Source organism: Emys orbicularis, chromosome 4, assembly GCF_028017835.1.
Source record: "Emys orbicularis isolate rEmyOrb1 chromosome 4, rEmyOrb1.hap1, whole genome shotgun sequence".
Taxonomy (NCBI): Eukaryota; Metazoa; Chordata; order Testudines; family Emydidae; genus Emys; species Emys orbicularis.
In genome coordinates, this window is record NC_088686.1 from 135333552 (window position 1) to 135473802 (window position 140251).

The 140251-nt window shown below is 49.9% G+C and overlaps 5 protein-coding genes across 7 annotated transcripts; all 5 read left to right on the forward strand.

The window, feature by feature from the left end:
* Positions 1–2138: 2138 nt before the first annotated feature.
* ZNF76 (zinc finger protein 76) lies at positions 2139–19604 on the forward strand. Of its 2 annotated transcripts, XM_065402576.1 has the most exons (13): positions 2139–2280; positions 5106–5186; positions 6791–6868; positions 7678–7880; positions 12628–12744; positions 13886–13961; positions 14334–14459; positions 15572–15751; positions 16545–16778; positions 17174–17301; positions 18415–18567; positions 18660–18773; positions 19438–19604. In XM_065402576.1, the coding sequence occupies exons 1-13, from the start codon at positions 2208–2210 to the stop codon at positions 19540–19542; spliced, it is 1668 nt and encodes a 555-aa protein (XP_065258648.1). In that variant the 5' UTR covers positions 2139–2207; the 3' UTR covers positions 19543–19604. The 2 variants fall into 2 exon arrangements, with proteins under 2 accessions (XP_065258648.1, XP_065258649.1); XM_065402577.1 differs by lacking the exon at positions 18415–18567.
* Positions 19605–22332: 2728 nt separating this feature from the next.
* DEF6 (DEF6 guanine nucleotide exchange factor) lies at positions 22333–55552 on the forward strand. Its single transcript, XM_065402575.1, has 11 exons — positions 22333–22449; positions 38654–38794; positions 41601–41786; positions 45461–45688; positions 47046–47192; positions 48665–48773; positions 50155–50453; positions 51381–51547; positions 52380–52578; positions 53894–53984; positions 54558–55552. The coding sequence occupies exons 1-11, from the start codon at positions 22354–22356 to the stop codon at positions 54767–54769; spliced, it is 1875 nt and encodes a 624-aa protein (XP_065258647.1). The 5' UTR covers positions 22333–22353; the 3' UTR covers positions 54770–55552.
* Positions 55553–90222: 34670 nt separating this feature from the next.
* PPARD (peroxisome proliferator activated receptor delta) lies at positions 90223–98786 on the forward strand. 2 transcript variants are annotated; one of them, XM_065402912.1, is made up of 6 exons: positions 90223–90352; positions 91402–91553; positions 92432–92570; positions 94139–94341; positions 97622–98072; positions 98539–98786. In XM_065402912.1, exons 1-6 carry the CDS (start codon positions 90223–90225, stop codon positions 98784–98786), a joined length of 1323 nt encoding a protein of 440 aa, XP_065258984.1. The 2 variants fall into 2 exon arrangements, with proteins under 2 accessions (XP_065258984.1, XP_065258985.1); XM_065402913.1 differs by lacking the exons at positions 91402–91553; positions 92432–92570.
* Positions 98787–112273: 13487 nt separating this feature from the next.
* LOC135877878 (probable E3 ubiquitin-protein ligase makorin-1) lies at positions 112274–120714 on the forward strand. The gene is made up of 6 exons (XM_065403404.1): positions 112274–112446; positions 116668–116972; positions 117816–118164; positions 119475–119585; positions 119785–119917; positions 120559–120714. The coding sequence occupies exons 1-6, from the start codon at positions 112274–112276 to the stop codon at positions 120712–120714; spliced, it is 1227 nt and encodes a 408-aa protein (XP_065259476.1).
* A 5825-nt stretch (positions 120715–126539) lies between these two features.
* Positions 126540–137934, forward strand: FANCE (FA complementation group E). Its single transcript, XM_065404306.1, has 11 exons — positions 126540–126577; positions 128746–128979; positions 129637–130309; positions 131073–131117; positions 131707–131766; positions 131920–132063; positions 134828–134951; positions 135718–135793; positions 136328–136394; positions 136873–136998; positions 137830–137934. Exons 1-11 carry the CDS (start codon positions 126540–126542, stop codon positions 137932–137934), a joined length of 1692 nt encoding a protein of 563 aa, XP_065260378.1.
* The last annotated feature ends 2317 nt before the right edge of the window (positions 137935–140251 follow it).

The following is a 140251-nucleotide window of genomic DNA, read 5'->3' on the forward strand; positions in this document are numbered from 1 at the left end:
TAGATGATAAACTAACTCAATTTCAAAGACCATCTTCTTTCAACATAGTTGGAAATCCCCATTAATGGCTCTCTCCCGGTATCCCTTTTCACCCTGACATGCACACATAGATGGCAGAGAGAGAGGACATGAAGTGCTGGGGTAGTCGGGGGGTTGGATGAGACATAAAACTGAGATCCTGACTGCTTTTGATCATTAAAAGTCTAATGGCACTTGACTCAGTTTGGGGGTGTTAATAGTCCCATTCAAGCAATTACATTCTGCCTTCTGAGATTTCCTCATATCAACTGTGTGTCGTATTCTTCACTGTCTTTCTGAATAGTCACTATCAAACAGCTGCTCTGCTCCAGCACAGAGGTTGTTGCGCTTTGGGGGTGGATGAAATCATGTTTGGGGTGTCTGTACATTATTAATGTGCTTTATAGTGGTAAGAAGGATTATTTAATTTGATAGCACCCACAGGTTCCAATCCTGTTCAGGGGTCCACTGCCGTTAGTGCTGTACAAGCAAAAGAAGAGACAATCCCTGCCCCAAAAAGCTTACAGGAGTCTTGGAAAAGATGACATATAAATATGAGATTCTATTATTAGAGAGAGACTGTGGCCTAGTGGGTATATCACTGAACTGTGAATCAGGAGATCTGGGTTCTATTCCCAGCCTCACTACTGACCTGCTGGGAAACTGGGGACAAATCATTTTCAGTTTCCCTTGGGGATAATGATATTGACCTCATCTGTAAACCTTTGAGATCTATGTATTATAAATGCTACAGATAAGAGGAAAGTGGTGGTATTATTGTGGTATTAGTATGAGGTCTGGTCAAGTGTCAGTAGTTTCTTGGTCTATCCAAGGCCGTGATCAAGTGTCTTGATGTTTTTGGTCTTTTGGCCTTGAGATGAAAACCTTGTCTGTGTTTCTGGGACCTTGAAGTGGAAAAAATTCTTTAATTATTATTATTGTATTATTCTTTCAATAAAAGTTACATTCTCAAGTACAGTTAGTGTTTTGCCCCCAGAGATCTAATAATTCACAGGTAAAATGCCAAAGTTTTAAACCTATGTGCTAAATTTTAAGTCATTTCTAATTGCACTTCCCACAAGTTTCCTCTGCCGCCCATCATCACAGCTGCTATCTTGGCTAATGCCACATTGGAACTCTTGGCTTTTGGAAATTGCAACACAGTGATGCACAGTGGCAGTACGGCGCATGCTGCCCCTCCCATTGCTGCTGATCTAGGCATCAAGGTTTGATTTACGTAGGACATACTTAGATATTACAGTGAGATGCCATAGAAAATCCTAAGACATACGATCAGTCCCTCTCATGGTAATAAAGAGCATAAACTGCCAGGCTGCCCCAGAAATACCTTTTTTTTTAAATCCCATAAATCTAGGATTTAAAATAATTTATTGATGGAATGTAGAATGTCTCATAAAAATGCCATTGCAGGGGACTGGACAGCTTAGGGAACTGATCCTGGGATACGGAAGATTTTCTTCTCTAGGTCGCTGGTTCATATCCAGTCCAAGTTGTTAGTGACCCAAAATTGTTAGCATTTGAACGCTATTTGATGGCCTTCGTATGGGATGATTAGGTGGGTTTCAGACCATTTCCTAGTTGGTATTTTGCCCATATCGCAAAAACTACCACATCGCTTGATGTTATTTGGCCCTTTTGGAGATGATCTCAGAAGATAAGTCAGCAACTGCACAGACCTTTCGCTTCTATAAGGGCTTGTTTATGCAGGAAAGTTCTTCTGGAATAAGGTAGGGTGTGAATTGAAAGCACATTTCTGCAGTAGTTCCTTCCTCATGTGGGCACTCTAGTTCTAGATTTTAAAATGAACTGTTTACAGTGTACCTGTAGAGAAAAAATAATCTGCCAACTCACTTGACAGCTGAGCTTTGTTCTCCCCATTTTTGTCCACAGAACTGGGCTTTGAAATTCACATGACAGACACTGGAAGGATTATGCACATTATCCGATAATAACTTTCCCCCAAACTGTAGTTTGACATCCACCCATTTTTATGTGCAAGTACGAGTGTGTTTTTGGGGAAAATATAGTTTGAAATGTTCTTTTTATCTAAGATTTGTAACAAAGAAGAAAACTCCTTGCCTATTCCAAAAAGCTCCTGCTTCCAACACTCTCCAAGTGTGTGCTGATTAAAGTGAAATTCATGTCTGAGGAGCAGTCATCAGGACACTATGGAGAGTTTGGGCCTGCAGGCAGTGACCCTTACTGATGGGACAACAGCCTACATTCAGCAGGCCATCAAAGGTAAGAGACCCTTTGGACTACTGAGCCTGACCTCTCTGATATGTTGAGTGATACTGCAGAAAATCACCCCTGTTGGCATCATACACATAATACTTGCTGTTTCCCTTGTTGACTTGGGCAAGGAGCTTGTGGTTGTCTGTTAGGTTTCACTGACTCTTATCGAAGAGGAAACATACCGCTGATCTGGAAAATAACACACAGGAGCTAAGAGAGCTACTGAAACATAAACAGAGGATAGGTTCAGAATACAGTGATAGAATTTGGTTTACGCTAACACCTTTCTCACTGAAATGAGTAATGCGTTAAGTGTTGGTTAGTGAAGTAAAGCTGACACGAAATGCAATGTCTATTATTTCAGTTTGGGAGTTATAAAATGCTGCCCTCATGCAGTCTCTAGGAACTTACACAAAATACACACTCCATGCAGTATTGGATGTCAAATTCATAGTCAAACTATGAAAGATGCTTTGTGTGTCCCACAATCTCTCCATCTTGGGCAAAAGCCTGAGGGAATAGATAGGCCTTGTGCTGTACCCTGAACGTCAGCAGGTGTGAACTGTATCCGACCAAGGGGTAGGTAGTGGGAACCAGAGCACAGAGTTCTCCACCTGGGACACCCAGCCCCAGGCATTCATTGCTAGACTGTTAGCAGGAGCACCCAGGCTCCGCTCAACTGTAGCAAGAGAGTGCAGGGAGGTAAGTGGTGTGTTCATTCAGTTTGATTTGCAGCATTAGAACCTATTTTATTAATGTACCTTGTTGGCCAGGACATTAGGATTATCCACACTTTTTTCAGAAATAGCTGCAGGATGTGTCTTCTCCCAAAGAGCCACAAAGGATGGGTACAAGAGCCCTCCGCTTAACGCTCTGATGAAACATGGCATCTCTTTATACTATACATCCTACCTGCTGCTCTGCAATGTCAGCATTGGGTTTGAATCAGACCTTTGGCCCAGAGATAAAGGTGCTGCCCCAGACGTACACCCAGGCACCGCAATGATTATTGTAGAAAACCTTCTCTTCTCTAAAGCTATGAATAACTGTGTTTTTCAGTTAGAGCAGGCAGTCTGTGTCAGGACTCCTGGATTCTCTTCCACTGATCTGCTGTGTGACCCCAAGCAAGTTTCCTAGCTTTCTGTCCCTCAGTTCTCCCATCTGTAAAATGGGGATGATAATACCTCGCCCACTGGCATGTTCTGAAACTTAACTAATTGAAATCCTCACATGAGAAGAGCTGAATGAATCCAAAGTACAATTATTTTCATTATTGCTCACGTCCTCTGACAGGCTTCCAAGGGAGGTAGTGGAATCCCCATCACTAGGTTTTAAAGAACAGATTGGACAAAGTCTGTCAGGGGTGGTTTAGATTTACTTGGTCCTGCCTCAGCGCAGGGGGCTGGACTAAATGACTTCTCGGGGTCACTTCCAACCCTACATTTCTATGATTGCATAATTTCCCTACTCATTTGAATGAGAGCAGTTTATTTGAAAGAATTAATATACCACCCAGCATTTCTACATTCCTGGGGAATGACTTCTGGCAGAGCTTAACATTTCCTTATAGAGAAAAATTTCCTTAGTGATCCTTTAATCAGTAGGAGAAGGCAGCCCCAGTTCACATAGTCCTCCATTTCTGATTTTCCTTCATTATTTCCAGTTTTAATATGCTGCCTGGAGAGCCTCATTCTGTATTTTAACTGGTCAACAAGTGTGTAGGTAGAACACAATTGATTTCTGCTTTGATCAAATCTATAATCTAAAAGCCCTATTAATAAAGAAGTAAACAAATAAGAAGTATTACGTAACAGCAGGCATACATTTCTTGGTCTGAATAGATAATGGACTCCTACTGGGTATGTCATTTCCACATACTTTTATAGTTCTGTTGACAATGAACCTTCTTAAATGCAGATAGGCTTAGTTCTTCTGGCAGTTTCTCTCCCTGGTCATATACTGGAGCCTGGCAATAGTCAGAAATTATTGATTGATTTAAGGTGGTTTGAGGTTCGAACCAGATACAACCCCCACCTCCCTGGGTTTTTTTAAATGCTAGAGTAATAGTTCCAAACTCTATCTCTTACTGTTGTGGTACTGCAGTGTTCTGAGTGATTTTCATAGGGACTGTGTCTACATCTGTGTTTGGAGTGCTCATGTGCTAGGAGCCCCTGGGGCTCTAGACCCAAATGCTTTGCACACTCTGAAAGTAGCATGGGCTTCCATAGGTTACTAAAATGTCACAACTGGAAATGTATTTCAGAAGCAAGATGGCAATCCTAATTATACGATTGTAAGGTTCATTTCTCACAACCTGCCATGGGTAGAGGCAATTAGTGCTTCAGGACCTGTAAAGTTTTACAAGAATTGGTCCTTGACCAAGAGAAGAAAAATAAGCATTCAGTCCCTCATTTATGCCATTAAGAGGCCCCATCGGTTGCTGGTTTAAGCCCTAGTGGTATTTGCTAGAGCATTTTTGTTCCATTTACTTCTCTTTGTTTACATGGCAAAGAGAGCTGGTAAAAAAATCCTGTACCCTGTAAATAAGTGATGGTTGAGATTGCCTTAGACTGTTTCCTCCATTCAGACAACATAGGAAAGAGAGGTTTAATCTTCTCTATGGTATTCATAAGTGTACCCATTACTATGGTTCTGAATGCAAATAGGGGTTGATAAAATAATGGCCTCATTTGGTGACTGTGATTCCATGAGATTATTTCCCTTTAGGAGAAATAGCAAAGGGTTATGAACAGAGGGGAACAGTCCTGTGTGCTGGAAGGTTTATCAGTACTGCAGTCAGCGATGATAGTTTTCTTTTCACACTGTTGCAGGAGAGAAGCTGCTTGAAGGGCAAGTGATTGAGCTTGAGGATGGGACGACAGCTTACATCCATCAAGTGACAGTCCAGAAAGGTAAAGAGGAGGAGTTGAACTCGGGTGACATTTGGAATGTATCCCTACTTTGCTAGAGGGACGTTACTAGTGTGACTCAAGGCTGATGACCTTGACAATTAGATCCCATCTCTAAATTCTAGCCTCAAGGAGTCCATCTGTGTGTGATTTATTCCCCCTACCTATTGTTTTAGTGCTGAATGAAAATATAGATGCTTTTTCTGTAATATATAACTTCCTGTGAAATGTGCAGTAAACTCATCCGAGGCCAAATTTGCTGCTGATGTAAACAGATGCAGGTTAAAATAGTGTTGGCCTGTGCTCTGTATCACAGTGTGTATCTGTCTGATCACAAATCTGATAAGTTCAGTTCACTGTGTGTCTTTATACATAGCCTCTGTCACGGAGTGTGAGGGAGTCAGGGCCCTGAACCCCCCACTTCCTGCGATTCACCGTGACTCTCAGCCAGCCAGTAAAACAGAAGGTTTATTAGACGACAGGAACACAGTCTAAAACAGAGCATGTAGGTACAGAAAACAGGACCCCTCAGTCAGGTCCATCTTGGGGGGTGGGGAGCCCAGACCCAGGTTCTGGGCCTCCCCCCATCTCCCCAGCCAGCTCCAAACTGAGACTCCCTCCAGCCCTTCCTCTGGCCTTTTGTCTCTTTGTTCTCCAACACCTTCAGTTGGCACCTTTCAGGGGAGGGGACCCAGGTCATTAGTTGCGAGGAGACAGGGTGTCAGCCATTCTCTGTGCAGACAGCCCTCTAGGGCTCTGCAACAATCACACACCCTTATCCCACCACCTAGATACTTAAGAAATGCACAGGGGAAACCGAGGCACCCACACAGTATTCAGAGAAAGCATTAAGAACATTCCCACTTTGTCACAGCCTCTGTGTCCATGTGGTTTAAAAACAACATTAAGGCACTATACGTTTATCCGTGAACAGTCAGACATGAACTCCTTGTAAACTATTAGCTATATTAGACTCTGGAATAGTCTCCCAAGAAAAGTGATAGAAGCCCCATAGCTTGGGTCATCAATAGATATGTTTTCCTCTCGGATTTGAAATGAGATGGTGTTAACACAGCTGAGAGGGGAAGGGAATTTGTTTCACATGATAGGAGCTACAGAGGATAAGAACCTTGCACCAACCATGATAAGATGTTGTAAAGGAAGAGAGAGAAGTTAGCTGCTAAATAAATAAAGGGAATTAGAGACAGAGGATGGGTTTATGACTGGAGTGGGACTCAGGATACTGGGGCTCTATTATCTGACCTAAAACTTGTTGTATGACCTTGGGCAAGTCAGTTAATCGTTGTGTGCCTCAGTTCCCCATCTGTAAAATGGGGATAGTTTCATTTCCCCATCTCACACGGATTTTGGGAGAATAAATTAAGTAATGATTGAGAAGCTCATTTCCTGCAGTGATGAGTGCTGTAGAAAAGCCAGGAAAGTAGGGGGCAGCTCAGGTAAGTCCATGGTAGGTTTTAAAAATGAGCAGGACATTTTTGAACTGAGCCTTATATGTGCTCTGCTATATGGGGAATTGAGCAAATTGACTCTGAGATCCAGACACGAAATTCCTCACTCTGGTATCTCTGGGTTGTGTTGATTTACAGAGTCTATAGCTTTTGAAGATGGGCAGCAGGTGGTGTTGGAAGATGGCAGCATGGCTTATATACACAACACACCTAAAGGTAATTATTAATTTTTCCATCCTCTCCCAGGGTCAAGTATCTAATGGATTAAACAAAATGTTGCGGGTTTCTAAGAATGTAGCTCGGGTGATGTAAAGTGTAGGAAATCCAGATGTGACTGTACTAGGGTGACCAGATAGCAAGTGTGGGGGTGGGGGGTAATTGCCAACTATATAAAAAGGAAGGCCCCAAATATCAGGACGGTCCCTATAAAATCGGGACATTTGATCACCCTAGACCGTACCATCAACAGTAACACAATGTGAAAGCCACATTCTGGCCCATGTTGCTACTAATAAAAATCTATCAGGTTCACTTGGATTAACCTTCAACCAAGGATTCTTAAAACTTTCCCTGCTAACTCTGCATGTTTTTTGTAAATGGAGGTTATTGGCTCTGTCGTCATCTCTAGCTCTGATGTTGGTTATGGCCCAGCAGAAAGAGAAGGGCGCAGAACTGGCTCAAGACTCTTACCTTCTAGCAGAGCTTGCAACACGGGGAATTATTGTTGGTACATGAAATAAAAAAGGTCATTCTTACTATTGTGAATGGATAACTATTAATAGCAGCAGACTAATAATGGGTACTGATGGGGTGGTAATGTGCCTTTTTAAGAGTGCTTGCTTCTCCTATACAGAATAATTACACACACAAAAATTAAGTTAAAAGAACATTAAATTTGAAAAGTCAAGCTCCCAAAGGTTAGGGAATGCCAGGATTACGTTTTCCTGTGCCAATAGGTACATAGCAATTGCTAATAAGCACTCATAGGCTTGACTACAGCGTTTGATTTTTGTGGTCCCCTCCAGAGGGTTATGATGCCAATGCCCTGGAAGAGGTCCAGCTGGAGGATGGCTCCACTGCCTACATACATCGTCCTGTTGTCATGCCAGCTGGCAGCACCATCCTGGCCGTGCAGGCAGAAACAGGGCTGGAGGAATTGGCTGGGGAGGAGGAAGATGATGCCTTTGATGCTGATACCATTCATGCTCTCAAGCAGTATGCCAACAAGGTAAGGATGCAGCACTCCTTTTACGGTCTGGCATCATGGCTGATTGGCAGGTGGGGAGGAGCTGATTCCCAGACCAGATCAGGACCGGGGGTTAAGTAACCACAACTGCCTGGCACTTCTGTATACCAGCTTCTCAGTGAAAGTGCGGACTTTTAGAAGAGAAATTACACAGTACTCTTGTGGTAATGTAGCTAATGATGTTAAGATGGGTGTTTAACGGTCCCATAATACTGTTAATGAACATTTAAAGGCTCCCATTAGTGTTGTGGAATACCGTTCCCCACCCTCTCTGTTAGCTGACACATGCAGGGAGGTACCTAGCTATAGGTGTGGTGCTGCTCCTGGGTTTCCACTGTGCGTTGGGCTATTTACATATAATTGGCTGCAAATACAGCACCGACCAATGAAAAGCCAGATCAGGAAAAAGCTGGGTTTAATATGATCTGTTACAGGATGTGTTAACCAAGGTCCCAAAGCATGAAATCATAGCAACTGGGTGATTTTAACACAAAGGATAGAAGTAGCAATGATGGGTCAGACAAAGTTATAGGCAAGTGTGGCAGGGATTTGGACATGAACCAAAAAGGTGAATAATTAGTAGAAATTTGCTGCGAGAACAACCTGGTGGTAGGTGGAACAATGTTTCCTCATGAAGAAATTCATAAAGTGACCTGAAACTCCCCAGATGGTACTACAGAAACCAGATAGATCACCTCTGCAAGTCAAGAACGTTTTGCAGCTCGTTGACAGATAGACGTGCGTGCAGGGGAGCAGATGTGGGCAGTGATCATAACCTTTGTATCGCTAAATTGAAGATCAAGGTAAAGAGGATGGTGCAGATTAAAAGAAGACCCAAACACAAAAAATGCCTTTTAGCTTGAACTGAAGAGCAGGTTCAGTGTTCTGATGGAGTGAACTGAAGAAAACTCAGACTGATACTCTGTGAAAACATCAGTGTGTGCTATCTAGAAAGTGCAAAGAGTTCTAATAACGAAATATGAAGGGGAAGAATGTATTTGCAATGCTACTTGGGCAGCAGTGGAAAAGAGAAGAAGTGCAAAGCAAAATTTGAATCATGAGACATGAATAGACAAGCAAGTGGCAAGAAGACTACAGAGCACTAGATGGAGAGGTAAAAAGGAGTGCTAAGAAGAAATAAAAGGGCAAATTGATAGAAAATGTCAAGAGTTTGAAGATGCCAACCTCATATAAGACAATTAATCAAACAACTAACAGGGAACTTGAGCAATATTGGAAACCCTATTAAAAATGCAAACGGAAAGACTCTTAACACAGAATAACAAAGAAAAAGTTAGGCAGAACATTTTCTGGCTGTTTTAAATAGACTGAAGACCTACTACTAAAGTTCGTTATTGATGTAGTGTCTATACAATGGAAAAGGTTAGAAAAGCCATCAGTAAACTCAAAAATGGGAAAGCAGCTGGAGTAGATGACATTACTGGAGAGATGCTTAAAGCAAATGATGAAACAGCCCTCGAGGATCTCCTTGTGTTTTTTAATAGAAGATGGAATGAAGAAAAGAACCCAACCCATGGAAGAGAGGCTCGTTGTAATATTGCCAAAGAAGGATGACCTTACATACTGTCATAACTGGAGAGGGATCACATTGCTTTCAGTGACTGGGAAAATCATGTGCAAGATTGTCCTGGAACTTGCCGAGAACAAATGGACCTTCAATTCAGAGAGGAACAAGCAGGTTTTAGTCCATTGTTGTTATGTGCAGACCATATTGTTCTCAGATAGAGTGGCAAGCACCTCTTGTGATTAAAAAATGTTGATTTCAAGAAGGTTTTTGACAACTGACACAGAAACCGTCTTTAGTATATTATGGAATATCAGCAACAATCATTAGAATAATCACGGCTCTATGTGATAATGCCAGATGTGCAGTCAGAGATGGTGACACCATCAGCCAATGGTTTGCAGTGACAACTGGAGTAAGGCAAGGGTGTGTTATGTCCCCACTATTGTTTGCACTGGTCATGGTATCATGAAGAAAGTGACCGCAGAAGGCAACCGAGGAATTTTATGGACAAATGATAAAGCACAATTGGATGATCTAATTTTTGCTGATGACACTGTCTGGCTTAGCTCAACACATTGCTTAATGGAAGAAAAGACCCAGCTTTTGGCAGACAGAGTGAAACAAGTTGGTTTGTTCATCAACAAGGGGGGGGGGGGAAATATTGCTATCAATATCCTAAAAATAACCTTTAGAGTAGATGAAGAAACACTAGAAAAAGTCAGTCATTTTATCTGTCTAGGGCGTGAGACGTGCAGTGATGGTGACATGCTAGATTTCAAGCAACAAATATCAAAAGCAGCAAACAACTTTCAAAAACTTTGGATAAAGATTTGGAAAAGTAGCATGATAGGCACTGATACACCAGTATGAATTTTTAACACTGGCATCATGTCTGTCGTCCTTTATGGAGTTGGGTCATGGAAATCTACAACAGAAATTGATACAAAATTGATTCCAAAATATAAATGCCATCAGATTCAATTGGGAAGAGTTTCTTAGAACATCAGAAATTCTAAGTAGAGCAAACCAACCTAAAGCATCACATCTGGTAAGAAAAAGATGGACTTAGAGAAACATTACACAGAACAATAGAGAAAGAAGCCAAATCGATCAATATGACACTTAGAAGCCTGAACGGACTAGCACAAGACTAAGAGAGTCCACCAGTTTTCTATTTATGGATCTGAGGATGCGGGAGGATAAAGAAAAGAAATGCAGCTGCGGAAGGAGCAATGAAATGCAGTGATCTCTATACAGCTTGGATTTTGTGTTATTGCTTTTGTTCTTTTCCCCTAGCCACTTGTATGTAATTTCATTCTCTTATCTAAATTCCCCTTATAGTTTCAATTGGATACAATATCCTTCTTCGCTTCTTGGCTGAAAATGTTGTGAGGTGTTGCTGTGTGCTGTTAAACAACTGCCATCCTCTACACTAGAAATGGCTGCATTATAGTGGCAGATGAAATGTATAGTTATAAAGCATATGTGATTCTTCTGGATGGAAAGTGTTAGAGAAGTATAAGATACTGCAAGAATGTGTTTCTAGGACCTATGAACCTGCTTTATATTCCTGATGAGCTGCAAATTTCACCAGCAGCTTAAAGGAGCTCACAGGCTCTCCAAGTCCCAGCCTTTGTTTCTGTGGTAAAATCCCGCACTCATAAGCGGGCATTTAAGTTCACTGTTAATTTTTCTCTCTCCCTTCCACAAACTGTAGATTTTCTTGCTTTAATTACATCAGGTGATTGAGCAATACACACTCTTAATGTTTGCCAATAGAAGTAATCAATGATGCATGTTTCTCTTCATAAAGGGATTGTTGGTTGATATGACCAGCGTAGCACACCAAGATCTTTAATATGGCCATGAGACCCGTAACATTGCTAAGTCCCAAATGTGTCTGCTTGATCCAAGTGGTTGTGGAGATTACCAGTCCCAGCATGCAGTGCTCCATCTTAATTTGTGTGGCCTTAATATGGAGTATTGAGGGCAGGGACCTGTAGTCTTCATACAGTCCACCTTTATATTAAAGATGTGAACAGCTGCAGTCAACTTCATTTTATTTTTGGGAATGGTCTTCAGGCTCCCAGCAATTTACCAAGGCAGCCTTCAGGTAGGCAAAGATTGGCTCCTCTACTGCAGACTGTGCCAATGTGACAAGATATTCCATCACCAGTAACAGCAGCTGTGGTGTCTAAAAAATAGCAGCCTGGGTGCGCTCTGCTGGTGTGAATGTCTCATTGCTTGGTTATGGCTCACCCGTTCTGTGCTCTGCAAACGGGCATGAGCAAATGGTACGGTCTCTCCGCTTGCAGGTCTCTGAGGAGGAAGAGAGAGTGAATAGCAGCAGCCACTTGAAGAATGAGGTTTCTAACAATGCCCCTTCCCAGGTTTGTACTTGTCAGTGAGATGTTCCTTTGAATCAGCTCAGGCTAACTTGCCAGCCCACCACTTCTCAGGGGTGGGTTGGAGAGGGAGCCGTAAGTGTGCCTTGTTTGACTTCACCAGTTACATGGCTAATCTTTTTTCTAGTATGGCTATTTTTGTTGATATCACCTCCTTATAGAGCTGTTTTCTTCTGGGCTTTTTCAACATCTGAATGTTGTGGGTCATACATCTTGCAGACTTGCAGTTTCATCCTAAAAATGTACTAGCCCAGGCACAAAATCTACTTGTCCACCCTGGACGATGAGGGCACTGGGAGAGCTAAAGATATTCAATCCCCTTGTCAGTGAATGGCTTATGATGGGCAAAGAGGCCAGTAGAATTTTTCAAGGTTTAAAATTAGGATTACAACCCTGACATTCTTATTCAGTTTGAGATATGGTAGATAATCATCTGAGTAATCCTTAGCTCTTCTGTAGCACCTTTCATCAGAGATTTTCAAAGCGCTTTGCAAACTCCGGTGTAAGGCTGGTAAATATTGTGAGCCATATTTTACATATGAGTAAACTGAGGCACAGAGCACTGACGTGACCTGCCGGAGATCACCCAGTGAGCTGGGAAATGGAGCCCAGAAATCATGACTCTTGCTCCCCTTGACTGCCCTGTGTATGCGCCACTGTACATTTGTATGCACCTGAGACGTATTTTCCAGTGGGATCACTGTACAAGATGAGGGTGCAGGGGTAAATTCGTGTTGGCCTTGCAAGGTCTCTTGTGGTGGTTCTTTAGGCTTAGCCTTGCTGTGCTTCTTGGCAGGATCTGCGGGAAGAGGAGATGCGCAGCAGCGGAAAGGGGCAGCAGGTTGGTGACAGAGCCTTCCGTTGTGGTTACAAAGGTTGCGGCCGCCTCTACACCACCGCCCACCATTTAAAGGTAAGCCAGCTGATGCACTGACACCAAAAGCTCCAGCCAGAGGACCATCCCTTGCTATAATAGCAGCTCACAGTGCTCCCATGCAGGGGATTGAGAGACTCAAACTTGGCTCCATGAGGGAAAAGGCCAGGATTCCTGGAGCATGGCACTCTGCAGTGACTTTCTATGGCCATTTTGGGAGGTGCATCCAACCATGAAGAGCCAGAGGGATGGGGCTTGTCACCTGGAGGAAGGCTGGTGTCTTGAGAATATGCACGTGAGAAGAGATGAGGAACCTTGAGGGGTTTAGAGGAAGGGGGGGGGACTTAATCCTGACAGTTGACTCTCATATCTTTGGCTGCTGAGCTGCAGTGTTTTCAAAGCAGAGCTGATGGCAGTCAGTGTGTCCTTTGCAGCAATGAGAGGGATCTAGATCCTATCTAAGCATTAGACACACTTGTTGTCCCGCTATCCAGCGTGTAGCTTGAAGTAGAACACAGCATCTGTATAAGGTCTTATCTGGGCTAGGATAAAAGATCTTTTATTGGACCAACTTCTCTTGGTGTGATGTACAAGCTTTCGAGCAACACAGAGCTCTTCAGGCCTGGGCAAGGAAGCAGAGTGTTTGGGCTAAATACAAGCTTGCTCAGATTGTTAAGAAGAAGGGGTAATGCATGTTGGAGGCAGTCACTTGAAATGAAATTACCTCACCTACCTTGTCTCTCTCATGTCCTGGGACCAACAGGGCTACAACAATACTGCAAACAACGTAGCGTCAAAAGTGTATTGTAAAAACGTGTTAGCTCGGGAGTTGTATTTTTACCACGAGTTAGTTGGTTGAAGTGAACCCTAGCAGGAAGCCTAGGATTCACCCCAGCTGGCTAACATATCTTAAAAACCAATTTATTCTGTTACCTAGGGGTTTAAAATGTCTTCGCTAATCCTAGCCTAGACCAGGCCTAACAGCACACAGCTGCTACATGGCAGCTTAGCACAGGAAGTGAACGAGAACCCCGTGTCTGACTGATGTGAGGATGGGTGGGTTGGAATGTAGGTCGCAAAGCAGCTGGAGAGTCCCAAGTGTGCTCCTTCCCCCCAGATCTCCACATGCTGCTGCCTCATCTAGTCTTGGCTTCACGTTCTGTCCCTTCTCCCTCTCCAGGTGCACGAGCGAGCTCACACGGGCGATCGGCCGTACAGGTGTGACTTCCCGAGCTGTGGGAAAGCATTTGCTACAGGTAATGGTTGTAGATCATGTGCCGACAAACTCTGTCCTGTGCACATGAATCTCACTCCTGAAGCTGCCAGTTCTGTTGTTCCGAGGAAGCTCAGTTTTTAAGGCCTCATTCCTAAGACACTCTTTCTCTCCCCTTCCTCCCCATTGTAAACTGCTTGGAACTCAGTTTATCTAACTTGGAAGGGTGAAGGACTAAATGGCCCCTTCTGGGATTTGAACCTGTGTTTCCAGGCAGTCCAGGTGTTCCATCCCTTGACCTTCCAGGAGACAGGACAGAGGTTTGACAATCCATGGAGTGAGACGTTGTCCATATATTCCCATGCTACGTGCAGCAGATTACAACACGAATTTCCTGTGACCTCTTCCCTTGCAGGGTATGGGCTGAAGAGCCACGTGAGAACGCACACTGGTGAGAAGCCGTACAAGTGCCCCGAGGACATGTGCAGCAAAGCCTTCAAAACCTCGGGGGACCTGCAGAAACACATCCGCACACACACAGGTGGGCTGCACTGCCACATAGCAAGAGGTCTGAGCTCAGTCCTCCCCAGTCTGAAGGTCTTGATGACAAGGAAGCACGTGTCCATCTTGATTATTGTTCATTAGGTGTGTTATGATAGTCTCCAGGAGCTCCCGTCCTGGACCAGGACCCCACTGTACAAACACAGAAAGACGGTCCCTGCCCCGGATTGCTTACAAACTAAGTACAAGACGAGAGACAGCAGGTGGATATAGACAGACGGGCATACAAGGAAACAATGAGACAATACTGTCTAAGCCAGTGGTTTTCAACCTTTTTTCATTTGCGTTTGCAAAAAGTTTCAGACGGAAGCATGGACCCCTTTGGAAATTTTAGACATAGGCTGCAGACCCCAGGTTGAAAACCACTGGTCTAAACAGACGGGACAGACACAGGTAATGGAAAGAAGACACAAGCAGTGTGAACAATGTGACACTAACAAACAGCGTGTCAGTTCAATTATTTTGTTGTTCTGATTTGTGTTGCTATATGCTTACATGCTGGATGAAACTTCTGTATCCTTAGATCCTTCCCAGCAGTGCTGCATTGGTGTCAAACTGAGACAGACACAAGCACCATGAACCTCAGCTTTGCAGTCTGATGCATGATAACAAAAAACAGTGGAAGGCGCTTGGAGTATTAGCTTGTTTCCTACAGAACATGTCTGCAATTGGCAACCTCGTCAGGGAGAACTGAATTGGCCATGGAGACTTTGCTTCCCTCCTATGCTAAGAAGGAGTCCCCAACTGTGCTGTCTTCTTAGCACTAAACTCACCTAGTAGAAAGAGAGCTTTTCGGGGGATAGACGTTGTCAAGCATCGGGTTGGGGGGAATATGAAGAAGACATGTCAAAAGCATGAAGCCATTGTGTATGCCTTGCATGCAGCCCATCCTTTCTGCTTATTCTTGTGCACAGTGCAACCTGGATTCTCCGAATGCCCTAAAGCCTTGGAATTGAGGGACTCTTCAGTGTAACAGACATGGTGGCGGGGATGTGATTGATCTCCGTTTCAAACTTCGGGGCGTTGTAGGGAGCGAAGGTCGGTCTGACTGGCAGAAGCCATACTCTGCCTTTCTTCTTTTTGTTGATGAAGGTGAGCGTCCCTTCAAATGCCCGTTTGAAGGCTGTGGCCGCTCGTTCACCACCTCCAACATCCGTAAGGTCCACATCCGGACACACACAGGGGAGCGGCCATACATGTGCCCCGAGCCCAACTGCGGGAGAGGCTTCACGAGCGCCACCAACTACAAGAACCACATGAGAATTCACACAGGTAAACTGGGGGAGAGGGTATAATTTCCCCTGTAGGAAAGACAACTGAGTCCATAGCCAAGTGACAACATTGCCTATACCTAGCTGTCCAGTTCCATAGATTTCTATCACCTGGCCAAATTTTCCCTTTCCAGATTTTGAGGGTAGGTAAGGCAGTGAAGGTCATAGGACTCGCTTTATTGGGCCAGTTTATTGTTCCATCAACTCCAGTATCCTGCTTCCTGCTGTGGTGATCAGAGGAAAGCAAAACAATCCTCTGTGATGGACCTGCACGGTTGTACTGCAGGCGAAAAGCTCCCTTCCTGACACTGACCTTCTGTCAGTTTTTATGCCCGGAAGCATAGTAGCTGATCGCCCTTACCTTTTTAAACTCTAGTAGTTAACTGCTGCGGGGCTGAGGTTCTGTAGCCCACTTCTCCCCTGTAAAATAGACCAATAAAATGCTCCATAAAGGTAGCAAAGGCTCTACAGATCCGTGTGTCTACGAGAGAGACACACCAGGCCATGCAGAGTGGTGGGAGATCTGCCTGGAAAATGCTTCACAGAGCCCAGGACTGGGAGGCAGAACTAATGGAGTCTGTTCTTGGCTCTGCCATTGACTCACGGGGTGACCGTAGCCAAATCCTCTGGCTTCTCTGTGCCTTGGTTTCCCATATGAAATGGGGTGAATCCCTACGCCGCCCCTTGGCAGGGTGAGGATGAATGTAATGCTTGTGCCAGCTGCAACGTTGACAGCATGCCTAGTGCTGTTGTGGCCCCACCCTGTTGCGTGACCGCCTCTCTCCCTGTCCCAGGCGAGAAGCCGTACATGTGCACTGTGCCGGGCTGCGGGAAACGCTTCACTGAGTACTCCAGTCTGTACAAACACCACGTGGTCCACACCCACTGCAAGCCCTACACCTGCAACAACTGCGGGAAGACCTACCGCCAGACCTCCACGCTGGCCATGCACAAGCGCAGCGCCCACGGAGAGCTGGAGGCCACGGAGGAGAGCGAGCAGGCTCTCTACGAGCAGCAGCAGCTGGAAGGTGCGGGCCACGTCCTCCTGCAGCCCAGGCAGGGCTCGGATTAGACAGTGCAACAAAGGGAGAGACTGAGCCCCCCCAGCCTGGGCCTGCAGCCCCTCCCTTCACTCACCCCCAGTTCTATGGGGGGGAGACTGAGCCCCCCCAGCCTGGGCCTCCAGCCCCTCCCCTCGCTCACACCCAGCTCTACAGGAAGGAGCCCCCATCCTAGGCCCGCAGCCATTCAGACGAAGCACCACCTTCCAGACCCACCTTGTGCCATTGTCATTATGATCCCATGCTCTTATCTGTTGCGCTGTCCTATCCCGTCAGAGAGCAGGTAGATCCCAGGGTCATAGAGATAGTGCCACATCCAGATGCTGCCCTTCTCACTGGCACTTCCTTTCTCTTTTGCCCAGCTGCTGCGGCTGCAGAGCGGGGCCCCCCGCTGAAGCGCCAGCAGATTGCTTTCCTTTCGGAGGAGGAGGAGGAGGAGGATGGCATACCTACCCAGGTTTCACTTATCTCTCAGGATGGAACACAGCAGGTACAGAGACCAGGGAGAATTCGGGGTACAGCTAACAGAGCTGGTCACTGCCTCTAACAGCCACATGTTCTCCATCCTCCTGGACAGCTGTCGGGTCCTTTCCTTTACCGCTAGGTTGACACGGTCGGTCGCTCGCGTCGGGGTGTGCGATGTGGGCCGGGCTTCATCTTAGCTTTGAGTTTAGGGTTCATTTTTGTCTGAGTGCCGTGTGCTGAAAGATGCTGGAGAGCAGCGGGCTGTAACCATCAATCTGGTGCAGTCTGGGCAGAACCAGTTCAGGCTTCCTCCACGCGTCCCTGCCCTCATGCATCAGTTTTGACATGGAGGGCAAAGGAGGTTTCAGTTTCCTTGACCTCTGCTGAGAGAGCCGCTAAGAAAGTGCTTTTTGTCCTGTGGGAGCTGCCTGAGGCTCACCAAACACATTTGCCATTGGCCACTGAGCGTTCATCTGGTGGTAGCAGCTTTCAGTCTCTGTTGGCGTTGGCTGGATTTGGATTGTATTTTGCTTGCTATTTAAATTACATCCCTGTAACCACTGGCCATGCCCCCTCGCTGATCAAACACAGCCTTCTGCAGCAGGGCTTGAGGGCTAAATGTGGAAGTCTGTTTCTGCAGCACAGGGCTCAGGAAGTAGCTGCTGAGAATAGCTCCTCAATTTGCTTACGAGGCTGGCACAGAAAATTAACTAACTGCCCCTCCATGAGCATGGCAGAAGATGCTTAAAGTGGGAAGGAGATGAGGTCAAATGATGAGAGCTGGGGACTGGGAGAAGGACTCCTGGGTTCTAGTTCAGATTCTGCCACTGACTATATGTCACCTTGGGCAAGTCACATCACCTCTCTATGCGTTGGGTCATGCATCTGTAACATGGAGTCATGGTCCTTCCCTTCTTCATGGGAGTTGTGCTGCCAAGCTCAGGAATTGCTTAAGGTCTTGCATGGGAAGCACTGGAGAAAAGCAAAGTGGGATAAAGAAGAGGGGCGGACAGAGGGGCAGCTGGTACCCCCACGGTATCCTCTTTGTCCAGCAGGACAGCCCCCTTGGAAACCCACCTGGGTGCAAGTTGTGCCCTGTTAACCCTTTGATGGCTGACCATTTGTTTTCTTGTCACAGGTCAGTCTGTCCCACGAGGACTTACAGGCACTGGGCAGTGCCATCAGCATGGTAACGCAGAGTGGCACCATCACAATGCCACAGGAAGACCTTGCGGCTTCCGGCACACACACCGTCACCATGGTCAGTGCGGATGGGACTGAGACGCAGCCGGTACGGGCTTCTTTCTGCTTACTCACTCAGGACTGTTCTGGGCATGAAGAGGCCTTTTGGGCATGTAATTTATTTGGTTGTCTGTTTTCCAGGTTACGATAGTCACCGCTGGGGCAGTGATGTCTGAAGCGTCAGCCATCGCATCCCTCCATCACCAGCAAGTGGCATTGCTCGCAACTGCCTGCGGCACTCATATTGCAGTGCAGGTACCATGTGACACCCTGTCCAGGGCTGAGCTTTGCTCCTGTGCAATCACTCTGCTCAGATTCCCTCCCCACTTGCATCTATTTCAGACCTGCTCAAGGTGCTTGCTTCAGCACCTGGATTTCATGGCGGCCTCTGTGTCCCTCTCCTCAGTGTTCTTTCGTTTTAACTTCCAGCTGTTTTCTGTGTCCACCTGTGTACTCAGCTCCCACCTGCCTTGTCCTGGTACCTTTCCTTGTAATATTTCAGTAACATCTATTGTTATTTGTTATCTGCCTTCCCCCATCACCCATGATCTTCCCCCTTTCGAGGTACTGATAGTGCCTGCCTGCCTCACAGCAGTCTCCTGAACACACAGCGCTCCATTACGCCCCACTGCACCCCCTTTTTCTGTGTTCCTCCTACTCTGCACCCATTGCCCACCGATTGTATTCCTCTCACCTATATATGTCTGTCCTTTCCCAGCACCCGTATTCCTTCCCCTTTGCTTTGCCCCAGCACTTGGTATTCCTCTATCCTCTGCACCCATGTTCCCCACTCCTTCTCTTCTACCTCACCCCAGCCCTCTTGCATCTCTGCCCCTGGGCTGTCCTGGTAAAATACAGATTAACTCAGTCTGCGCGTTTGGGAGAATGATACCATTCGTTCGTGTGTCTCCTCTTGTAGCTGGAAGAGCAGCAGAGCCTGGAGGAAGCCATCAGCATGGCAACAGCAGCAATTCAGCAGGAGTCTGTAACGCTCAGTGCGGCCGTGTCTGAGAATGGGTGCTGAGGCACTGCGCAACCTGTGGACAGGGAGGCTTGAGTGGAGCAGGGATGGCAATCAAATGGCCCCTCGTGTTCGGTTGGGGCTTTCAGGGTCTGAAACAGGCCCCCCCCCCCCCTCCCGCCCCCCGGCTGCTGCACAGAAGACAAACTGTAATGCGTGGTACAACCCGTGAATGCAGAAGGGGGTCCCTGATAACTGTTACGTGCATCCAGCTTGTGTGCTAGGCAGGCAGCGAGAGCACATACAGGAGCTCTCTGGGCTGCCAGAGTGACCCTGTTTAAAGGGCTCTCCTATCGCTTACAGCGACATCTTTCTAAGAAATCTGGCTGGAGGCTTCAAAGCTTTCCTGGATCCCGGGCAGTCGCTCTGCTGCCATCCAGGACTATCCTGCTCATTTTCCAGGGACACTGACGTCCCCTGGGTCCGGAGCAGGGCGGAAGCTCTTGTGTTCCTTTGTGGCCAAGAGTTGGAATTCCAAGGCAAGATGATCTGCTACACCCCGCATGGAACTGCAGAGACCATAGCTTCAGGGCACCACCGGGAGTCAGTGATCATTTTGGCGAGGCAGTTCCTGCTCTCTCTCACTAGGTGCTCCAGGGATGAACACAGATGGTCTGACATCCACCTCCCCCGGAAATACAAACACAAGTGGCACGTAAGCAGCATATGCACAGAAGCAATAAAGCCCCATCAAAGCAACCCCAGGCTGTCCTGGTCTCGGTGTTTTGGACGACGATCACTTCTTGACGCTGGAAGTCAAAGATTATCACCGGCACAAGCTGAGGGCGGCAGGATCCACATTAGCCTGGATGTGACAGCACTTCTCCCTTTCTCCTTACCCCCCTCCCTTTTGACTCAACAGCCAAATTCATTTCCAGACTCAGCTGCTGTGGGGAGGGTAAAGCACTCCACGTGGGCAGGCCAGCACTTCTCGGGGCACAAGCTAGAGTTAGATGTAAATAGTGAGTTTAAATAAAACTAATTAAAGTTTTTGTTTTTTTTTAAATATCCTTTCCTCTTTCTCTTTCAATCCCTGCAGCCCGTGGGGGGCGAGGGGGGGGAAGGGGAGAAAGAGGGGGGTTGACATGTACTTAATAAAGCTTCTAAGTTTACATTCTTTTTCTCTTCCCTGCCCCTTCTTAGGGGCTTGGTCGCCAAACCAGTAAGGACCTAAGCAGCATCCCCTGTGCCTCAGCAATAGGCGATTGTGCCAATCAGCTGAACAGCGTCTCCCAGACGTCCCAGGAGCTTATTTCTCTTACAGGCTAATGTTAGCATTTGAATCCAGTCAGACCCTCTAGTAGACGGTAAAGAATCTCTCCCTAGGGGGCTGTCTCCCCTTTTCTGGGCCTGGGCTCAGCCTGAAGGTGTTACAATTTCTCTGTGTGCTCATTGGTCAGTTACTAGGTACCTTCCCCACTCCCATTCATTTTCTGTCTATCTAGAAACTTACATGGACCTTGTTGGTAGTGTCTGAGCACCTCATTGGTCGATTTATCCTCCCCACGCCCCTGTGAGGTAGGTCTGGATTATTATTATTTTACAGCTGGGGGGAGTTGAGGTTTAAGGAGATGAATTGACTTGTCCAAGATCACACAGGAAGCCACCCAAAAGTAGGGAGTAGTGAATGGACAAAGGGACATGTGCCGCTGGCTTCGAAATCTTCACCATGGGTATTCCCAGGAGTAGAACCCAGATCTCCTCAGTTCCTGTCCAGTGCCTTGCCATTAAACCATTCTTCTTCCCCTAGGACTTGCGTAGTCCTGTTTGTCAGTAGGTTGTCTCTGTCTCTGCGGAGGCTGTAAAAGGATGAAGATCTTGCGGGGGGCAGGGCCAGGCACGCAGCCTCCTCTGAGACACACCAATAACTCCACTCATCAGACGGCAGAGGCCTCTGCCCTTCTCCGTCACCTCCCTTGAGAGAGAGAGAGAGAGAGAGTGTGTGTGTGAGTGAGAGAGCGAGCCTGACGGGAGTTAACAGAAGTTCCTATTGGATTGAGTTCTCCTGGACTGCACCGGTCTGTGCTAGTGCTGAGGGGGGACTGTCCTCTGTATTTAAACCTGCAAATGGGGAGCTACTTTTTGAACTAGCCAGGGAGGGATTTCTTCCTCTGCCGTGGATAAAAGGTTTTGGGGTAACCCTTAGGTCTCGTGGCTGAGTTGCTGCAGAGCTGGGACACCTCGCCAACCCCTCGGCAATTCCCACTAACTGGGATTCTCGGGTCTGTTTTCAAACTGAGCCAAAAGCAAAATTTCTCCGCCCTTCGAATGACATTCGTTCCCCCTTTGCGGGTGCACTGAAGCGCCATGCCTAGCAGAGGTTGTCGGCAGAACACATGCAGCAGCCGCATGAGCACTGGGAATCTGGGAAGCATGTGCTGAGGCTAATGGTCTGAGTCCCACTGTGAGATCATTACAATGTGTCTTACCAACCAGGCTGGCTTTAGGGAGCCAGCTAACAGATCAATGTGTTTTACAGTGCTTTGAGCATGTGCAGGCTAAGTGCTAAGTATTATCCAGTCCCAAGTCCTGTGTTGTGCCTAAAATCTGGGGGCAGGGGGCTTACGAGGGAAGGGAATGCAGAGGCGAGCAAGGTGGACTAATGCCCCCTGTCGAGGGCAGAAAGGTGAGTGTTGTCATCTAGGCAGGAAGATGACATCGTGGGGCCTATCCGAGGTGTAGTCAAGTAGGTGGCGCTGCTGCTCTTCCATTCTAATTGCAGGTTTCTGAGGACTGTTGGAGCGAGAGAGTCAGTTTCCTGAAACCGGATCCTCCTCGCTGACAGAGCAGGCTCTGTCATCCGCGCCTCTAGCCATGGACCTGCGAGCAGAGCTTTTAAAATCCATCTGGTACGCCTTCACCGCCCTGGATGTGGAGAAAAGTGGCAAAGTGTCCAAATCCCAGCTGAAAGTGAGTACAAAATGAGACCCCCGAGCAACAGGGGAGGGGCTTTGGGGTTTCTGAGTCCGGATCTGCTCTCTTTTTTGCCCTTGGGGGTCACAGACATGTTGAGAGGCACGAGGCAGGGCTGGATGCTGCTTTGCAGCTCAATGGACTGCAGCAGGAATAAAAAACACCCACTGCGCACTCCAGTGTAGCTAGTCCCGTGGCTTATCAACAGGCTCGGGCTTTGATTCGCATTCGTCTAAGCGAGGGCCAAGCAATGGGGTCTTCACAAAAAGATTCGTTAGAAAGTAACCCTTTTTTGGGGGTGGAAATCTTCGAATTCTAGCTGCTCCACATTGTTTCTCACCCACCTTATCCCCAGGTAAGGAAACCAAACTCTTTTTTTTTTTTTTTTCTTTCTCGTTTTGATACGCACTTGTCTCCTTCCTGTTGCATTTCACCCCCTCTCGAAAGGAAGAGCATTTTTTTTAAAAAACACTTCTTTAGGGTTTTGCCAAAAAACGTTTTTGTTTTGTTTTTGTTTTTATCCTGATCACCCATAAGCTTCACAAAAGGCTCCTGAGTTATACAGAATCCAAAACCCAGCATGCCTCGTTTTAAAAAATGATTCTTCTACCTACAGTATTCAGCTCAGTAGAAACGATTTTATCATACTCTGACGAGAATTGTGGGATTTCTTCCCCAAGCGGGCACCCTTGTTTTGTTTTAAAAGCTAATTTAGACTCTGGCCCTGGAATCTGGGTTGGAAGAACTTGTTTGTTCAGAGGTTTTGTAATCTGGAACACAACCTGCGATATAAGCACCCAAAGGAATGTGAAATATTGCACCCAAAGGAGAAGCCCTGCTTGGCAGTGGCTGCATGTATGTGAGATGAGTTTTGAAATTGCCACAGACTCATGCCTGGAAAGTAACAAACCTTGGGACTCCCTCCTTTCACCTTTTCTCCTCCATGTTAGGGCCGATTCACCCAACAACTGAATAGCAGAGAAATTAACTTGTTCCTTCGGGGTCAGATTCTGCCAAACTCAATGGGAATTCTGCCTGGGGACAGGCTGAGAAACGAATGAGGGTTTTGGCTCTTTATGCTGTGATGCTGCCTTTGCGGAGGAATAGTCCAGGCCCAGAATAGCCCTATTCCACATGCTTCTAAGAAACGGATCTGACACTTGGTTAGGTGTGAATTTCGCTGATGTGTGTCCACCTTTGGCCTTTGTGAAATCAGTTAAAAGAATGTCCAAAAGGAATGTCTGTCTAAGGAAATCGTGGGCCAAGTGATGTTTACCCGGGATGGCTAGCTCTGTTGGGTATTGCAATAGGGGAGAGGATGAAGAGTAAAACGTACAGTGACGTGCCATGATGGCCGCTGCATTGTGATTTCCTTGCATTATTGTGTTGAGAGCTGTCAGTGTGCCCGGACCCTGTATAAAAAGAGAGATCCAGTCCTTGTCTGACAGAGTAAATGACACAGTAGGAGCAGATCTCTGAAAGTGACTGTTAAAACAGCACCTTGTTACCCCACAGATCTGCTCCCTGCATATCCAGAGATTTATCTCTTTGCTTTAGTGTCAACAGTACACTGGTGTTCCTTTGTTACTCCAGGTAGCAGTGCCCAGCTGACATAAGTCAGAAAGCAGGAGCTGAGGTCTCTTCAGCCTGATGCATTGTCTACAGAATTGTTAACCAAGGCCTGGGTCTTTGTGGCAAGCACAAGGCAGAAAAAGCCCAGCTTGACTCTCTCGGGGCCCCAAATGAGTATGCAGGGCTGGGCATTGGAAGGGGAGGAAGAGGAAAAATACCATCTTGTAAACTGGGCAGAGTTGATGTTTGAGAGGCAATCATGGAACCCCCATGGTGCCATTTTTCCAGATTTCCTTGTCAGAGCAGAATCCAGGCTTCCCTCCCCCAGCCTTTGCATCTCAAGCCGTTATTCCCGCAAGCTTCAGTAACAGGGTGAGAACATTTGCTGGACAGCGAGAGCAACAGCCTCTTTGCACTTGCCATAGTGTGTGTGTGTTGCCATGTGCTGTAAAAGGATGTTTTCATTTTGTCCCGTGCTAGATCTCGCCACTCTGAGAGTTTCAACCTGACCGTAGACGGGGAAGATCAAGTCTCCCTTGGTACAAGGTATCCAGCCACTCCTGTAGGCCTAGATTTGTTTCCATCCCACACAAGCCTGCTGCTGTCTTGCTGCTGGTTCCTATATGCTAATTACATCAGAAATGCAAAGCCATTAAAGCTGAGGTTAGAGGAGACTCTGCATCGGAGCCCGTTATCATGAGCTTCCCCTGCTGTTCTGGTGTTGTCTTAGAGCGAAGCGCCATGGGGAGGTGTATGCCGTTCCTTCAGCCTTGTATGCTGCTGAAAGAAGGCTCTCCTTCCAGGGAAGAAAAGCACCCAACAGCCTTTAAAACGACTGAAGTGACTAACGGCCCTGATTCAGCCCAGGCGTACGCTCTATGGTATGGGTGGATTAGATGAAAGCCAGTGGGAGCCAGGCACCTAACTCCTTTGCCAGTCCCAGCCATTGTTTTTAAAGCAATTGGACAGTGAAATGTAGTAGTCTCTTAACGCTGCTCTCCTCCGCCCCAAGGCCTGGCAGCTGGGGATGTGGTAAACTGTTGGGTTGAGCGTAGTTCTCTTAATACATGGGCATGTTCACGTATCTGTGCAGGAAGGAAGGGTAGTCTTGCGGTTAAGAACTGAGAGTCAAGAGATCTGGGTTCTGTTCCCAGCGCTGCCAGGGAGCAGGCATGATTTTTGGACAAGGCAGCGAAACTCCCTGAGCCTCAATCTCCAGATCTGTACAAATCGGGGTATAATTTCCTGTCTCTTTGGGTGGAGACTAAGTGAATGTTTGCAAAATGCTCTGAGATCCTCAGCCAGACTAGTGGTGTGGGTGTGGGGTAAGAACCTAAGATGGAAGGCACCCTGGAGGTGCAATGTGTTGTGGTGTTGTACGTTCCTGTTGCCCTCATGCATGCGATTCTGCTAAACTTTTCTTGCCTCCTAAACCCAATGGCCCAGGGAGAGGAGAAAAGAAACGTGTTGCCTGGGAATTTAAATGGTTCAGGTTTATAAAGGGGCTTCCAGCTATTATGAAACCCTTGTAGACCACAGGAAAGGAGCTGGGGGATCGCAAAGGTAGCCCGGGTTTATAAGATGGGAAGACAGAGAGACCATGGGGATTAAAGGCTAGTTCATAATACCTAGCTCTTACAACAGTGGATCTCAAAGCGCTTTACAACGATGGGTCGGTGTCACTATGCGCATTTTACAGGTGGGGAAACTGAGGCATGGAGCAGGAAAGTGACTTGCCCAAGGTCACCCAGCACAGGCCAGTGGCAGAGCCAGGAATAGAGCCCAGGTCTCTCGAGTCCCAGTCCAGTGCTCTGTCCACTCGGCTGCAATGGGATGATAGGGCCCTTGTTTTCAGAAGTGCTGAGCACCAATAGCTACCGTTAGCTTTGGTTGGAGTTCTGGGCGTGCAGCGCTTCCAAAAATCATGCCCCAAGTCAGTTGCTCCACGAGGCATTTGAAAATAATTCGCTACCATGCACTAAGCCAGGTCAGGTCCATAAGTTGGCTTGGTGTGATTTTGTATTAAAAGACTCACTGACACCTCCTGGAAAAGGAAACGAATGCAGGACAATTCTGCTTTGATTCAGTCAGCTTCCTCTATTGCACTCCCTCCAAAGCACTGGCTTGGAAATGGGGTCTTCCTGGCTTTGGGGTTCGTTTCCTCCGTATGGCCAGGTTTCTATGTCCATCCCTAGGACTCTGGTCATATCCTGTTAGGCCTGCTCCTAAGAGATGCTGGACACCTTCAACCCACATCAACTTCAGCTGTGCCACGAATTGGTAGTTTAGAGCTGGGGAAACTGAGCCACGGGGGCTGGGATTTTCAAAGTAGCCTTAGGAGGTTGGGTGACAATTCCTTTCGGCTCCTTTGATAAGCCCAGCCAGAGAGATTAAAGCCTGACCCACAACCACACGGTCTGTCTTCACTGCACAGGTGAAGCGGTGGCTCTTTAATTGGGGGTTGCCCCAATCCCCCACTCACAGAAATCTCTCACCTGAGTTAAGTGGTGCTTTTAATCTGGGCTAGCTAGCCCAGCGTGGGGTGAGTGTTAGACCCCACTTTCCACTTAGACTCAGACGGGCAGCCTGCCCACTTTGCAGTGAGGACCCAGGCTAAATCACTGGAATGCTGATATTCCTCCAGTGCCTTCCCACAATTCCTCCCATGTGCCCAGAGTGACGGATGAGTTCTCCCACAACCCACTGCACAGGAATCACAGAGCGGCTCAGCTTACTGCGGCGCATGTCCTGGCAAGGGACACAGGGGAGGGTAGCGCCAGTGAGGACGCGGTAACTCAGGTGTGGTTTGCAGTTGGCGGTTAACACCAGGTGAGGCTAGCTGAGGTGCTCCGACCCCGGCGCAGATCAGCTGCACTAGCTCTGCAGTGAAGATAGAGTTGCACCAGTCTAGCTAAAGGTGTGGGGGTTTTGGTTTTTTTTTTTTAATTGATTTAGTTAAACCAGTGCAAAAATCTGTGTGGAGGGACTTGATTCAAAACACCTGGCTTTTTTCAGTTGAGTGTGCATTGGTCAACTTACAGGTACAAGCTAAACCTACACAAGGGAGGTTTAGCCCTGTATGGGTCCATGGGGAGCAGAAAAAGGGAAAGGTTGCTCCAATTTAACTCAGACCTGAACTCTACCCCATTTTGATACCAGCTGTGTCAGTTAGGGGCATGCAATTTTAGTGATATGCCACTATAACCTTTGTGTGGGCGTAGTTATATGGGTATAAAGGTGCCTAATCCCAGTATACTCTATTCCCCTTCCAAATAGATATCAGCTATACACATTTATACCAATATACCTGCATCTGTCCTAACAGGATTGTCCCACTTTAACTGTACCAGTAGAGCTAAAGCAGTACAATTTTTGTACGTAGACAAGACCTCAGTCAGATTGTCCACTCTTTGGAGCAGAGACTCTTTGTTCTGTGTTTGTACAGCACCTAGCGCGATGGGGTCCTCATCCATGACTGGGGTCCTCATCCATGACTGGGGTTCTTTGGCATTCCCGCAATACAAATAAATAATTTTAGCTTAACTGGTACAACTTGTGTGTGTAGCCAAGAGTTTAAAAAAAAAAGGTCCTGTAGTGAATCAGTGACAGAACCAGGAAGAGAAATCATTTTTCCTGACTTTCTAAGCTTTGCCAGCAATCTATAAGGGCTAGGGAGGAGGGAAAGCAGAGAATAGGGGATACAGCCTGAGCTTTGTTTCTCAACAGGCTGTTCTTCAGAGTTTTTCAAGAGGCTCATTAATGTCGCTCTTTGTCAAGATGATAAGTTTAGGGGAGGACAATAGACGATTCTTGATGTCGGCAAAGGCATTCAGTACAGCTCCCCATTCTGGTATGGTAGAGAAATGTGGTCTAGCTGCAACTCCTACAAGAAGGATGGGGAAAATGTTGCCTAAGGCCCGTGTGTCATTGCTAATCATGTGGTGTTGAGGTGGCAAAAGGTTAGCCAGCAGACTTCCACGAAAATCTGCGCCGAGAGCTTGAAATGGGAAGTGCAACAGTTGGCTTGGCTGGCAGTACGGAACTGGGAAAGGGCAGCAAGCCTTCTGAGAGAGGGAATGAACACGTCTCAGAAAAGTAGAGAAGTAGACTGAAATGTAAATGACAGCAGGGCAGATTGGCCCATGGAGGGAAGAAGGAATGTGATGCAGAAGTGCGGAGTGGGGGGTGAATTCCTAGCGTAGGTTTCTCTGTTGCTCTTCAGCCTGAGAGATCAAAGCACTTGACACATTGGCACACTCAGGGATCACAAATGCAGCCATCTCTGGGGTGAGATCCGTGAGTCTTGTGGGACAAAGCCAATGTCAGTTTCATGGGGGTGGGGGATCAGTCTGCCCACAGCAGAATGAGCGAGAGGAAACTCTAAGGGGAACTTTGACATGTTTCCTTCCTTCTGTGTGGTGTTTTCCTGTATAGGGAACAATCTGGCATGTAGTTCCTTTTACATTTGCTTCTCTGCTGGGACTTAGATTGCACTGTGGGCAGATATGGTGCCTGGCTGCTTTGTGAAGAGGGCACCGTTATAATAGATGGTGAAGCAGCAGCAGGAGGAAGCTGTGTATCGTAGGTAAGTGCTGGTTTGGCAGTGTATGGTCTTGGCCTGCTTTTGAGAAGGATGGAGACAGGTCAGTAAATGTGATGCTCAGAAAGGCAGTGGGAAAGGCCCAGCCCTAGGAAGAGGGGGGGCTCATTCCGTGCTGGGGAGGAAATAGAGTTGGACAGGGCTTGAGAGAGCATCCGGGCAACTCTTCAGAGAGCTGCTGGCCCATCTGACCACACTGCAACAGTTAGCCCCTTCCCAGAGTTCTGTTCCTACGGCGGGCAGAATGTGTCCGTTGCGGGCTTGCTGCTGGCGTTGCCTGGGGAGGCATCTTCAGCCTGTGGCACAGTCCCAGGGAAAAGCCTGATCCCCCTCAAACCAAGCTGGTAGCACTTCGGCTTTTTAAAGAGAGAGGCTCCGAGTTGCCCGGGTAGGAAATCAGTATGTTGGCATCCCTGCTGTGGTGTACAGCAGTCCCAACCAGCCACATGGAGGAGGAGGATGATCACATAAGTCCTTTCCCCTGATGCCAACATAGCTCCTTTCCCCTGATGATCTCAAGATGCTTTGCAAACATGCGCTCACTGAGCCTGACCTCATTTTGCTGGTGGGAAACCCTGGCACAGAGGAGTGAAGTGATTTACCCCAGGATCACACACCAAGTCGGTGGCAAAGTCAGGAATAAAATTCAGAACCCCTGGCTCGGGCTTTATAACCACTAGGCAACACTCCCTCCCTCCCTCTGGGCTAAACCACTTCAATCTCCAGGTCCCAGTCCTGCCAGTTTGGCAACATTGTGTCACCTTTTAACATGCAAGACCGGTCTCCGGCTTGGAGGGTCCATTCCAAAACCCAGGATTGCCCCAGGCACAGCCAACAAGGGAGAAGAAAAGGAGATGCCATTCTCGGTTGGTGTTAACTATTCCACCCCCGGCTCACACTGGCGCCTGTTGCAGCGTGTGCATTTCGAGCCACCCACAGACGCCGATTGTAATTCCGCGTTCAGCTTGGTGAAAGGAGGCCAACCTGCTGCAGATAAGGGATGTGGTTACGCTGGCATGCAGTCTGCATTTCTATTGCCTGTGCATCAGAACGCCCATACTGGGTCAGATCAATGGTCCGTCTAGCCCAGTATCCTGTCTTCCGACAGTGGGCAATGTCAAGTGCTTCAGAGGGAATGAACAGAACAGGTAATCATCAAGTGATCCATTCCCTGTCATCCACTCCCAGCTTCTGGCAAACAGAGGCTAGGGACACCGGAGCATAGGGTTGCATCCCTGCCCATCTTGGCTAATCTTGTCCATTGATGGACCGATCCTCCAGGAACTTATCTAGTTCTTTTTTGAACCCTGTTATAGTTTTGGCCTTCACAACATCCCCTGGCAAGGAGTTCCACAGGTTAACAGTGTGTTGTGTGAGGAAGAACTGTGCAGAGGCGGGTGAGCAGGGCAGTGGCGTCAGAGGATCCTCTTTCCATAACCAGAGCCTGAATAAAGGGCTGTGCAAAGGCAGGGGCAGAGGATGGGGAAATCTTGAACGGGGACCTTGGGAGGCTGGACTGGATGTAGCGTCCGTCCTATGAAAATGGCTGTAGAGGGAGAGATGACGGAGAGTGCCGGTTACGGCGTCTCATGCAAAGGCTGCGAGCACCGGTAGGGCAGTAGGTGGTGTCAAGGTTATAAAGAGGGAAGCTAGCTCTGATACTGCTGTGCCGCTGCTCTGAATCCCAGCCCGTCCGATGACTGTTGAGGGGTCGAGGTCAAATGGGGTTAATGAGTCATGGTCCGTTTCGCTGTGTCTACATCACACAAAGCGTCACACGATTCTGGCCTGCGTGGGCAGCCTCTGTGCAGGTATTGACTGACCTCCAGCCCTCCAGGTGCCAAAGGTGGTCCTGCAGTGTTAGTGCCAGGCCTGTATGGTCGAGGAGGCACCTGTGGAACAGGAAGGGGAGCCGGCTTGCTCCCCTGGGGGGAAGATTTTCCAAAGCAGAGCAGTGTAGAATATTGACGGATTTAGGGCCTGATCCTCCACTGGCCACTTCGCTTTACACTGCCAGAGCAGCTTTAAAGTGAGGATAAGTGTGATTTGTGCCAGAGTGGTGTCAAGTGGCCTTGGTGTGAATGAGCATCAGGCCCTTATCCCTCTGTGATAACAGAGGGGGGATTTGTTCATTAAAACAATCCTAAACTAGCACCTGTATGTCAGTGGGAATGCAGAGCAGGGGTCTGGGGTAGCGGTTAGAGCAGCGAGCTGGGAATCGGGAGGGATTTTATCCCCAGCTTTGCCACTGACTCGCCCTGTGACCTTGGCAAGTACCTTTGCCTCTCTGTTGCGACTTACCCCTGCGTGTAAGTGGGGTTAGTGATACTGACCCACTTGGCAGGCGTATGAGAGGTGTAATGAATTAATGATTGTGAAGCATTTTTGAGCTCCACCCAGATAAAAGGCTGGCATTAAAGTCAGTCTTAACCAGTTGGGAATTAGCATGTGTCTTCAGGGTGGAGGTGGGCCCTGCCAGGTCCCAGGATAGAGCGAGCTGCGTGAATGAAGGCACTGAGATTTGATAGCCAGGTCTCTGATTACGATCTGTATCGATCCTGTCTGCGCTACAGAAGTAGCCACATGTCACTCCCAACTCCTGTACCTGCCTGTCCTGGGCTGGATTCTGTGGGGGCTGGTCAGGAATTTGGAGTGGCTGTTCCCAGAACAGTACCACACGTGCTTGGACCGGAAACAAAGGAGGAATGAACCCTGGGATGTCTGTAGTTGCTAAGCTAGTCCAGTAAGCAGCATGTCTTCTAGGGAACTGGGTGAGCGGAGCTGCTGCTATGTGCAGGACTGAATGATTTTGTTCGTCCCAGTCCATCACGTAGTGCCATAGGGGGCAGATGTCCGGACAGCCCTATTCGCAAAGGGAGGTGTGCTTTCAGGAACACCACGGCCTGATGAAAGCATCAGACACTGAGCTGCTGACCTGTGTAAACATCCAGGAGGGAGAGGATGTGACTGGGATGAAATGGAGCGATGGAAGATTATAGGCTGAATACGGACCGGGGGAGGAGGGTCTGACTCCCTAACTGCAAGACCCTTGAGTCTGTGGAATCATTTCCCAAGGGAAATGATGGAAACTCCATCGCTTGAGTCGTTTAAAATTAGAAAAGCATGGAGAATGTGCCCTAGGTGGGATCCTGCACTGGCCCCCAGACAATGGCCTAGATGCATGCTAACATCTACAGTTCCTAAACGTCCCTCGTTAGGTGAGACGTCCCTAATACCAGACCCACATTTACCTTTGCCCCACACAGACCCGTTGTCGCTTTTCTGGATATCGCAAGCTATTGATGTTGGAAATACTGAGTCATGAAACCACCACTCCAGCCAAGGTGGCTGGCGTGTACCAAACTGGTCCTGTGTTGTTCAGAGCCCGCTCTGGTGGTGCTGGTTTTCTTGTGTCCATTTTGGGGGCTGGGAAGTTTCTCCTTTCAGTAGCTGCCATTGCATGCTGGGCCTGGGTACCACGGTAGGGAGTGTTGTCCAGTGATGAGAGCTCAGGCCTGGGATCTAGTACATTCTGGGTTCTATTCCCAGCTCTGTCCCAGTCTTATTTCTCATAGGCAAGTAATTTTTTCATAGCAAGTATCTTGCTGTGGCAGCCATTCCAGTAGTGAGGACACTGATCTAATGCGTAGAGCAGGGGAACAGGGAGTGAGGACTCCTGGGTTCTCTTTCTGGCTCGACCCCTGAATGTCACTTGACCTGGGACAAGTCACTTGCCCCTTCTGGAAATCAGTCTGGCCAGTCGTACCAGGGGGATGATGACATCTCGCAGTGGGGTGGAGTGGATGAGACTTTAATGTTTTTGAATGTGCTTTGAGATCTGCAGATGAAAGGTGTTGTTCCCTCCCGCCCTCGGAGCTAGTTTTGGTTGGACATATTCCTGGAGGTTTCATCACATGACGTAATCTTTAATTAAAGATTAATTCCTGGAGGGTTGGCAATCCTACTAGGAGCACAGGTCACTATCACTCCACTCCCCGCTGCCTCTCGCTCCTGTTCAGCACTAGACCTGCTTTGTCCCGCCTTTTTAGTGAACTGTGACTGGTTAGAACAGTTCCGCTCTCTGATTGACACCTGTCCTGGCCAGCGGCGCGCTAGTATGGCATCCCCAGAGGACGTACTATGCACTTAGACAAGTCCTAAGAGTTTGGAGAAGCAACCAAGCTTTGGAGGGCTAGTTCTCCCCTTTCACACTGCGCCGAGGTCTCTGTCACCCCATTCTCTGTATCCCGAAAGGGGCAGAGACCACACATTGCTACAGGAGTAAATGTGATTACTCACCTTTTCTCGTCCCCATTCTCTCTATCGCTACCCACCTTCCTGATGGATGCTGCGAGTTGATGTAGAAGGAGCCAGGTGTGCTTCAGGCGATGATGTCTCAGCACCTGACTCGTGCTTTTCCCCTTGCTGTGTTGCTGTTCCAGGAGGCAGTGTTTCAGGGCTGGCGGAAAGCTGAGTGGCTAAGGATTGTATTAGCATTCCAGGAAGTCACAGCGTCAACGAGGTTTTGTGAAGTAAGAAGATGAGACGGCGGATAAAATGTGAGGAGAGGGTATGTGAGGGTCTATGGGATAGGTGATATAAAGAGAATTGGTTGGAAAATTTTCTTCGTTCTCCTACGGAAAATTTGGATGAAAACAAAAAATCATTGTCAAAATTTTCTGTGGATTGCAGGCACTTTTCATGAAGAATTTTTATAATACGTTTTCAGGCACTATAATACTGTTACGGCAGGTGTCAGCAGATGGTGCTGTTACACATAGTCTTGCAAGTTTTTCTTAGTGTGCGAGCGGTGTTCAGTCTTGGAAGAAAAGCTGTATTGTTGTTTTATGATACAGTTCTTTGGAGATGCTGTTGCAAACAGCTGGAGAGTTTTCTGGATGCCTTGATCTACTAAATTCTTAGGGCAGAGTAGCTTCCTGGGAATCAGGCTTTGGTATTTGGGCTGAGATGTCAGAAAGAGGGGATTGCCCATATGCTGTTTGTGACCACTTCTGTTCCAGGACTGGTGTATAGAGTGTAAATAAAACCATTCAAGCTAAGAAACTAACCAGACTAAGGGGTAATTTTCTTTTCCAAGGGGAAACTGACCTTCACAGCCCTGACATCTACTATAGCAGAGGTGCTATAGGGAAATATAATTGGTGATTGATAGGTCTTCGATCGATAGGTGATCGATAGGTCTATTTATAGGTTCTGTGATTCTATAACTTGAACAACTCCAACTTGAACAAATTCTCTTGCACATTAACCAGTCCCGGGTTAGATAGAGAGCAGGGAGGGGAACGATTTACATCCAAAGGATTTATGCCCCACCTACAGGGCCTAGTTTCCTGTCCCTGCTAGTGTTTTCCTGCCCCCCTGCCAGGGGAGGGGTGTTCATGGAGCAATTCCTTGGGCGTGCTGATGCTGAACTGCAAAAGACTTGAGTAACTGGTGACTGCCCAGCTGGGGTTAGGACTCTCCTCTGGGCGGGAGTCCAGCTACAAACATCCGTGACTGTCACAGAGGCTCTTGGCTCTTCGGGTTGGACACGACTTTTTGCATCACCATAGAGACGGGGACGAGGCTTGGTTAGAAACGTAGGAGCCTTGCTCAGGGAGGGGGGAGGAAGCTCCCAGGGCTTGTCACGTGCAGCTTGCGGTTTGATGGAGGGTTCTGATAAACGACTTAAACGCAGCTGGGGGGAAAGAAACATGGGGAACCGAGTGAGCTGCTCTTAGGGGTGGGAGCTGTCCCAGCGATTTTGGGGTGGGTTTGAGCCTTCGGATACTGCAGCTTGCACGTCCCAATGAAGGACAACAGAGACCAGGGTCCATGGAGCTGTGATGCCCCAGACGCTGCACTTGGTTCTGTACTGCTATTGCAACCTCCATCTTGTTATCAAATCGTCCTTCCCACAAACACCCAGAGATACTGTACAGGCCTAGTATCAGAGGGGTAGCCGTGTTAGTCTGGATCTGTAAAAAGCAACAGAGAGTCCTGTGGCACCTTTAAGACTATCAGATGTATTGGAGCATAAGCTTTCGTGGGTGAATACCCACTTCGTCAGACGCAAGACGTACAGGCCTAGGTGCACAGACACCATACGGGGCACATGCAAGCAGAGGTATCCATGCCCAGTAACCCAGGTACATGTGCACTCTACCACACTCTTGTCCTATCTCTCCAGGTTCTTATCTGTTAGGCTTGGCACCCATCATGGCAGTCTCCCAGCTCTAATACTGACGATCAGTGAGGATTCCTTGCCTTCCTCCAGCTCCTTTCATCTGCAGGCTTCACGGTACTTTCCGGGCATTAGTGAATTTAGCCTCCTAACACACCTAGGGTAGGTAAGAGGTTTTGCTTCCACCACCACCAACCAAATTAGCTAGCTCTAGGGTGGAGGTGGCAGCTGTGTAACGGCACACAGCAACACAACCAGGGAGTTTAGAACAGGCGGGAGAAGGGTGGATCTTTAGGAAGCCAGGATCTCATTACCCAAACTGGGAGTTAGTTAGGACACTGGGGCTAATGACGTTTTTTTTCCACTCCTGATCTGAGTTGAGTGCTGTGCCAGGTACTTGTAATATATAATCCTAGGCAGCAGCATAATACTTGTAGCTGTCACACATATACTGTGCTTAAAAGCTGGGTGGAGTCAATATGTTACTGAGAATTTGATTGGTCAAGAAAGGCTCCAAATGCTGAGCTCCCCGTATAACCTCAGACTGATAATTTATTAAACAAAGCCAATTTGAAAGTGAAACTCCATCCAGTGTGCCCAGCCAGCTGCGTTTTCACAGAGTGAGCAGTGCTCCTGTGAGTAGAAAGGGGGACTGTATGGCTCGGGGGACTGGTAAATGGGAAGGCATGTTCGAATCTAGTGGACAGGTCACCAGGCGGGGAGTCTGGAGACCTGGATCTCTGCCACTGACCCTGCTCTGTGACCTTGGGAAAGTCACTTCCCCGCTCTGTGCCTTGGTTTCCCTTCACCCTTTGTCTTGTCTGTTTTCATCGTAAACTCTTTTTGGGATGGTCTCTTTCTAGGTGTGTGTACAGGACCTAGCACAATGGGGCCCTGCTCTCAGTCAGGGTCTCCGGGGGCGACTGTACTGTGAAACAAGGTCACTGCTTCTCCCTCCGTGTTGCCTATGGTGTATCCACCAGCCCCGGTGCTCTTTAACCTCCCCGGTGGCCGTCTCAGCAGACAGGCCAGGGATGCCCTGGATCACAGAGGCGAATGCCCACGTTTGCAGATAGGCAAGCAGCCGCCCGCCCTTGCCAAAAGGGCCAGGTGCCGTGTTGGTGGGACGCCCTTCCACAGCATTCTCACCCAGCTGTGTCAGACAGCCGTGAGGTCTCAGACCAGTCTGCATTAAGCATGTGCTTTGCTCTCTCCTGGCTGCTTTCTCTAACTCTTTTCCCCTGCCTGCTCACCCTTTAAAGGCATATTTGAATATTAGTAATGGCTTATAAATATTACTATTAGGTGTATTCCTACCCACTCCCAGTGTCTATCCACATTCCCCTCCCCTAGCGCCTTCCACATGAGGATCTCAAAGCGCTTCACACACAGCCATTAATTTACCCTCAAGAGCTTCCTAGGAGGCAGGCAAATAAATACAACCCCCGTTGCATGGATGCGGAAACTGAGGCAGAATGGTGAAAGGATTTTCCCAAGATCCCACAATGTGAGTCACTGGTGGACCTGGGAATCAGTTCTCCTCACTCCATGGTCTTCAGTTTCCTTCCTTTGGTGGAATGAAGGGCAGAGTTGTTCTGCCAGCATCTCAACCTGCAGCTCCAGGGACTAAGGGCCTGATTTGTAAAGGTATTTAGGCACCCAGTGGGATTTCCAAAAGTATTCAAACCAATGGGGATTAGGCGCCCAGGCCCTTCGGAAACCCCCAGCGTCACCTAAATACCTTTACAAATCTGGCCTTAAGTAACTAAGCCAGCCCCTCTCAGTACGTCAATGTCTGACACCACCTCCAGGGCCGGAAATGTCCCCTTTCACCCCAGCAATGCTCTGCAGACTGAGTCACCTTAGGGTCTGGGCTCTTGTGCAGCACTTTAACCTCAGCTCTTCTGCCTTCTAGGCAGGGCTGCCGGCACCTGAGCAGCCCTGACCAGTTTCTGTGCATCCACTTTGCAAACCGTTTGGCAAACAAACCCACCCGTCCTCTGCCCACCGACTGCAGGAGCACTGGGGGCTAGACCAGTGGGGAGACTCACACAGGAAACTGAGTCCCATGGAGTTAATTTACTCTCTAAGGGTGGGGCACTCACTGAGGCCCCAGAGGGGAACTGTGCATCAAAGGTCTGTGTTAGGAGGTCATCTGTCCCTTTCTCTTACTCTCTGCCCCTATCCCTGTTGCCAGGCTGGCTAACAACCTTGGTTAATATCCAAGGCCCTTAGCCCTTCCATGCAGCCTGCCACATACTGCACACCCTGTGCATGTCACAGAACATCAGGCAAAGATATCTGGGAGTTGTCTGTAGGCGGCATGTGATTGTCTAAAATGCCTCTGTTCCCCACAAAAGAGCCTGTGACTGACACTCATCCTATCGCTCAGTTGAGTATGGTTCTTTTTGAAGGTTTGAAATTCGGAATCTGAGCTGCTTTGGTTAGTTTTGATTGGAGGCCTAGGTCACATGGTACGTTTCTCTGCCCTGATTGGCTGAGTAAAATTTTTTTTGCATCAGAATATGATTTGTGGTGCAAATAGTGTCGGTTGTGAATTGGAAATTCTCCAGTTCACCATTTCTGCATGTATTCCTGCCAGTAAATGTGATTATTGGAACACTCACAGAAAACAAACAGATGCAAATGGACCCAAAGCCAATGAAGTGTTTTATGTGAGTTAACATCCACAGAATATATTTTGAGGCATTCACCTACGTTTGCTGCAAAGTCTGTCTATCTAGGCATTGCTAACATGCCCATCACCATAGCATCTAGGCAGCATATACCAAATTAAGAGTAGCAGCATTATGATCCAGCCTTTCCCATCCCTCTGATATTATTATTATTATTATTATTTATTATTTGTATTATTATAGCACCAAGAGGGTCTTAGTGATAGACCAGGATCTCACTGTGCTCGGTACAAGCGCATAACCTCATCAAAGTATCTCTGAAGAGCATATTTCCCCCCCGTCCTTCAGAATGGCCAAAACCGAATTTCAAAATAAAAACTCTCAAGGGAGGAACTCTGGGACTCCCATTTCAAATGACACCCATCAAACGTCACTATCAATATGCTCAGTGTATCTTCAGGGACAAGTTCTAAGCCACTCCAGCCAAGTGCAGCTCACTGTCAGTTTATTTGCTCTATGGTTCTGCGCCTCCATCCTTCACTATAGTGATGAAAATGTGATTCGCTTTAAATGGGGAAATAAATGATGAGATGCCCCGGATCTTTCCTCTGCTCCTTGGAGCCTATACCTACCTTTGGAACGTGGGAGTTTATCCCGGGCTAAACTGGGATACTTTTGGGGAATCCGTTGTTAAACAATTAGCATATCACTGACTTCTTGTTAGGACACAAGGATGCTTAGATGAAACAGAGACACTTGTATTCACAGCAGATATACAGAGAAGTTAGATAAAATTATCAATACTCGTGTTGGAAAGTTGCAATGTAACACGACTTTATCTCTTACCGTTCAGAACAAAAACACACAAGGACTAAAACAGAGAGAGAGAAAGCAGGCTGCTCCCTAAGGCAGCGATGTCCAACACATCCTACTTTGTTCTAGGCTGGTTCTTACCAGGCTGTCTGTGATTGCACACATCTCTAGAGCCCCTTAGCCTGCAAACCAGGAAACGCCCTACTCTTAAAGTGATAACTTGCAGTTCCAACACATTCCCCAATATACCACAGCGCTCAGTCACACCTGGATAGCTAGGTCGGTGTCTGCATGTCACTGTTCATATGTGCCTATGGAGTGCTGTAGGCTCGTTGTTGTTAACGAGTGCTGTGCCCGGAAGCTGTAGAGTGCATCTGTTTTTTCTTCCTCTGCCAGGTGCTCTCTCACAACCTGTACACGGTGCTTCATATCCCCCATGACCCAGTGGCGCTGGAGGAGCATTTCCGGGATGATGACGACGGGCCGGTATCGAGCCAGGGCTACATGCCTTACCTCAACAAATACATCCTGGATAAGGTAAGCTCCTTCACTTTCTCCTTGCCCCGTCTGCTTGGTTGCTGGTGAAATTTCATTCTTCTCCTTTCCCTTCGCCAAGGCCGGTCATCCCTGTAGAGCACCCCCATCTGTGGACTTCGATGTCTTTTCCTTAAGAAAGGACCATTTGTCTGGGATTTAGGAGTTGGTGTGTCTGACGGCCACCATCTTGGCCAACACACCGGGACTTGAACCAGGCACCTCCAGAGCTAAAAGCACGAGCTGTTACAGCTTGAGTTAAAGAGGCTGTAACGGATTCGTATCCTCAGAGGAGCGGACACAGAGGGGGACTTGTAACACACGCTCATCGGTGGGTTACACTGAGCGAGAGGACAACCAGAGGCCTTAATTCACCCTGCGTTGCATCTTGTCATCACTGACAACTGGGTAAGATAAAATGCTACCCAGTCAGAACTCCCCGCTCGCCCTGCGGGTGGCATTCTTCACACAGGTGTGAGTGCCCATCCTGTGCTAGGCCTTTACGCCCGATAGCCTGGAGGAGGGATAGTTCAAAAGACAGATAAACGCTGAATGTTAGTAGTTGCATTGGCAGCTCTTTGCAAACAAAGTCACCCCTTCCACTCTGCCAGCCCTCCCTGCATACCATGAGTCAATGTTTCCAGAAGGGGCAGCGTAGCTCTGACAGACAAGACACCCAGCGGTGGAAAACCCGACAGGAAAGCTCAGCCCTTTCTCCTTTAGTAGGAATTTTTTTCACCCCGTTTGGCGGTTTATCAGGGAGGACGAAAATAGAAGTTGGCACCGCAAGGGACAGGTATTTGGGGTTTTCTTGTATCTCAAAGGCATCTTTGTTTCTTAAACTGAAACGTTGTGGCTTGTTGCTCTCTGGGCTGCTTCCTCTGGGCATGTGGGGAAAGGAAAAGTTACTAGCAACTTTCTTCCACTGTGCTCTTTTAAGAAGGGGGCCCCATGTCTAGTGCTGGAACACGTCCCCTTCTTGCCCCCCAATTTCCGAATAGCCAGACTGCCCTGCCCTAGATTGCGCCACCAGCTGGTGGAGTAGGTTACTGCTCACGGTGGGTCAGAGCAGAATGGGGGCCACAGGGGTTCCGTGTGCCAAGGTGAGGTGGTTGGACTGCCCCCTGTGACCGCGTGCGCCCTGTCTCGCCTTTCATTGGAGGTGCCTCCCTATTGCCCTAGGTTGTGCCTTGGCCCGTTCAGAGCTGCAGCTAATAAAAGAAGCCACGGTGCTCATTTGTGCAATGCATAGCCCCATGTGTCAGCATCTCACCCTAGGTAATCAACACAGCAAAGAGTGTTGCTAGAGCTGGGGGGGTGGCGTAGCGGTCAAAGCCTCTAGTATTAAACGCCCCTCCTCTGCAATGTAGTCAGCTGTCCATCTGGGGAGTTCTTAGCCCAAGACTTGGGGATCTCCTGGGTAGTAACGCTAAGCAGCACAGGCTGTTAGTCCGTCAGGGAGCCAGAGAGAGCCGCAGGCTCTGGCTATGTCCAGCAGCCCCAGTGAAGGATCTTGTTTATATTCATGACAGCTAAACCTTGTTCCTTGCCTCTGCCCTGCTATAGACTCCAGGGAATCACAGGTTGGAATCCTGACTAGGCCAGCCCAGCCCATCAGAAGTAGATAAATTGAGTTTCTTGTGGGTGGGTCTTTCAGAGGAGACATTTCAAAACCCAGCTAAAAAACTGCATGGCCATGAAAGATCCAAGAGGGCGTTTTGATAAGAGTAAGTGGTTTACCCTGGTATTTACAGCCAAAAAGTTTCCCTCCCACCCTGCCCCTGGGCAGTGTGCTGTTTGGATGCTGTCCCACACCCCAGCAGTGGCTGCATTTCACTGGGGGTGGCTGCGCGCAGTTTGTAAAGTACCTTCTGGATGAAAAGTACTGTAGAGCTGTGAGATCTAACTGAGCCGTTATAGTCACTGTCATGGTATCCCCTGTGTGTCATGGAGTTCTGAAATAATCACTGACACACTAAACCGACCAGCTGTGAAAGCACCCGGACACGGTCGTGTCCAGGTCCGTGTGCTCGAGGGCTAGACCAGGGGCTGTAGTGCCTGGCAGCTGTTGAAACATCACACATCTTGGATGGGGTTCGGGACTGGGACATAGGAGAGCTGGGATCTATTCATGGCTTTGCTACCGCCCGGCTGGGTGACCTGGGATGAATCACTTCCCCGCTCTGTGCCTCAGTTTCCCCATCTGTAAAAGGGGGGTGCTGATACCAACCCTACTGCATAAAGAGCTTTGAGACCCAGGGATGGAAATGACTCTGTAAATGCCAGGTATTGTTTATTATCTATCTTACGCTGCCTTCTGTTACTTGGATGCAATGGCAGAATTGCCAGGTCTGTCTGAGAGGGGGAGGATCATGCCTGGCTGACTTATGAGGTAGGTGTCATAACATGATGCCCTAGGTACTCCAGTGTTGGGTGCGTTAGTAAGAGACCGACAGGCAGCAATTCTGTATCAGAGTCCCTACAGCTCTGCACTCTGGGTTCATGTTAGAGTGCTCTGGGAGTAGTGCAGGGGCCTGGGAATTGGGACTCCTGGCTTCTAGCCCCAGCTCTGCTAGTGACATACTGGGTGATCTTGGGCACGTCACATCCCCTCTCCATGCCTCAGTTTCCCCAAATGTAAAATGGGGGTGACGATGCTCCCCTACCTCACGGGGGTGACAAGCAGTTTGGGTTTGTGGAGCGCTTTGCACTCCTGAGATGACAGGCGCCGTAGCAGGCTGTCGCGTTATTCCCAGTGCTTTGTAATGCCATGGCATCACCTTCACTGGCTCCCGGGGTGTGTTTGCAGGTGGAGGAAGGGGCTTTTGTCAAGGAGGATTTTGATGAGCTCTGCTGGACGTTGACGGCAAAGAAGAATTACAAGCCCGACCGGAATGGGAACAGTGTCGTGTCCCATAAGGACGCCTTCAAGCTCTGGTGTCTCTTTAACTTCCTCTCTGAAGACAAGTACCCTCTTGTCATGGTCCCAGACGAGGTAGGAGCTCCTTGTCTTGTCGTTTTACTTGCAGTCAGTTCCCCAGCTTCCCCCATCTGAGGAAAACTCTGGCCAAGTGCAAGAGACTTGTATTGGACTGACAAATAACACAGCGATCCTATATGGTCTAGTGACGCATCTTCCATACATCTACCTTGCAACGTTACAGCAAGGGATAGTGCTACAGGTTGGTATGGGAAAGCGAGAGCTTTTCCCCACAGCGTCGCCAGTTCAATTCCAGCCTAGATCAGTGCTAACAAAGTTGTTTGCCAGCCTGTGTGGAATTAGTTTATTTCACCTCAGACCAGTCTCAGTGGGGCCAGAGATCACATCTCAAACTCCCGCCCCCACACTATAATTGAGAATAAGTGCCAGCTTTGTTGGCAGTCCCAGTGGTGAGGCCAAGGGCTGAATGGGTTGTGGAGACTGAATTCCCTTCTTGGGCTTAGAGGAGGGTCCCTACAGGACAGGGCTTCCGCACCTGGGCATGCTGGGGTGAAGGACTGTGCTCTGTTTGTCCCGTAGATAGCTTAGTGGTTTGAGCATTGGCCTGCTAAACCCAGGGTTGTGAGTTCAATCCTTGAGGGGGCCACTTAGGGATCTGGGGCAAAATCAGTACTTGGTCCTGCTAGTGAAGGCAGGGGGCTGGACTCAATGACCTTTCAAGGTCCCTTCCAGTTCTAGGAGATAGGATATCTCCATTAATTGTCCCGTAGATAGACAGAGGGCTTTGGTGCAGGTTTAACTAAGCCCATGCAGCCGCTCTAGTAAGGAGGGTGACGAGGTGATGGCCGAAGGGAAGGAAGAGGGGTGAAGCTGTTCTGAGCAGCAGTATGGGAAACGCTCTCTAGGCTGGGCTGTTTCCTTACATGGCCACCATCTCCCTCGCATCTGAGAACTGGCTGTAACTGCTTGCAGAGCCAGAAGAGAGGTGGGTCAGAACTGTGTGCCCAAGAGGAAGGGAAGTAGCTGAGGCAGAGTTGCAGCCGTGGAACTTTCGTGGGCGCCAGCCGTCGTTCCCCAGGGGACTGCTCCGTAGCGAAGGTCCTTGCCCGCGGCACGGATAGCCTGATGGTGTGGAAAGAGTGTGAGGAGACAATGTGTTCTGTCGGCTGGCTCGGATGGTTTGCTGCCCTGGGTGTTCAGCTCAGCTGGCCCTGCCTCCATTACGGGGGCCATGCATTTTCAATCCCTCTTTGCCGAGCCATGTCTGATGCTTGCTCTTCACTCCAGCTGGCTTTCGTGGTGCGGATGCAGCTGTAGCAGAGAGGGTGGGGGTACAGGGCCGGCATGCTCGCATTGCACCTGCCTGATCAGCCAGCACCATGTGCCGGAGCTGTGTGAGCAGCACAAGCTGTCAGTTGTAAACACGGAAGCCCAAAGGCTGCCGTCACAGGTAGCTTCAAGCCCCCAGGTTTGTAACGGGGATGGAAACGGAGCTGAGACCTCGACTGAGCCAGGGACTCCCAACTGCGATTGCCATTGTGCCCGCTCAGGCTGGCTGAGTGGGAGCCAGCTGCCTGTGCGGACATGCACTCTCACCCTGCAGGGCCCTCCCTAAGGCTGCTCCCCCTGTCCAAAACGAACGTGGAACTATAAGCCTCTCACAGCACATTTAAAGCCACACAACCCCATAAGGTCAAGGTGCTGTCGGGGGAACGTTGCTGATCATTTCGCTTCCCTAATGAGTAACTTTACGGGGGTTTTGTCAATAGATTCTCCTGCACGGCATGAAATAGTTGGATCCAGATGGATCACTGCATGCTAGGATGTGGTCCCCGGGGGCGGCGGCGGAGTGACGGAGTCCGTGTTTTAGCCTGCAGGAAAGGCTCTGACCACCCCGGATATGTGTGTGCATGCCGCAGGGTTAATGAAAAGAGAGGAATCCCAGCCGCTCAGCCAAAGCAGCTAATCATAATCTCTAAATTCCACGAGGCACGCAGGAAGAAAGGGAGGTTTCTATGGTCTCCTGATGCAGAACTAAAGTCCCCATCAGGTGGTTTGCAAATCCACAGACTCAGGCGGGGAAAACAAACCCATTGCCGCTGGCTCCAAAGCTAACAGCAGCCTGGCCAGCAATAAGGGGATGGTCTGGGCTTGGCCTTGCCCGTCTGACTGATGGGCTGGTGAGGATGGCCTCTGTTATACCACCATGCTGGGTGCTCTCTGCTCCCACCGCGCAGCTGCTGCTCTTGCTCCATCTCCCCTTTAGATCAGCAAAAACCGGAGCTGTGCGGTTGCTGCGTATGCACGCACACTTCCTGTTCCCCAAGAGAGATATTTCCTGTTCCACAGACCTTGACACACTGAATCATCTTTCTGTTTGAGTGGCGCTGCCTGGGGGCTGGGCGTTCGCCCGCTTTTTATAAAGGGGGCAGGGTATTGGGGCTTTTTCCTTCTCCTCTGTGTTAGGCTGTTGGGAGTGGGGGAAGGCATCCCATCCAGGGGACAGAGTCGGCACTATCCCTTGCCCTGGGTTACACCACAATTGAACCACAATGACTTCAGCAGGGTTGCCTGGATGTCAAACTCGACCCTTCACGTCGGCTCTGGCTCAGCTCTTGGGAGATGAGAGGTGGCCAAAACCCTCAGTTAAAATAACCAAACAAAACCCAAAACTTTCTGATGGGGGGTTTTTTCCACTTTTTTTTTTTTTATTTTTATTTTTTATTTTTTCACATTTCAAGGTGATTTCCTGACATTTTGACCCACTTTCTGGGAGACCATCTCTCCCCCTTCTTACAGTAACTTGCTCTGATCTCAACAGCAGCCAGAAAGGGGCCCAGAAATCCCCGATTATGGCACTGGTATGCGACACCTGCCTCGTGCCCTAGCTCTAGCACATTTGAGGTAGTTATCCAGCCCCTGTGACAGATTCTGCAAAATCGACACTTTTTTTAAAAGAAGTTTCTAGTCTTTACAGTTGCAAAAAATCCTTCCCAAATGCAAACTGACTGTAGACAATGCAACTCTATCTTCCTGAGTCTGCATGCAGCCTGAAACAGCCAGATCTGAGCAGTGTGAGCTTCACCCAGTCATCTGAAATTGGGTGTTTACCCTGAAACCTAATGATGGTGCTTCACGAGAGACAGAATTTAAAATACTTTGTGTATCACTGTGATTGTCAGCAGTTGTGTGTGCGTGTTGGGTAATTGCTATGTGAGTGAGAGGCCGAAATAGCAACTTCATTCTTTCCCACTCAGCAAAACTGAGTGCAACAGTAACTGTGCTAAGTAAAAGCATAGGCCAACACTTTCAAAACTGCTCACTGATTTTTGGTTGCTTTGAATTTTGGGGTGGGCTACTAATGTCTGGGGGGGGAGTCTCAGGTGGAAATGGGGGTTCCCCTACTTCTTTTCAGTGAACACGGGGGTTCCCCCAGTTCCCTGGGGTGGAGGTGGGGGTGCCCCCAGCTCTCTGGAACTCTGGGGTTGAAAGAGTGTCCGTGGGATGAAATAGAGTTGCTTCCAGGTCTCTGGGTGTTCTGGGGTGGAAAGGGGGACTCCCTTGGGTCCATTGGGTGGAGTGGCAGTGGCCTGAAGGGTCTCTGGGGTGGAAATGGTGGGTGGCCCCAGGTCTCTGGGGGTCCCCAGAGTAGAAATGGGGGTGGCCTAGATCTCTGGGGGTTCCCAGGTGGAAATGGCTCTTGCTTTGCACCCCACCCCCGCCTGCAGGTGGAGTACCTGCTGAAGAAGGTCTGCACTGCCATGAACGTGGAGCTGAACTGCTGCGAGCTGGACGACCACCTCTCGCAGGATCCCCAGCACCAGAGTGGCATGACGGTCTGGCAGTTCCTGGACCTGGTGAACTCGGGGAAGCTCCTGCGGGGGATTGAGCGGGAGGCCGTCAGCATGGCCGTTGAAGAGGTGTACCAGGAGGTCATTGAGGACATGCTCAAACAGGCAAGGAGCTAGCAGGGACCCTGGGAGATGAGCTTCTGGGAGAGGGGCTCGGGCTGGGTTTTGATCCCCACCAGAAATGGGCTGTACCACGTAATGTTACTAAGCCCAGGGGCTGTGGGGGCCTGCCCATCTCGGGGCAAAGCCAGGCCCTTCCCTCTCACCCCAGGAACAATCTGCCACCCCTCCCCAGTTCCATATGGACGAGGTCATAGGGCTATTACAAGACAACCCTACCTGCTGAGTTCATGGGGAGGGGTGAGGTTAGAGCCCCGGACAGAGGGGCTGAGCCTCCCTCCTGCCCCAATCCTTCCTGGAAAGCTCCCGGGAACTGCATGTGCAAAGGACTTTCCATCAGCCACCCCTAGACAACCAGGTGATGAGTCTGCCAGGTGCGTCTGGCCACCAGGCAGTCTCTCAGCCCTTCTTATTAGCTACCAGCCCAGTTTTTGGACGTAAAATACTTTGCTTAGGAGAACACAGACCCTCGCTGGCTGCCAGCATCTCTGATTGTTTGTCTGTAGCAACAGCGTTGCCTAGTGCTTAGAGCAAGGGGCAGCAGAGTCAAGGCTGCTGGGTCCCATTCCCATTGTGTAATCCTGGCCAAGTCACCCAATGTAGCCCTGGCCAAGCCAAGCTGCCTCAGTTTACCCACCTGCAGGATGGAGACGGCTTTCGCCTGTCCCATGGGACACGCGATGAATTCATGTTGGTGAAGCAGAGAGAGTCTTGAATAGAAGGTGCTGAAGACGGAAAAGTGTCCTCTATGTCTTCGACCTGCTCCCAGATCCCTCTGAGCGATAACGCGCTTGTGTGTCTGGCTGGCTGCTCAGGAGCACAGGCGTTCGTTGGGCTTTCCTTATGGAAAGAGCCTGTCTATGCTTCTAACCGAGTCCGTAGCCAGCTAGCGGCTCTAGCCGTGGCTTGTGGTCATGCCCGCCATGGCTGATGTGCAGTTGGTAACGTGGCAGTGCTGTTGGCTGACGCCGTGTTTCTATATGCTGTGGATAGGGTCCCCGGCCTGTGCTTGTCGAACTGGTTTGGCAGGTCCTTCTTGCTCCCAGCAAGCTGTGTGCAGTATGACACCCTGGTGCACATTGCTCCATGCATGTCTGCTGGGCACTCCGTCCCCTCCTGAGGCAATACGGGACAGGGGCCCAGCAGATTTCCCAGCATGCACCAATACGCGCACAAGTAGGAAGCACGGTAGGTGCGGATGCACCGAGATGGTTCTGGTGGCTGGGCGCAAACTGAGACAACCCGGGTGGGAGCCAGGTGCAAAACCCGCCTTGGACTCATAGCGCAGGGGCTCTCTGGCACGGCCCCTGGATTGAGACCCCCTCTGTCTGTCTGGGCGCAGGGCTACCTCTGGAAGAAGGGCCAGCTGAGGCGGAACTGGTCCGAGCGATGGTTCACACTAAAGCCCAGCGCCCTCTCCTACTACATGAGCGAGGAGCGGAAGGAGAAGAAAGGCAGCATTGCCTTGGACAAACACTGCTGCGTGGAGGTAACTGCGCTGGGCTCCAGTGGAGAGAGGCTGTGCTGGGCCATTGGTGTAATAACAGCTCCTCCCTGTCTCCCCAGCGGGTGTGCGCACCCCAAGTGCTACTGTTCCAGTGGGTGATAGACCCCAGGCAGTGCCTGTGGAAAGACAGCAGGGAATATACGGTCAGACCGATTTCACCTCCATTAACACTGGAGCCCCATGGCAACTTGAGGCTAGAAAAGCTCCCCAGATGCCATGGTGACGAGCGCTGTTCAAGAACCAGAACCAACCGGATTTTCACAGGCTAGGGCACAAGAGTGGCTGCTGGGTTGTCTCCACTCAGCACACTGTAAAAAAAAAAAAAAAAAAAAAGTGTTCTTAGCTTGGGTTAAAACAGCAGGGCAGATGCAGCACTTGGGTTTTAACTCGGGTCAGCAGCGCGCGCTCCAGCCCGTAGGGCAGCCTTGAGCTGCTAACCTGAGTTCAAGGCCTGGTTGCCGTGTCTTGGCTGCTATTTTAATCTGAGTTCACTAACACATGCTAAGAACACCCTTTTGCAGTGCAGACTTACCCTATATGACATGAGCTTGCTCGTTCTCAGCCCAGCTCCCAGCCAACCGGCCTCCCCGACCGAAAAATCACCGCTACAATTGGCACTAATTGGCAGTCTCTGTAGAAGGGCCAAGGACTGAATGGGCCCTGGAGACTGAGCTCTCTTGATCAGATCAGATGCCTATTGGCCAGGGGCCTGTTTGGGGAAAGTTTGTCCTGTCAAGCCCTGTACGTGTGGGATAGATGGAGGACTTGGCTCTCCCGGGCGGTCAGTCCAGCACCCTTCACCAGCACTAAATCCATGCCAGGTTTCAATCAGTTTTACTGCTGGCTTCTCCACTCCAGCATTGCCTGCTGCTGCAGGGTCCCCGGGGGCCTGAAGTGACATCACTGACACACAGGGCTATGCTCGAGGGTCATCTGATCTGACAGCCCTGGCGTATGAAGCAGCAGCAGACCAGTTAACCAGCTGTGTGCTGCCTGACATCCCACCTGCCACATGCGTGTGTCGGTGGGGACGCACGTCCATTCCTGGTACCTGGCCTAGCAATATCAGCTGGGTGCCAGGCTGCCCTTTATCAGCCCGCTGCCCCAAAGGCTTCCGTCCAGCAAAGGAGGGGTTAATACAGGGCCCCGATTTGTACAGGGACTGGGGGAGGCTGATCGTAGGCGGGGGATGAAAGAAACGTTTCTCTTCCTTGTAATTCCTGTCCCTTTACATCCAGAAGGAAAGGCCCTAGGGGAAGGGCAGAGAGGCGTTCGGTGGGGAGCTGCCTGGGCCAAAGGAGGGGGGCTGGCAGGCTGGGAGTTATGCTGGAGGGGCTGTCCCAGACTGTAGGGGAGGGGGGATTTGCTCCGTTCCAGGAATGGGTTTATGGGTGCAGGGGGGATTTGCACTATTCCAGGTACAGGAGCGGTAACGCCTTCCCCTCTCCCCGTAGGTCCTGCCCGACCGGGACGGGAAAAGGTGCATGTTCTGCGTGAAAACCTCTTCCCGCACGTATGAGATGAGTGCCTCGGACACCAAGCAGCGGCAGGAGTGGACGCTAGGTTTGTGCCACAGCACCCACGCCGGGCTGTCAGCCCGCCCTCCCTCTCCGTCCTGCCTTCCTCTTGCTCTTGGGTCGCTTCAGTGGAAGGAAAAGATGAAACCCTGGGGTGGCAAAGGCAGCTTCTGCCCTTGAGCTCTCTCTGCACCTCTGCACGCTCAGCACCCCTGGCAGGGCTGCCCCAGGCCCATAAAACAGAGACCCAGTTTCTTTCCACAGGGTAATAGCAACTCCCATTAACTTCAGTGGAGCTGGCTGCTTGTGCCCAGTGCTGGGAGGAGGGGAATGCCGAGTCTGATTCTTGGCATTCTCTGTCTCTCTTACATGTGGGTGGGTAGGACATTCCCTTGGTGTCCTTTGGAGTTCCCTTCCCTTGCTTGTGAGCTATGTGCCAATCAGCAGCCTCACTCCACCCCAGAGGTGGCCACATTTTGTGTTAGGTGCTGTGTATATCCCATTGGTGAAGCACTTTGGGATGAAACTGTGAAAGATTCTTATTAACTAACCACTTAGAGCAAACTAAGTGAGGCATTGCAACCTAGTGTCTAGAGCATTGAACAGGGACTCAGGAGACCTGGGTTCCTGGCTTGGTCACTGGCTGCTGGGTGACCTTGGGCAAGTCACTTCCCCTCGCTGGGCCTCAGTTTCCCCATCTGTAAAATGGGGATAATGTAAAGAGCTGGGCGATCTACTGATGGAAAGAGCTGGGTTTTAGTATTAACCAGCTTTTCTTGTAAACCTCTCCCAAGATTCTGCTAGTGCCTGATCAGCTGGTACAGGTGCCCATTTCACCGCATTCACCCAAACACTTTTTCCAAAATGTTTCAAGTCGTTTGGAGTTAGCAGCTGGACTTTCCAAACATCGTGTTGCTGCAAACCAGGTCACTTTAATCAGACCTACTCAGAATCCATGGCAAACAGCCGCTCCCTCGAAGAGGGCTGTGTGTATATAGCTGCCATGCTTAGCATTTTACAACCGATAAGTAATTAGCACCCTTGCAACACAGATGAGGATTGTTGCACAGATTGAGAAACTGAGGCACAGGTTGGTCAAAGGCCTGATCCTGTTAAGTGCTAAGTGGCCACAGCTCCCATTGAAGTCAAATGGGTCTCAGCACCCTTCAGGACTAGGTCCGGACGTCACAGTCAGTAGCATGGCCATATTAACCCTTCAGATGCTGTGGATGTATTTGACATACGTGCATCAAGAGGGGTCAAAATGCAGGACATAGAACCCAGGAGTCCTGTCTGCCGGGCCCCCAGCCTCATTCTCGTAGGAGGCCATGCTCTGGCCACGTGGCTGCTGGCACGCTGCAGCAGCTGGATCTGTGGCCCGGGCGGGTGCGGCCCTGCTGAGTTTCCTTTCCTTCCTTCCCTCCCAGCCATTCAGACGGCGATCCGGTTGCAAGCGGAGGGGAAGAAGTCCCTGCACAAGGACCTGAAGCAGAAGCGCCGGGAGCAGCGGGAGCAGCGGGAGAGGCGGAAGGCCGCCAAGGAGGAGGAGATGCAGCGCCTCAAGCAGCTGCAGGAGGAGAAGGAGCGGAAGCTGCAGGAGCTGGAGCTGCTCAAGGAGGCCCAGCGGCAGGCAGAGCTGCTGCTGCAGGAGGAAGAGCAGCGGCGCCGGCTGCAGCACGAGGAGATGCAGAGGACCTTGGAGATCCAGCTGAAGGAGGCTGAGCAGGTAGGCGGGGAGGGAGGGGAGGTGGCGTCCATGCTGGGAGGTTTCCATTAGAGCAGGACAAAGTTTCTCTCTTGGTCTCCCTTGTAACTCACCAGAGCTCCCGAAGTGGGTAGCAATCTGGGTCGTTACTGTTGTAGCCTCCTGGGTCTTTTAACTGGCAAACTCCATATCCCTGTGTGCAGCAGCTCCTGGCTTCTGACACAGACCGTCCCAGACAAAGGCCCCTCGGCAGCACTGCGTCCCCTTGAGGCTGCACTGGGGCTCTCCCTGCTTTTCAAACCCAGCACAATACTTCCCCCGCAGCTTGGCTACTGTTTTCCTAGCCCCCAGACTGCCGAGCAGTTCTCAGACCCAGGGCTGCAGGGCACCCCTCCATTTTTCCCATCGGAAGGGGCTCAGTTTGCAGTTGCACCGTGCGTCTTCACAATGGCTGATTGAAATTCAAGCGCCCCGAAGGCCAGCTGGCTGGGGAAATGCGGGACTTCGATTTCACAGTCCCGTGCAGTCCGGGGCGCTATCGTGGGGTAGCTGGGACATCCAAGTGGCAACGGGGACAGTCTCCTGCAGCCCAGTTCATTCCCAATTCAGCAGGAAGGCCTGCTGGGTGGCAGTGTCACATCTTTGAGGAGCAGGCTGAGGTCCCTATTGCCTAGCAGTGGATTTTCTGGTTAGCTGCTGCAGAGGGTTCAGGTGTATAGGCACCATCCCTCTGGGCAGCTAGGGACAGGGCCGGTGAATGCGTCTCTCAGCGCCCCATAGAACCGCAAGCCGGCTGTGAAGGAACATCTGTGGCGGGGAATACGTTCAGCTCCATCTTCCTGGCAGTACAGAGAGGAGAGGCTGGATTTGGGTGGGGGCTGGGAACCCTGCGCTTGGCTGCGTGCTGCCCGTGCTGATCACCGTCTCCTCCCCACCCCGCGGCTCCAGGCTCGCGCCTCCATGCAGGCTGAGATGGTGCTGAAGGAGGCGGAGGCCGAGCGGCAGCGGAAGCGGATCGTGGAGCTGGAGGAGATGCAGGAGCGGCTCGAGGAGGCCCTGCACCAGGAGGTGAAGGCACGGCAGGACGAGGAGTCTGTGAGATACGCCCAGGCCAGGTATAACCAGGAAATACCTTTCTTCCTACTAAAAAGCAGCAGAGAGTCCTGTGGCACCTTTAAGACTAACAGATGTATTGGAGCATAAGCTTTCGTGGGTGAATGCCCACTTCGTTGGATGCATCCGACAAAGTGGGCATTCACCCACGAAAGCTTATGCTCCAACACATCTGTTAGTCTTAAAGGTGCCACAGGACTCTCTGCTGCTTTTACAGATCCAGACTAACACGGCTACCCCTCTGATACTTTCTTCCTACTGACTCCTCAGTGGGCAATGCTCTAAAAGCTGGCTACAGCTCAGCTGGGACTAGAGGAGCTGGGAGCGCCTTCACAGCCACTCACTGGGATGCTTTTCCTTGCCTAGTGGTGGCTGGGCCACATAGAGAGGTTGATGCGCCTGCTACAGCCTTGGCTAACAGAGCTGGGTCTTTTAGGTCCGACAGTCGAGGCTCCTGCTTTTAGATCCAGAGGTCGCAGGTTTAATTCCCACTGCTGCTGACCCACTCGGGTGTGGTGTTACTCCAGCACTGCTCCACTATTCCCCACCGCGCCCCTCGCTGAAAGAGACGGCGACAGGGGAAACTGAGAACTTCTTTCAGGGACAGTGCTCCTACACCGTTCCTTACAGTGCCCAGCCTTCCCAGCTGGTACCCCTTCCCAGCCAGCGCCTCTACGCCTTTCCCTAAGTCCCCGCTGGAGGTGATCAGGAGTGGAGCCAATCCCCCGGCGTTCTTGCTGGGCCTGGAATAGCTCCGAGCCCCACCACGGCGAGGTTGGGCGTGTTGGTCGCTTGGAGGGGGGGGTGTAGCCGCCTCTCGCTCTTTCTCGGCAGGTTGCTGGCTGAGGAGGAGGAGAAGCTGAAGGAGCTGATGAAGCTGAAGGAGGAGCAGGAGGAATACATCATCCAGACCCAGCGGGAGAAGCAGGTCCTTAAGCAGGAGATGGAAAACAAGAGCAAATATTTGGAAGAGGCCCAAAAGCAGCTGGAAGAAGTGAGAGAGAACAGGCAGAGGGTAGACCAGGATGTCATGGTGAGCATCGTACCAGCCCTACTTCCCCGTCTGCCGTTAACCCCCCTGAGAGAGATTTACCAAGCCCACCTCCTGGAAAGAAATAGGATGGCTTTACTATTCTGGAGATCGGGGTTTCCTCTCAGGGAAGATCACGTAATTTACTCTTAGCATGTGATTCTCCTTAATACTAGAGAAATGGGGCCCGATCCTGTTCTCACATGTCCTGCTGTAAATGTGGAGTAGCTGCATTGAAGTAGACGGCATTACACCCGTGTAAATACTGGTAGATCAAGGACATCGGGCCGATGAATTTCAGCAGAAAAGAACTCCCCTGTCTAAGCACGTATAAATATACCTATCGCCATAGCATGTAGGTGCTCACGTTTCTTGTTAAAAGCGCCGTTGGTGAGTGACTGGCAGCTGCTCTGATGGGCACAGTTCATACTCTTCCGCAGGAGCGGTATGTTCTCCTCTGTATTTGAGGGAGCAGTTTACTTTAGCTTTACGGCAGCTTTGTTCGCAGCAGCGGTAGTATCCTCTGGGTGGCAGATCAGCCAGTAGAGTGGGAGATCACCTGGTGTCTTAGCAGCGTGTTACAACTGCACCCAACTGAATGTTTTCTTCCCTACGTTAAGAACAGGTTCCCAGAGAATATTGGCGGGAAGGGAGGAAGTGGTGGTTTGAGTGATGAGCGGTGGTTGTAAGTTTCAAGTCCACCGGGCTCAGCTGGCAAACTCTATTGTGGGAAATCTGCTGGAATGGCACCCCTAAAGGTGGGTCGCCAAATCACCGAGATGGGATTCCCTCGCTACCATGTTGCATATTGATTTATTTATTATCTGTCCGGCCGCATCTGCATAGGTGAGGCACTTTGTGGTCATCAATCGAGGCCAGACTCCTGCCTTGAGGGGTGACAATGGAACGTTTACGGGTAGCAAAGGCATCAAGGCGTGGGGATGGAGGGATTAGAGCCGTGAAAAAGCAGAGCCGGGGTGGCAAAGAGCAGCCTGATTAGGAAGGTGTCGGTAGCTGAGCACTGTTCTGGCCGTAGCAGACCCCATGCAAAATTCAAGACTGTCACACAAATCAGAGTGCCCCTCTGGCCCATGGGGCTTGGAGTCCCAAAGCTAGCTCTGGTTGGTTCAAAGCCCTGCCAAAGCAGAACCCAGGATAGTTCCGATCAATCTCCATTCTTCAAGGCAACGTAAGGGCAAGGCCCAGTTTCTGTGCCAGGAGATGGGAACTTTCTGCAGCTGGTCCAGGGCACGTGGCTCTGCACTAGGTGGATTTGCTGGCTGCGTGCATGTTACCTGCCTGTTCCTGTTCATTTCAGGCAGCCCAGAGGAAGCTCCGACAGGCCAGCACCAATGTCAAGCACTGGAACGTCCAGATGAATCGACTGATGCACCCCATTGGGCCAGGAGGTGAGAGGTGGGGCTAGGACTTTGGGGCAAAAATATACCTTAATGTGAGAGCTCATTATTTTGCAGCCATTCCGCCTTGGGATCCTTTCATATCTCACAAGCTAAACAGAGTTGGGCCTGGTCTTTACTTGGATGGGAGACCTCTAAGGAACATACATGGTGCTTTGGGAACACTGGGCAGTTGGAGGCGCTCTCTTCCACACAGAATGTAAATACAAGATCCTAACCACTTGTGGTTATTAAATATTCCATTGTGTCCCTTTTCACTGGGTTAGGGGGTGTTAAACCGAGTCTCCTAGCCAAATGCCAGGGAGAGCAATTGCATTCTGACTCTTCTTTCACTTCCTGTCTTCAGTTGCCTAGTGTTGCTCTGTGCTGTTTAACAGCTGCCAGGCTGCACCCCAGAAGTAGCTGCATTTCAGGAGCAGGTGAAGTGAGAATATACACTCAAGTTGGTGAAGTGCTTTGGGATGAATGGCCGTTACATGACACTGAGAGGTTTATGGCTGTGCTGCTTCTGTCTGAAATTGCACGTGCCAAGGGAAATAATCCTCTGTTTGTGTCTGTTCCCAGAGAAGCGTATGACACCATGTGGAGGATTCCCCAGCATCCCACCCGTGCTCCTCACCAGGAGGGAGTCGTCCCTCAAGCTCAGGCAGAGATTAGAAGATAAGAACTATGATCTTGAGAGGGAAGACAGCAAGAAGAACGTGAACAACGGAGAGACCAGGAGGCTGTCGCTATCTCCTGATATGGACACCATGGCCACAGAATCCTCCAACTAGCCTCAGCAGCATGGCAGAGCCCAGCGCAGAACTATGGGCACCTCGGGGTGTTCAGACTAGCAAGAGTAGTCAATGCGGTGATCTCTGTAGGGAGACAAGCTGTATATAGACATATGCCAGAGAGAAGTACAGATTCTATAGGAGATGTATATAATGCATCTAGGGCAGCGGTGCTTCCACTTTATGCAACTAAAGATTGGTTGCAACTTGCGAGGAGCCCCAGAGCCCCATCTGCCTTGCGGAGATATTGCAGCTTCTACCATCTGGGTTGCATAGGTGCAGCCCTTGAAGACTACAACTCCCAGCATGCTGTGCTCCGTTTTGACCTGAGCAGCCTGCCACCTTCCATAGTAAAGCCGAGAGTGGCTGTGGATTGCCTTGTAGAATCCTGCAGACTGTTTGGCCCATGAACCCTGCTCTGGCCACCCCCCATGTTAGGATTTCCCAGTTGCTATTGCAACCACAGCTGTCTAGCACGCCAAGATGTAAAGTGCATAGTTCATGTCAAGGTGACCTCCAAAAGAGACTTCAAAAATTGAGCTGTGCCCTATTTTGCTTATTTTATAAAGATGGCCAAGAAGGTGTTTGGGATTTTTTACCTTAAATATTGGCAATGTCAGATCTTCCCTACTTTTCCAGGAGGACCCATGGGTATGGTGTGCCTTCGCACCTTTATAGAGGGAGTGGGAAGGAGCTCTTTAACAAAGATGTGCTTTCTCTAAGGTCTTCATTAGTCACTGGAGTCAAATAGATGCTAACAAAAAGGAACCAGAAATAAAGCTTTTTAAAACAATGCGACTGTAAATCTCCCTCCCCTCTGAACTGCTCCACTTCCTCTCTCCTCCTGACCTGTGCGATGTCCTACTTTCACTAGTTCTCCTTTCTCTGTAGAGTCTTCCCGAGCAGGCAAGGTCTGAACTTCTAATGCAGGGAACAATCCATTTAAAAATAAATCCTCAGGCTTCTTTATCCATCGTCAAGACCTGAAAAATGGCACGAGCTGGTCATCTTTTCCTTTTGCGCGGGCCCTGTATCGAGGGCAAGAGTTCATAGAATCATAGAATATCAGGGTTGGAAGGGACCTCAGGAGGTCATCTAGTCCAACCCCCTGCTCAAAACAGGATCAATCCCCATCTAAATCAACCAATCCCAACTAAATCAGTTGAGTGGGGATGCCATGAAGGGTTCAGAGGTGAAGTCACCAGTGGAAACTTTGCTCTTGGCCCTGATGGGAGTTGAATTAGGTACATTTCAGGATGTTGTTCTGCCTGGAGCTGCCTGTGAAAGACATATTCTAGAGTGGATCTTGCTGCTGCTGCTGCATGGAATTGCTTCAGCAGGAGAATGGTCCCAGGTCTTCACAGGTAGACGCATGCAAACACCAGCCTGTCACCACAACAGGTGCCTAGGCCAGAAAACGTGCAAGCCCATCATAGTGTTGGCCAAGACCTCTTGATTACCAGTGTGTAATTCAGATGCTGCTGCCTGTCCTTTATGCAAACGGCATCAGGGCATCCAGAGTTGTCTGGTTTTATTTGGGAGCTAGGCAGAGGGAGCTAATGCTAGGACATGCTGGCAAAGATGTAAAGATGATCAAAGAAAGATGCTGGGGCATGATTTCCCTGGAGAGAACATGTAATTACCTTTAGTGTTGAACAGGATTTCACGTTCCACTCTGCTCTGCAGCGTCTCGGGCTGAATAAAGTGGGGGAGTGGTTGCCTGTCTGGGAGGAGGCTGGCACATGCACAGGGAGCAGATGAACAAGCCGCAGCAAGGCGCTCGATGTTTGGCAGCCCCGCCGCCTCCGTAGAATCCCGCTTGCCATTCCCAGACTATGTGGGTCAGCCCAGGGACTCCTGCTCTGGAAGTGCTGCCTGCAGTGACAAGAGAGTGGCTGATTTCATCCTCTGACTGCTGTGAGGAAGATTTGGGTTTGCCCCTTGAAGTCCCCCAGTGATTTTTGTCCCTCTGGGTTTCATTCTGAGATGTGGTTCATAGCCACTGTAGCTGAGCTGGGCCTCCCAAAACGCAGCTGCTTCAGGGCAGCTTTTAGAAATAAACCCCCTTTAAAATGAATATTAAATAGAAAAGTTCTGCCCATTTAAGAAAAGTCTTGTTATTAGGAATTCCTGGGCATCTGCAGTGTATTGGTCCGCCTTTTGCCTCTTGTATACAGCCCTGGCTTCTCCTGGTGTGATCCTTTCCGCGGTGTCTTCCTTCCACAAGGGCCTTAACTGTACTCAGAACAGAGTCAAGAAACTGTAACCAGCCCAAATCGCCTCTGGCATTCCCAGCCATCAGCTACTTGGCATACCATGGCTTGTGATACTGACCTCCTTTTGTAAAGCGCTTGGAGATGTAAAGCTATATAAGAGCTGGGTATAATTATTCCACAACCTCTGTGCTTTGAAAACACCGACCCCTCTTTTGAGCTCAAGGAGAACCCCCATTCACTGCAGCAGGAGGGCTTATGGCCTCTCTAGAAGAGAAGCCCTTAGAGCAGGGGTAGGCAACCTATGGCACGTGTGCCGAAGGCGGCACGCAAGCTGATTTTCAATGGTACTCACACTGCCTGGGTCCTGGCCACCGGTCTGGGGGGCTCTGCATTTTAATTTAATTTTAAATGAAGCTTCTTAAACATTTTAAAAACCTTATTTACTTTACATACAACACTAGTTTAGTTATATATTATAGGCTTATAGAAAGAGACCTTCTAAAAATGTTAAAATATATTACTGGCACGCGAAACCTTAAATTAGAGTGAATAAATGAAGACTTGGCACACCATTTCTGAAAGGTTGCCGACCATGCAGAGAGAGACGCACAAGTCTAACAGTCCATCCGGAGCAGGGTACCAGCCACGTGTACTGAATGGGTCCTGGGGGCTGAATTCCCCTCTCTGCCCTGTGGGGGCATTCCCCTCTGGGTTTGGATGGCGGGCATGGTGGTGGGCCCCGCTCAGGGAAGCCTGCCCTGCCACTGCCTGTGGTGTACCTGATTTAAAGATAGAGGCGGGAAGGATGTCCCAGTGGTTAGGATGTTAGCCAGAGACCTGGCTTCAAGCCCCTACTGTGCCCCACACTGTGTGACTTCGGTGGGTAAGTCTCTTAGGCCCAGATCCAATTAGGCTCCTGACTGAAAACAATGGAAGTTAGGAGCCAAAATACCTTTGTGGATCTGGGCCTTAGCCTCTCTGTGCTTTAGTGCCCTATCTGTACCATGGGGCTAACCGCCCTGCCCTGCCTCTCAGGAGTGCCGCGCAGATAAACACATTTAGGTGCTCAGATACTACAGTAATGGAGGCATCTAAATAGCTTTGATAGCTACCTAGCTTTATAGGCCCTCAGTCTCCAGGACTGTCCAGCCATCCTCATTTCAGGGTGGGCCTCTGTCTACATAGGGGGCGAGCCAATGCTCACTGAAGGCAAGGAAAAGCCTCCCATTGACTTCAGTGGGTGTCTGTGTTGCAAGCTCAGGAGTAGGTCCACCTGCTGACTCTTTTTAAAAGCTTTTGCCCATGTGTTGTCTACATCATCTCATTTACTCCCTGGAAGATTAAGAACACGAGCCAAAGTCTTCTGGCAAACTTTGCCATGAAAGTGCCAACGCCAGCGTCACTTTTTCCAAGCACCTCTGTTTAAATATAGTTCTACTAGCCTGTGGCTTGGGGCGCTTTATTGCATTGGGCACAAGGCCTCCGCTCCAATAAAGAACGTTTTGAAAGCTGGCGCGGATAGAAAATCATGCTGTAAAAGGCTAGGTTGGAATCAGCCCAGTGAGCGTCAAGGAGCTCTGCACAGCTTGGCAATAAAATTCCAATCTCTTTCCTACCTTGAGCTGCTCTGGGCAGTTCCCCACAGAACTATGTATTTTAACGCTGTTCCTTTATTATGATGTTTTAATTAAACCTAGCGCGAGGGAAGCCATTGGCTGCGGCAGGTTTGTTTACGCTGGTTTGGGGCCGCACAGCTGTTCTTGAATAAAGAGACTGTGTGTGTCAGCGTCAGTGCTGATTTTTGCTGAGTGGCCCCTCTGTAAAAACACCACAGACCCACACTCGATACAAAAGCACCACAGATGAGAGAGGATTTGTCTGCCCTGCATTTCTCCTGACCACACAAAATAACCACGCTCATGTGATGTCAAGGGGCTGTCCACCTTTTCCAAACCTGGAGTCCTTTCCCATCCAGCAGCCCAGAGCCCACCTGCTCCTGTTTAGAAAGGACAGGGTGGTCATGACCCACCCCTGGCTCACAACTACCAGCTTGAAAACCCCATGGAGGATGAGAATCGACCACCAAGGGGCTGTGGAGTAGTGGATGTACGTCAGCTGGCAAGGCAGAGACTGCGCGAAGCAGGGCATGCTGAATCCCTTGAGTCTTTCACACAGAAGATGTGGAGGAGAGAAGGATGCTCTGATTAGTGGGTAAAGAAACATCCCCATCACAGAGGAGCCCTGGGGCCTGGTGATTGGACTCGGCTCGCTGACAGGAAACTGGATTTTGCTCGAATGCCTTCTGGAGACAAGGGGCAGCCGCTCTTTGTGGTGGCTGGTCTCTTGCAAAGGGAAATGCCCAGCAGTGCGGCAATGGGGGGTGCCTTTTTCTGACCTGGCCGATGAGGTGATGGCCTCAGTTAGGAGGCAGTGGGAGTGAATGGTTCTCAAGCAGGGACTTATCTTTGCACCCAGGGAGGATCTCCTCTGTTGGAGGATGGGTTTCTTAACCCTGGAAAGTGACAGGCCATTGACTCTGGGAAATCTTTACACAAGGGGCTTTCCTGGATAAGCCGCACTCTGCCTGAAAACAACAGGGAAGGACGCAGGCTTCAACCTCCACTGGAAATTCAGGGACTGGAGCCACAAGTCTTCTCCATCAGCCGCATTACACGCTATCTATGCACTGATCTGCATTTTCCAGGCCTCCATCATCGGGGTAAGTAGGGGCCATACCCCACCACACCCATGCTCTAAATTCCTGGGAGTCCTCCCCAGTGCAGGAGGAAAAGGTAGCTGTCAGCCCACAGAGGGATTCACCTCCCCATTGGCTGGGAGCAGTAGCCATGATGCAACTGACTAGCTCGTGATTTATACCCTCCAAAAGCGAGCCTAAAAACCCATGTGGAATATCTGCCTCAAACCCCTTTTATTTCCCCAGCAGAGGGGCTGCCCCCTGGATTGTTTTTTTTAAATAGGTGTCATTTTTCACTGAATTCCTCTCCCATGCAGCACAAGAGGTTGGCATGTTAATTACTTCAAGTGAGAACAGGCATTGAGTAAATAGACAGCTCTTGTGTCAGCACTTTCCTTTGATCAGTGGCTGACTTCAGATGTGTCTTGGTTGTGCTGCCTCCAACACAGAGCGGAAAGAGCTCTGACTGCAGGCCGAGTCAGCAGTTCTGGGGGCCGTGATCAGGTACTGCAGAGACTTGAACTAAGAATAGCGTAGAACGCAAGGATCATAAGTGAGAAATCAGGTGAAACACCATGGGTCTTCTCCTGCATTTAAACATCCCCTGCTGTTTACACACACACTTACACACACACACTCTCTTATTTTGCTGGGTCTCATCCTGTCTTAGTTGGATCCGAGTGTCCCAAGCTGTGGTCCCTAGTCCACTTTCTGGTGGGTTGCAGAGAGCTGGCGGCCAGCCACATGGGTGCTAGCCCCGCTCCTTGCTTCTACCTGCTTGGATTGCATCGCTGATAGTATTGTCCTGATGTTACTTTGCCAGGTCAGCAGTTACTGTCGCTGCTATGAGGCGGAGCATCCTACTGTCCCCACTGGGAGAGGCAGCGTTCAGAGGCTCATCGCTGTATGGGGACATGGGCCACGTTATGGGAAAATACAAGAGCTGCTGAAGTCGGCTCTGATCCTGGAAGCTCTTAGGCATCTGAATAACTTTATGCCCATGTGGGCTCCTGTGTGAAACACCCATTGTGTTCAAAGGGGGGGAAGTTGCTCCTGTGCATAAGTGTTTGCGGACTCAGAGCCTTGGCATGGAAACTCCTTAGGACAGTGGTTGTGGTCCTGATTCTGCCTCTGTTTTACTGGTGTAAATCAGAAAGGCTGAAGCCAATGGAGTTAGAACTGAGCCCTTTGTGTTTTGCATCATGCCACCTGCATTGCTGCCTGGAATGCACCCTCTTCTGGTCTAGTTTGTTTCCCCCCCCCCCAACCTTTTGGGCCAGTTTCTGAACTTGGTTACACCAGTGTAAATCAGGAGTGACTCCTCTTCATTTACACTGGGGTAGCCGACAGCAGGATCAGGCGGGCCCAACATTTGTCATTTTTCCATCCGCGACCTCACATCTCTGATCAGCAATCATTAATACGTCCAGGAGGCCACAGAGGTACGTGGCACTGTACAGCTGTTAACCTAGATCAGTCCAAGAGCAGAAATCAAAGCCTGAAGGAGGTCGGAATTTGTTCAGCACAAGGATGGGGCAGCTTGTGGCCATTCAGGGAATGGAAATGTGGGTTAGGAGACAGCTGGAGGCTGAGAATGGTAGCTGGGAATCAGTCCCAGAGCCTCTATGGTGGCCCTGCAGCTCCTGTTGAATTGAAATCTGTGGGAGGGACAAGCGCACAGCTGAGTAGCTCCTGGGATCCAGCCCAGAGTCAGGAATGGGCCTAGGAGTCAAAGGGGCGTGCTCAGGAGAGGAGGAGTGTCAGGAGAGAGAGGGAGGTATAGGGGTGACAGAGGTGGAGGCAGGAGCAATGCAGAGGCTCTGGATTGGAGGCGGAGAAGCTGGAACTGCAGAAGCAGGGAAATTAATGCAGTGATCTGAGACCACACCGAGGTGCAGACAGAAGAGGCATCTGCATTGCATGCTAAGGCTCCATCTTTCGTTGTCTTGGGCAGGTAATTGTCTCATTATTAAGTATCTTCCAAGTGCCAGTATAGAGGGGCATGGAGCATGTATCTGATTGGTCAGAGCAGGGACCTGGTAACCAGGACTCCCGGGTTCTATTTCTTCTTCGGGTGGGAATGTGGTCCAGGGATTAGAGCAGGAGATAGGATGCCAGGACCCCCGGCTTCAATTCCTGGTTCTGCCACTGATCCACTGCGTGACCTTTGACAAGTCACTTTCCTTTCTCCCTCTGTCAAAGGGGGAAAATACCTGTCTTATGAGGCTTATATAGACACTGGCTGAAAGGTGGTTTGAGATCCTCCAATGCAAGCTGCTGGCCAGGCACAAAGTAGTAGTTTTAACAATACAATCAGCACAGCCCAAAAGCAAATTCACAAAGCAGGAGTCCTGCTGCGGGATCCAATAAAGATAGATAAGAAGCAGTACATAGCAGGGTCAGTTCAGAAGCAAGGGCTACCCTTAGGATTAAGCAGTCCAGGAGCCTTTGTAACACTTATCGGGGTTAGTGCTGATTGTTGAGCCTGTAAATTTCTTGAGACAAGATCTGTTTATCCTCTTTGTTCTACCTAATCTACGGGGTATTTACAGGGCTCCCAGCACCACAGTCCAGCAGCACTAAACCTTCCAGTGCCCAGAATGCTGCCACCGCTCAGTAAATAATTTGTCGCCATTAATAATTCCATGGCCTAAGATCAGCAGCAGCCTGTATCATTTGATTATATTTTTACCCTCATTCTCATACCAGCGCTGGTTGCGGGTGTGACCAATTGGCCCAGTAACCCCACTGGCCAGTCGCCAGTCTGTTGTGAGTGTACCCAGTGGCTGGGTCCTACAGGCTGCCAAGTCAGGTGGGTCTGGGTAGAGGCTCCTCCCTGATTCTAGCTCTGGGTCTCCAGGGCACGCTCCCAGGCGCCCTAAACTCCGAAACCAGCGCCTCAGCCCACGCAGTCCTTCCTGCAGCCTCCCCTGGCTCCACCAAAGCTTGGGCCACCCGGGCTTCTAGCTGACCCCTTCAGAGACAACATGGCAGGAAAGCCAGGCATGTGGGCTCAGCGCCGGAATTTCTTAACCACGGTGACTTTACTGGTCAAATGCCTGCCCGTTACAGATCTCGGAACAAACAACAAAAGTCCAGAGCTGCCCCGTGCCCGCATCTGAGCTTGCCTCGTCTGGAGGCCGTGGTTTGTCAGTGTTTCAGGCTGGGCCGAGTCTCTCCTGCCCTCTCTGCCCTGCACATCCTCCTTACGTGTCCGAGGGCTGGCTCCCCTCCACCACGCAGCAGTCCCTGACTCTGAGGAGCTCTAGCCCTTACCGGTCTTGTGAGTCGTGTCTTCCCCCCCCCCCCCCCCTGCCCGTGTAGAGATGGTAGGTCCAGGTGGCTGGGCCAGCAGCTGAGAGACAATCAAAGTGGATGGTCCCAGATCACTCTGTGATGGCGTAGGGACCATCCGTTGCTGAACTGCCTGCAATGCTCTTGGGCAGGTCCAGGCTTGTGCATCGCAGCGCCCTGCATTTCCCCATCTAGTATAAGAACAAGACAGCGTTCGGAGCTTGACGCAGCCCCGTCCCATGCTGTCACTGTGGGCTCAGACCCTGATCCTGCATTGCTCACTCTCCCACAAACCCCTCTGCCTGCTCAGTCAGCGCTCCCTGCAGGAGCAGGGGCATAGACTTCCCTCAGAGGACCTGCAGGAGCAGGGGCATAGACTTCCCTCAGAGGACCCACAGTGCACAACGCTCTCTTTAGTCACCCACACTAGCCTTTTTAAAGAGCCGCTCTGCCCATGTGCGGCTGGTTCAAGCAAGAAATTCACAGGCTAGATCCCTCACCTGAGCCACCGCTGCAGACTCAGGTTTGCCAGACATCCGGGGGGCAGTGCTGCCATCTGCTTAAAAGCACAGCACGGCACGTTCTCAACCTTTTCCAGCCTGAGCCCTTCACTTAGATCTGTCCCAGCCCCACTTCCTGCTACCAACAGGGGAAGGACAAGGTGGTCGCTACCCCTGCCACGTTCGTGACCCCCAGGGTGAAATCCTATGGACTAGCAGATTCGCTCTGCTTCCTTATAACTAATTTCCATTCCCTGTCAGGTCTCAATCCAGCCCAGCACTTCCCTCACTGGTCGGATATCATCAGGCCCTGGGAATGATTTCTGGGGCATGCAAAACTGTCATCACTTCTTTGGGGATGGGGGCTGTTGTTTATTAGATGCATGTACAGCACCTAACACAATGTGGCCCCGACCCTGACTGCACTTGGGCTTCTGGGCACTGCCATAATAAAAATGTTGAATACTGTTGCCCCTTTTTTGACCCAAGCAGCTAGTCAAAGTTCAGGGCCCTGGGGAGGTTCCAGTTGGAAGTCGCAACTGATGGAGTCTGGCACTTTCTTTGAGGCAACCTGGTTTATTTACAAGGAATTTATGAAATCCCGTGTTTCTGAACGCAGAAGGCCCCATGAACAAAAAGAGCAGTTTCTAATTTACAACCCTCTTTAGCCAACACCAGACCCAAAAGCTCTGTCTAGCGTTTGCCTGGGTCACAGTGTGCCCATCGTCTCCCGCTTGGCTTCCTTGCCTCTCCCTCTTTCTCTGTTCTTGTCTGGTCTCCATTTGTGTGTGTTCTCTCTTTCCACACATGCTCCCTACTCAAAAAAATACTCAGCAGAAAGCTCCTGGGCAGGCTCACACACCCCTTTTGTCTCTTAGATGGGGGCTTATGTGTACAATTATGTTAATTGAAGGGGGAGTTCACACCTATCAATCTCCATGGGGTTTTAACTAGCTCATAATAATTATATTGAGATGTCCCATAGTGAGGAGAGGACAATTTGCTGCAATATAAGGATGTTTGGATGGACTGCTGTTACAATGTATAGTACCTAGCTTTTAAATAGTGCTCGTTCATTGGTAGATCTGAAAGCATAATACTTTTATCTTCACAACATCCCTGTAAGGCAGAGCTGGACTATTATCCCCATTTGTACAGATGGAAAACTGAGGCACAGGGATGTTAAGTGAGTTACCCAAGAAGTCTGTGGCAGAGATCAGAATTGCACCTGTATCACAGGCCCCCTAGGCTACTGCACTAACCCCCAGCCCATCCTTCCATCTGCTAATAGCAAGCCAAGATGTCTTATGTGACGCGAGGTTCGGCTCCAGGCGCCTGAGAGTGTGACGAGCCACATGATGTTTGGATGCCATACTCTGCTGTATTGTGCTCTGAGGACACAAGTTGGTCACATTTTTTTCAAATGAAAAACATTTTTGGCAAAAAAATGGTGTTGGTGCCCAATTGAGACATTTCACTCAAACCATTGTGGTTCTCAAATGTCTCCATTTTTGAAGGAAAACGTTTGATCATTTTCACTTTTAATTGATCAGTTGGAGGGGGGTTGTTTACCATTTTGGGGAGTTGATTTTTCCCCTTTGTTGCTAATTAATTATTATAAATTAATAAATTATAAATGGACCAGGACCCTGTCGGCTAGGCGCTGTACAATCACAGAATGATGAGATGGTCCCTGCCCCTGTCGCTATCTAAGACAAGAGACAATAGATGAATACAGACAGACAGTGGCTTAGTTCTCTGCCACTGACCTGTTGCATGACCTTGGACAAATCACTTTCCCTGTCTGTGACTTTGTTTCCTTTCCCACCCATTGTCTATCTTGTCTCTTCAGACTGCAACCTCTTAGGTACAGGGTCTGCCTCTTACTTTGTGTATGTACAGTGCCTGGAATAATGGAGACCCCTATGCATTACTGTAGGAGAAATAAGTCATTTGTGTCCCAATCCTGCAAGCACTATGGGACTTCAGTGGGGCTTCTCATGGATACAGTGTTCCGGGCTGTGGTTCATCTTGCAGAATTGGGCCATGATGGGTCTCTCCTGCACACCAAAAAACCTGAATTAGAAAAAAGTTATTTTGAAAAATTCTAAATTTTAAAAGCAAACCAAAATTTAAAGAAAAAAATCCACAGAAAAAGTAGAAATATGAGCAGTTTAGTCCATTTGGAAAGCTAATGGAAATAAATTATATATATTTAATTATTATTCATCCAGCTCTAGTGCTGGCATTTTGATGCACCGTAGGCATGCTGGGCCAGTGCAAACATTGTAGCACAAACATTTATCCTATTGCATAAAAGGTGACATCCTAGTTAGTTCCTGCTCTTTTGATGTCCCTGTATTTTTCTGACGAGAGCCTCATACTAATTACCATCTGCTCCTACCCTACAGGAGCAGTCCCTCCAAAGCATGTATATATGATTTTCATCTTAAACGCCTACAAATTTCCTGCTGTCCCCTATACATGACAACCCCTGTTCTGCAACCTTGCCCCAGATATATGCCCCATCGATGCTCTTCCTACCCCTTTAAGAAGCGTCCCATATAGGCATGCTTCTCTTGGACGCATCCACCACCGATGATTCACACTCCACCATGGCATCCCTTCCTGGTTCCCTACCGGGTAACACCCTGTGGATCCCCCCCATATCTTCTATAGGGTATCGCGCCTCTAGGCACATCCTCTGTCATCAGCTGTGGCCAGCGCCTCCATTTTTCTGTGGGGTGGGCAGTTTGACTTTGGGCTGAGAAATAGCCCAACTGGTCGATAGAAGAACTCAGACCAGGGATAGGTGGACACAGCAACCTTTGCAGACCGCTGTACCTCTTGCAGGAGTCTGATTTGGCTTGCGGACTCCCAAGTTCCACCTCACTTAAAATCTACTTGCTTACAAAATCAGACCTAAAAATACAAGTGTCACAGCCACTAGTACTGAAAAATGGCTGACTTTCTCGTGTTTCCCATATCATTTATCAAATAAATCGATTAGAATATAAATATTGTACTTACATATCAGTGTATGGTATATAGAGCAGTATAAACAAGTCATTGTCCGTATGACATTTTAGTTTGTGCTGACTTTGCTAGTGCTTTCATGTAGCCTGTTGTAGGCAACTATCTAGATGAGCTGAGGTCCCCCCGGAAGACCTCTGTGCACCCCAGGGGTACACGTACCCTGGCTGAGATTGAGACCTGCTGCTCTAGCAGACTCATTGCCCACACACCCCAGCAGGCCTTCCTTACCCAGCATGCTTTGCTAACAGCCTACAAGTCCCATGATCCTCCTGGCATCTTTTCCCCGCCCCGCCCCTCCTGCCGACTTTTCCGGCTTCGTCTTGTCCTGAGCGCCCGCCAGGGGGCGCCGGGCCCTGTTAAGGGCCGTGCCTTCTCCTGCAAGGAGAGGGAGGGAACGGGCTTGGGCCGTTGCTGTGGCGATATGCTAATATAGCCCAGGTGCTGTTGATTGGCCGGTTGAGGCTGGGCACGCGGTGGCGTCAGGGCGGATGCGTGTGACGTATTGGCGGGGGGTGTGGTTAGGAGGAAAAGTTCTGGGCTGAGCTGGAGCTTGAGGGGGGGTCGGAGCCTCCGCGTCTGGCAGCAGGTGAGGGGGGGAAGGGCCCCCGGGACCCCCCTGTCCTGAGCCCCACTGCGGGGAGGGGGATCCCTCTGCTCGAGACCCCCAGCCCCCTCTCCGCATCCCCTAGCCCTCTCTCCCGGGGGGGGAGCCCTCTGCCCCCAGCTCCTTCCCGGGGGAACCCGTCTGCCTGACACCCCCAGCCCCTAACTGTATCCCCCAGCCCTCTCTCCCGGGGGGATCCCTCTGCCCCTTCCCGGGGGGACCCCTCTGCCCCTTCCTGGGGGGACCCGTCTGCCTGACACCCCCAGCCCCCTCTCTGCAACCCCCAGCCCCCTCTCCTGGGGGGGAGCCCCTCTGCCCCCAGTCCCTTCCCAGGGGAACCCCTCTGCCTGACACCCCCAGCCCCCTCTCTTCATCCCCCAGCCCTCTCTCCCGTGGGGGGACCCCTCAGCCCCTTCCCTGGGGGGACCCTTCTGCCTGACACCCCCAGCCCCCTCTCTGCATCCCCCAGCCCTTTCTCCCAGGGGGGGAGCCCTCTGCCCCCAGCCCCTGCCTGGGGGGACCCTTCTGGCCCCAGCTCTCTCTGCGGGGGGACCCTTCTGGCCCCAGCTCTCTCTGTGGGGGGACCCTTCCTGGTGGGGGATCCCTCTTCCTGACACCCCCTCTCTCCTCTGCTAGCTGCCCCCAGTTCCCTCTGAACCCCTCTGCCTGCAGCTGTCCCCCCTGGAGTAGTGGGGGAGGAGGAACCCCTCTGCCTGCAGCTGTCCCCCCTGGAGTAGTGGGGGAGGAGGAACCCCTCTGCCTGCAGCCGCCCACCCCGGAGTAGGGGGGAGGGGGAACCTCTCTGCCCACAGCTCCCAGCATTCTCCTCCTGTTGTCTCTGAAGGAGGAGCGTGAGGGAAGTGGGACTGGCTCCAGGAATGGGGCATTGAAAGGCAGGTGGAGGGTCTGAAGCGAGTGTCATCAGGTACAAGGTTCTAGGGGGAGAGGTGTAACCATGGTCAGAGCAGGGCATGGGAGAGACCGGATGCCTGGGTTCTATCCCAGCTCTGGGGCAAGGGTGTGATCTTGTGGCTTGAGCAGGAGACTGCAGACATAGGACTGGTAGGTGCCACTAGCTGTCTCAGTGACCTACCACAAATCTCATTTCCTCTCTGTGCCTTGGTTTTCCTGTCTATAAAATGATGGTGATGCTTCCTTATCTCTCTATTGTAGTCTCAACACACTTTAGAACTATATATAGAGATCACACCGCCCACCTATGAAATACAGCCATGTCTGGGGTGGGATCCAGCAGAAATAGAACAACTGTGCATCAATGCTACACAGATGTTTAGGACAGCAAGTAAAGAAACTGGTATCTAGACGAAACTGCTTGTAGGTGAGGGCAGAAAAACAGCCCTTGCTTACTTCCCAGGTAGGCTGTGAATTTTAATTAATTGATTAATTATATGTTAAGTGCCTGGAGATTCTTGGATGGAAGGCAAAGGAATTTAAAGACACAAGACAGCCACCCAGCTTCCTAGGTTAGAGACTGGGTTCTTTCACCCCTCACCTCCTTACTCATGTATTGACTTAGTCTTGTTGCATCTTTCTTATTCCACACTGATCAGCTCCCAACTCCTTGCTGAAACAGCTGACTCCTTTGTATTACTGTGTTTGGCTCCACCTCAGAACTAGAGAGCTTTCCCCATCCAAGTGTAATAGCCGCTTTCCCTAGCAGAATTCCTCCTGCCTGACTGCAGAGGAAAGGGATGGTCAATCTGCCTTCCTGACCTTGCTGCTCTTTCGACAGCTGGTGCTGAGTGATTGCCCCTCAGATCATACAAAACTGCCCTACTCACTTTCAATGCGAGGATCTCAAAGCACTTCAGACAGTAGAGAATTAAGCCTTGTAACCTTGATGTAGGTGTGTAGTACTATCTATTTTATAGATGGAGAAACTGGGGCATAGAGAGGTGAAACGGAAGGTGTCACTGTTAGTAGTAGAGCAGGGGCTAGAACCTGCATCTCTTGATTCCAATCCTGTGCTTTAAGTGCACAACTGTTTTTCCTCATTCTTCTTATTAATGAAGCCTGTCTATTATTATTTTGTACGACTGTAGTTTAGTAGCTGAATTGCCTGCATTGACTCAGTCTACTATGGCAGACTAAAACAACGTAGAGTGACCCTTTAACAGCCCATCTTGTCTGATCAGACAGGCACATATCTTCCCCTCCGACTGCCGTGTCATGGGCAGAGCCCTTGTGAAAGGGGCTGGCTAGATGGCCATGGAGGCTGAAGAGCTCTACTGTATGGTAGAGCAGGTACAAGAGGGGCAGTGGCACAGCAGACTCTTCCCCCACTCCCAGGTTCCCGCCAACGTACATCAGCACTGACCTGGAGGGATCGTCTTAGCGTGGAAAGGGAATTCAAGTATCTCTTAGTCCCTTGTTGATAGGGAGGCCAGTGGTGATGGTTCTTGGCACCAGACACCTGTCCTTTAGAGGCTGGTCTGAGACCCACCAGCTTCATTTTCCATTGGCTTTGGACAGCTGTCAGATAGTAATGATTTCTGGTCATTCCCCACCTGGATTTTGAACAGGTGACCCTGATGTGACCCTCCATATCCTGTTTCCAATTGCTGGAACCGACTCATCCTCCTCTCGGGGCCTGTTTTCTTACTGACGCCTTCACTTTCTCATACCGGGTTGAAGGCCTCCAGATGCAAATGTACTGAAAGCTGGGTGAGTTTCTTCCTTAACAGAGCCTGTCAACTGGAAGAATAGAGGAAGCTTTGGGGAGGAGCTGGGATGTTTGTTGAGCTTTCTTTCATGCTCTGTTGAGTTGGTGCAAGTATCGCCTTGCACCAAGTGGTGACTGGGCATGTCCTGACATTTGGCTGAGAGCAGAGCAAGGTGAACTAATGACTTAATATTGGTTTTCTTGTGTCTTTCTCTGTTGGCAGTTGTAGCTCGGACAGTGTCATAAGGTGTGTGCAGTCAGGGTGTGACTTGCATTCTGATTGACAGTATCAGCGCTGGGTCTCCTGTAGAGCTTTGTGTTACAGGGTCTGGGAAGGTTTTTACTGGTAGCCGAGATGAAGGAAGTATGCTTGGGTTCAAGGCACCTGGGTGTGTGATATTTATCTTACTACCCAGGAATAATAAAAATGTGCAGACTTGGACTTATGGTATAATTGTTTTCCCTTTTAGGAGGAAGCGGGAGGAATATTCTGCAACCTAATGTCCTGTTTACAAAGGCAATTTATTTTACTTAATTTTAGAATAGTTGCTACAGCAGAGGATTGGGAATCAGGATTCCTGGATTCTCTTCATTGTTCTGCCACTGACTCACTCAGCGACCAAAGGGCAAATTATAAGACTACAGAAATGTAGATTTGGCAGGGACCTTGAGGTCACCTTGAAAAGTGAAATGATACACAGAACGTTCATTTCACCTCTCTGTGCCTCAGTTTTCCCACCTGTAAAATGGGGATAATACTTACAGGGAGACTTTGAGTCTTAATTACTAAGTGTGAAGTACATTGAGATCCTTGCCTGGAGTCAGAACTACTGAACTACCTATTTAATGCCCTGTGCTGCTAATAGTTAATGGTGATTCTCCTTTAGGGGCCTATACTTTAGGAAGACCTGAGGATTGTCCCTGCTGTTATGCAGTTCCAAGTGGTCATAAACTGCAGCATAGTAACAGCCATGAAGTTGTAGGTGGCTACAGATTTGTGACCGTATTAGGTATCATTCAAAGGTCTTTCAGACCTGACCAAGCAAGTGCTAGCTTTCCTCTTTAAGCCAGCTCTCTCTCGATAACTGAACTGGTTTATTTGCAGGTACTTAGCTAGCTTGTGGTTCTTCTAATACTGAATGATGTATTACTCTGAAATGGGGGCTCAGCTGAGCCCATATAATACTGGGAGGGGAACAAAGGTTCAAGACGCATCTATGTTCTCAGCATCTTTGTTTAATCTCAGTGTTGGTTATGAAACCCAGTTATTCTGGTGTGTTTAAAAATACTCCCTATTTTCTCTAAGTCCCCTAGTTCTGAATTGTTTATTAGCTGTTTTCTCCAGAACCTGGTAGCTTGTTGCTCCACTCTTCTATGCTTGGAGCGGTTTCCCTGTGTTATGATGCTATTTTCCTGGTAATCAGAGAAGCCCCTAGGTGCCGTTTCTCTATTGAATCTGTGAGTTTTAGCAACTTGGTTGCTCCAAATAGCCACTGGTAAGTGTAAATAGTCACCTGAAGAGTAAGATTAAGTATCGTTCTAATGCATACATCTTCTCACATCCAGTACTGACAGGACACTCCCTCAGCACCTGGGCTAAGGACCCCCCCCCACCACCACCACCACCTTCATGCCTAACATTTCTAAGAAGCATCAGTGTCTTTAATACCAACTCTCTATGTTGTTGTCAAGGTCCAGTGTATTCAGCCTGTAGTTTCTTATGGTGTAAGTCAGTGGTGAAGGTCTAATGAGTCTTCTCACATTACACCTGATCTCGGACCAATGACCTGATGATATTTCAACTTAGAGAGCTATGACTTCCGTTGATGGCAGCTGTAGTACAATCCATAAAAACCATGAGAGTCTTTAATAAACATCTGCAACTGCTGAACAATTCTGTTCTTCTCAGGCTTTTGCCTTCCACAAGACCGGGGGCATTACCCTAGAGTACAGTCTGAGCATGCAATAAGAGTGCATATAAACTTCAGAGTTGTAGTTCGATCTGCTCCTGTTCTTCCTGTGGCATAGAAATAGCTGGACTTCATGCACATCAGTGGTAATTTGTGTGGTGTTCTCTTGCAGTTTTCTTCAATTTGCAGCTCTTTGTGCTGGTATGGTAACTACATGGTAGCTTTCACCAACAGGCAAACAGGGACAGCTGTTCCAAAGAGGTAACCCTTCCCTTTGTGTGCATGTGGTTTACAAAAACTTTTGCCCTATCGCATTTTTAAAAAAACTCAGTGTGGGATAAGTGTGTGAATTATCTTTAAGATCTGTTCCATGCTTTTTGGAGGTCGTCTTAGTGTCTGCAGAATTTAAGCTTTCCCTCTTTCTTTAAGTCAGTTTCTATCTTTATGTTTATATAATTTTCTGACTGTTAACTTTGTGGAGCTGCATAGACAGAGTGACATAGCCTGTCCCCACTCATCTCTGAAGTATAATGAAGACAGGCTAAAAATCGTTGTTAGCTGTTTCCAGTGACTGGAAGTTGAAACTAGACCAATTCAGACTGGAAATAAGATGTACATTTTAAACATGAGAGTAATTAACCAATGGAACAATTTACCTAGGCTTGTGTTAAGTTCTCCATTACTTGCCATTTTTAAACCAAGATTGGATGCTTTTCTAAAAGACGCGCTCTAGTTAAGCAGTAATTATTTAGAGGAAGTTCTCTGGCCTATATTATGCAGAAGGGTAGACTAGCTAATCACAATGGTCCTGTCTGTCCTTAGAATCTATGAATTTCACTGCATTTTAACAGAAACATCAGCTGTTCTGAGATTGTGGGTGGGGCCTGGGGTTGTAGAAAGAGCTTAGATAAACTGCTATGACTATTTTCCCACCACTCTGACTACTGCATCTACAGCATATATTCTTATATAACTGTCTCCTTTACATGGGACAAAAACAACTGAGTTAACTGCAGAGATGAAATGGGGTTTGTTAGGACATCATGGGATATGTGTTCTGAGAACTGTTGTTTTTTTTCCCCCTAGGCTTTTGAGTTGGCATGCAAAGTACAATGCAGTCACATGGCAACCAAAACATTGTGTGTAGGCTTGATTTCTTTCTGCCACAGCGCATATCATGGTAACTTAGCTGAATGGGCTGCAGTTTGCTAGTGTAAAACAAAATGTGAGTTTTCCTAAAGTGTGTGCATCTGTTTCTGCTGGGGGGTTTTAAGTATTCAAGACATGAGCCTCTAAAAATCTTTATAGCACGTGGAAAGGATTTTGTAATGATCCCATATGAGGTTTTGTTGATCATAAAGCCATTGTTAAACAAAATAGCTTACTGATGTTCACTGGTATCCTTTTTCTAGGATGCCACTTGGGATTTCTTGTTGACAAAACTGTGTTTATACAGTACATCTGTTGTGCTATGGGAAGTTATATTCTGTGGCTTTTGAATTATGGATTGGAAATCTGCATTCTTAGAGACCAAGCGACTAGCAGTGGAGGCCTTTATTCAGTAGATCCAATTGCAGTTAGCTTCTCTATGAAATTCTTTAAATTGGGAAGGAGGAGGTCCCCACATTCAGGACTGAGAGATCATTCTGCTGCCAGTGAAACTCTGCCTTGCTCTGAATGCAGAGCTGTGAGGGGCTTGGTTTGATTTGTGATTTGGATTGTTGTCTACCCAGGTCACAGCAGAGACTAGCTTGCTGAAGTTCAAGCCACAGGTTGGAGAGATCCTTGGCTAGGTATGTAGCCAATTCATTGTAAGGTACTTAACAGCAGTGTGCTTTTCAAAAATTACTTGCCCTTCTTGCAATAAGCTCTTAAAATCTTGGAAGTCATGGAAGAGCAGTAACGACTTCCAGAGTTAAGGATTGGCAGAGATGTCTGTTTAAGAGCTGATTTTTTTTTTTTTTCCCCCAAAAGCTCTAAAATGCACTGGTAGATTACTTTGAAAATTCCTGTGCCACATCAGGATTCTGGCTAGAGTTAGTGGTGCAAATTTGGGGCCTTTGGGTCAAGGGACTATGAAATACACCTCCCTCAATGACTTGATTGTGATGTGGGTCTGTGTGGCACTGCTGAGAGCAAGAAACAGATTGCAAGGCAGAGCGGGGGGGTGCTGGAAGAGCATGTCAGTGTCAAGACCACTTTTCAAAATGCTGTAAAACTTACAGGTGCATGAAAAGTGGCTGGGAATGTGGTATGCCACTTGAGGGCCTATAGAACAGTTTGTGGGATGAACTTGAGGCCGTTTGGTCAGGCATGTTCCTGAGGTACAGCATCTCCCAACCCCCTTCAAATCGTTTTGTCAGTGAGATACTGAACCACATGCGGTACCAGTAACAGATGTCTGGAAGTTAATTGCTGGTGGCACAGTAAGGGAAGGGCAAGAGGCCTGCCGTGAATCATAATGTGTCTCTAGATACTGCGTTGTGCCCGTGTGTCACGTTTTCTGGGCTCCTGGGTAGCGATAACTGAGTGGGGTGGCTGTATTATGTGGAAAGTATCACCTTAGTTCTGCATGTTCTGGCTTGCCAATGTTTGTGTTTTGGCAACTCTCACGTTCTTGAGGAGACCAGGGCAGTGCTGGAACTCCATGTTAACAAAGCTTTTCTAGGAGTGATGGGGATGGTTTGTGGAGATTTTCACCTCTTGTCTCTTGTGTGCATTTGGCTCAGGTTGTGAGATCATGAAAGCTGTTACCACCTGGTGACTGACATGTGATGAAAGTCAGATGAGTGTGTGGATTTACTGTAGTTCTAGTAGATGCTGACAGAACAGTTGGCATTAATTGATATTCTTGTTGGCATTAGCGTCTTTGAGGGAGATTTATTGTCTGATGGTTTGAGCAAAGAACTGGGAGTCAGGGCTCTTGGGTTCTATTCTGAGCCCTGCCACTGAATCACTGTGTGACCTTGGACCAAGGCACTTAACAGCTCTGTGCCTCCATTTCCCCAAGTCGCAGGGATGTTGTGTGAGATTTTACCAAGCGCTCTGTGCTTCTGGAAGGTGTCGTAGAAATGCAAACTGTCAGGAACGTACACAGCGATGAGAATGATGTTATGCGACTGTTCTGATTGCCAAAGCTGCTTTCACAGGGACAAGTTAACTGAAGAGCTGAAACTTTGGTCAAACGAAACCTCCACCCCTGTTTAAAAACAGGGGGAAATCCCACTCCCCCAGACAGTGTTTGGAGAGAGACAGCAAGAAAACTGCCTTACCTTTAAGCTCCCTGAGAGGGGTTTTACACTAGTGCATATAACAAAGTAGTTAAAAACCCTCTCAGGAAGTTTTGTAATTGACTATGTCCATATCCTTATGGCAAACATTAATGTGCTTTTTCTCTCCTGTGGTTTGAATGGAGACTAAGTGAACACTGTGGTTTTGTTCTAACAATTTCAGTCTGTACATTCCCTGGCCCCTCTAAATCATCTTTCTTTGGGTACGGGCATAATCAATCCGTGTCAGCAGAGCCCTGAGAATGGGGTTTAACTGCTGCTGCTGCACAGGATATTTTGGTAGGGTCTACAAAATCAGCAACTTTTTTTTAGGTGAGATGAGTGTAATCTCAATAAAATCTACAGTCTGATTTCCTCATTTGCTAATGAGTGCATAGGACCTAAAATTGGGGCATCTATGGAGGAAGAGAGAAGAAGTAGCCTTACCTTACAGGATTTTGTTGGGCCACACAACAATGGTGACTGTTAGGGCAAATGTCTTTGGGACTTGCTGGCGAGTGGATAAAATTGCCTGGTTTGCTCATGTAATTGATGGAACCAGTTCAGCAAGGTCAAAAATATACAGTCTAAAAGCTCTTAAAATGGTGACTGTCTTGGGCTTGTGAACTAGTTTTTATTGGGCTGTTATGGGGCCTGATCCTGAGAGTCGCTGTCCATCTACAGTCATAGGGAAATGCCGGTACTCAACACCCTCAGGAACAAGCGTGTGTTTAGAGAGGAAGAATCCTCCTGTGTTCTATTCCCAGCTCTGCTACTTTGGCCTAGTCTCTTGTCTGCAGCTCAGTTTCCCCCATCTGCAAAATGGGGTTAATGTGGAGCTAAGATCTCTTTGAGATGCTTGGATGAGAGGGTCCGGAAATGCAGAGTGCTCTTGCTATTGTCCAGCACTTGCTGTGGATGAGTTAGCGAGGGCAGTGCTCTAAGTCCGACCCTAACTGTGGTACCTCACATGGCAGTTTTTCACTCACCACTTCCCAGCTTTTCCATTCAACTTGCTGCGCTTGTCATGCTCTGAATCCCCTGTTTGCCTCAAGAAATGTTGCGGCTTTGCTTACTAACGCCTCTCTGTCTTGTTCTATAATTACTGATCTTGAAACCAGATCCTTCCACGGGGTCCGTTCAGATCTGTGAGGACAAGAGGATTGTAAGCAAGCCAGTGCCTCGGAATAACACATGAGGGGCCTGCAGGAACTTCAGAAAGTTTGTTTGGTTCAAAATATCAGTTTTGTTGTATTCCTGGAGCCCCTTAGAGCCCCCTCTTCCTTTCACCTCTCCCAAGACTTTAGGGAGAGGTAGGCATATGGTCCTCAACAGGTCTCATTGTTGCCCTCTCAAAGAGGACTATAGCTTAAAGTATGGCTGCTAAAATTTGTAAAGCACTTTGAATATGTGAAACGCACCATAAATGTGAAATATCATTATAATTGGGGCTGGGGATTTATGTGGCTAGGTGAGGGAGAGGCAGAGGCTTGCCTTTGTCTAGTGGTCTAAGCAGAGGGCTGGGAACCAGGAACCCGTGAATTCTAATCCTATTGCTGACACTAACACCTTCTGTAGCCTCCACAGGTAAATCACTGAAGGTTTCTGTATCATGATCCCCCCCCGCCCCCTTCTTAGGAGTGAGGGGAGGGCTCATTTACATTTGCAAAGTGCTACGTATAAAGTTGTGAATGTATTATTCTTACGGGTGTTGTAAAACTGCTGTCACTGGGAGCTCTGTGGGATGCTAGCCCTGTGACAGTGAGCTCAGTCCCATATTGCCTAAGTCGTCATCGAGTCCAGCAGGGAGGGCATGTTGCTTTTTTTGACTCGCTGACTAACACTGTTGGTCATACGCAGTGTGGGTTTACGTCAGTTTGTGAACAGACGCTGTAGAGAAATTCTCTGCCTCGCTGCTAGCGCTATGGTTGGTCGAACGAATAGGAAGCACTGGAGAGACTGTGCTACCAACTGGATCACTTGGCTGCCTGTGCGTTCTGGCACCTCTAACTAGACAGGAGCTCCCTGACCATGCCATGGAATTACTAGGGGACTGTTCCATCAGCACAGTTAATTGAAGATCTTCTACAGCATTGATATTTCTCTTTATATTCAAACACTGTTAAGAACCCTGGTGCCTCTAGTCCAGGGGTTCTCAACCTTTTTCTCTCTGAGGCTCCCCTTGACATGCTATAAAAACTTCAGGGCCCAGAAGGGCCTCGGGGCAGGGGCCTTGGACATAGACGTAGTTTGACTTCTATTGGGGGGGGAGGGCAGGGGCCAGCGGGGCTTGAGCCACCTCCAGATGGCGGGGTCCAGGGAGGAAGTACCACCTCCACTCCCTGACTCACCTCAGCAGGCCACCCAGCCAGTCTGTGTTGGGGCAGAGGGGAGAGGAGGCGCACAACCAAAAATTATAACTCAAAGGTGCTTAGCTCAAAAAGTTTGAAAACAGCTTAGGGTGCAGGGAGGGGGTAGTTAGGGGCTGTGTGCAGTCACGGGGGTAGCTCAGGGTGTAGGGAGAGGGTTATTAAGGGCTGTGCGCTGGGAGGATTCCCCTGCGGTCCCTGTTCCCGGAGGGGCCTGCCAGCCACCGAGCTGGATCTCCCAACCCAAAGGGATTCTTACCAGCTGCCTCTGCGGGAGCAAAGGGGGCCGGGAGCTGAGGAGCAGCTTCAACCTTGGGCACCAGCAGGAGAGGAGGGAACGCTGCTGCTGTCTGCTCCATGACACCAGCCAGAGCAGCAGCTGCCCAGCTCCGACCTGGCGGGGTGGAGCTGTCCCCGGGACTGCCGTGATCTTGCGATGGAGTTTTGGTGGGGGGGATGCCCCCCATGTCCCCAACGCTGTCCACGGGCTCAGGGCTTCTTCCCCACAGGGAGTACCAGGTCTTGGAGCTTCAGCCCTGCGGGGGGCGCCGGAAATCGGGGCTTCAGCTGCGGGGCCCTGTGGCCCCATTGAAAGGGCTCATGGACCCCTAGGGGGCTGTGGATCCCCGGTTGAGAACCGCTGCTCTAGTCGAACGCCTCTTCTTGGCAATGTCTCTCTTATTCTGGATATTCCGTCTCTGTTCCGCTGAGACAGAACTGCCCAAACTTTCCCTCCCGCCCCTTTCGCGCTGACTGCTCGTGTGGCCACGCTCCTCATTGTGAGCAATGTTCTCGAGCACAAATACAAGCAGCAGCGAGGCTACTATTGAAACTGTATAACTGCTAATAGTGGCCCAAGCAACGCTCTACTCTGTGTTTATAAAGAGGGAGGAGACTGTGTTGCTGGCGTTGCTGTCTAGTGGATCAAGGGACAGGGAGCGGGGACTCCTGGGTTCTATTCTTGTGACCGCACTAGCTTTCTTCTTGCCTTTGGGCAAGTCCCATAGCTACCCTGTGTGTAATATGGGAATAAACAATAACATTTGGAAACGATTTACCCCCTTGCATTTTCAAAACTATGCCACTATTAACTAACCCTCCCCTCTCCCCAGTGGAGCAGCGAGCGTTATCCTCACTCTTCACCACACACAAGTGAAGTGACTTGCTTCTGAGCCCATTCAGCAGGAGGTTGGATAAGAACTTGGAAGTGCTGGATTTCTCACTCTTTGCTTGCTCCATTCACCCACAATGCCCCTCTGTACCACTCTTTGTAACAGGGGTGTTGTGAAGCTCAGTTTATTATTGGAGTTGAGTTCCTGGGATGGAAAGTGTTTAGAGATGGACAAGGGGAAATACTAGACTTTTCTAGTAACCACCCTCTCAAGATCTCGCAGTACTTTATACTCCTACATTACCCTTCCCTAGGGTTAATTTATTATGATTTCACAATTGCAACGGGGACTTCTAGCCTTGGCTGTACCGAGGGAATGCTTGGACTGCCAAGGCTCTTTTAACCACAAGGCAAAAAAGTAACTTCTGGCAAGCAGTGCAGTGGAATGTGTTTCTCGTGTCTGGGATCGTGGGTCCAAGAAGTCTTCTCTCACCTCCTGCCAGTCCAGGAAACTCATTCAAGAGAAGAGAGCAAAGAGCCCTCTCAGGAACCTGTCCACTAGCTTCTCTCAGCCTGGAGGGAAATGTGATGTCAGGGCCTTGGTGCCCACGTCAGTTCCACTGTAAAGGAGGAGAGGGTCCAGTGTATTTCACAACTTTTCAAAGTCGTCTTTCAGGAAGTGGGTGAATTTAAATAAAATAAAGCAAAACTTACATCAGATCTGTGACTCATTCTGGGCAGTATATGCTCTGACTGAGTGAGGAAAGCTGCCCGTGCCCCATCGTCAAATGTGTCTGAATAATTGGCAGTAACATGATCATTGCTGTGTAGGCAGCTCCCTGCTTCTTCCTGTCTAGGCTCGTGCTTCACGACAGCCAGATATAAACGTATCCTAAAGCTGTACTGGGGAGAAGGTCAAAGAACTCGAGTGCACTTGTGGATGGAGAAGTGACTTTGCAGTTTCTTTGACCCCCCAGTCTGTATGCGCTTGTGGCAGACTGCACTGGTGGTCACCCTCTGCAGAAGAACAGGTTCGAACACAAACTCACAGGCTCTTCTGAAACCCCTTCAACATCTGGGCATAAGTGTAGCAAGTTAAGGAAAGAGTGAGAGCTCTGCTGCTGATTCTCTTCATTAGCTGAGCATGTGACAAATGCTGCATGGTGTGTTTTTTTTTTTTTTTTTTTTTTTTTCCCTTTTTCTTTTTACAGTAACATTAAAGGGAGACGGGTGTGGAGATTTCTGGCACGAGTCTCTCTTGTACACATAGTTGGATTTCTGCAGCGGCAGTGTTGTCTGGTGATTGGAGCAGGTGACTGAGCGTTGGGAGCTGGGGTTCAAATATCAGCTGTTACCACATGGTGTAAACTCCAGAAAAAGCTTGGAGCAGGGAGTTGGGAATTTCCTGAGTTCTAGCTCTGCCACTTACTCAGACTTGGGCAAGTCACGTGCGGTGATTTCTTTGGAAAGGTGCTGAGCACCCGTGGCACTCATTGAAATCAGTGAGAGTTGTCGATGCTTGAGGCCTCTGAACAACAGACCATTAACTTTCTGTGCACCGATCTGCCCATCTATAAGATGGGGATAATGCTGACCTATTTCCCAGAGTTCCCTGGTGAAACTTGCTTCCATAATGTTTGTAAATTGCTTTGAGATTCCCTCAAGAAAAAACACCATATGAATGTAAAGAATTATTTTTCTTGACGGGCTATGTTTGGACAGGGGGAGACGTCGGCAGCTATTTCTTAGCTCTTAAGTAGGGTTTTAACATACCTCCTCCTAGCATGTTATGCTGCCATTGGTAGGGTGGAGATATCAGCAGTTCACAATGTTTGTGCTTGATGTACAACAAAGTTCATTGCAGATTTTCAGCTGCTTGTCATGTCCGGTCTGTTCTTTTAAATATCTGTGGTGTTATGAGCAAGAGAGAGCACCCAAAACTAGTATAACTTGGCGCTTACAACTTAAAATGTCCCAACAGATTCTTTTAAGGACTGAAAACTTGACATGCCAAGTAAGCTTTCTCTCTAGAGAGGGCTGTATAATGGAAATGCTGATGGAAGGAACAGTTCTAATGACTGCCACTCAAGTGCCCTCTGTTGCAATGTGCAACCTGCATGCCAGTGACTTCCAAGTAGGTGAAAGGGGTGACGCATGCTAGACTCTGCTGAGAATTCATTAGATAACGAAGGCGGTGTTCTGGGCTTTCAGGACTGAAAGCCAACATACAGCAGTTTTGTGTTTGTCCATGCAGTTTTTTGCACCTTAGTTACCTCTCCTGAGTCACCCTGTTAGCTTAAGGGAGTTTATTTGGCTTTTACAACTCTGTGTGCAGAGAGGCAGTACATGTTAGCATGGTGTAAAGGTTTTATCAGCCTGGGATAGGCATCTTATTCAATGGACTTCAAATCATCATTAACGAGTGCCAGCCAAACCCTTTTTATTCCACCACACGCCATTATGGACTCGGTACGTGCCATGTGTTGCAGAAACAACTGTCTTATAAACACTTCAGAAAAACCAAATGACACACACTACGTGTGTTATTGTCTTATCCTAGTGCCTCGGAGCCCCAGTCCTGGGCCAAGGCCCCACTGTTCTTGGTTGTGTGCAGACAGAGGCAGCCTCTGCCCCCAAAGAGCTTACAATCTAAGTACACATGAGCTCCTTATGATCCTGTGTGGGATCTTGCTAATGGGTTTTGTTTGATTCAAATGAACACAAGTGCCAGCACTGGTTGGCTTCTGTTTTAAATACGGATTCATCATGTAATTCCTGGGTTGCTCCTTAGTGTCACGGAAGGAAATCTCTGCTGGAGAAGGGGAGCTTTCCTGCTAGCTCTGCTACCCAACAGGAGGAGGTTTGGGTCTGACGTTGTCACTGGGCTGTGGCTGGAGCCCCACATCCGTGGGGAATGGGGATAAGGAGGGACCTGGACTCTGACATGGAAAGCAGTAACGGTGACTTGCCAGGCATTGCATCTAACGTACGTATGTGTTCTGTAAATGTTTGAATTAAAATAAATGCATACACCGTCAGGCTTGTCCTCCTGGATGGAAACTCATTTGTGTTGGGGTCTGCCTCAGTGGGTGCAGAGAAATTGCCTGTTGGTTGAGTTCATCAGCAACAAAACTGTATTGGGAGGACTTCGGTCATTAGTTGTCTTTTAAATTTTCAGATGACGTTGTCATTATTACAAGCCCTTCCTTGCCCCCGTCGCTATGTCCGCCGACCCTCTGGCTTCCAGCACTTTGTGTGTACGTGCCTGTATGCATGTACCTTTCTCATGGTGACTTGCAGCTGATGCGTTGGTTTAGTGTTGGAGAGAAACTGGGATGTCACTCCATTCTTCCTCCTACGCTAGGACACAAGTGACATGGGCACTTCCTTATTGAACTTTCAGCTACTGCGAACCTAGCCACAAGATCTGGATGCTAATGAACTGGGACCAGCCTTAAGCCCACGTTTGTGAGCTGCAGTTACTAACTACCGGGGTGAGAACTTAGTCCAGTTTCAAGTCAATGGCAGTTTTGCCGTTCACTTCAGCGGGGTCAGGATTTCACCCTGGGTGTTGGAAACTGCTTCCTCTATGTTGGAGCCCCCTCGGACCTTTCTGAATAGCTTATTGCTCTGTGGTGGTGGAGTCCCCCTTTGATGGGTGGCCAGCTATGCATCAGCGTCTGTTCCCCATGTTCCATGCCCTGGGCACAGCTGCTTCGGGCTGTCTTTGTGCACATTTACTCTCCCGTTAGCTGGCTCTGTTCCCTGTTCTTATGTTTGTTTCTTTCCTTGGTTTGCCCTCTGATTTACCCTTTTGTCTTGTGCTTCCCTCTCCTTGCTTTGTACTGTTTGGTGGTGGCGGGGGGGGGGGGGGGGTGTCCATGGGTGAGTTTGCATGTGCTATTGCAGCTTAGTTGAGACTCGCTGGAGCAGAGGAGAGACGCTTGGGCCAGTAGGCTTGTACCTGAGCCCGCAGCCTTGTACAAATAGGAGGTGCTCCTGTAGCGGAGTGCTTCTGGGGCTGCTGTGAAAGCAGGGAGAGAGGGTGATCCACCTGCTGCTTTAATTACAGCTACAGGAGCATATTTGAATTGGAGGGTGGGGGGGAGGCGTGGCAGATCAGGGGTCATGTGACTTTCTCACCCTTTGCTATTTTAACTGGGTTTGTGGGGCCCCCCTCCTCATCCCACAGGCTAAGAAGCAGCTTTGAGAGGAGTCTGATTCCCCAGAGAGGCTCAGGGAAGATTAGGAAGTAGTCTTGAGTTGAAGGCTCCTTGGAGACTGTGCGGCCTTCTCATAACCCCCGCCCCCCATTTTAGTACTGTGCCCTTGTGTAGTTGTTTATGTAAAATGGGTTTGTTCTGATAGAGGGGAATCTTCCCCCGACTATGCCATACCCACCTCCTGGGCCTAGAATCCCCATCTGCTGGTTGTGATACTGCAATGGGAGCATATTAGGGCTCTGCCCTTGTCACCCTCCCACCCCCAAGTTCTTTCCGGTTGTGCTCTGTGTGCTCAGAAGCTAGACAGACACTAGCGTGACTGGGTGTCCGTTGTATGTAACTTTCTTCCTGGCTTTAATCCTTCCCCCTGGGAATAAACAAGTCCAAGGGATCTGGTCAGGGGATGACTGGGCTGTTACAGGTTTCCTAGTTAGCTGCGGCAGTGAAAAGCGCGATAAAGTATCAGTGTTGCAGAAGTGAGCTGTTGGTGTGGCACTCGTCTCCTCTATCCAGGCAGGGAAGTGGAAGAGAGGACCGGTTTCTGTGTTGCACTGAGCCAGGTAAAACTTCCTCAAAGCCTGAAGTTAAAATTGCAGTTCTTGGAGAGAGTAACTTATGCTGGAAAGAAGCTGGAAGATGTGGGGGAGTAACTGGATTTTATTTGCTGAAAGTCTTTGTAATCCTAAATCAACAGTCCTATCAGCCAACACCATCCTTTGTGCTTTGAAGGGATTTCGTTCTGATTGTCCTATTGCCTTGGGACTATCTACATAAAGCATCTTTGGAGATGGAGACAATTGTCATCAGCTTGCTGGGTATTAAGGCCGCAAATTAACTTTCGGGTGTGTGGTGAAAGATTCCAGTGCTGAGAGAAATCGAGGAGCTTGCTACTTTTCTCGATTAATTTAAGCAGACTTTGGCATCTTTTGCATGGCACTTCAAACCTTGTGTCTGAACCTTTCAAACTTGAGTGCCTAAAATTAGGCGTCTAAATCTGTATGTAGGTACCTAAATAAAAGTGACCTGAGTTTTCAGAGACGCCGAGCACCTGCACTGGGACTCATGGCTGCTCAGCGCCTCTGAAAATCAGGTGACTTATTTGGGTGTTCTACGTAAGGTACCTGCATCTGGGGAAAAATTAGGCTGTGATTCTGTAAAGCTGGCTGGAGAGGCAATTCAAGGGGAGTGGTGGTTTGTGTAGTAGTGCTTAGGGACTTTGATTGGGATTGGGGCGCCGCTGTGTTAGGGGCTGTGCAAGCATAGAAAATGACCGTCCCTGCTCCAAAGAATTTACCTCAAGTTTTCTGTTGCTCAAAGAAGTGAGAACTCTGTGGATTTTACCCCTTCCCATGGAAGGGGTAAAAGATCTCGCCGTTGGGGAGCTTTCCTGGTGTTCTGCCTAACTCTGGCATCAAGGGCCCTTGTTGGCTCTTAAGATTAGGCCCTGTTTAATCAACACCACATACCGAATGTGAATCGTCTGAGCAGGGCAAACGCTGGGCACCTGTACAGTGTGGAGGCAGCTTTTGAAGCGTCATCATGTTTGTTTCTTAAGCCACTTGTGGCAAACACGCTTAAATATTTTAATGAAGCAACCTCTTCCTTAACAGCTTGGATACTGTGGCTTCTACTTAGTGTTGGGGAATGTGTCCCACTGATGGCCCTCTGACCATGGGACAGGTACAGTATAGGCAGCAGCACAGCAAGCTGCCCATGCTAGCACATGACCTCTGGTTTTTGTGGCCCCATCTCTAGAGACGAAAGGGGACTTCAGCATCTTGGTGGTTAGTTAGCCACCTAAGCTGTGTGATGTGGACACAATCCCCTGGGAACTATGTAATCCAAGTCTTACTTTATCCTCATCACCCCCCTGTGAGGCAGGGCAGTGCTATTATCCCTGTTGTACAGATGGGGAACTGAGGCACAAAGACACTAAGGGTATGTTTACACTGCAGCAAAACACCCAGGGCTGGCCCATGTCAGCTGACTTGGGCTCAGGCTGCAGAGGTATAAAATTGCAGCGTAGACATTTGGGTTGGAGCCTGAGCCCGGGGACCCCACCACGGAGGAGGGTCAGCCTGAGTCAGCTGACATGGGCCAGCCACGGGTGTGGTGTTGCAGTGTAGACGTATACCCTAAGAGGGACTTGCCCAAGGTCACAAAGGGAGTCTGTGGTGGAGCAGGGAATTAAACCAGGGTCCCCGGAGTCCCAGGGTAGCATCCCAACCAGTAGGCCAACCTTCTCTATCACTAGCCTGAGCCTCGCCAGCTCACTTCATAGAGGCCACCAAGCAGCCAGTCCCCCACTAACCGCACAGCCACGTAGAAGTCGGTTTTTCTATGTTGTTGTGCTCTGCGCGCCGATCATTCAAAACATTTCACAGCTCTCACTCTAGCTTTGTGCTCCTGCGCCCCTCCACTTCCGTCACTTTGTATTGATTGCTTCTCTGTTAACAGCTGCTTTCCTACTTACCGCGTTCGCTTTCCTTTGGATGCTGTTTGGCTTTACTTTCAGCCAGTGAAATTGCCGAGGTTCTTAAGTGCGTCCTCTTTCCAGTAAGAAATTAATCCCTATTTTTATCTCCCTCGGTAATTGTTTAGAATGCAGGGAAATGATGACGAGAAAATACAGGAGTATAAATAATTCTGTGGCACTTCCACTGATCAGGTTAAAGAGCTCCTGGCTTTTGCTGATGGGCTATAATAATATCAGAATATTATTACATAGCACTCATATAGGCATTCTCTGTATGGATCTCAAAGCACTCTTCGGGGGTGGGGTCAGGAACGTTGGACCCATTTTACAGATTGGGGATATGAGGCATAGAGAAGGGAAGTGACTTCCCAAGGTCACACAGCAGATTATTGGCAGAGCAGGGCCTAGAAACCAGGTTGTCTTAGAGCACTAAGCACATTACTGGGAGTAATTTACGACTTCCCCATACGTTTCACCTCTAGGCTGGCCGTTCATATCCAGCCCCGACTGATAATGACCAAAAATTATTCTCAGCTCATCAGTGGCCTTTATGAAAATGGTTTCATGGGTCTCAGCGGCTGGGTCCATATTACAAAAGCTGCCATTGCAACTGGCATTAATTGGCAGCAGAGACCAAGAACAGCATGGGCTGTGGAGACTGATCTATCTTCAAACCTAAAGAGATGGTGTCCCTCCAAGATGCGAAGTCCTGTAGGGAAGCAATGTGGGGTGAAGCTTGTAATATCTTTCTCTCTACATTTCCTGTGCTGTGGTTAATCAGTAGACTTCAGACTTGTCAGTTCAACCCCTTTCACTATCCTAACATTCACCCCCCAAAACCTCCAGGAATTTGGCCTGTGTTGCTCTAGGCAAAACTGGCCCACTTAAAGCAATGGGTGAAGACGATGCTGTCCCTGATTCAGAGTCTAGGCAATGCCTACCCAGAGCAGCCAGCTATCAGTCCTGTGCAATATTATTTTACTGACTGCCAAAAGGTGTGAATTACTGCATGCCTAAAACCCATCTGGAGGAATGTGGCAGTGTTATTCCAATGGCAACGTACCGTGAAGATGATGAAGCTAATGGGAACTACATAGACGTTCGGTTTAAAATAAGTCCTCTATGCTTGCCCTCCCAGATGGGTCCCAGAGACAAAAGGTAGCTAATCAAAAGTTGAACAATACGCTTGTGTGTGGGTTCCACTGTAGACTATTTGCTTCTCCTACACGGACTTTTCCTCCCAGCCCCCCACCAGATGTTCCAGGCAACAGGATTTTCCTGAAGCTTGTGCATTCATTTATAGATAGATTTTGGGGGGAGGAGGGTGTGTGTGTGTGTGTATATATATATATATATATATATATATATATATATATATATATATATATATATATAATATACGTGGGTGTGTGTATGTGGAGAGAGATGGGTATTAAATAAAAAAAAAAAAAAATTCAGCTCCTTGCACACAAACTACGGTGAATAGTTTTCCCTCCGCGTGTACCACATCCTACCTGGCGGGTGTGCCAACAATAACACCACATGTGAATGGTCCCTCAGTATTCTTGAGGAGGCACTGAAAGGGAGCTCTCTGCACTTGTTTAAGACCGTACAGTATTCTGTCTCTCTGCCTGGCTCCACTGGAAACGAAAACGGGGTAGTTATGCTTACCAGGAGCCTGGAATGTACCTTCCCCAGACGCTTGAAATGTATCGGTGCATAGTGCTAAATCCTTGGGGGGAGAGAGTTCAGACTTTGCGATCAAAGCACTCCTGCCTTCAGCATCTTGCAATTCCTAGATTAGGGGAACTCTCACTGAACAGGAACTGTAGGGTCCGGGACTCCTGCCTGGGACTTGTGCTCCAAGTGCTGGCTCTCTATGTAATTCAGGCATAGAGCTTGATGTGCATTTGCCTTCATGCTCTAGTTTGACTTGTGATCTTTCAACACCATCTTGGGCTTCCCCTGTCTCTCAGAACTTTCTCCTTGCACGTGAGCTGTGACCTGCCCCGTGCTGCGAGGTCCCATGTAAATAAAAGGAGCTGGATGCAACCCAAGTGGACCAGCAGTGGAAGAAGGGTAGTGTGCATGGACATAGGCACATCTCCCAGGAATGTGGGATCCAATGAGCTAAGAGGACTAGCAGAGGGGGGGTGAGGACGGGACTGTCTTGTTTCCTTACTCCAAATGAATAATATGCCCAAGGCAATGATAGCATGGATCATATACAGCACGGGCAGCGTCAGGGCAAGTTTGCTTCTACTGCCCTGCCAGTGTGTCTAATTGTGCTCTGGGAGGGTCACCGCTGTGGGGAAGGGGAGGTTCAGGCTCAATGGTCTGTCTAGTCCTTGGCTTCTGCCAAGGTCTCGGCAAGGGGGGGCTGATTAGTGCCAATTCCAGTGATGGGCTTTTGTGGTATGGCCACCTAGGACCTGGGCTGAGATCCACCAACTCACTTCCCGCAGGCCACCCTGCTGCCAGCAGATGACAGCCTGCTTTCGGGGCTTGTCTGTGCACAGGAGTAGCACTGGTTTAACTTGAATGGGTTTAAAAATCAATGTAGTTCAAGTGATGCGAAGCCCCCTGGGGACACTCTTTCATGGATGTAAATGGTTCTATGGTTTAACTTATGCATGTAAAATTACCCACTCAGGCCAACCTGAGGTAAGGTTTCGATTGGCTTGGGAGAGTCCACATCCTGAGTCGCACCGGTGTAACACAATCGGTTTGATAATGACACCTTAGCTGAAGCGGTGCAACTTTGCATGTAGACCAGGCCTCTGTGGGTGCGCCTACGCTGCAATAAGAAACCGGTGACACTGAGTCCCCGAATGTGGGTCAATTGACTCGCTGTGTAGCCGCTCGGGCTAGAGCCCGGGCTCTGGGACCCTGCCCCCTCATTGGGTCTCAGAGCCCAAGCTCCAGCCCTGCAGCCCAAGTCAGTTGTCCCAGGCTAGCCATGGCCCTTGCATGGGGCTTTGATTGCAATGTAGACGTACCCTGTCAATGCTGACCTGGGCTGGAGGATGAACGCGTTTGGGATACGGAGCCTATGTCCTGAACTGTCAGGGCTCGAGTCCGTTTTGACTTTGAGACCTAGCACTTGACAAGAGGTTGGGAGTGGTGTTTGTGCACAGCTGTTAAAAACCTGCCTAGCCAAGGGGGCGAAGTACCTCAACCTTAGCTACTGGGCTGGCGGTGGAAGAGGTACCTGATGTACCTGAGATACGGATGATGCACGACTTACTCTTTTGTATAACTTTGTGACTATGAGATTCGTGTGGCTAAAGGAAATCTTAGCCCTTGCCCCAGTGTGTCTTGGAGGAGATGGGGGCGTCAGAGGGAAAGGGAGGCGAGGAGCTAGTTTGCTAATCCTCCCAAAGGAAGACCGGGATTAAGACACTAGCTGGACTGTGCAGCAGATTTTGTCGCTATTAGACCTTGTGGTGGAGTGCGGCTCGGCAGCTGCATGGAGCAATAGGAAACTATTTAAATGACTGATTTTTGGCAGAGCAAGGGGGGCCAGTTACAACATAAATGAATAAAAAGAAACATGCAGCCATAGCAATGCTGTAACTTCTCGCAGCATGATTGAAACCAGTATGATCCCAGAGGCCCACAGGAGGCTGTCGCCCTAGCAAGTAGCCAGCAGAGAGACCTGCGGCGTCTAGCCAGCCACTGGGTTTAGTGCTATTGCATTCAGCTTTTGGCTGGCAGTGTCTGTTGCATGGGGCACTACATTTGTTTCCCTGTCCCTCGCCTAGTAACATCATTAAAGCGGTCAGCTTAGTGGGTGTGGAAGGATCAGACCTAATGAGTGGAATGTAATATGTTCAGACAGACCTTGTGATTCAATGGACGGGGCATGGGACTCCCAGCCCTGCCACTAGCTCCCTGTGTGACCATGGGCAAGTCACTGCATTTCTCCGTGCCTCAGTTTCACTCTCTGTTAAATGGGGTTCATGATACTGGCCTTCCCTTGTGAAGTGCTTTGAGAGCCTTGGAAGGAATGTACAGTATAATCCAGAGTAGTGGTGACCTATTGTATGCCTTCCTATTCTCCTCCGGCCTCCTCTGTTTGCGCCTGCCTGTAAATATAAATGAACTAGGCAGTAGCTCCGGTGTAATTCCTCCATCTTGGCTGCTGTCTCAGTCCCCGGCTTCAGCAATGTTGTTCTGGAAGGACCCAATGTGGTGATATGCCCAGCTTCTGCCCTGCAGCTTTGGATAGGATTCTGCAGAAACGTTGATTGCTCTGGCCTACTCTCGTGCCTGATTTGGGCAGACGTACAGACCAACAAATGTATAATTATGCTGAAGGCTTCTGGTTTACTTTCCCCTTTCTTCTCTCACCCTCATCACACTAATCATTTTTCCAACGGAAGGTGGTTAGCTACAGCTCCTGAGCCACCAACCTTGTGACATCAGACCCTCCAACTCTGATGTCCAGTTATAGTGGGACATCTCCATAGCATTCCTAGTACCTGCAGCTCTGCAAATGGAGGGACGGGGCCAGCATCTTGGGCTCTGGTCCCCTCTGCTGTGTTGCAGTGTGTTTTACCTCTGGGACGGCATGCAGTCTGGATCCATGCGTCTATTGGGCTCTAAATGGGGATTGACCTAGACGACTTTGTGTGGATTTTAGAGTGGAAAAAAATCAGCGGCTTTCTGAATGAACTACATGAAAATGGACCGTTTGTACTGGAAGCTGGTAAAAATCAGGGTCTGGAGAGAGAAGCATCTTTCTAAGGAGGAAGTAGGTGTCTTGGCCACAGCAATAACCTGCCAAAGGCCCCTGGCCCTGTTTCCTTTTCTAGATAGACAGGGAAGCCAGAGTGGGACTAGCAGGGTTGTAGTCCCTCTCTCTCCTTGGCTGCTGTGTAATAGAGTGCCAGTGATGTAAAAGCTCCACACAAAACCTGTTCTATTGCTGTTGACCTCTGATGTTTACCCATCTTTCCCATAGGCTAGCAGGAACAGCCCGGTAGGGGTCCATCTCCGGACAGAGGCGGATGATGCCAGAGCTATGACAGGGGCTGCAGTCTTGGCACTGAGGGGTGATCAGTTATGGAACAGCTACAGAAGGAAGTATTTGAGGTCAAGAAGGAGGAAAAGGAAGAGGCAGTGATAGCAGCAGGTGAAACCTCAGACCCAAGCGGAGGACCAGATTGTTCGCTGCCTTCTAGCAGCTATACAGGTAAGTGGGAGGGGCACAGCTGGGCATCAAGCAGGTGTATCCAATGAACAATGGATGCTGGCTTCACAGGGTGGAAACCAGTTTTCCAATGGAAAATGCCTGCATAAAGAAACAAATCTTGCAGCGTGCAGGGGGGCCAGAGTGGTACAGCCCTGTCAGGAGTAAGTTCCACAGCTCCAGGCTTTCGGCCGAGAGTGCTCGAAGAAGAGGCTGAAAATGACCAGATGTTTGTATAACTAAGAATAGAATTTCCAGCTTAAAGTGAGAGGAATCTCGCCCTGTGCCACAACTTGTCTCGAGTAAGGAAGGAATTTTCTGCCCCATGGACAGTGATGTGAATGAAGTGCTGCAGGAAGCTTGCCTCCCTCTGAAGCAGCAGCTGTTGGCTCCTGCCAGATGTTCCGGGCACTGGTCTGTTCCTATGTGCTGAGCTGCACAGGGACTTGCGTGTGAATGGAGTCTGTCTTGTTTTAATCTTTTTTTCTGAACTGATTCATTGGCAGCCAAGCTCCTGAGAGGCTTAATCATTTCACTAAAAAGAAGGTGATTCGTTCTGCTCAGCCATTCGCTGAGAGTCAGAAGACTAAAATTCAAGGGACGCTCAAGTAATTTTAGGCCCAGAATTTAGTGAGTGGGTTTTAGTCAGGGGAGGGAAAGCTTGCTGTGAAGCGAGTATTTTGTTGTTGCTTAAATCTTTCCCCTGCAGTCCCGAGGAGCCCAGCACAACAGCATCGGGCTAGTGCCTAAGAACTAGGAATATGGAATTTACCCGTTGGGGTTCATTGTCCAGCCTGAATCCAGATGCCAAAAGGAAGAAAACAACGTAAATGAATGAAATTGTTACAATATGAAAACTCTTGTTTCCCATCAATAATGTGCAGAAGCCAGTAGCCTGACCCATAGAGAGCTTCTGTCCTGGCTTCTGATGACCTGGAGAAGAGATGAGATCTTCTCTGTTCAGTCACTCTTCTGTAAGACTGTTAAATGTCCACGTGCATGCTGCACCAGCCTAGAAACACTTTTTTTGTTGCCTCTTTGTATCCCTTTAGACCTCTCCCAGAGCTCTTCTCCATCCCTGTCGGACCAACTCCAGATGGGCTGCGAGGAAACATCCGCTGCAAGTCTGAATGTGGAATGCAGGGTCTGTGGGGATATAGCATCAGGATTTCATTACGGAGTGCATGCATGCGAGGGCTGCAAGGTACGGAGTGCATGCAATAGACACTGTCCATTGGGCCCTTCTGTGATACCCTGGAGAACTAAAACTGAAACCCACTGAGTTCCTAATAGCCTGGGCTTCTGATCTTGCCCTTAACTCTGTGGGGCTGTGGTGTTAATGGATCATGATTGTGGGGGAGTGGAAAGACAGACAGTAACAGAGGGCAGAGGCTCTGACTTGGGCGAGGCAGGAGCTGCCTTGGGGTCCTACATTGTGCAGGAGTTGAGCAAAACTCCGGGACCACCGGGCTTGCTTTTAAAGAGGCTCCTTGGCTGATCTCTGCCGCAAGCCAACAGTGGACCTGTGTTCTTATCGCCCGGTGAGCATGCGGCCCTTGCTTGAACGTGGCTATAAAATTCCTTCCCCCACAGCAGATGCTGGAGGGGCTGCGTTAGCCAGCGCCTGGGTGCTGCCAAACATTCCTCAGGGCTAGCAAATGCTGGAGTCAACAGCGAGGGAGTTGGGAAGTTAGAACTTGTTTGTTCATCTCTCCCTGCTGGCTCCGTGTGGTATTGCAACCGCCTGGTTTCTCGACTTGTGTACATAACATCAAGGCCTTCCCTGGCCCTCGGCAATGGCTTCTGCATCGTCCCCCTTGTGATAGAGGCTCTGTTTGTTCCAAGAGGACCGAGTGGAAAGTGGTCTCTTTGTTTGGCAGCTTCTCTGCTTGCTGCCGGTACCTCCTCTCCGCCCAGAGTGAACCTTTAAGAGGGTCAGAGCAGCACGAAGCCTGGAGCACCGCAGGCAGTTTTTTGCAGGCATCAGCTGATGCTGTTCTGAGGCACTGTTAGTAATGCTGTTTTCTCTCTCCTGGCTCCCGCTGCCACACACCCTCCCCCTCCCCCCCCCCCCCCCCGCAGGGTTTCTTCCGTCGGACGATCCGCATGAAGCTGGAGTATGAGAAGTGTGACCGGAACTGTAAAATCCAGAGGAAGAACCGGAACAAGTGCCAGTATTGTCGCTTCCAGAAATGCCTCTCACTGGGCATGTCGCACAATGGTGAGGGGCGTGGGTGGCACCGGGAAGCCTTGGCGATTGTGCATGCGGTACCCAACGTTATCAGAAAGGAGTGGGGGCACCCAATTGAGACCCCGCAGGGGGGCCTGGTTTCAAGAGGCCAGGTGCCTGGCACGTTCTGACAACTGGTGCCCCTTTAAAACGTCTCAAGCTGAGCACTCAAAATCACTAGTCCCTTGTGCAAACAGAAATTGTCCTGCCTGGCCAGACCTCAGCCAGATCTGCACAGCGGTGCAGACAGAGACAGTCTTATTCCTGAATGAAGCCACGCAGCTACAATGGTGCCTTCAAGTGACAACAGAGCGAAAGGGCATCCAGAGAGAAAATAGCAAACAGTATTTTACCTTCCTGCAGCGCCTTTCACCACAAAGGCTGTGTATGCACAGTGCTGCAGTGCAGCCTCTTCTGGGGGGGAGCGGCAGCTGGGTGCACAGAATGCTGCACAAGGGGGGGGGGAGGGGGAGGGAGTCAGGGAACCTTTGAAGGGGGGGGGGAAACCACCAGAGCAAATCCTCTGCTCTCTCAAAGTTCCCTGGGACCCAAAGGGCTTGATCCTTGTTTGCCTCAGCGATGCTAGATGTACTGGGAAGGGGCATGGGTGGGTGTAAGTGCTTTCCTGCCATATATCTATCCTGAGAGGGGCTGGAGGCCAGTTCAGGCCCGGGAGCAAATCAGAGCAGCTTCAAGGTTGCCCCCAACCACACCCCTAGCATGCCCACCATGTCAGAGGGGACCAGGAGTGGGGGGCAAAGAGCTGTCTCTGCCCCCTTTACACCACTCAGGGGTTCTCCTGTGCATAGGGACTCTTCACATCTCTGGAGCGGCACAAAGGGAATGGTGCGTAGGCCAGGATGTGCTTCAGAGTTGACTCAGAGCAGAGAGGACCCATACAATACTCTGTTCGCGACTCACTTTATCCTAAGGGCTGAATTGTCTCTGGATTCAGGCCTGTAGCTCTGGGCGTCTAGTTTGTTCCAAACCCAGTGCTTGGTCTCAACTTTCCCCTTGGTCTCATTCGTCCATAGCAGCACGGGCTCTGGGCCAAGTGCCAAGCAACTACCTCTGATTGCTGTTTGTTCCTGGAATGTGTAGTGTGCATAGGAACGGACAGCGTAGATGGCTCTTGTGCTTTTATCCAAAACACACTAGTTTAAAGCCTAACAATCCTCTTATTGAACGAAGAGCGGTGCCTGTCCGAGGAGCGGGTCTCTGTCTCTTGAGGGCCCAAATTACTGCAGTGGAGAGCTCGCACTGTAGATCTAAACTGAGGCTTCATTGGAACATGAGGTTATAATGACCTCACGCTGATGCACTAGGGCAGTGCTTAGCCTGGAGGAGCTCTGCACCATGGTGCCTTGGTGATTCTGTCGCACTGAAGGCTTTAAACCAGAGGTTCCCATGGGAGCCAGGGTCCTGTACACGCAGGGTACTTACTGCCAGGAGCTGGTCATTGATGCCAGTGCAGATGTGTGTGTCCTCTCAGGAGCATCCCTAGCCCCTTGTGGTTTCTCCCAGGACTTGTTGATCATGCCCGCTTTGTTATGTAACAGCAATTCGTTTTGGCCGCATGCCAGAAGCAGAGAAGAGGAAGCTGGTAGCGGGTCTGACGGTGAGCGAGATCAGCTGCCAGAACCCGCAGGTGGCTGACCTGAAAGCTTTCTCCAAGCACATCTACGATGCCTACCTGAAAAACTTCAACATGACCAAAAAGAAGGCAAGAGGCATCCTCACTGGGAAGACCGGCAGCACCCCGGTGAGTGCTCCTCGCAGGTGGGCAGACCAGAGGGCTAATAACAGCACTAAGCACTGGCCTTTATTTCCAGGGCAGGGCATGTTGCTAGGGAAAGAACAGGTTAAAGAATATTTAGATAAGTTACATGTATTCACGTCAGCAGGATCTGAACTTCACACTACGGTACTTGAAGCAATCTCAGAACCATTAGCAATTGTCTTTGAACTCATGAAGGATGGGTGAGGACTGGAGATGGGCAAACATAGTATCTATCGTTAAAAAGGGGAACAAAGAGGACCCTGGAAACTATAGCGCAGTCAGCCTAACTTTGATATTTGGAACAAATTATGAAACAATCAGTTTGTAAGCACCTAGTGGTTAATAGGGTTATAAGTAATAGCCAGCAGAGATTTGTCAAGAACAAATCATGCCAAACCAACTCATTTCCTTCTTTGACAGGGTTATTGGCCTAGTAGATGGGGGAAATCTGTAGACATGTGATATCTTGATTTTTAGTAAGGCTTTTGATGCAGTCCCGTGTCACATTCTCATAAGGAAACAAGAGAAACCTGGTCTAGATCAGTGGTTCTCAACCAGGGGTATGCAGAGGTCTTCCAGAGGGTATGTGTGGGCCAGCTTACCTGTATTAGATTAATTGCTTTGTTGTTCTGCTTTATTATATTTAGTAGTAATGCAAGGAACCTACAGGCTTTTATCCTGTACGATTTGGCTTTAGTAGATGGTATGAGGCTTGAGGCCTATAACCTTTGGCATAGATGAACTTAAGTAACTCATACGTTCTAGGGAACTGAAAGTGACTTGCCAGAGGGGAATTTTGTCCAGAATACTGACATCAGCCACCCACAGAACATCGCTGACACCAGCATCCGGAAGGTTCCAGACAGAACCTCCAATCACAAAGGTGCCATGACAGCAAATACATATACTAACCTATAGAAAACGGACACCTTAAGGGGAGGAAATACAAATAAGGACCTCTATTGAATATTCATTGGTCATGGCAGCGTCAGCGTAGCCTACTATAAAAGTAACATCCCAGGGGCAGCAGATAGGTTGGAGAGATGTAGACCTTGGGAGGGGCCAGAATGATGGCCACCGGGGATGATGAGGACGATGATGGTGATGAGAAAGATAATGGTTAAGTATGAAAGATAAGGGTGTAAGTATGGACGTCCAAATGTACTTTCTGTATTATCTCTTTTTGCCTTGTTGAGTTTGTGTGTATTTGCTAAATTATTAATAAATATATATATATATTTGTGTGTGTATATATAGAGAGAGTTCCTATAGTGTGAGTGTTGCACCTGTGCACATCGGGGTTCCCAAATTATATGATGATTTTACAATAATCTTACTGGGCTAGATCTTGGGACAAGAACCTGTTAATCCTCAAGTTACAATTATATATACCCAACTTTGGGTCAGGCTACATATGTCAACTCACCTAGATATTCGCCTAGTCTTACAACAGGCTACACGAAAAGCACTAGCGAAGTCAGTACAGACTAAAATTTCATACAGACAATGACTTGTTTATACTGCTTTATATACCATATCCGTGTTTCTCAACCTGGGGTTGCGATTTGTTTTATAATGATATGGTTAAAAATGAGACAGTCAGCAATTTTTCAGTACTAGTGGCTGTGACACTTTCTTGTGTTTTTATGTCTGATTTTGTAAGCTGGTAGTTTTTAAGTGAGGTGAAACTTGGGGGTCCGCAAGACAAATCAGTCTCCTGAAAGGGGGACAGGAGTCTGGAAAGGTTGAGAGCCACTGGTCTAGATGAAATTACTAAAAGGGGGTACACACCTCGTTGAAAGACTACTCAGAGTAGTTATCAGTGGTTTGTTGACAAAGTGGGGTGACATACTTAGACTGATAAGTCTTCAGATAGGTTAAGGGCTGTTATAAAGAGGATGGGGATCAGTTGTTCTCTGTCCACTGAAGGTAGGACAAGCAGTAATCTGCAGCAGTGGAATTTCAGGTTACATAGTAGGAAAAACTCACTAACAATAAGGGTAGTTAAGCTCTGGAACAGGCTTCCAAGAGAGGTTGTGGAATCCCCGTCACTGGAGGGTTTTAAGAACAGGTTAACCAGTGGTAAATTAATAACACTGACTATATCCAGTCCATTCACACTAGTGATTTCCAGCATGTCCATTGCTGGCAATTGACTTCTTTCAGAGAATCTGAATCCTGGTGCCAAGGAGTTAATGATTTGCATATGCCCAAAAGGAATGTCTTTCTGAAATAGACGGTAACTGTCAGGAATGGTCTCGCTATACTTCTTCCTGCCTCAGCGCATGGGGCTGGACTAGGTGACCTCTCCAGGTCCCTCCCAGCCCCACATTTCTACAATCGTATCAAGTATTTGACATTGTTGATGGATTTCTTCATTACTTTTTCTTTTTGGGGAGTGGGGTGGGGGTAGGGGGTTGTATTGGGGAAATGTCTTTCTAGATAGATCCCCCCCAGCCTTGTTCATTGGGATGCAGTAGGGTTCCCTGTGGGGAAGCCCCCAGTTTAGAAGTGCTTTGCCATTCAGAGATGTAGTTATATCCCTGCCCCAACACTCTCCACCATCTGTTGTGAAGAACTGCAGCAGTTCCATTTGAAACCAGCTGGGGAATTCTCTCTTCTCCTCCTTTCCCTGCTGACTTGATTCATGTACAGCACCATGCTCCCACTGTTCAAGGTTCCTGATACGCCGCAAAGGTATCTCCAACAGCCAGGGCTAAAAGTAACTTATAGGAGTGATAGTTGCCCTCAGCTTCCTGACATGCTGCAGTCCTCCTCTCGCTGTTGCAGTTCAACAGGCTGCTGGCGGCAGCAGCCCAGTGCAGCATAAAATGCAAACGTGCCAGGTGGAAGCTTGCCACAGCAGTCAACCGATGTGCTGTTAGTGTCTCTGATTTGGTGACTGTCTGCTGAGCTTTACTGCGCTCAGCCTTGCTGCTGATGAAATAGGAGTGGAGGTGGCTTCAGGATCAGAAATGGAGGCCTTGATGCTTCCAGGCTTCCCATGACCTGCTAGTAAGCACACAACCTTCGTTGCTCGGCAGAGCTTGCTGCTGGATTTCCGGGGCATAGCTACAGACTCCTTGCAGTTGGGAGGCCCAGAGCTGCATCCGCCACTATATGGAAGGGAAGGTTGGGGACACATGGAGGGTTTTGAATGATCTTCCACACTAGGGACAGGTAAAAGTGCAGTCACTCAATACAGCCAGCAGCTTGAGTCCCCATTGCAGAGATCCTGACTGTTCACTTCTCTTCCATGCAGCCGTTCGTGATCCATGACATGGACACCCTGTGGCAGGCAGAAAAGGGGCTGGTCTGGAAGCAGCTTGTGAACGGGATCCCTCCATACAAGGAGATTGGGGTCCACGTCTTCTACCGCTGCCAGTGCACCACGGTGGAGACGGTGCGGGAGCTCACAGAGTTCGCCAAGAGCATTCCCAGCTTCCTCGGCCTCTACCTGAATGACCAGGTGACCCTGCTGAAGTACGGGGTCCATGAAGCCATCTTCGCCATGCTGGCCTCCATCATGAACAAGGACGGGCTTCTGGTGGCCAACGGGAACGGGTTTGTGACACGTGAGTTCCTGCGCAGCCTGCGCAAGCCCTTCAGCGAGATCATGGAGCCCAAGTTTGAGTTTGCCGTGAAGTTCAACGCCCTGGAGCTGGACGACAGCGACCTCTCTCTTTTTGTGGCTGCCATTATCCTGTGCGGGGGTGAGTTGGGGCCCATCAACCATGCGCATGTTAAAAAGGCTGGGCATGGGTTGGAGGGAGTTGGTCTGAGGTCATTCCTGCTGGGGAACAGGAGCAGTGCACTCCAGAGTGGGTGCCCTGCTTCCTGGGGCTAGCAACCAGTGGATGAATAGGGGGAAGAATAACGTACAGCTGAAACTGAAGCCTTCCAGTGACTCCCAAGATCTGTGTGTTCCCTTGCATCGCTGTGCGGTTGGGCCATAACAAACACAGACGAGAAACAGGGAAGGTGGAGGTGGAGCCCTCGGCCCCAAAATGTCCAGTGAAGGGAGTTGCCTGAACACAGGGCTAGGGACCACGAACTTCTGATTCACCGCATGGCCTGGGGCAAGTTGCTCAGAAGCAGCTGTCTGTTTCCCTCTGGGTAGCACTCAACAGGGGAGTGGTGTAGATAGTGCTCTGAGTTGCGTTAATCCTCTCCCTGCAGACCGCCCTGGCCTGATGGACGTGAAGCAGGTGGAGGGGATACAGGACAACATCCTCCAGGCCCTGGAGTTCCACCTGCAGGCCAACCACCCGGACGCTCAGTACCTCTTCCCCAAGCTGCTCCAGAAGATGGCTGACCTGCGGCAGCTGGTGACCGAGCACGCGCAGCTGGTGCAGAAGATTAAAAAGACAGAGACGGAGACCTCATTGCACCCGCTTCTGCAGGAAATCTACAAGGACATGTACTGAGGAGCTTTAAAGCCATGGATCCTGAGCAAAACACTTTGTATGGTGACCCAGAAGCCTCCCCCGCCCTCCCCCCACAACGTCTTCCATTTCTTCTACTTGGTACTATTTTCTAGATGATCTCTACGTATGGTACATAGGCCTACCTGCCATGAGATTTCGTGGCTACTGCGTGCTAAGCCAGGGCTTCCGTTAACACACACTTATGAACCTCAAAGGCAAAACATAAGCGAGGCTTCTGTTGCCGCAGCCCAGCTGTCACGCCGCTCCCTTCTGCCTTCCAAGCGACCCGCGTGTTTACGTGCATTGCAGAGAAGGTGGGATTATGGCACCAGCAGAGTGACAAGGGTATGGTCTGATGTAATAAGACCACTCAGTACCTTCATTATCCGGCAGGTCCAGGAACAGCACTTACATCACTTGTCCATTGTGCGTTGGTTTTGTATTGCACTTGGAAGACTCTTAGGCCTGAGCTGTAAAGCCTAGGACATTGGAACAAAAGGAAGTGTGTCTCTCTCTGGATGGATGGATCTCCCAAAGAACGGTCTGACTGTTTGATGAAGGGTACTGATGCTTCATTGGGGGAGAGACCGTTGGTTAGTCCCCTGGATTCACAAGACAGGCATGCCTTCCTCGAGAGATGTGCATTCTCCTCTGCCTTGCGAATCACTCCTGTGGGTTGTAACATGGAATCCTGTATCTGACCTCCTGCCGGGGCTGAGCTGGTCCTTCTTAGCCCCTAGATTTCAAAGGGGAGGGATGCTTTTCCTGTCTCTCCTATATTAGCTTAGAAAATTGAGTGGGGGGATGGGCGGCGGTGGGCGGTAACTCTTTAAGAACCAACTTAGTTGTCAGAGCAGATGCTAAAACTGCACTTGTTCCCAGTCTTTGATCCAGGGTGTCCAGAGGAGTCTTGAAGTGTCAGAATGACTCAAGTTTCTGCTGATCTAGGAGGATGAAGGGGTCGGCTGTGCTGTGAAGGGGAAAGTAGTGAGCAAAGCAGGGTGAGGCAAGGGGGTCACAGAAAACAGTAATGGTAATTTCTCTGTCTCGCTGTTTCCTTTCCCACCCCGTTGGTCATCCCGCTGCAGCCTGTGGCATAGCCAGAGGAGGCCTCTCAATGGGAGGCCAACAATGGTGCCTTCCCCATCAACACAGACACTGTAATATGCTGGTGTCCTCCGATCCCTGGGGTCCTGCCTCTTTCTGCTGTGGCTGGTCACATCTGCACGGTTGGCATCAGCAATGGCCGGAGCCATCACTAAGCTACATTGCAACATCTCTCCGCCAAACTATCCCAGCATGGGCTGCTGGGGTGACCTGGAGCCAAGTATGACCTGTAACTTACTTAGTTTGGGGGCTTAATTCATCAGACTGAGGCCATCCAAATCGGCCCAGCTGAGGGGCTGCTTTGGTAATTTGCCAAGAGCCTAAGGCCCACAGCTGCAGATCCCACTATGCCACACTCTAGCTTGGTCAGAGCAGCTGTTGAAGGATGGGTAAGTGGCCTTTGGCCTCCAGGTCATCCGCTCCGAGCCAGCCCCGGCCTGGAGCGAGCGGGAAATCCGAAGGCTCTTGAGTGGCCTGTGTGCAATGAGTTGGTTGTTGTCAATCCAGTTCCTAGTGGACAGGTGTCCGCCCCACTACCCCCCTGGCACTAATTGGCACTTTCGTCAGCAGGGATGCCACGGCTTGAGTGAGCTGTGGAGACAGAACTCACCTAGTGGGGCGAAGGGCGTGACCCCTCCCTGCTCAGAGCTGGGGCATGTTAGTGGAGCAGTACAGGGGAAGCTTGCCCAGCCACCACCTAGGCTGTCCCTGCTCTGTGGACACAACTTCAGTCTCTGGTGCAGCCTAGACTCTAGTCAGCACTAAATTCACTTTGACTCTAGGTTCAGGTGCTGGTGTCCTGTGTAAAGCTCTCCACTTGCACCAATCTGCTGAGATGGGATGGGTGTGCACAGGGGTGGATCTCTCTTGGCAGGCGAGACCTTTTGAGGGATTAGGGCAGGTGGGTCGTGAGGAGATCCTTTGCTTGCCAAGTGGTCTGCAGAATGAAACTGCTGGGGAGCCACTGGCATAGGGCAAAATGTAGCACCCTGCAGCTGTGCCATTCACTTAGCTCCAGAGGGGGCTGGTGGGGGCTGCAAGGCCTGTTCTCTTTGCAAAGTAAAGGGCTGATGGGGAATGGGAAAGGCCTTAGTGAATGCTCAGCTTGAAGCATGACTTCTGCTCTGCAAATCATAGAGTGCCCCCAGCCTGTGGGAAGGGACTAGAGTAGCATGGGGAGCAGTCCTGCAGCAGCCAGGCCGATGCACAAGATGTGTGACCTGTTAGGTCTCTTCCGTGTCAGATTTCTAGGAGAGCGGCAGGCAGTGATGCTGCAGCATTAGGGAAACCTGCTGCTGGAGAGTGACTAGCGCTGGTCTGAGATGCCTGAACCCCTGGATCCTATTCCTGGCTCTGCCGCGGTCTTTCTGTGGCCTTAGGCAAGTCAAACTGCTCTGCCTCAGTTTCCCCATCTGTAAAATGGGACTAATCATTGACTCTCCCTTGCAGGGGGGCTGTGAAGGTTAACTAGTTAGTGTTTGTAAAAAAAAAAAAAGCATTGAAGCTGTAAAGTGTGATTATAAATACCAAGTATTATTTATTTGGGGAGATGGGAAGCAAAAATGTTGCATTTATCATGGTGACAAACAGGGGGTTTATGATGGGGTGAAGAGAGAAGCCTGTTCGAAGAGCCTAGGCAAGGCACGAAGCAGCTGGACCCAACCTAATACTACCTAGCAGTTCTCTGTTCATTTGATGCTATGTTGGCAGCTGCAAGTACCAGTTTAGCTTTCAGGCTTCGTGGTCTGATAGAAAGGCCGGGCACCCTAATGAACCTAGAGCGATCACACATCATGACTTCCTCGCAGCTTGGGATACTGTCTGTCTCTCCGAAATGGAAGTCTCATGTTCTCTCACTTTGTATCCCCAGCAAATTGGGGCTGAGTCAGGTTTTCTGGCTGGGACGGTAGCAGCTGACCCAAGGTCCCGTCTCATGCAGCACTTACACTCCATCTGTGGCTTTTGGAGTCTGTCTAGTCTTAACATGAGACAGTTGGACCGAAGCCACTGAGCTCCAACTCAGGAACAGTAAAGGGAAGGACAAAAGGAGGAATGCCTGCCCAGAAATGGAGGAGGAGATTGTGCTGGTGTTTGTAGAGCTCCCATGTGACCATGGCACTGAGGCTGCCACCGATGGCTGCAGGGCATCCTCCCATGATCACTCTGAGATGAGCAGGTGGCTGTCTGGGTAGCACAGTATAAAGCAATGTGAGAGCCACTGCCCTGCACAGTTCTTAAGTCTTTGGTGCTGGGAGTTTACCTCAATGCTCTTCTCCAGCTTTCTCTGTGTATCGGGGGCAGAGGGAGGCCTGGAAGCCCAGATGGCAGCCTGGAGCTCCATCTTTGTGTCTCATGGATGCCAGAAAAAATGGGCTCAGCTTGACAAGTGGAAAAAGTTTTCCCTGCAGCCTCCGCCTGGGATCTGACAGCTGAGCTGGGCTCTTTTTCTGCTCCTGCATCCTGTTTGGTAATAAAGGGTCTGTAACAAATCTGCTGATGCACAAGGCAGAACAGACTCTAGCTCCCTGCAGGTAAGCTAAAGGTCCTCTAGAGACACGCATGGAGCAGGCCCCTGGAATAAGGCAGTGCTGTATTTGCACACTTTTCAGAGAAGACCAGGTGGCTGTGAAAGGACTGGGCAGGGCACATCTGGTGTCCTGAGCAGGCTCATTAACGGACCTGGATTACACTCCTTCCCCGTCCCTTTGGGGTAACGGGTTACCCTGGTGCAATAATGTCTTAAAAATCTGAGGCAGAGAAATAATCTGCTTCCCTTCCATAACTGCTTGGCAATCCCACTGCTTCTGTCCTCCCTAGTAGGCACCCGTATCAGAGGGACTGATACAGACCCCCTCCTCCCCCCCCCGTCATCACCAAAACTGCAGCCTATCCCACCCTTATGCTCCTTGTCTTCCCACACACACACACACACACACACACTCCCCGCAGGGGCGTTACCCCTCTTAGGTATGGTTCATGGCTGCATACACTAGTACAAAGCAATGTACATTTAATCGAAGGAGCATTGTGTGGTGCAGCGGTTCCCAAACTTAACTGGTTCCCTTAGCACCACCTGTAAAAATCACGGTGAAGTGAACAAATAGTCCATCAAGCTCACAATCTGCTGTTTGGAAACCCCTGGTCTAGTGACTAGTGCATGAGGAGGCTCCGAGTTGAGACCTTTGTGGCCTGTTCCCAGCTCTTTGCCAGCTTGCTGCGCTCCTTTGGCAAGTCACGCCTCCCCTCTTGCCTCAGTTTCCCCATCTGTCTTATCCGGCTAGTCCTTTTCCTTCCCTACTTCACAGGGGTGTTATGAGGCCCATTTGTAAAGCACTTTGAAGTCCTCTTGTGAAAGGAGCCAGAGAAGTGTGAATGATGGACTGATGGGTTTGTGATTGGTACCTTTCCAAAGTGTCTGTACTGACCCTGTGGCCCTCTGCTCTGGAGTGCTGCTGTGACTCCCGGCCAGCCCTGGCCCCCAGGAGATGCTGGGCTCATGTTCTCTTCATCACTTGAGGAACTTTTGCTCGTTGTCAATGTTGTAACAAGCCTCAAACTGAAATGTATATTTTTGCTAGAAGTACAAACCTCCAAGTGTTTTTAATATAAACGGTGTTGCAGACTGACTTACCTTGAAATAAATCTGACCTAAATATTTAAGAAACTTTTAGCGCATTGCCATGCTTTCTTCAACGCTTTGTAGTGTCTCCCAGCCCTGTCTGTGGGCGAAGTTTAAACAGTTCTTTCATTAGACGAGTCACAGGGACTTGCTGTTTTTGGCGGAGCTTTGGGGGGGGTCTCTCTTAGAGCTGGATCCTGCCATTTGCAATGCACGGAGGGGTCCTTGCACCCACATCAGTAGGACTCTGTGCAGGGGCAGGAGTCCATCCACGCAAAGCTTGTCACAGGATTGGGGCTTTGGGTGCCTATCATGCGAACACTTACTCGCTCAAGTAACTTTACTTCCACGGCTAGTCCCATTTATTTCAATAGGACTGTTCGCATGTATAAAGTTCGGCAGCTGGCTTGAGTGTGTGTTTCATAGAACCATAGAAGATTAGGGTTGGAAGAGACCTCAGGAGGTCATCTAGTCCAACCCCCTGCTCAAAGCAGGACCAATCTCCAACTAAATCATCCCAGCCAGGGCTTTGTCAAGCCAGGCCTTAAAAACCTCTAAGGATGGAGATTCCACCACCTCCCTAAGTTAACCCATTCCAGTGCTTCACCACCCTCCTAGTGAAATAGTTTTTCCTAATATCCAGCCTAGACCTCCCACACTGCAACTTGAGACCATTGCTCCTTGATCTGTCATCTGCCACCACTGAGAACAGCCTACATCCATCCTCTTTGGAACCCCCCTTCAGGTAGTTGAAGGCTGCTATCAAAACCCCCCTCACCCTTCTCTTCTGCAGACTAAATAAGCCCAGTTCCCTCAGCCTCTCCTCTGGAGGAGCAGGGCTCTGAATTATTTTACCGTAGCATGTAGGAGTCCAAGTCATGGACCAGGATCCCATTGTGCTAGGAGCTGTAGGGAATTTGTAATCAATTTTTTCAAGCCTGTCCCTTGGTAGTTGTGGGGCCCCAGTTGTGCTGAGGGCAGTGCTCAGGAAAACCGGCCACCTGTCGAGGGATACAGAATATGTGCCAAAGAACCATGTGCAAATAATATCTATCTCCACCCTGGGGAAGTTGGGCAGGAGCAAATTTGCTGTGTTGGTGTAAATTGTGCCGACATGAGACGCTTCCTGTGCTGCTACTCTCCTTCTTCCAACCATGCACAAATACAGAGTTGTGATGTTCCATTTTGTGTTGGGTTTTGATGGTGTAGTGAAAGGATATTTTGTGGAATTTTTTTAAAACCATGTTTTTAAGAGGACTGGGAACATCGCCACGCACTCCACCCTAGGCGTTCCCTGCAAGAGCTGTGCCAATCTAAAATAACCTTAACTCGTCTTGCCGATGTAGCGCCTCCGTCTGTTCCCATCTGTTTGGTTCACAGGGTCCTTGAAGAAGAGAGTTCCTGAGCAAAGGGAAAATCCTCTGCTGTGTTTTCTCCTCACAGGCAGAAACCTCACGCGAGCAACGTTCATCAGCTTTCAAAAATATTTGTTACGGCAAGAATTCTTTCCATTCTGCACATATGAGAGGCCCTTAAACTCTCTCTGCTGAAGTCCCAAACACTCCCCTTAGCACAAGCCCAGTCCTACTCACTGGAGCTAATAACAAAGCTCTTGTTGTCTTAACAGCCCGATCCTGAGCCTGTGCTGAGTCCATTGAGGTTATGGGAATGAAAGGTGCACAGCAGCTTGTAGAACTGGGCCCTTAACTACGCAGCTGGAAGAGCCCATGGGGAAATGCCCATTCAAACAAAGGGTGCTAACTGCCAGAGCTGTTGTAATAAACCACCAGGAGGGTGTCTGTCTGTCTCTTCTGAATGGAATCAGAGCTGCTCTGCTGTGGTACGGTGTCCCTGTGCTGCTGCTATCAGAGATTCTTTGTTACAGCGGTTACTGGAGGCCTCTCTTTTGGAGCAAGAAGAGCTGCGTTCTGTGTGCGTCCCTGATACGTACATACATTGATGGCTAGGAAGGCCAAGGGCACCATGGGTTTGTTACTGTGCTGCGTAAACTTCTTAGTTTAAGCAAGAGCATGGCAAAAACCCTCCCACTTTCCACGTTTGCTCTTCCACTCAGCACACCCAGACCCATTGCTAATCGTGAGCTGTGCCAGGGCCCTGCTCCTTACATTGCCTACAGCATGAGGTTTTTAGCCAAAGGTGGGGAGCGGGTGTAGGCAACCCCATAAATATTCAGCCAGGGCCCAATCCTGCTCCTGTCAAATCATTCCTCTCTCTGGGTTCAGCTCTGCCCCATGGAAGTTTTGCTGTTGATTAAACTAGGAACAGGGGTAGGTTCATGTTTGGAACAGATCTGATTTCACCAAATAGTTTTGTCATTGAAACGAAGGAGGGAGAGAACGAGGAGTACTTGTGGCACCTTAGAGACTAACAAATTTATTTGAGCCTAAGCTTTCGTGGGCTAAAACCCACTTCATCGGATACATGCAGTGGAAAATACAGCAGGAAGATATATATACACAGAGAACATGAAAAAATGGGTGTTGCCATACCAACTATAACGAGACTAATCAATTTAGGTGGGATATTATCAGCAGGAGGAAAAAAAACTTTTGTTGTGATAATCAGGATGGCCTATTTCCAACAGTTGACAAGAAGGTGTGAGTCCTGTGGCACCTTATAGACTAACAGACGTATAGGAGCATGAGCTTTTGTGGGTGAATAAGTGGGTATTCACCCACGAAAGCTCATGCTCCTATACGTCTGTTAGTCTGTAAGGTGCCACAGGACTCTGCTGCTTTTACAGAGCCAGATTACCATGGCTACCCCTTTTGATATAAGAAGGTGTGAGTAACAGTGGGGGGGAAATTAGCATGGGGAAATAGTTTTTTGTGCTGCAGATTTGAGCATGACCTATGCCAATATCTGCCTGAGGCTGCAAAGAGCCTGAAACAATAGCTCTGTGTGAACTGCCCCATTCGTTCCAGTGCGTGCTAATGCCAATGTCAACGAGGAGTCTGAATGGCAACCTTGTTTCACTGCTCATCAGGGCATGTGGGAAAGGGGAGGAAGTGTCATACTTTGATGGTCTAAAAATACAGGTAAGCCTCTAGGGGCTAAAGGGGGCACAATTGGCTTCATTTTCCTGAAGTTGAATTTTATGCAGCACAGTAACAAACCCGTGGTGCCCTTGGCCTAAATGAAAGTCAGGGCTTGTCTACATTGTGAGTTATTGCAGGGTAAGTCAAGGGCTGAAGACCACAGCACACCAGCGTGCCATGCACTAACGTCCCATGTGGTCACTGCTACAGCTAGTGAACGTCCAGCAAGTGAAAATCCACACAGCCAGGTACTGTGCACCATGAAGAGGAGCCCTCAGCTTTGAAAAGTTTGGGAAGTGCTAACTGAAGGGATCTGTCTGTATCTCTTCCATGGTGTTCTAGGGGAATGGGCTCTCTATGTCTGTAGTAGTGGGGTACATTAGCTGATGGCAACAGTCTTGTTCCAGCACCACCCCATCTGCACAAAAAAGCCCTGGGCTGTATTTTACGTTGGTAACGGTAACTTTCAATCATTACGTAGCACTTGGCATTCGTATAGATCTTTGCAAATGCAAACTAATGAATCCTCATGACAACCCTGTGCACTGGGGAACAACTTAGACCCATTATAGAGGGTGGTGAAACCGAGGTAAAAGAGGTGAAATTACTTACCCAAAGTCACCCAGGGAGAGTCAGTGGCAGGAGTGTTGCACCTCTAGGCTCATTTCACTAGCTTGTGCTGCCTCACTGAAGTTTTAAAAACCTGTACAACACTGTCAAAAGACAAACCTGGGAGCTTAAATTCATAACTTTGCTAGGCACTAAAAATCATGGACTGAATCATGGACTGTAATCCACTAAAAAACACACATCACTCTTTTTTCTTTTCTTCTTCCATTTCCCCCCCTATGACTGGAGAGGTGTTAACAGGCCACTCAACTTCCCCCTGAACCGTTCCTTGAAAGGTGCTAGCTACTTATGTTCAACAATCTATTCCACCTTGTATTTAGCTTAGATCTGAAGAAGAGCTAGGTGTAAGCTCAAAAGCTTGTCTGTCTCCCCTGCAGAAGTTGGTCCAACAAACGGTATTCCCTTGTCTCCCTAAAGTTTTTAGAACTCAGGCCCAGATCCTCAAAGTTATTTCTATTAATTTTAATGGGCATTCGGTACCTAAATTCCTTTCAGGATCTAGGGTGCTGTGAATGGTTTAATCCACTGGAGGTTGAGTGCCGGCTAACTTGAATTAAAAAGAGTGTGTTTGTAGGTGCTAGTCTAGACGCTCCACACAGTTTTCTCTTCTGGAATGCTAAGCAAATGAATACAGTACCGTGCCTGGACAAAAAAATAACACTTAGCTTTTAGCTAGGGCGCTAGTACATTTAAAGTGCTTACAATCATTAAGGCCCTGATTTTGCAAACACTTCCGGGGCATGCTTCAGTGTAAGCAGATGACTAGTACCATCAAAGTCAGTGGAGGGGACTTTTAGGCACCTAACTCCCTTAGGCCCTTTGGCACTACTTATGTGCTAAGGTTAAGCAAATGCCTAAGGCCGAGATCCTCAAGGTATTTAAGGGCCTAACGCCCATTGAAATCAATAGGAGTTAGGCACCTAACTGCCTTGGAGGATCTGGGCCTAAGGGTTTGCCGAACCAGGGCCTGACTAATTATCAGTAGTAGCAAACAGGCAGAAATAAAAGTGCGTGGGTCCAACCAGGCTGCAGCTGCAAGGATACATGTACTATATGCCCAGCTTTGTTCTAATACACACAGACGTGCCTGTGATACGATGCAAGAATCTGAGGGCATTTCTGAGCATGCATGGATTGTAATGCAAGGTGTTGTGTCATGTTTTGCTTTGTGCCAGACCTGGGCTACTCCCTTCACAGGCTAGTAGCCTCCCCCGTTCCCCCCGCCCCTCAAGGCACAGGGTTTTACACCTACATAAATGGGGACAAACAGCAAGTCTGATCTGAAAGGGTTTGGGGAGGTAGAACTATAATGGTCAGGAGAGCTGGGGCCCAAGGGCAGCTGCTAACAGATTGCAGAACGTAGCCGAGAAAAGGACAGAGCCAAGTATTCTTTACTGTTCCGTCCCTGGAAGCAATTATTCCATGTCCTTGCATTTACTTTGCTTTGTGTGCAGAACAGGTGTGAAGCAGGAAGTGGCAGGGGCTAGCAGTGTGCTCCATGTAGCCCCTTCCTTTGTGCTGTTGAAAATTCCAGGGCGTCACATCAGTGAAACTGAAACTCAGGCTCTGTCTACATGTGAAAAAGCCACCCTGAGTGACGCAAGTTACACCGACCTAAGCGAAGCGCCGGTGTGGACAGCGCTGTGTTGGCAGGAGAGCTTCTGGGGCTGGAGTAGTTAAGCCAACGGGAGAGCTCTTTCCCGGCTTAGAGTGGTTACGTTAGACAGTTTACAGTGGTGCAGCTGCAGCTCCTCCGCTGTAAACTCTCTCGTGTAGCCATAGCCCCACTGGGGAAACGCTTTCAGTTTATTTAAATCCAACCTGCCTCTCTCCTCCCCACCCAATAGACACCCTCACGGAAGCCCTGCCCAGATTAGGCAGCAAAGAATTGCAACGAACCATTGTAAGACACTCGGAGTATGCACTACCTCACTCCTACCCAGCCCTGGGGTTTTATTACAGTATAGAGGCCCAGAGTGCTAGGTGCTGTACATACAGGGAGTTCCTGCCCCAAAGAGCTTACTGCCTAAACAGACAAAGGAAATGTTATCCCCATTGATTGATAAGGAACAGAGGCACGGAGAGATTAAGACCCAGCTCCTCAAATGTATTTAGGCTCCCATTGATGGATTTCACTGGAAGTTAGGAACCTAAATTCCTTTGAGGAGCTGGGCCCAAGTGATTTGCCCTCAGTCAGAGTAAGGTATCTGTGGTCAAGGCAGAAATGGAACTCAGAGCACCTGACTCCCAGCCCACTGCTTTAGCCACAAGACCACCCTGTGACGATGCCTCAGGATCAGCGTCCCCTGCCAGGATGGGGACACCCATGGTTGCTCAGCAGAAGATTCTGTCTTCGTTCCGTTCTGTCCACCTTTTTGGCTGGATGCTGTTCTCGGACCGGCCCGCACTCCTCGCTCTGTTTATGTCTATTTCACACACACGCCCCCCGGGACATCAATTATTTTTTCAGTCCTTTTTTGTCTCCCTTTAAAGCCGGTGTCACGAGGGCCAAACATCCATGGCCCTGGTCTCAGTCTCTGTTGCAGTCTGAGGTATCAATAGACTCTGCAGACTTTGGTTTTACAACGTTCTATTTTTACAGGGACATCAATAACATGTTGGATTTGGGGGGGGGGGGGGGGAGACCATCCTGCTTTCTGCAAGCATTGATTGTACCAGTTGGCTGCAATGCCTGAGATGAGGCGGTCTTTTCCTCTGGTCTGGCTCTGGCTGCACTGGTCTGAATAAACATAAACCAAGTTCCAACCTCTCCAAGCACAGCAACGAAGGGGTTAAGCCTTGTTCGCTCGCCCATTGGCTCCCTCCTGTGCACCTACCGCAGGTAGCTGATCAATGGAGGGGTGAGTAGCTGGGTGGGGACCATTCCTTACTCCAACCTAATGGGCAGCTGGGTGTGTCCTAACCTCTCTGTCTTGCCGATGGGCTAGTCCTTGGGGAAGGCTGGTTTAAACCCCTCCCCTCCCATAAAGAGTTCTGGAGGGGGCTGTGGGGGGAGAGAGGCACTTTGATTCTGTGTTTGGGCGAGGATGGAGCCTGGCTCGCTGGTAGCAGCTGGAGGGGGTCAGCCCAACAGAGGCCCCTACTCCAGGGTCCTGTGCAGGTAGGGTCTGGGGAGGCTGCAGGTCAGCTCTGCAGGGGCAGAGAGCGATTCCTGAGCTGGGCTTAGGGCCCAGGAAGGTTTGCGACACTGCCCCTGCAGCCCCACCCAGACAAAAACCGGGGTGTGGAGGGAGGGCTGCAAACTGCTCTCCCCGATCCCTTTTTTGTGCTATGGGGCGGAAGTCGGCAGCAGGCGATTCTCCTGGATGGCGGCCCTGAAATGGCGCCCATACAGGCTCTGAAGGTAACACCTCGTGGGGGGAGATGAAAGGGGCCTGTGGGCAGAGCCACCATTGTCTGGCTGGGGCAGGCTCTTTGCAGCGCTGGAGGATTCTCTGGTTGCCTGGAGGGGCAAAGGCCAGGACCCTGGCTCTTACAAGCTGATTGTGCAGAGGCAGCAAAACCTACAGAAACTGCTGCATCTGCTTTTTCTCCCCCTTGGGTTTCCCCACTGACCTGACTTCCCTTTGTAGTGAAACTTCTTGTGCTAATTTCAGGCACAACCTCGCTTTTGTTGCATCAGGCTCTCTGGGTGGTTTGGTAAATAGCTCCAGCTTTTAAGCCAACCAGGGGTAAAAAAAAACAACCCACCAAAACTTGTGTCCTGAACGTGTTTAACAGCCAAACTTATAGGAGTGCTTCTCTGAAACTTCAGGCGTTCCTTGCTCCCCACCTGAGAGGGGCTCATGCCTGGGGGAAGTCTGACCGGCTGCTGATTTTTGAAATGATCAGAACTCCATGTAAAGCATTTGGGGAAGCTGAATCAGGTGCATTCCCAGCTCTCCTGATTCTTTATGCTCTTGTTATTGGAGCAAGCATGTGTGAGACTGGGACTCTCCATGGGAAAATACTCCTGTGGGGTTCCCCTGCTACCTCACCCCGCCTTAGGGTGACCAGATGTGTACTGATTTTTATAGGGACAGTTCTGATTTTTGGGTCTTTTTCTTATATGGGATTCTATTACCTCCCACCCCCTGACCCGATTTTTCACACTTGCTGTCTGGTCACCCTACCCAGCCTGGCCATGCTTCTGCTCCCTGAATCAAATCTGCTAGGCTGGGTGCAGTAGCCTTTCTCCAGTGCCCCTGCAGGTTTCCACCTGTCCCCTTCTCTTCCTCTGGGGGCTCTCTGACTCCCTAGCCGTCTTCCTCTACCCAAGTTCTGTTGGCAGTGGGGTGGACTGTTTCTCTGTGTGTGCTGAGATGGGATGTGTGCTGGGGAACGCCCCTGCTTGCTGTCAGCCATAGCATGTAACTACACACCCAGATCAGTCAGGCTGCTATACCATAGCTCTTTTCCCCAGGCTATGTGATGTGCACTGTGCCCTCCCTATGGGACGTGTCCACCCCCTGGGTTTCCAGCACTCCTGAGCTGAGCTGCTGTCCGAGCCCTCTGCATCTCACTAGTGGCTGCTGGCCTTGTTCTCTCACCCCTGCTGGGCCCTCATCCATGGGCTTCTCCTCAGTGCACCCTGGACTGGGCAGCAGGCCCGAGGCTGGGCGTTTCACGGGAGCCCGGGAGAGTTAAGTGCTCAAATCCTACTGAATTTCAATGGGAATTGGGTGCCCAGTCCCTGTCAGCTCCCTTACAAATCCCAGCCCTGTGTTCAAGCTTCGCTGATGTGCGCAGAACGCAAGGGAGCCGCTCTGCTCCCCCCCTGACATGAGAGCCTGGCGTTTGCTGCTCATCACTTGGGCATCTCACAAGGCTGAAATGAAGACCTACCGAGTGAATCTTGCTGACAGTGCGGCCCCCGCTGAGCAATCATTTACCCCCCCAGTAGGAAACGTCCTCTAGTTTCTGCAGCCTCCCCGGTTAGTGGGCTGGGGAAGGCGCTGAACTCCTCTGGGAAGTAAGGGAGTGTCAGGATGAGCAGATGGACTAGTGGGAGCTGTATCCATTGAGGCTGTATCCATAGGAAGCTGGTGTGCAGCTGGAGAGACGGTGGAGGGATGGTGGAGGGGTGGCAGCCTGTGAGTCAATATGGATTCTGTTCTCCCTGCAGGAACTTTGCCCGTGGAGCCTGCAGATGGGGTCAGAATTGCCGTTTCTCACACGACCGGAAGTCAGCCCAGATCTGCAGGTATTTCCAGAATGGGTTCTGCGGCTACGGAGACCGCTGCAGGTAAGGACGTTGCCTGGGATGCTGCAGATCTGGGCTAGAGACCAAGGTGATGGGCACCTTAGAAATACCCTAGACCAGCGGCAGTCAAATATTTTTTTTTTGTCATGGTCCAGACTCTAGGGCCTGATGTGGCCCGCGGGCTGTAGTTTGCCCAGCGCTGGTCTAAAGCAATGGGGCGGGAGGTAGGGGCGGAATCTCTAGAGCCTAGTCTAAAATGGAAACCATAATTCTCCAACAGGCTAGAGATTTGGTTAGGTAAGATGGGGGAAAAACATCTGAGACCTGTTTCCCCAGGGGAGCTGCGTGGGCAGAGGAATACAGGGTCCACTCCTGCTGGCGTAGACATAGACACATTGGCATCCAAGAGGTGCAAGACCGCTGTAGTGAGCCAGAGCTTGAAGACTGTAGCTTGTTCAACTGCTGGAAGTCCTAGGTTGAGGCACTTGGCCGTGCCAGTATAGGTTTTATGTCGTGCGGGGACATGGGAGAAACAAACACTTCCTGGTGCTGTAGCTATGTTGATAAAAACCCTGGGGAAAGTGCTAATGTGGTTCGGGGAGGCGGTGTGCCTACACCGGCAAAAAAACCTCCTGCTGGCATATGTGGCGTCTCCACTAGGGTTATGCGAGCATAGGCTTTGTAGGGTAGATGTAGCCTGAGACTTCCTAAGCATTAAACTTTAATGGAAGAGGTGTCTAAATCCTTTAGACTTATTCTGAAAATCTCCATCGTCATTGCTACAGTTGAGGAGATGAGCTGTTCCCTGGTGTGTCTCTGTCCTAGCGAAGCTTTGGACACTGCGGTGGCATGAACAACAAGGAGTCTGGTGGCACCTTAAAGACTAACAGATTTATTTGGGCATAAGCTTTCGAGAGTAAAAACCTCACTTCTTCGGATGCATAGAGTGAAAGTTACAGATGCAGGCATTATATACTGACACATGGAGAGCAGGGAGTTACTTCGCCAGTGGAGAACCAGTGTTGACAGGGCCAATTCAATCAGGGTGGATGTAGTCCACTCCCAATAATAGATGAGGAGGTGTCAATTCCAGGAGAGGAAAAGCTGCTTCTGTAATGAGCCAGCCACTCCCCGTCCCTATTCAAGCCCAGATTAATGGTGTTGAATTTGCAAATGAATTTTAGTTCTGCTGTTTCTCTTTGAAGTCTGTTTCTGAAGTTTTTTTGTGCAATGATAGTGACTTTTAAATCTGTAATAGAATGACCAGGGAGACTGAAGTGTTCACTTACTGGCTTATGTATGTTACCATTCCTGATGTCCGATTTGTGTCCATTTGTTCTTTTGCGGAGGGACTGTCCGGTTTGGCCAATGTACATGGCAGAGGGGCATTGCTGGCACATGATGGCATATATAACATTAGTGGATGTGCAGGTGAATGAGCCCTTGATGGTGTGGCTGATGTGGTTGGGTCCTCTGATGGTGTCGCCAGAGTAGATATGGGGACAGAGTAGGCAACGAGGTTTGCTACAGGGATTGGTTCCTGGGTTGGTGTTTCTGTGGTGTGGTGTGTAGTTGCTGGTGAGTATTTGCTTCAGGTTGGGGGGTTGTCTGTAAGCAAGGACTGGCCTGCCTCCCAAGGTCTGTGAGAGTGAGGGATCATTTTCCAGGATAGGTTGTAGATCGTGGATAATGCGCTGGAGAGGTTTTAGCTGGGGGCTGTATGTGATGGCCAGTGGTGTTCTGTCATTGTCCTTGTTGGGCCTGTCCTGTAGTAGGTGATTTCTGGGTACCTGTCTTGCTCTGTCAATCTGTTTCCTCACTTCCCCAGGTGGGTATTGTAGTTTTACGAATGCTTGATAAAGATCTTGTAGGTGTTTGTCTCTGTCTGAGGGGTTGGAGCAAATTCGGTTGTATCTTAGGGCTTGGCTGTAGACAATGGATCGTGTGATGTCTTGGATGGAAGCTGGAGGCATGTAGGTACGTATAGCGGTCAGTAGGTTTCCGGTATAGGGTGGTGTTTGTGGCCATCACTTATTTGCACTGTAGTGTCCAGGGAGTGGATCTCTTGTGTGGACTGGTCCAGGCTGAGGTTGATGGTGGGGTGGAAATTGTTGAAGTCCAGGTGGAATTCTTCAAGGGCCTCCTTTCCGTGGGTCCATATGATGAAGTTGTCATCAATGTAGCGCAAGTAGAGGAGGGGCACTAGGGGATGAGAGCTGAGGAAGCGTTGTTCTAAGTCAGCCATAAAAATGTTGGCATACTGTGGGGCCATGCGGGTACCCATAGCAGTGCTACTGACTTGAAGGTATAAGTTGTCCCCGAATCTGAAGTGGTTGTGGGTGAGGACGAAGTCACAAAGCTCAGCCACCAGGCTTGCTGTGGCCTCATCAGGGATACTGTTCCTGACAGCTTGTAGTCCATCCTCATGTGGAATATTGGTGTAAAGTGCTTCTACATCCATGGTGGCCAGGATGGTGTTTTCAGGAAGAACACCAATGCATTGTAGTTTCCTCAGGAAGTCGGTGGTGTCTCGAAGATAGCTGGGAGTGCTGGTAGCGTAGGGTCTGAGGAGAGAGTCCAAATAGCCAGATAATCCTGCTGTAAGAGTGCCAATGCCTGAGATGATGGGGCGTCCAGGGTTTCCGGGTTTATGGATCTTGGGTAGCAGATAGAATACCCCTGGTCGGGGTTCTGGGGGTGTGTCCATGTAGATTTGTTCCCATACTGTAGCTGGGAATTTCTTGAGCAGATGGTGTAGTTTCTTTTGGTATTCCTCAGTGGGATCAGAGGATAGTGGCCTGTAGAATGTGGTCTTGGAGAGTTGCCTGGCTGCCTCCTGTTCATAATCCGACCTGTTCATTATGACTACAGCACCTCCTTTGTCAGCCCCTTTGATGATGATGATGTCAGAGTTGTTTCTGAGGCTGTGGATGGCATTGCGTTCTGTACAGCTGAGGTTATGGGACAAGTGATGTTGTTTGTCCACAATTTCAGCCTGTGCACGTCTGCGGAAGCACTCTATGTAGAGGTCCAGTCTGTCATTTCGACCGTCAGGAGGAGTCCACGCAGAGTTCTTCTTCTTGTAGTGTTGGTAGGAGGGTTCCTGTGGGTCAGTGCACTGTTCAGTGGTGCGTTGAAAATATTCCTTGAGTCGGAGATGACGAAAGTAGGCTTCCAGATCACCGCAGAACTGTATCGTGTTCGTGGGGATGGTGGGACAGAAAGAGAGTCCCCGAGATAGGACAGACTCTTCTGCTGGGCTGAGTGTGTGGTTGGAAAGATTGACAGTGTTGTTAGATGAGTTGAGGGTACCACTGTTGTAGCCCCCTGTGGCAGGTAGGAGTTTAGATAGCTTACTGTCCTTTTTCCTCTGTAGAGAAGTGAAGTGTGCATTGTAAATGGCTTGTCTCATTTTTGTAAAGTCCAGCCACGTGGAAGTTTGTGTGGAAGGTTGGTATTGTATGAGAGTCTCCAGTTCTGAGAGCTCATTCTTGATCTTCTCCTGTCTGCTGTACAGGATGCTGATCAGGTGGTTCCTCAGTTTCTTTGAGAGTGTGTGGCACAGTCTCTCACCATAGTCAGTGTAGTATGTTGATTGCAATGGATTTTTTACCTTCAGTCCATTTGGTATGATGTCCATCTGTTTGCATTTGGAGAGGAAGATGATGTCTGTCTGTATCTGTGCAAGTTTTTTGTTGAGGTTGATGGATTTCCACTCCATACGGCTAAATTTAGTGCCTTGCATGGTGTCAAGTATCAGGGGGTAGCCGTGTTAGTCTGTGTCTACAAAAACAACAAAGAGTCTGGTGGCACCTTAAAGACTAACAGATTTATTTGGGCATAAGCTTTTGTGAGTAAAAACCTCACTTCTTCGGATGCATAGAGTGAAAGTTACAGATGCAGGCATTATATACTGACACATGGAGAGCAGGGAGTTACTTCGCAAGTGGAGAACCAGTGTTGACAGGGCCAATTCAATCAGGGTGGATGTAGTCCACTCCCAATAATAGATGAGGAGGTGTCAATTCCAGGAGAGGAAAAGCTGCTTCTGTAATGAGCCAGCCACTCCCAGTCCCTATTCAAGCCCAGATTAATGGTGTTAAATTTGCAAATGAATTTTAGTTCTGCTGTTTCTCTTTGAAGTCTGTTTCATGCGGTGGCATGAGATTCTGAGCGGAAAGGGGCGGTCCAGCGACCTAACCGATAGGAATGTTTCTCACCACTGGGCCTCCCTGTGTAGCCTGTAACCTTTGACTCTTCCAGCTACCAGCACATCCAAGACCCTCCAGCCCCTGCTTGGAGCAGATGCGGCTCACAGCCTGCCTTATCGCTGAGCCGTCGGGGCTCGGAGCCAGCCGTCCGGCCAGAAGCAGCAGCTGGGAGCTGGGGAGGAGCCAGGCGTGGCTCGGAGCCCTCTGTCCCTAGTGTGACACAGCTGCAACTGAACTTCAGGCAGCTGAGCACAGAGTTTGAGGAGGAAGAGGAAGATAAAGAGACGGTCCCCACGTATCCCCCAAACGGGGCCGTCAGCAGAGAGTTTGTCCCCAGGCAGGCCCCGCGTGGATCAGGTAAGTGCTGCTGGCATGCTAACAGTGTCGGAAGGGAGGCTGGGACTGGCTGGCTGGGCGTGCCGTACGGGGCTCTAGCATGGATGGGGAGTGCTTCTGTCCAATGCACCTTAGGTTTCTTCCAGCTGACTAGTCCTCCTGCCTGGAGAAGGTTGCATCTGCTCAGGCAGCTCTTGGGTCCCATTGGGGAGGTGATGTATGGAGCTGGGATCCTGCCCCAAGGGGCAGACTGGCTGTGCTTTTGTGGACTGGCTTTTGAAGGCCCTTTGTCCTGTGTGAATGCATCTCATGCTAACTGTTGTGTTGCTGGTCAGGGTCCCGACCATGGGATCTGGGATTGCAGAGAACTTCCCTGGCACCAGAGGCTGCATCTAACAAGGCAATTGTCCCAGCACCTCGAACCCTAGAGGTGGGTGAGAATCTTGGGGTGGGAGGGGGGGGAGAAGATGACATTGCCACTCAGACATTCTCAATGGGATGCTCTTACGGTGTCTGTCTATTGTGCTTACCTGGCCCCCCGTCACCATGGCATCTGAGCACCTCTCCATCCTTACTGCATTTATCCTCCCAATCTCTGTCGGGCCGGGCATTGCTATTGTCCCCATTTCACAGATGGAGAACTGAGGCACCGAGAGGCTAAGTGCCTTGCCCCAAGGTCACCCAGGGAGTCTGTGGCAGAGCAGGGAATTGATCCCAGGTCTCTCGAATAGGCAAATGCCCTGGGACCATCCTTCCCCTGAGTCCTCCCCCAGACACCTTACCATAGATGGCTGCGAGCAATCGTTTCTGTAGGGGGAAGCCGGGTGCGATCTTCTCCCTCCCTGTCTGTGGGCCTGTTTGTAGCCTGGCAGGGGTCTGCAGAACGCCGGCTCTTCCCATGCCCAGAGCTGAGCTGGCTACTCAGCCAGGATGAGGCAGCACAGCTCTGTGGAAGGAAGGGGGCTCTGTCTCCAAGTGCTAGCCGGCTATATTGCTCCGTGCAGGCAGCTGGTGGGCTGGGCGCAGTTGCTGCTTCGGTGGGGGAGCTGCGGAGCGAGGACGTGGTGTGCGGCATCTGTATGGACAAGGTCTACGAGAAGACCTTACCCGAGGAGCGCGTGTTTGGCATCCTCCCCAACTGCAGCCACGCCTACTGCGTCGGCTGCATCCGCAAGTGGCGCAAGAGCCGGGAGTTCCAGAACGCGGTGATCAAGTACGTACGGGGATCCGGAGTCCTGTTCCTGGCTATGCCACACGGGCACATGGGTCCCACGTGCTAACCTGGTGCTGGAGGCTAGGTCCCATTTCTAGGGTGACCAGATGTCCTGATTTTATAGGGACAGTCCTGATTTTGGGGGCTTTTTCTTATATAGGCACCTATTACCCCCCCATCCCAGTCCCGATTTTTCACATTTGCTGTCTGGTCACCCTACCCATTTCCCTTGTCACAAAGAGCCGCAATCTGATGGGTGGCTTGGCCTTGGCAGCTACCCTGATGGAGGGGGAAAGGAGCTTTTAGGGCAGGCTATGGCGTGAGCAACCACAGTGACAACCCTCCAGCCCCATCTTCTTTAAAGCTGAGGTGGTGGAAGCCCTGTTATCTTGGTCCATCCCTGTTGTGGGAAATCTGTTCTAATGGCATCTAGGGCACAGCACAGACTAGTGCAGTGGGTCTAGAACAGTGGTTCCCAAACTTTAACAACCTGTGAACCCCTTTCACTAAAATGTCAAGTCTTGCAAACCCCCTCCTAAAAATGAGTATTTCCAGGGATTTTCTCCTTTACCCGATTATAAATTATAAAAGCACTGATCTTGGAAATATAAAATTTGTTTTTATGACATGCTTATTACACACTATTTATTATTAATTATTATTTATCACTACAGTATTTTTATTACATTATGAAAACGGCAACACTCTTCCAAGATCTTCGTAGCTTGTATCGCTTTGAATAAGCCTGTTATAAGACAAGGCTCCTATGTTTCATCAAGGAGTATCAGATGTGAAACAGCAGGAAGGTATTTAAGAAGCCAACTCAAAGAGTTCCTCCTACACAAGCATTCAGGTCTTGAGCAGTCCAGGCAAACAACGCACATTACAACAAAGCTTAAACTTGTTCTTCATAATAATTTTAAAAACAGCAAAAAATATCCACCTCCCTTTTCATTTCTTATAAGGACATTTAAATCTCCTCAGTGTGATCGACATGCTTGCTTTGATCTGCTTAGCTCTTGGAAGTCCAGGGGCTCCTGGCCCCGTGCTGCCTGGGGTCCCTAGGGACAGCTCTGTCCGCCATTAGGGAATTTTTTCCTGAGAACCCCCTGTAACATTTCAGGAACCCCAGTTTGGGAACCACTGGTCTAGAAGGAGGTAGCAGTGTCAGCTGCTGAGGGGTTGGCCTGGAGTCGCTGATCTTGGAGTCGGTACTCTGCCGGCCTGGCGGAACCCCCTCCTCTGCCCCACCCTCTCATTCACTCCTGTTGGCTGCAAATGACCCATGCGCACCGTGTCTCTGCCCACAGGGCCTGCCCCGAGTGCCGGGTCACGTCCAGCTACTTCATCCCCCACAAATACTGGGTCTCCGACAGGGACGAAAAGGAGAAGCTGATAGAAACCTTCAAGGCGCGGACAGGGTAGGTGGCTGGCTCCTTTGCTTGCTGGGATGGGGTTTGTGTGATGGGCTTTGCTGTTCAAAGTGCTCCCTTACAGAGATGGCCCTTGCTAGAAGGGTGAGAGGCTGGGTCTCTGGGTCTAGTGTTGGCAGGTACCTGCAGGAAGAATTAACCCCTGAATTTCCATCTGAGTTTAACGCAACTCTTTTAACTCTCCTAGGAAAATAAAATGCAAGTTCTTTGCCCGTGGCCGTGGCCGCTGTCCCTTTAAATCGGAGTGCATCTACCTTCATGAGCTCCCGGCCAGGGTGCGGCCCCCTCGACAGAGACCTCCATGCAGGACAGGCCCGGTGGTAAGCAAAAGCAGCTTGAATCTCTCCTAAGTTGACAGCTGTTGGCACTAGCCAGCATGGGGGTGGGGTGGGGGGGAGAGAGACTCTGAATCCCACCAGTCTAGCAATGTGTTCTAGTTAAAACATAAACCAATAATGCTACCAAGGTTTTGCTCTGGGGCCCTGATTCAGCAAGATACTTAGGCATGTGCCCAACTTCCAGCACCCGATCACTTCCACTGAAGTCAGTGCGACTCAGTACTCGGCTGGATCGGGGGATCCAGCTGTGACTGTCCAGCCACTGAGCGCTTGGAGGCCAGTCCTGCATGCAGCAAAGCAACTGCTGCATGTCCCCTGAGGAAGCTGCAGCCTCCTTACCAGGGGGATGGGTTGGTGAGGAGCTCTTAGCTGTTGCTCCTTACAGTTAATCTTTCCTGGCTGGTCCTCCCTCAACACCAGGATGTCTGTCTCCTGCTAGTGGCTGTCAGGACACCCTAGTTCCCCAGGGCAGATCTGTAGGAGATAAAACCTCCATCCAAGTCATGGCTGGTGAATAGGAAAATACCACACGTGCGGCCACACCTTGCAGGGGGTGGGGTCGGTTCTCATCTTCCCCAGCTGGGCTAAGGGATAAGCATGTTGTTGTTGTTGTCCTGTTGCAGGCATTCAATCCCTCTCCCTCTGAGAGCTCCGAGGAGGAGGACGATGATGTGTGCTTGTTCCAATGGGCTCTCACCTTTGCGCTGCTGCGGGGGGACATCGATGATCCAGACTACTGCCATGAGATTTTCCTCTTGGATTCCAGTGACTCAGACTAGAAATTCCACTGGGCCGGGCCTGGCTCAATGGAGTTGGGGTCACTCCGTGGCTTGTGAACCTATATCTTTTGGGTGGGGGGAGATGGGGAAAGAAAATTGACTTCTTTTAATCTGTCTAGTTGTGTGTCTGGCAGGACTCCTAGTGATCCGAAACCACTCTGCACAAGCTGGGGGAACACAGCGCTGGCGGTGGGAAGCTCTCCCGTTCCACAGGGCGGTGGGATGCGGTTACCACTGCCACGCTGCTCTTTCATCCATCCTGGGGCTGATGGGACTGACCGCTGACACGTCGCACGTCACGTTTCTACTTCCCTCCCTCCCCTCCGAAACGGCACCTCTCCCTCTCTCCGCGGGTTCCTCACCACCATGGCTTCCCAGCCTGGGATCTGGTGGTGTCCCCAGTCCTATGGCCTCCCAGCTGCCTTGCTCTAGGAGTAGGCTGTATGTCAGGTTTCGCGGTGGTCCTGCAGTCTCCGTGTTGTGGTTGGAGGCAGAGCGTGCTTGCTGCTGAGGCTACTTTGTTGTGAAGGAGAGTCAGTTGAGCAGTGCTATTGGCCACAGCAGCAGGCAGTGTCTGCATCTTGGCGGGTTGCTCTAGTATTGATTGCAGTGCTGCCAGGCATCCATAGCAGGCTTAAAAGGGGGAGCAGTCTGGGATTAGTGGGTGGGGGTTTGGGGCTTTTTTTTATTGATACAGGCATCTGTCTCAGAGGTTTCATAATGTAAGCAGGGAGACCCGCTCCATGGGAGCTGGAAGGGTTGCTGCCTGGTCGTGAAGCTGCCTGTGCACATACTTAGCAAACCTTTTAACTCTTTCAGAAGATATCTGGAGACCACGAAATAAAAATCAGCTTTAAAAACTAATCAGCCAAGTCTCTTCTTCCCAAGGGCTAGGCTCTTCGTTCCCTTCTCCGTCTCCCTACTACCAAAAACTAGGCCGTTGCTAGCACCAGGGGCAAGTAATGGGCTAGGGTAAGTGGCCCCTATCTACCCTGGAGCCCAGCATTTGGGCAGAGTGGCAGGGCTGCTGTCAAAGGGGAATGTAAGGGGGGGGGGGGGGGTCTCTGCTGTCCCTTATGCATTACTTTGGAAGGAGGGTAAAGCAGATTGGAAAACATAATCCCAGGGATACACATAAAACGATGGGGTCTAAATTAGCTGTTACCACTCAAGAAAGATCTTGTGTATAGTTCTCCGCTCAATGTGCAGCGGCAGTCAAAAAAGAATGTTGGGAATCATTAGGAATGGGATAGAGAGAGAGTGTGTGTGTGTGTACACAAAATCCATGGTACGCCCACATCTTGAACACTGTACAGATGTGGATGCCCCATCTCAAAAAAGATATATTGGAAAAGGTTCAGAGAAGGGCAACAAAACTTGAGGGGTATAGAACAGCTTCCATATAAGGAGAGATTAATAAAAGGGGGATTTCTCAGCTTGCAAGAGATGACTAAGGGAGGATATGATGGTCTATAAAAACATGACTGTTATGGAGAAAGTAAATAAGGAAGTGTTAGTTATTCCTCAGACCACAAGAACCAGGAGTCACTAAATGAAGTTAATAGGCCGGAGGTTTAAAACAAAGGCCTTGGCTACACTCGCGCCGCCAGCGCTGCGAGAGCTCTCTCGCAGCGCTGCAAGTACTCCACCTCTCCGAGGGGAATAGCTTGCAGCGCTGCGAGGGAGCGTGCAGCGCTGCAGGCGCTGATTACACTGGCGCTTTACAGCGCTGCACTCGCTGCGCTCAGGGGGGGTGTTTTTTCACACCCCTGAGCGCAGCAAGTGCAGCGCTGTGAATTGCCAGTGTAGCCAAGGCCAAAAGGAAGTATTTCTTCACACAATAGGCTGTCAACCTGTGGAATGTTGTGAAGACCTAGATACTTAAGGATTCAAAAAAGAACTAGATACATTCCTGGGGGATAGGTCTATCAATGGCTATTAGCCAGGATGAGAGGGAGGGTGGCCCTAGCCTCTGCCAGAGACTGGGAGTGGATGACAGGGGATGGATCACTTGATGGTTACCTGTTCTGTTCGTTCCCTCTGGGGCACCTGGCATTGGCCACTGTCGGGAGACAGGATACTGGGCTAGATGGACCTTTGGTCTGACCCAGTATGGCCGTTCTTATCGTTCACACTTCACTTGGGAGGGTGCTTCCCAGGCTGAGGAGACATGGGCTAGTTCTGCTTGCGCAAGTGCACTAAACACCTGCCTGAACGTACTCAGTGGGTTTGTGCTTGGGGGGCTAGGCCAAGCTGCCGGCCGTGTGACTGCTGGTTACACTACTCGTTTTAGCGTGCCAGCTTGAGCAGAACTAGCACTTGTCTTTCCAACCTGGGAAGCCCTCTCCCCTCAGCCTGCATCTGGAAGGCCTGTGTGTGTCCACACAATCCAGGCATCACTCCACTCACATACACTTAAGGAGCCCAGCCTGGCCTGAATTTCTGATGGTGGGACATCTAAGGCTGGTGTCTCACCACTGAAAGTTACTGGGATCCAGGACAGACTCTCCTGTCCCTCTCATGCCATGAGAAAAAAGTTATAAAAACAACCCCTGCTCTTGCCAGGGGGTCTGATGAGAAGTCTGTGCACAAGGCAATTCATTGTGAGCATGAACCAAGTTTGCTTTTCCCATGCAGTCCATTTCATCCCCTAGGGCGTGGGATCAACAGGGGCTGTGTCCCAGTCTTCAGTAAAGTATGAAATGATCCAACTTGCCCCTGTCTTTGCTGGAGCCATAAACACGTATCTATATGGCACAGAGTCCAGGTCCAGAGCCTCGATTAAGGCAAAGGGAGTGGAAAGATAATGCTGCAAATCACAAGTTGCTTCCAGCCCTTCATCAAGGGAGCCTATGCCAGCCTGGCAGGGGAAACGGGCAGGCCAGGCTGACTCTCCTTTCTGGGAGGCTGCACCTTTGCTCAGTTCCTTTCACACTGTTTTGTGGGGCAGGAAACGGGACTGAGTACACTGGGGTCTTGCGGGGGGGGGGTGAAGAGGAGAGAAGTGGTAAACTACCTCCCATCCCCTTAAAACTGAGTGTGCTGAAGTAAGGCATGTTTCACTACGGTGTCTCATGGGTTGGGCCACTTTATCCTACCAGGGCTGCTGTACTTATAAATACTAACTGCAGGGGTGAACTCGCTCATGACTAGAAAATGCACACACTTCATCTACAGCAGGCTTTGAAATGCCACAGGGGAGCCATTCTTCCTTCAGGGCGTGGGCCTGTGGTCTGCTCTCCTGTTTGAACTGCAAACATGCCTCTCCCAGCACTGCTTGCAGGGAGCATTGGGCCAAGCTTACGGCTGCTCTACGAAGCTGTAACAGACTGCCCTAGCAGCTCCGAACCCAGCAGGGGCAGGCAGGGTAAAAACCATCCACCCCCTAAGCACTACACAGCCCAGGCCCTTCAGAGTTAAGGTTAAATAGAAAAGCGATCAAACGCTGGCACCAAAGCATTCTAACTTCCCCGTGGTGCTGTTATACAGGTGTTTTGGGCCCTGCTTACATAAAACCAATTTCTGAGGTGTGTCACTACAGGCTGGTGTTATTTCGCTGGGGAGGCCCATGTAGCCTTCGGAGGGAGGGATTCAGGGGATGGATCTTTCCTCCCTGTTGTGGGGGAACCAGAGTCTTTGGTATGTTTGGAGGTTACAGGGATGGGCCGGATCCCACTGATTCGTGTGTGAGTTGCTGGGAGGCTGCTGAATCTGATGTTTGTGGCATTTCAGTGTAGAGGTGTGAGAGAGAGAAAGAGAAACTATCGTGAAAAATGGGCTGAAACACACAACCTTTTAAATGTCTCCCCTGTGCCAAGCAGTACCAGATGTCAGCTCAACTTCCTACCGGAGGACGAACTGGTGAGGTGGAACCTGGGTATATTTTGAGTGCAATTTATTTACCCTCTATACCCCAGCCTTAGACCAGAGGTGGCCACAAACAACACCCCAGCAATCCTCTTTGCCAGAACTCTCAGCCAACCTCCCATGGCCTGTTCGCAGGCCCCAACTCCGTTCTGAGAGACGACGTCAGAGAGCAAACGTTCTTGTTGCTTGCCACAGCTCCCGCTGAAAAATAAGTCCAACTCTACACCCACAAACAAAGTACACCACAGCACTATCTTCCAAACAGAAATCCTTTTCATGCAAAGAAAAAGAACTGAGCGCATGTAACAGTGCCACCTGGTGACTTCTGTTATATCAGCAATCACATTCAGCAGAGAAATCAAGCCTGTCATTTAGATGGTAAGGATTGTCTTTTTGTTCAGTTTGTACAGCGCCCAGCGCAACGGGGTATAGTCCATGATTGGGGCTGTGATGTGCAGTGGTGATACAAGTAACACTGGAGTGCTGAATTTGTAACTGCTGGAATAAGGGCGATTTCAGACAATTGTGAGTGAGCTTGGAAATGTTTCATTGAAGTGCCGGGGGCCAAATCCTCCCCCCAGAGAGCCTTAAAGTCAAAGGTACTTAAACTCACGCACTGAGCAGATTACTAGCAGGGCCTGCGATTGCCGGAAGGGAAAGAATTCTAAACAACATCGCCTTTCCTTTTTGGCGCCTTTGCTGCCTTGCAGTCAGCTTGGACAATTCATGATTATTCATTTTGCAGCGATGCCCTGAGCCGCCAGTCGAGATCAGTGCTCCAATGGGCTGGGCGCTGTGCACATATTAAAACACGGCTCTGGTCCTAGATAGAGCCTCACCGCTTGGAGGTCAGTCGTCTCACAACTACTCTCCTCTCTTTCCCTGCAACACCACACCTGGGGAGTGGGAGAAGAGGACCTGGCTGCTCCCCCCAAGCCCTGGGAGCGGGGAAAAAGGAGCAGGGGGGGAGCTGGGGCAGTGGGAATCGATGCAGGGGCTGGGATACAAAAAAAAATTGGACATCCGGGAAGAGCCTGCGCCTATAACACTAGGCAGCTGGGCGCGTGCACTGAGGATCCTTACGGATTTCCCGGGCCAGCGGCCTCAACAAAGGGACGATTCTGAGAAAACCTGAACAGGCAGCAATGGGGGAAGGAGGGATAAATAATTGCTGCATGGGGAGAGGGACTGATATGGAGTTGGGGGGGGGGCCATGGACTGAATGAATTATAATATGGGGGTTGGGGAGAGGCTGGAAGCGCTGTCCCATCAGGAGGCAGCTGGGGCCAGTCTGGCCTTACTACTGTATAAATTTGGGTGAATTCAAGCTGGCAAAGTCCGTGTGTGTTGCAGGCGCGATGTTCAAAAATCAAGCGACCCTCCAAAAAACACAATAGCAGCACCAAAAAGGTCTCAAGATTTGGGGGAAGGGAAGGAAAGATGAGATTGCGGGCTCTGATTCTGGGTGGGCCGTATGGCCCTCTTCCCGCCTGCCCCTGAAGCCCCTTGATCTTAAAAGCACTGGTCTAATGATGTAACGCCGGCAAGCAAAGGTTTCGTATGATCCCCTGGCATTTCAGCAAATGACGGGGAAGTGACTGTGGGCAGGCGGGGGAGCGGGGACAGGAGTCTGTGTGTTGGGGGCATGAGATGTTTTGGGGTGGGTGGTGGAGGGACGCTGCTCCTTTAAGGCGTAGAAGGGAAAGAGAGGGCCTGTGAACCAGGAAGTGGAACATGCTGCCCCAGTGAGAGCTGGGCCCTAACAGAGATAGAGACTGTGCAGAACGGATGCTGAAGCTGACTTTGCTTCCGAGGCCCCGGTAGGGGTAGGGGGGAAATCAACCCCCTGGCAGCTACCCCCAGCTGGCTGCAGCTTCTCTCTGGGGCCTCCCTGGCGTGCTGAGTGGGGAAGCTGAAGGATTCACACAGCAGGCTGCTAAATCTAGAGTCAGTGCCTGATGGTCAGTGCTATAACGGAGGCTAATAGGAGCCACAGGTACTCAGTGCCTTAGAGCAGTGGTGGGGTTCAACCTTTCCAGGCTCCTGTCCCCCTTTCAGGAGGCTGATTTGTCTTGTGCACCCCCAGTTTTACCTCACTTAAAAACTACTTGCCTACAAAATCAGACATAAAAATACAAGAGTGGCACAGCCACTAGTTCTGAGAAATGGCTGACTTCCTCGTGTTTACCATATAATTATAAAATAAATCGATTAGAATATAAATATTGTACTTACATTTCAGTGTATAGTATATAGAGCAGTATAAGCAAGTCATTGTATGTATGAAATGTTAGTCTGTACTGACTTTGCTAGTGCTTTTTATGTAGCCTGTTGTAAAACTAGGCAAATATCTAGATGAGTTGATGTAACCCCTGGAAGACCTCTGCGTACCCCAGGGGTACACATATCCCTGGTTGAGAACAGCTGCCTTACAGAATCAGGCCTCTTCTGTGGCAGAGCCTAGCTATGTAGACCTGCAGACTCTCTGGATTGAACATTTTGGCCTGAGATTTCCCTCTTGGGCACAGTCCGAGCTAGGATTTGGAAGGTGCTGGCAAATATATGTACAAGGGCCTGTGCCTTTAGCATGCATAACCCAGGTCGAGATGGCAATTCTTAGCTGCTAATACATTAGCCCACACCTTTCAAATCCTTGTCTAGACAAAGCCTGGGGTGCCCTGCGTCTCCCCCAGTTCCATTTTGCAACCGTGGGGGCGGGGATAAAAATTGACATTATATGGTCTTAAATGGTGACTAATCTCTCCCAGACGTACTGGACCGTGCCCCATCCCGCTGATCTCTTTGGAGTTCTGCTGAGTGAATTTGGATGGCCGTGTGGCTGGAGAGCCGACGTCTCGTTCGTGGGCTGTCAGGACAGCACCCATCTCCCTGTTTCGTTTGTGGGTTTAGCCTCCGGGGCTGGGGGCTCTGTGGTATCCACAGCTATGGCACTTGCACCGCCCAAGTGTCCTGAGATTTTAGAGGCTTCCTTGGGAGCCTGGGAGCTCCCTCCCAGAAGCCATTCCCAGCACAAAACCTGCTCAGGGCCACATTTTCCCTCCTGTCCTCCGTGCGCACCACAGCAGCGTGGTCTAGTGGGTGGAACAGAGCGGACTTGGATTTGAGTGACTTGGTTTCTATGTATTATTAAAACCCTGCAAACAAGGCCTCTGCAGATTCTGTGGGTGCATTTCTGGATTCTTATTTGTAAAGCAAACAAACCACTTGGCCCCAAATGTGGCCCCACAGGTGGAATATTTTTGTTATGCATTAGATGTTCCCTGTACCGGGTTTGCAATGTGAAGGTTGCCTCTAGGCTCCAGTAACTGCCCTGCTTGACCGTGGGTGCCAGGCCCAGCAGCTCCCTGCTCCTACCTCCAAGCCAGTGTGGAAAACAGCCGTCCAGGGCTCAATGGAATTCACTGTCTGCTGTAGCGTTGTGTGCCAGGCACCTGGTAGGGCAAATCTCTTCACCCCTGTCTTTGAGGTAGCTGAGGGGCAGCGGGGTGCTGTGCGTGACAAGGGCTGTCTACACAAAATGAATTTGCTCTTCATCTTTTGTGTTAGCTCGTGAGCTGCTGCTGCTCCTCTCCCTTGTGTCACGGCTACAGGAAGTCACTGAGGCAAATGCCGTGGCTGGATTTTAAAAGGGGCTGCATGATTTTATGGCCAATAATAGTTAGGGGACCTAGGAGAAGGCTAATCCAATCAGTGCTCCAGGGCAGAAGCCAATTGCAGCAAGTCAGGAAGGAATTCTTGCCCTTCCCCATGCTGCGTTCTGCAATAGGCTAACTCTGTTGTGGGATGTTTTCACCCTGCTTTGAAGCTTTTCTTGGAGATGGGAGATCTTACTAGGCAGACCGGTGTTCCCATCTGTCTCCTGGGGTATCTTACTATCTCGGCTGGTACGTGGAAGGAGACAAGATGATTGGATCCACTATGGCAGGAGATGGGGTACTGGGCTAGACAACCCAGTGGTCTGATCTGGATGCTGGGTACCATACTAGATGCACCAATTGTCTCCTATGCAGCCCTTTTATGGCCTGAGCCAATATATGGCAAATCCTACTTTCCCCTCACCTCTCCTGGCTGCTCTTGGGGTTTTACTGCATCGCCGGGCGGCCTTGTGATGTGCCCCATCCACATTGGATGTGTCCTTTGCAGGGCCGATGAGATGGAAGCTCCCCCAGCTCCCTGGCTGCAGAGGTTTGACAAGCCTTCCCGTCTCCTCCTCCACACGCTGACGTCCGGGCCGTGCGGGGCACTGGCTGCCTTCCGAGCCCTCCAGCGCATCCGGGCCTGCGACGCGCCAGGGCAGGCGTTCCATTGGCAGATCTTCACCGAGACCTTGTGTGCCGAAGAGCCCGTGCTGCGGGGGCCCGAGAGGACCCTCACCCTGTGAGTCGCTTACGTTGTCTATTTAGAAAACTCGCAATAACTTCTCTGTCCGGCAGTTGCTTTGGCCCTTTAAGGGCCCGATCCTTCACGGTGCTGATTGCCCTTAATTCAAGCCTGTGGGAGATGAGGCAGCTCAGCATCGTTCAGGACCAGCCCAGGAGTGCCAAACCTCTTGCTCATTTACTGCACTGGGAGTGTGGGTTGAGTAAAGAGGGCAGGCTTGGCCCTGAGTGTGAAGAAGGAACGTGCTGGTGTGTGTATTAATAATGCTTTGCACACACGTGTCTGCATAACTAACCGCTGCAGTGCCCACGAGAGGCAGGGGGGCTCCCTGTGTCACGCGGGGAAAGGTGAGGCAGACAGACAGAAAGTGCCCAGTTCCAGAGCGGGGCCGTCGTGTGGTCAGAACGTTGGGGATCTTTCAGGTCAAGAGGGGGCCCAGACCAGATCCTTTTTTCTATAAACGCTCTATCTGACCCCGTCAGACTCCCGGGCAGCCCATCTCTGCTCCTCTGCCTGCTCCATTTCCCCCCAGCGGACGGTGAGTTAGGACTTCCGGAGGCAGCACCCGGCACCTGACCCTTTCCCTGGAGCAGATCTACGAGTGAATCTCTTTCATTCCTCCTTTCCCCCCCCTCCCTTCTGCCCCCTGCTTAGGAGACCGATACTGCTGCTGCTTCCCGTGCTGTGCCAGAGAAATCTCTTCTCCCTGCTGCACATGGTGCAGGGCAGTGTGCCGAAGGACTGCCTCAGCCAGCTGCTTCAGGCTACCAGGAAAGATCCCAGCCCAGACCTCTGGGTGCAGGCCCTGCGGGATCTACTTGAGAAGGGGCTGAGAGAAGAGAGGAGCTGTTGGACTCCACTTCCGCTGACAGACACGTGCCGGCAGCAGCTTAAAACTCTGTGCCAGAAGATCGTGGGTGGCACTCAGAGCAAACCGGACTTGGAAAGGAAACGGAGTTGGTTCATCCAGGAGCATCCAGGCCCTGAACTCTGGCTGGCTGGGGATGCGACCGACTCTGCATCTCAGCTTAGGAAACGCAAGCAAGTAGCTGAGGAAAGTCTGGACCCCGAGGGGGAGAGGCAGAGGAAAAGGTCCCGGTTGGAGGAGGAGGAGTTAGACCTGAAACCTCTGGCAGGATGCACCTTTGTGAAAGAAGCTGGTGCTAGGGAGGATGAGATTGGTATAGAGGCATCTGGACATGGGTCCATTCAGAGCCAAACCAGGGGGGCCAATGAAAATGCCCAGCCGGACACCATCATGGAGACAGGAGAGGCCAGTCAGGGTTGCCAGCGGGACGCAGCAGCAAAAGTCCCTGATTTTATGCAGGTACCAGCTAGTGTTTGAATTCCTTCTAAGTGAGTTATCTCAGTGCAAGTACAGAACGCAGAACCCAGCCTTTCCAATCTCCAAAGCAGTATGGCCAATGGGGAGAATATCCCCATTCTCCCCTCTCCACGCCTCACCTGGTGACGCTGTATCGCCTGCCCAATGAACAGCAGCACTGAACAGCTGAAACTTGTCCTGTACCATAAAGGCTACCAAAATTGGGCTTTGTGGAGTGACACGGGCAGGAGTGGGGCCTAGAGCCGAGGGCCTGCTCTTTGGGAATAAACAGTGTAGGTGTGAAAGGGATTATCTTGTAACTCCAGTTTCTCAGCCATTTTTTAGCAGCTGGCTCTCTTTCCAGAGGTCGCTGCTACTAATGGCTGCCTTTAAGTGGAATAATGACTACCATTGATATACCTCCTCCCACCCACAGATCCCAAAGGGCTCTGCTGACTGATTGCAAACTACTTGTGGCATTTTTAGGGGTCCTGCTGCCCGCTACCGAAATGCAGCTGCTTCTGGGGTGAAGCACAGCAGCCCTTTAACAGCGCACAGCAACTTAACACCACAATTCAGAACAGGAGAATGAAGGAAATGGCCCAGAGCACTGAGATTTGATTCTCTGCCTTCCCATGTCCCATCCCAGAAGCCAAAGGGGAAGTAAAATGTGCTGGGGAATTATCTGAGTGGCTTTGGGAATTTTGCCTCCCTCCTGGGGGATTTGTTCTTTCTAGGCTAACTATTTTTAAAATGTTTTTCCCAGATGCATGTGCCTAGACTTAAGATGCTGCTAGAGATGGAGTCAAATGTAAGTATTTTGCGTCTGCATTTCACTAGGAGCACTTGGTCCAAACCAGCTTGCACCAGGGGCTCCAGAAAGGGAATGCATTTGATCCAAGGAGACAGGCTTTGCAGGAAGAGGTGGAGGTGACCTGTACTGGGGAAAGGGCAGTCCTGCTGCTACATCAGGGGTGGGCAAACTTTTTGGCCCGAGAGCCACATTGGGGTTGCAAAACTGTATGGAGGGCTGGGTAGGGAAGGCTGTGCCTCCCCAAACAGCCTGGCCCCTGCCCCCTATCTGCCCCCTCCCACTTCCTGCCCCCCTAAGAACCCCCAACCCATCCAACCCCCCGCCCCCCAGCAGTTACCTGATTAACCCCTAACACCTGAGAATTGATTCCCTTTGCACGTTTTCATCTGGGCTGATGTCACTGCAGATGCTGCTCTTCTTCCTATGCATGAAGTTGGACATCTTGTGGCTTTGCTGTGCTCTGAACCTGGGTCTGTCCAAACTTCTGTGTTAAGCAGCAGAGAATGGTTTCCTTTGAAACCAACTGGGGGAATGGGGATAGAACCTGTTATTCGAATGGCCTGTTTGATCTCCTGTTTCTCTTTAGCAAACAGATGGGACCGCCCCTCCCGAACTGCAGATCCTGAACGAATGCACCCCTGGCCAGGTGAGCGGGCAACGGTAACACGGGGAGGGATGCCGATTTCAGCCCGTATAAAAATCATCCCGAGGGAACCCGCCTCTAATCCCTTTGCTCATTCTTCGGTGCTTGGGAAATGTCCCGCTGCTGTCTGTAATGCTTGTACGGCCTCTCTTCCAGCTGGAGGGACTGTGCTCATTACTCCAGCTCTCAGAGCATCCGGAACGTGTCCTTGTGCATTTCTGCACCTGGCTGCTGGCTCTCACGCCCGAGCTCAGCTACACTAACGCCGCGGTGCTGACGGAGCAGCTCTTCCTCCAGCGGGTAGGTACCGATGGCCCACGCCTGGGGTGCTGAGCTGGCAGACGGCCTCCAGAGACCGTGTCCTCCAGGATCCATTCTCCTGATTGATAGACACGCCTTCTGGGGAGAGAAGGGGTTGTATGTTGTGTTTCATGCTGGTGAATCCCTGGAGACTGAAGTCCTGCCTGTACAGAACAGGTGCAGCACTGCGCAGTGACAGGGTAAACTTTCCCCGTCTGGTTCTGTCAATATGGATGGGAGAGGAGCTCAGGCTCCGTAACCTGTTCGATCCTTGACCTCTCTAAGCCTTGAGCCAGCTCCCAAGGCCAGTGCTGATGGGTTTTGTACCATTGGCACCTGCTTACTAGGAACTGCGCTAAAAGACACCGGCTCACTGCTTGTGGGGACGATAACCCCTTTTTGCAACTGCTGCCTTGGGCTGGAACCAACAACTTTCTGGTGAGCAGTGCTAGCGCTCATCCCCAATCCCCTGAGCCACCCAGGCCCACAGTTACAAAGGTATTGACGGCTGTAACTTGGGGGTCTATGCTGAGTTGTGTTCCTGCTGTTGACAGAACCATCCTGTAGGAACCATTCTTATAAACCATTTATTGAATGCTGCAAATTTACACAGCCCTTTGCTAAATCTTTTAAAACCTTACGGGCCCTGCCCCAGGTGCTTATACTCTGAGATGGAGCCAAGAGCTGGAACCGGTGCTGAGCCCAGGGCAAGCGTGGGCAGTTACTGGTGAGCACAGGAAGGATTCCAGACAGAAGTGGATTTGAAGGAGGAGGCAGTGAGACAGTCCTTGGTGGATAAGAAGTGGGTAAAGATTTGCAGACATGGGCCCCAATCCTGCAAAGAAGCATGTACGTGCTTAAAGCTAAGCACATGCGTCAGACTTTGCAGACTCAGCATCATCGGGAGCAACCTGATAGGCTCTGGGTGAAGAATGGGAAGGAGAAAGAAAGGGACAGAGAGAGCTGAAGAAGTCAAGAAGCTGGGAGGCTGGGTTGGAGCGTAAGGAGTAAGAGGAAGTGAGTGGAGATGGGGACGAGGTCACATATGGCCTTGGACATGAAGCGAAGAGCATGAATATGTTCCAGTAAGAGCCAGAAAGCCAGTGAAAGGAATCACAAAAAAACAGCCATACTGGGTCAGACCAATGGTCCATCTAGCCCAGTATCATGTCTTCCAACATTGGCTGGTGCCAGATGCTTAAGTGAATGGAAAGAACAGGGCAATTACCGAGTGATCCATCCCCTGTCATCCACTCCCAGCTTCTGGCAGTCAGAGGCTTAGGGACACCCAGAGCATGGGGTTGCGTCCCTGACCACCTTAGCTAATAGCCATCGAAGGATCTATCCTCCATTAACTTATCTAGTTCTGTTTTGAACCCAGTTGTACTTTTGGCCATCACAATGTCCCCTGGCAACGAGTTCCACAGGTTGACTGTGTGTTGTGTGAAGAAATACTTCCTTTTGTTTGTTTTAAACCTGCTGCCTATTCATTTCATTGGGTGACCCCTAGTTCTTGTGTTCTGTGAAGGGGTAAATAACACTTCCCTATTCACTTTCTCCACACCAGTCATGATTTTATAGGCCTATATCATATCGTCTGCCTCAGTTGTCTCTTTTCCAAGTTGAACAGTCCGTCTTTTTAATATCTCCTTATACAGAAATTATTCCATACCCATAATAATTTTTGTTTCCCTTCTCTGTACTTTTTCCAATTCTAATATACACTTCTACCCCGATATAACGCGACCCGATGTAACACGAATTCGGATATAACGCGGTAAAGCAGCGGGGGGGGGCGGGGCTGCGCACTCCGGCGGATCAAAGCAAGTTCGATATAACGCGGTTTCACCTATAACGCGGTAAGATTTTTTTGGCTCCCGAGGACAGCGTTATATCGGGATAGAGGTGTATCTTTTTTGAGAAGCGGCCACCAGAACAGCACATGGGTATTCAAAGTATGGGCGAACCATGGATATACACAGTGGCATTATGATATTTACTATCTTCTTATTTATCCCTTTCCTAATGATTCCCAACATTCTGCTAGTTTTTTTTTTTTTTTTTTTTTCCTGCTGCTGCACACTGAATGGATGTTTTCAGAGAACTATCCACAATGACTCCAAGATCTCTTTCCTGAGTGGTAACAGCTAATTTAGACTCCATCACTTTTTCTGTATAGTTGGGATTATGTTTTCCAGTGTGCATTACTTTGCACTTATCAACACTGAACTTCTTTTGGCATATTGTTGCCCAGTCACCCAGTTTTGTGAGATCCCTTTGTAACTCTTTGCAGTCACCTTTGGAATGAACTATCACTGGTGCAGATGATGTGGTCGGAGGAGGGCATGGGGTCTCCGGTAGGGATGTCAAGCTTGGATATGAGATCACTGCCCATGGCACTGGCTGGGTGTTGCTCTGTGAGCTCACTGGTTGCCGGCAGTGCCAAAGGGCCCGAGCGGCAGAGAAAGGGACCTTGGCCTGGCTGGACCAGAGTCTCTGCCCTGTGCCCAAGACATCCCCTGACTTTAGCGAATAGAGCAAAACAGAATGGAACAGGTGCTGGTTCCTCCTTAGCTCCCTTCCCCTTCAGCAGGGGAGACTGCCATTTCTAAATGGTATGCGCTAGACTTGGTAACATTCCCCCCGTAGGCCCCTTAAACACCCGGGCTTCACTGACCCGCCCAAGGATGGAAAGTGTCCAGGCGACAGGGCCTGCATTTCCATGCTAAGCTGTATTTGTTCTGCATCTTCTTCCATGCCCTAGGTTCTCTCGCTGGCCCAGCCGGCCTCCCGTCATCTCATGGCTGCGCTGACCTCGTTCTGCTCCAAGTATGCTCGCCCAGTCTGCTGTGCCTTGATCACTCCAGCCCTGCGGGCCTCGGGGGCAGGTGAGTTCACAGCTCGTCCTACAGGGAGAAGGGCCCCTCTGCCGCCGGATGTGTGTGCTATGCAGCCATCTTGCTCTCACTACACTGGAGAGCTGCGTTACCTGATCTGTGGGTCACCAGTCGTTGTCTTTACGGTCAGAGACCACAGATCTGCTCCTGTTCGCCATCTCTGATGCAACCAGCCTGCTAAGTCACCTAAGAGTTAGGGCTCCTCAGCGCCCGGGAAAGCCCTGTCAAGCATTGACTGGCACCTCCTTTCGAATCGCCATGCAACAGGCACCGTGTATTCCGGAGTGAACGAAGCAGTCTGGTTGTGAGTGGTTGTTGGCAGCTCAGGGCGTGCGAATGCCTGAGAACTCCTGATCCGGACTGAGTGGGAGAGGGAGCCCCTGCCCCAGAACACCGGCTCCAAGGGACGAGCTCTGCCCTGGTGTAAGGTGGCACTACTCCAACTTGAGAGGAGCAGTGCCCTCTGACACCAGGCCCTGAGTGGCATGTCTGGAGTGAGACACGACAGCCCCTAGCTGGACTCTTTGGATGTGAGACTCTCTCTGACTGGGACTGGTATCAGTTATTCCATCCATGTGGCCGGGGGGAAGCCAGACTCTCTTCAGCCTGGCAGACAAGGCCTTTGCCCTGCAGCAGGTCGAGGAGCCAGGGCTGTGAGGACATGCCCAGTGTGCCGTGGTGGAGCTGACTGTGGGGGCGGGCGGAAGGGGATGGGATGTGACTGCTTGTGGCCAACGCTGCCATCTTGTTGTTGCAGGCCCTGAGCGGACGAAGCTAGTGTGCGAGCTGATAGAGGACAGCCTGGAACCAGAGTATGTGAGGCTGGTACTCAGGTAAATGCTTACAGAAGGGGAGGAATTTCCACCCACTCTGTGTCCCCTCGCAAAGGAATGACTCGGGTGTGATATCGCCCACTGGTTCAGACAGGCACTCCTCCCTCACTACAGACTGAGGGCCAGGTACCGTCCTGGATCCACACAATCCACTCCATTGCACACATGGGAACTGTGGGGCCAGCATGAGGGCCGTATACCCTGGAGAATTCTATGCGGGCAGAGGCGGGCAGTTAGCACTGATCTATTCCAAACAGTGCCCGCAGTTCAGCCATGTCTCTTTCTTAGGCGTAGACGACACTAGAAAGGGTTTGCTGGTCTAGCTACTCCAGCAAACTGCCCCTAATGCAGACACAGCTTCTACTGGCAAAATAATTCTCTTATCTGTATCGCTTATACCAGATCCTCTAACAAAGTAAGAAGTAAAACTCTGTCTGCGCTGGTATAAACGTGTCACCATTATTCACACCCCTACCCAACGTTTTATACCGGCCAGAGTTTCTAGTGTAGCCCTGGCTTTATTCTCCTCTCCAGCCAGGTCCTGGAGATGCCGTGGTCAGAGGAGCTCATCACTGTTGTGCAGACATTGCTGGGAAGGCAGGTGAGCAAACACATTCTCTCCTGATTTATTTAAATGACCCTTTTGAAATACCTGGTGTGTGAGTTTAGTAGTGGTGAAAGGTGCCGGCTTGATGGCCTGGAGTCCTCTGTCCCCTCAGAGCAGGACTCCACCTTGACCCAAGCCACCGCAGTTATTATCCACCGCCCGTGCTACCGTGTCTAGGCTGTGCGGCTTGAGATGGAGCATTGCATGCTGGGACCAGTAGTCTTCATGGGCAGCTCCTCCATATTACAGAGGAGGGCAGCTGCAGTCTGTGTCCCTCCCATGCAGCCTTCAGACACCTGGCAATTTCCCAGGGTATTTGGGTGCCCCTGCTGTTGGTGGGTGCTGACTGCTCTTTGGTTCAATTTATCCAGAACCTGCAGTGAGCCAGTCTGGGACACTTGGTGTCTGAGGTGGCCCTTGTTCCTTGTATTCTCCTTATTCTCCTTGCTCCGTGTCCACATCTCTTTTTCAGGTGGAGCTGCCCCCTGAGCTCTTTAACCTCCTGGTCCTGAAACTGTGCCGGCTGGCCCAGGAGTTTGCTAAGTCAATGAATTACACCAAGCTGATGATGGCTGTGCTGACCATATACAGCAGCAATGTGAGTCCAGACTGAGAGCTGTGAGTCCCGGGGGTCTTGCTTTTATGTGCACAGGGCCAAGAGGAAATTACACAAACACGAGCTCTGCTTAGGGTGTCCATTGCTCCAGCTCTTTGGTGAAAGGGATCTCAGTGTAAATAGCTTTCAGTTGGATGGGATTTTCTTCTTCACTTCCTGTCTTAACTGACTACACCGCTCATCTGGAATTCCTGAGTTCTGATCCACCTGGAACTTGGGAAGAGTCACTTAAATCCTGATTTTTTTTCAGAGGAGCTGAGCACCCACAACTCAGCACCTCTGGAAAACCAGGCCCAAGGCCCAAAATCAGTCACCCCTTCTGAACGATGGACTCAGTGGTTTAAGCACCAGGTTTAGAACCGCTAGAATGCCTGGAATCCCAGCAAGTAGATACATTGAGTTCTATGCAGTGTATTCAGTCTGGGCCTTTTGGCTGAGACCTTTAAAACTGAGCGCCTGCCTGCTGGAGGGGCATGGTAAGGACATTTTGAAACGTGGCCCCTGCTTTTGGGTGTTGCCGTTTTGGGGAGCTCTGCGTCAGACACCAAGGGCCTCATTTTTCAGAGGCATTGAGTACAACACCCCCCACAGCTCCAATGGAAATCAGTGGGTGCTGCAGTTGCTCAGCACCTCTGAAAATCAGGCCCAGTGCGTCTCCAGTTGGGCTCCCAATTCAGGCTATTAACACAGGGTAACACGTAGCTCAGTGGAACTCGGCTGTTGATGAGAAAGGAACTAACTCTTACCAGCCACCATTCCTTTGAATTGAAGCCAGAGTAGCCTAACCAACTTCTTTTCCCTCTTCCTTCACAGATTACTCCAGCCCATCGGAGACATTTGTCTGGTGCTCTGGATCTCAACCACACAGCTCTCCGGAAATCTCTGCAGGCTGCCCTGGAACAAATGGCTCCCAGGTGAAATAGCAAGTCCGTCCCCTACGTTACACGGGGATGGGAGAGCTTCATGGTCGTCTGCCCCAGCCGGGAACACCACAGGCTGCCCGGGAGGGCATGTGAGAAGACAGTTCTGAGCTCTTGCATTCCTAGTGTCGGTGTGATGGAAACGGGTGGAGATACCCTGAGATGCTGACATACGCGGGGGTGGAAACTGCACTGACATCTTGCTTTAGCTATTACTCCATGTGTAAGTTTCCCTGTCCCTCAGTGTTTTCTGATTCCTTCTTTCTCTCTTTCTTCCTCCCAGGTGAAGTTGCCCATCCTAATGGAACGGAGTGGTATAAATGTCTGCCTTCTCAGACTGCAGCCACCAAGGGTCTGTGCATGGCCCTTCATACCACCAGTGACTGTGACGAGCCCCCTCTGGCACAGGAGAAGGACAGCTTCCAGAGCTGGAGTTAGAGCCAGCGTAACGGAGCCTTGGAGAACAGGTCATGCCAAGTAATGTCAGACTGGTGCCTGCAGAATACGCCTGAAACAGAGACATCTGTTGAGTGACTCTAACGGGCAAACCTGGATGCCCCTTCAACTAAAGATTCCGTGTATGGAAAATCCCACAGCTAAGGAAGATCTACAATTCTAGGAGAACTCCCAACGTAGCTCCCCTTATTAATACCCCACCTGCCCCAGGTACCCCTGCGTTCCCACTTGGGCTGTTTTCTTGCATAAAAACCCTTCAGACATGGGGGGCTCACTCTGTATTTTTGGATCTCCCAACGTGGAGGGTTTTCCTGGCTAAGCTAGCTCAGAGTTGAGCGAACCTCCTCCCTTTAGACCTAGTGAAACTAGTTTAGATTAAATAACTTCCTCTCCCCCAGAACGGGAACTGGACCTTCCTTGAGGTTCAAAGATGACTCGGCCTTTTCACTTTCCCTTCCTGCGGCTGCCTCCACATTCTCCTTGGAAGTGAAAAAATATCTGATGAGGCCAGACTATGAGCAAGTGGCTCTAAAAGTCTCTTCTCATGAAACTTGCAGCAGATGGTTTTGATAAGCTTGTGATCTCCGGGGTGTTTATGTGACCTGGAGATGTTATTGGTTATCCCATAAGTACAGATTATAAAGTGAGGAATTAAATGCTCGGGGCCAGGGTTCTGAAGTGTCCGTTTCCCCCACTGCCCTCCGAAAAGGGCTTTATCCCGTGTTATCTCAGTAAAGGAGACACCTTGCCTCTGCGTGCCTTCAGGATTCCATCTTGTCCCTTGTGCTCACTCCCTTTGGGTTCATTAAACATCCCAAGTGCTATTAATTGCTCATGAAAGCATTTGTACCTATTGTGTCTGTCTAAAACCTGAAGGAAAATACATTTGTATTCTTTCTACTTGGGGGTATTGTCTTTTTTCCTTTGTCAAAGCAGTACAATAAAACAGATCATTTCATAACCCACCTGTATTCCTGATGCTGTTCTCTCTGTGTGATACCTCTGGGCCTGAGACTACCTAAGCCTAAAGACTCATCCCTGAGCTGGCCTGCAGAGACAATTACCATTCAAGCAGGGTTCAGCCATTCTGCAGGTGGGGACCCACCCAGGTGATCCCAAGGCGGGTATATAGGCTCCTAAGGGAAGCAGTCTCTGCTCGATGTCACTACCTGGCCCGGAGCATTCCCCTTCCAAGTAGTTTTAACAAGCTGCCGTTGTTCCTGCTCTAGCCAGCGTCTGTTTCCACGCTAGCCGGCCTCAGCTGGCTGCCCGGTGATTGATGGGGAAAAGACCTGAAGAAGTCTTGTGCGTAGCTGAAAAGCTTGTCTCACTCACCAGAGAAGCTGGTCCAATAAAAGCTATTCCCTCACCTGTCTTGTCTCTAATAGCCTAGGCCCAACACAGCTCCACCAACACTGCACGACTCTGTCACTTTGTCCATCCCCTGACTCTCTCTTCTGCCAGAGGCCGGGGCAGGGTTGAGTTAATAAATGTAGTCTTGAGACCCTGGTCACAGTGCAGTGTGGTATGATCTCAATGGACTGATGCACGTCACACAGCAATAGCAATGGGAGTACAAAATCACTGAGCAGCTCAGTCCCTCTCTGCAGAGGACATGATGGGAAACGGGCCTGTGGGTCTTAGGTTTTGTTAAGCCTTTTCTCCCAAAGCACAGACTTCGGATCCATTTTGACTTGACGCTGTCCCTTCAATGCTGCAATTAATGTAGGCAGAGACAGTGTGTTTAAACCAGAGGTCCCCAAACTGTGGGAGGTGGCAGGGCCTGAGGTAGCCCACATTGGGGGTGGGTTGGGAGTGGCACCCAGCCCTGTTCTGCCCCCCACCCAGCTCTGCTCTGG

Excerpts from the sequence above, each read along its gene's own strand:
- PPARD (XM_065402912.1), top strand. The coding sequence starts at position 90,223 with ATGGAACAGCTACAGAAGGAAGTATTTGAGGTCAAGAAGGAGGAAAAG. Across the intron at positions 90,353-91,401 it reads GCCTTCTAGCAGCTATACAG|ACCTCTCCCAGAGCTCTTCT; the intron begins GTAAGTGGGAGG and ends GTATCCCTTTAG. Across the intron at positions 94,342-97,621 it reads GGAAGACCGGCAGCACCCCG|CCGTTCGTGATCCATGACAT; the intron begins GTGAGTGCTCCT and ends TCTTCCATGCAG.
- FANCE (XM_065404306.1), top strand. The coding sequence starts at position 126,540 with ATGGTCAGTGCTATAACGGAGGCTAATAGGAGCCACAG. Across the intron at positions 131,767-131,919 it reads ACGAATGCACCCCTGGCCAG|CTGGAGGGACTGTGCTCATT; the intron begins GTGAGCGGGCAA and ends CCTCTCTTCCAG. Across the intron at positions 136,999-137,829 it reads TGACCATATACAGCAGCAAT|ATTACTCCAGCCCATCGGAG; the intron begins GTGAGTCCAGAC and ends CTTCCTTCACAG.
- DEF6 (XM_065402575.1), top strand. The coding sequence starts at position 22,354 with ATGGACCTGCGAGCAGAGCTTTTAAAATCCATCTGGTACGCCTTCACC. Across the intron at positions 45,689-47,045 it reads TTGAGGACATGCTCAAACAG|GGCTACCTCTGGAAGAAGGG; the intron begins GCAAGGAGCTAG and ends GTCTGGGCGCAG. Across the intron at positions 52,579-53,893 it reads GGGTAGACCAGGATGTCATG|GCAGCCCAGAGGAAGCTCCG; the intron begins GTGAGCATCGTA and ends TGTTCATTTCAG.
- ZNF76 (XM_065402576.1), top strand. The coding sequence starts at position 2,208 with ATGGAGAGTTTGGGCCTGCAGGCAGTGACCCTTACTGATGGGACAACA. Across the intron at positions 5,187-6,790 it reads TCAAGTGACAGTCCAGAAAG|AGTCTATAGCTTTTGAAGAT; the intron begins GTAAAGAGGAGG and ends GTTGATTTACAG. Across the intron at positions 18,568-18,659 it reads ATGGGACTGAGACGCAGCCG|GTTACGATAGTCACCGCTGG; the intron begins GTACGGGCTTCT and ends TCTGTTTTCCAG.
- LOC135877878 (XM_065403404.1), top strand. The coding sequence starts at position 112,274 with ATGGTGGAGGGGTGGCAGCCTGTGAGTCAATATGGATTCTGTTCTCCC. Across the intron at positions 116,973-117,815 it reads GCAGGCCCCGCGTGGATCAG|CCTGGCAGGGGTCTGCAGAA; the intron begins GTAAGTGCTGCT and ends GCCTGTTTGTAG. Across the intron at positions 119,918-120,558 it reads CATGCAGGACAGGCCCGGTG|GCATTCAATCCCTCTCCCTC; the intron begins GTAAGCAAAAGC and ends GTCCTGTTGCAG.